A 144,179-nucleotide genomic window follows, 5' to 3' on the forward strand; every position below is an offset into this window, starting at 1 on the left:
ATTTGTTTGTGTTGGAACTCTGTGTGATGCGATTTTTGGTTGCTTCCAAGATATCTTTGGTCATGTGTACACACCCAGTCAATGCAGCTCGACTCGTATCTCATGTCTTCGTGGTCTATTTTGAGTAGTGCCGACACATCGTATAAAAAGGTTTGCACGAAGAACGCGAGCGCGGGAGAGTCTCTGCGTACATTCATGGTGTAAAATGACACAAAACCGAGCGCTTATTCACATGTTTGGCTGTCAGTCTCTTCCTCCTCACAATGGCTGGTGACGATCGAACTTCTATCCAAAACAAATATGTGATTTTGTCCTTCGTTAATAAACTTGACACTGAGTTTCTGACAACCGCCATTGTTTAGTCATCATCGCTGCCACAAGCTCTGCACAACTGTAATCACTTTCTCGTTTACACCCCCGCCGTTGTCGGAGAGACGTCCCTCTCTGCTCGTGGATATGTCCCGCGTCCTCGTCGCTCCACGGGCCCACCGTCCTGCTGTTTGGCATCCTCGCCCTGATTTATTCAGCAGCTGTTGTTTCACACCCACGCCTCCACAATCTGGCCCCGCTGCAGCCCCGATGCCTGACCCGGTCCTCCTCTTGGGGACCTGTGGACACGAACAGCTCCCATGGGGGGGACGCCGGCTCCGTTTGACTCACTCCTCCTCCTCCAGCGCAGAACAGACCGCTTCCTCGGGGGGCCGTTGTTTCTCGTCCCTCCTCTTCATTGTGTCGATGTCAGACTGCGAGAACCCAACATGATGGAGAGTGACTTTTGGAATGGCCGGGACGCCTGCTTTCCTTTGTCCCCTTGAATAGGAGTGGAAATTGGGCAACAGAAGAAGAGTCCAGATGTCTGTTGCGAGGTGGGACACAAAGAGGGCCCCACAATGGCTTCAATCTCAGTTAGAGTTGAAAGAGTGGACCTTATTAAAGGTTGTAATGGCGAAAAGGACATAAAATAGAGGCATTTGAACAGGAGGGTGGCTTGAGTCTGGTGGGTGTCAGATGGAAATGGCGGCCATATAAACCTCAGGAAATCTATCAGTAAACATGAAATCTCTCATTTCTCTGATATTGGTGGTTCTATCTCCAACTGTGTATGTGTGTGTGTCGAAAATACATTTTTATTAATTCATATTTATTGTTCTGTCCTGGTTCCAAAGGATATCCAAAGAGCACTTTGCTATTTTTCTTTCTGGTTGCGTTGCTATGAGGATGCTCGTTGCACAGCTTCAGTCAGTGGACATGCCATCATTAAACATTCAAACACTTTTTTTTTCCAGCAGTGAAATTCTGTGTCACTTGGACATGCAACTGTTAAACACATAAAAGCACAGATGTTATTAGTCCAAGACAAACATTGTGTTGCTCAAGCATTTAGTGCACCAATCTAAGTGTCAATTATTGTTAAAATAATAAAAAAAAAATCTATTTTCTATGTATCTCAAAACACTTTCTCAGTACATCACAAGCCAAAAGTAGTAAGACGGACATTAATGCACAACAAAATCCAACCTGACCGACGATTTAGACACCGATTCAGAGAGAAAACCCACATTCTTTTGGGAAGAACATACAAACTAAACACAGGATCGATCTGTGTTTGATCTGGCTGTGATGTGAGAGTGTTACCAATGAATCAACACAATCTAACCAGTGAAAAACCTGATATGAATCCTGGATTTTCATTGTGTTCAACATAAATTAGGGAATAGTTTCGGCTGCCATCTTCATCCTACACAGAATTGATCAGATCCTTTCAGTCGGTGTTTATGTCACAGTTCATCAGTATTTATGACGGTATTGTACATTTTCCATTTCAGATGCTGGTGAAAGGTCTTTTTTTCAGTATCTTAATATCTGTTGGATTTCCGACTTCACATTCCCATGTGAGAATTCAAAATGTAAATGAAAATATGTCATTTAGAGTTGAATGAGGAGAAAACATCTGTCCATGACGTACGAGGTTATTGTCAAGTTACTTCAACAAAGAGCTAAAAAACAAAAACAAATTCAAAGCCTCTTCCTCACACATTAGGTGAACTGGTGAGTTTTATCATATTTTTCTTCCCTCGATAATATATTACCTAAATGAGACCTGTGAATTTCATTCCTAATCACATGTGAGCAAGTATAGTCATTCAAATGTTCTCCAGCTTCTGCTTCAAGGACGAGTGTGCTTATGGGAAACCTTGAAGCACATTATACACAATCGAGTCGAGTGTATTCCTGTCAGTATCCCTCATTACCCTCGCTTTTATTGTGTTTGAGATTGAGGACTGAGCTAAGCGTATTTTTCTCTCTGCCGCGGGCAGGTTAGCTTGTGTGTCCATATGTGTGTTTATCACGGTTATGGGGACAAAAATCGATCCCCTATAGGGTATTTAAAGGACGCGGTTCAGGGTAGGTGAGGGCTGGTCGAGTGCAGAAAGTGAATGCGAGTCAAAGCACTGTCCCTGTAAGGCATGAAAACAACACGTGTGGTTGTGTGGACAACGCAGCGGGTGTGTGTGTGGGGGGGGGGGGGGGGGGGGGGGTACAGATGGTGGGATGTGACAGTCTGGCTGACTGCAGTGAAGAATGTGAGATTCAGCTGCCGGCCTTTCACCCCGCGGCTCTGACCTTATGTGTCTCTGATCAGCGTCTGGCTCCAGCTCGTTGTGACAAACTCCATCCTGTTTGCTTCTCACAGCACAGTCACAACAATCCCAATGTGAAAGAAGAAGAAGAAAAAAACCCAACCCCAAACCTGTCTGATAATCGTGATAAATCCTGACACGGCTCTCTGGGTGGTCACGTTCTCGTCTTACATCGCTAATTGAGGTCCCGTTGTCTCCCTCTACGTGATTGGGGGGTCTTTGCTGTTGACCTGCTGCGCTACCTTGTCAGCAGATTTCATTAGTCACAGGAGCAGGGGTTTTGTTTCCCTGTGGTGGGTATGAGTATGTGTGTGTGTGTGTGTGAGGAGGTGCAAAGGGCTTTCTGATAGCTGGGAGGACTCCACGGTTTATTTATAGGCCGAGAGTCACAGCAAGACGGGACCGGCAGCAGAAAGTCATTTACATTCAATGCAGCAGAATGCGAAGGTAAGCAGCAACTCCCGCTGCCACATTTGGCTTAAAGGATCATCTCTTTTCTCCAATTTTATTTTTTCACATCATGTTAAAGCCTGGCCAGTAGAGGGAGCTACACATGGCCGCACAGGTCCTTTTCGGTCATGATGTTAAATGGCGCTGTCACATTGTCTGAGAGTTGTTTGTACTGAGCTGTGCACGTGGCTGGAAGAGCCCTGGAGGGGTCCCGACTCCTGCTGCATCTGATAACCCGATATAATGAGCCTGTGCGGGGCTGCTTACAGTACAGTACACTGTGTGATAAATATTACAGTTCCCCTCCACTCATTTGACATAGATTTCCTCCCAAATGGAGCCTCACGCATGCAAGATAGTTACTAGAGCAGAAGAAAAGCAGTTTCCCAAGTGGTGCTTTTATTTTAAAGTGAGTTGTTCCGCGGGAGCCAGACGCTTAGATAACCTTCCTCGGCCCTAGAAAACATTTATTGCCCTCTTAAGGTTATTAAAGTATGGATGTCCAATTTGGTTCTGCAAAGGAAGGAAAAATGGCCATCACCAAAATATGCACAATAATACTGTCCAATAGCATACAGAAAACAAACAAACATCTAATAACACAACGATACGGCTGCTTGGCGGAGTAGAGGTGCGCAGCATGAAGCAGTTGAGAAGATAGATGCCTGAAACACAACGAGGTAGTAAGTCGTTATCGATAGTAGTTTATCGACACACTTTGACCTGGACCTTCCCAACCCATCTGCAGCTCTTTCCATCCGAGCAAGACACAGATCAGTTACTAGAATCGGCCATCTATCGCTTGGATGTCTTTCTCTTGTGTCAGTCCACCCGGGACTTTTCCTTTCACCATTGTGATAACTCTCGGCCACCTGCTATCGATAAAGACACTGAGGTCCATTGAGTCTAATTAAAATCCATCTGTTGGGATTTGTGAGGCAACAACGTTCCCAAATAAAAAAGGAAGCTTCCCTCCGGCACCCGACGACTGAACGATCAACGTGTCGCACAAAAGTAAAGAACTGCATTCTCATACGTTGTCCCGTTTACGGTGCATGAAACCTCAAATCTTAACAGGAAACTGAATACTGATACTGAAACTGATTAAATCTGATGTTAACTATTGGGCAAATGAGCGTTAAACACTTGTACTTACACGTCACTGCAGAGTGGTTAGGACACAGAGCACAACAGCTGTGATTGATCCACTTGACTGGTTGAAGTGGAGCCGATGTTTTAAAAGGTCGTGCTCACGCTCTCCTCTTGAATATTCTGCCTCACAGCCATCTCTGTGCTCAAAATCCAGCCGCCGCAATTTATGACAGTCTTTACTGTTGACGGACCAAAACAAATGCACAGATGTGCAGAAATCCTCAACAACAAACAGCATTTTGATGGAATGCAAGAGAGAATTTGCATAAAGAACATAAATATAAATGCCCGAACCGCTTACGAGGATTTTGCAAATGCTTCACTTGTAAAAACCTACCCTAATATGTAATTTCTACTTTTTTTAATGTAATAGATTACAAATATCTGTTCATACGATGCTCGCTGATGAGATATAGCTGATGAGATATAGCTGATAAACATTGCTTCTTCTTCTTCTTCTTCTTCTTCTTCTTCACTTGGTTTCAAAGGCAGTTGGCATCCGTGAAATTGCACCATTCCAGCTACTCCATACCATTCCCAATGTTCAAAGAAAGAAAGAAAGAAAGGATGCAGACTTGAATTCTAAAGTGAAATCACTGGAAGAGCGGCATTAGAATCCCCGCTTTCTCTTTTCTCTTACAGCCAGATGTTATCTCGATGAAACCTCAGAGCTTTCGTAAACTTAGAATGTGTTGACTCATAATTGCTTCCCCTATTCAGCTCAGTTGAAAAGTTCCGCGACACCTTCAGACAACCTGGAAGAGATGAAAGGATCGTTGAACTTGGCATTAGGTGAGCTGTGGAGGAACGTCTACTAGAACCTACATGGAGGAAGTCAAATCGCTGAACATAATGAGAAGGAAAGATATCTTTACTGGAGAAGAGCGTGGATGAAATACAACTGTACACAAGAAGAGATGATTTTACCAGACTGGAAACTAGACTCTGAACTTGTGATCAAGCTGCAAACAAACCCGTACACGCTTCACAGGACGAACTGTCCTCACTGGAACAACAAGTGGTGGGCTTTCTGCAGAGCAACATCACAAGCAATCAGAAAGAGAACATATCTATTTGTACCGCTTTACCAAGAAAGACAGAGAAGACAAAAGCAGAAATAATCATCAGAGAAAATGACTGGAACAACTCTTTAGTTCAAGCAAAGAAAGGTAAAAGCACTAATGTACACACAAATGAATACTCAAGAAAAAAATCAATGGGGACGTTGCTCGAGAGGCAAGGATGTTCAGAAAATAGAGAAAAATCACAGGCAGCTCAGACTCATAATGGAAATGTTTGGATAAAAGAAGAAAACAGGGCCAACGCCAAGATGATAAGAGATGTGAAAGAGCTGCAGAAATTCAGGAGAGGATAATGAAGCCTGACTGACATAAAGGGTTTTAAATAAACTGGGACAAGCACAAACACACCGATTGGCAGGCGTCTTAATGAAATATGGCCATTTATACAAACTTGAATCTAGAGCTTGAGGAAAAAAAACATGTGATATAAACAAAACCACAAACTAAAACACATTAATTCCTGTTAATTAATGTGAGTATTATACAGATGAGCAATTTAATGATATATAATGACAAAGGGTATGCTGTCTATTATTCGCTTTAACTGGAGACACATAAGTTGCAAATGAACACAAATAAAAGATCATTTAAAACAGTATAGAGAGAGTTTAGGAATAATATAATCAGTTGTGTTTATAGAGTCACTGTAAACTGACACAGCTGTTAGACAAGAGTCGTAATAACTTAGTGTTTTTATGTGGGGGACTTCAACATTGATGGTAAAAATCCAGGTGGAATGAAAACATCAACTGGATTGTTGAATTAGTCTGTTTGAGATGAGATCCAAACCAACATGAATCAAATGTCCCCAGTGCTGCAGTTATTGATGACATCTTCGCAAATGTAATGGAGGGAAATAGAGAGTGGAATCCTGATGGCGAATATAAGTGATCGCTTACCGATTTTCTTCTCAGAAAAATTGCCAAATTGCATTGCCTCGCTCTACAAAAGTAAATAAAAGAGTCAAAAATCACACTCAAGATTTAAAAGTGAAAATAAAACCAGCATATTATTTAAATACAAAGAAAGGGTGTGAGAGTAGTACAGTGCTGTGATGATAGAAAACTCTCCGATGAGCAACAGTGGCGGTGCCGGCTGCTCGCGCTTTACTGTGCCGTTGTTCGTTGTACATTTTTATTCTTGTTGTAAGCTGATTGCGAGACATAAAAGGGAAGATTACATCACTTGATTCTTCATTCTGCTCACTTTTATTCAAAGGTTTGGAAGCTTTCGTTTTGTATTGCTTGTAGTTTTTGCATGAACCAAACTACGCTGTTGAGGCGCCGTTCTGTGAGGTGATAAATATCTGAGTTCCTTGGTTGGTTGGTTGAAATTTAACATTGTCACAGGTAATGTACGGATTCCTTCAAATCTTCACTTAACTAGCAAAGAGTGAGTCCCGATTAAACTCACACTAAAGTGTGAATGCTAGAATCTGAATAACAGTGTAAATCACTTTTGCACTGTGAAGCCTGGTGAAATCTTTCACAGTTGTTTAGTCTTTTTTATTTCTCTTAATGTTGATCCCTGTTATTTATTTCGATTGTTGTCGTTTGCTTTTTATTGGTGCTTTCACATAAAGACATTTGGTATCTATCTTTCTTTTTTTCTCATTACTCAGCATATGGAATTATTGAGATTCACTCCCAGAACAAACTGTAGACTTTTAATCTCCCCGATTGTTTTTTTTTAAAATTATTATTACTATTATTATTATTTAATTCTGGTTCTTTCTCTTCATTTTTTCATCTGTTTGTTCCTGTTGTTTATCTTCTTTTTTTCATTATACTTTGAAGGCACGAGATAAAACCATTGTGTAACAGGGTCATGCTTCCCATGATTGAAACTAAATTTAATACATAAATCTAGTTGGAAATAAACACAAGTCATAAGGCCTGTAGCTTGTAGTTTTGTTCTTACAGTGGCACAATTGCATCATAATCAGGTAAAATCTGCCACAAGACAAGGCGGGTTTATTTCTACCAGCCCATCAAAGTGCTTTCAACAACAAGCACGAACATGAATAATAGAAAAGTGATGACTTGCATAAGGAAGACCAGAAATGTGACCAAATTACTAGCTGAACAGAAAAATAAAGAAGAAGTGCTACCGAAGGGCCTCGGTATGAACTGCGTCATTGTTTTCCTCAAAGGCAGACGCAGCAAACAGGAACGTCTTTTTTTTTACAAGAACTCACAGTTGCAGCGTCCTGCAGGTTTGGAGCTTTGCTCAAATATTGGGTTGCGTGGAAACCAAAAGCATTTTCCGCGAGAGCTCCGTCAAGACAAGTCAGGTTTGATCCAGACAGCCTGAGCGGTTTGGATGGTTCAAAACATCGCAGGAGATCAGAGCCTTTCAAACCCAAAGCAGTACAAAAGCACACAGTGACAGGCAAAAGTGAAGATCCTCATCCTTCTCTGTTGGTTTATTTGAAAGTGGAAGTGCCATGAGATGTTATGTGAAATATAACTGAACTCAATAGACGTATCAGCCTGAACCATTCAGAACTCGGCTTGACTCAGTGGAACAATATCGAAGTCAAATCTCTGAGTCCTTGAGAGAATATGCTGCAGAAGTAATAACCGCCGTAATTCATCCACTATTTGAATCAATCTGCAAGGTGCTGGAAACTATCTCCTGTCCACATGGACTCAACAGCGTCACAAAGTGACCGCAGACTCATTAACTGCATATCCTTGAGGGGAAAAAAATCTCACAAGGACCCGAACTGGATTCAGATCTGGTACCTGTGGTGGTCGCTTGATGGTCGGCTGCAACACGGCAACCACACGATTCTCCGATGGCGTCCGGGGCACAATCGCACTACCAACACCTGATGGTTTAAATGAGGATCAGGAAGGTCTCCTGCATGCATGCCAACAAGTGGCTATCAGAGATGCTATTTTATCTGCAACACCAACAGCAATGCTGAAGTCACTTCAACCACAATCCTGCCCCATCCCGTCCCATTGAGTTGTGACGTCAGCAGGTCATTGTGATCATTATAGTTTATTAGTTTTCTGCACAAACATGTAAATTAAGCACATATCGTATTGTGGTTAATGTGTGTTCTTGAATGTTTATACCTTTGCAATACAAATCTTTCATATCTCCCGCAAAGTTCCTTCCATGTTTCATGGCTTTGAACAACGTGAGATAGAAATGGCAGCAGTTTGCAGCAGTTCTGCTCGCTGCTGTTTGCCACTTTGAGAGATTTTTTTTTTCTCTCTCTCCCTCTTTTCTATTGTTTTGGAAGAAATCATATTAGATGGGAAAAGCAATTAAATTGTGACTTGGTCCATCGAATTGCAAAACACTGAGATTGGATGAGATGAGTTACACTTAAAAGCGTCATCTACTGATTCTGATATGTGCTGAAATTTAAGGGGGGGGGGGGAGAAATTCTTCTCGGCTTTCACATCTTCACTCCCTGATTACTCGGTACAAATAGATCGCTTGTGTAATTGCCACTTATGCTTGAGAGCCCATTTGTCTATTCTGCAACATTACGTCACATCCCGCCTCTCTTTCCTCCCTGCATGTTTCTGTGGTGAAATATCAGAATTGAAATGCTCCACATGTGCGGCAGCTCAAACGGAGTTCATCTCACGGAGAAGCCGTGTCCTTGTTGTCTTCTCTGACTTCATCTACACATCGTATTCAACAGCAGCATCTTCGTACAACGATGCTTATATAAGCAAGAAAGAAAAGTGTGGGGAGCAATAGAGGGGGGGGGGGGGGGGGGGGGGGGTGCATTACATGAGATTGAACCCAGTGGTCAGAGCAGCAGTTATTTCCTGCAGAGGCTCATGGGAGTCCTCTGCTGGCCCCAGCTCATAACTGCACACTTCCTGGGAGACCTCGAGGATGCGCAAGTCAACAAGGGCAGCCTGCTCAACGACTCCGGCTTTAAAATGAGAGCCAAGTGTTTGGCCTCTGCACCGCAGCCAGATGTTTACACCAATATCTGTCTCCGATAACAAGAAATATACGAGCTGTTTGTGCACATGCTGAAAGTGTCTGACAACAACCAACTATCTGGAAAAATGATTAGTTTTCTGAAGGTTTTACAAAAAGGAACTGCCCGTCTGGAGCTGGTGGAGAAGAGGGATGCTTTTGAGGGATCGTTCCTGAGAAGAAATGACAATCCAAACAAAGAGTAACTTTATTTAAATGCATTTGTGTTTTTAATTGATGGGTGTTGTGGATAATAATTCATCATATAATGTGCCTCAGTGTTGTTTAGTAGCAACAGACTATATAGAGGCACTTACCAGGTATATTCTAAATTAAATGAGTGTAATGCTCATGTCTTAAAACTACAGTAAACTACAGTGCTACAGTTTGATGAAGATGATGGTCGAGTTGAATGAATATTTTCAATGTCAAATCAATTTGAATGCAGACAGCATATTTTTCAGATGTTTTAATGTAGTTTAACTGTCCTTTAGGGATAAATGTTCATAAAGTGACCAGTAAAGAATCACAGTATTGTGCCATTCTGGGATTGATTAACACTAGTTACATGTTGTGGATTTGTTACCGTCGCCAATGAAAGTCGGGCAACCAACGAAGGTTACATTTTCATCTGCACTTATTTATTGGTTTGTATGTATGTATTTTACAAACTTTTTGTAAAAAACTATCACCATAAACTCTTCAGGGGTTACATTTTGGGGCGTTAACGGCTAACAGTTTCCAAATAAATCTCCAAAAAACTGCATAAAAACAACAACAAAAAACTGTCCCATACAAAGCAGAGGGGAGAGGCACCTCATGGAGGAGCTCAAAGGAGATCAGCGTCTGTTGCCATGGAGACGCTACCTGCTGAGTGTTTCACACAGGGATGTTGCTACCCGACAGGCTAGTTAGTGTCGAGACACACTAATGGGTAACATGCTAACGATGCTAACTAAGTCATGAAAAGGTGAAGCATGTATTTTCATCGTAACGCGGTCACTTTTAATCCCAATGATGTCAAACCAATGCCAAGATGTTCAGTGTTTGGGGTCACAATATATTGTTCATTTAGCTGCTTGTTACTGCTACTCCTAACTTGTATTTATTCTTGTGTGTCTGTGATTATGCGTGAATTGCTTTGCCGTTTTAATGAGAGCGTCATGCTTCTCTATAAAGGAATCATTAAGATCTCTATTTGAATATTTCATGTCGGGGAATCATCAAACAAACAGTGAAAAACTGGAACGAGCTCGTGCCACATATACAGTTGTATATAAAATGTTTGGCCACTCGTGGGGAAAATTACATGTTTTGTTTGTTTTTGAAAAACCAAAGTACAAAATAATGAGCCTCACTTCAATTGCTGCACTGCACAATTAAACCGTGTTTGTGGAAAGAGATTGAGCGCCGTCTCCGCTAACGACCTTAAACTTTCCTAACTCACATAATTTGCCTTTAATTAACTCATTTGGACTTTTAAGCCGGGTCAAGAATCACCATTAGGAGTCAGCAGATGACATTTCAGCACCTTGAAAAAGTCTCTGACGCTTTAAAACTAATGTAGCGCTCAACCGGCCTGAGCTCATCAAGTCATCGACCGAAAAACCTGAAAATATAGATAATTGGTGCCTAAGAAGCTGGAGAAGGTTGGGGGGGGGGGGGGGGGGGGGGGGGGGCTGGCAATTTCGACTGTCTCAAATGTCATGAGGAAATGGCAGACCAGAGGTCTCGGGAAGGAAAGGTGAGATCGAGAAGAGCAAGAAAGCCCCAAAGCAGCTTCCAAAAACCCCATGTGACTATAAATAAGCTGCAGAGGCAGTTCAAATGTTACACGGTGTCACACGAAACAAAAGCTTCCTTGCAACATTTTCACTAAATGTATGCAGCATTCAGATAATCCGGATTTGTTTTTTGTTTTTGTTTTTTTAAATGACAGTGTGTTTGGAGAAAAAAAACAAGAAGTGACTAAAAGGAACGATCGCCTGTGTAGCTGCAGAGGGAGGTGGGGGTGGAAATACTCTCCTTTGGGTTTGTGTTTTAACAGACGTTTACAGCAGAAACACAGCAACGGCACAATAAGAGGCAAGAGAGGAAAACATCTGTAAAGTCTGCTGTCGCTCAAAATATATGAAACCGCGAAGAGTTTGGCTTTCCGGAGTGGAGCGATGATCCACTGCACGAACCAAGATGACTCCAGCTTAGACTTCGGAGGAGCTCTGACAGTCTGACCTGAAAATCTGTGAAGATCTGAAAGTTCTTTTTTCTATTTGGGAGTCAGGCTCACCTTGCAAGTTTTTTTTTGTTTTTTTTTCAAACGAGAAATAAAGAACAGAGCTCATACAAATAGTTTTTTATATCTGCAGTTGCCAAAGCTATAATCACTATTTTTTTTTTACTGGAGTACAGACACAGTCACAAAGACTTTGTGAAAGTGAAAGGATCTGATTTTTTATTTTTTTTTATATTAAGCAAAAGAAGAATTTAAAAGGACCTCAAATACAAAAGTAAAACAATCTTTGCATGCAACCATAAATGACACGGATTTGATCGATCGGCTGCTTTAATCCTTCACTTTAACTCTGGATTGTCCTCTGAAAGTTAATATTCACTAAGTTCTTTAAAAAAAATAAATAAATACAATATAATATTAGTGCCATTCTAAACATATTTGTATGTTAAAATACTACATTTACTGCATTATTCTGAAAAGAGCTAAACTGTTGACTGAATGTGCCTTTTAAGTTCCACATATCTTCCCTCTCAACATTTTATCTGTCAGTTGAGACACGTGATTGATGAAATAGAAGAAAAGTGTTTCAGAAGTTGCCGACTCTAGTGAAGACTGTTATCCACCTCCATCTTGCTGAGTTTTAGGAATGTGTGGTGGAAGCACATCCATGTGTGTTTCAATGGAGAGTGCAGTAGTGAGAAGTCCTAAGAAACACAAACTTGAGTAAAGAAATCCGAAATATTTGGGTATTTGCTTAACGTGAGTGAGTCACTACAGACTCACCAGGATGTTAAAGATGATTTTTTTCCAGCTGGAGACCCTTTATAAAATAGTTGCATTTTTGTAACTAAGGATTCCTGATTAGCGCTTTTCTTACATTCATATCTGAGATGAAGCCAGTTTTTTTTTTTTTTTTAAAGTTAGTGTACAAAAAACTGATAAAAACAAGTTGATGTATTTTCATTCAGCCTGCAGACGGTAGCCTGCTTTACTTGATATTGATTAAACATCAGTTCCAAAACAATTGTAGCAACAACAACAACAACAACAAAAAAGGCAAATTTATCAAGTTGACAAATAAGTAGTTGATTTACTGATCATCAGGCTGACCAACAGGAAGGATCTGCAGCAGGCGGCGAGGCGGCGAGGGGAGCAGAGAGCATCCACTTGACCTGTTTTAGGTTGACCCAGTGGAGTGTCGAACACAGTCATTAGTTCAGTGGTTCTCAATTATTTTCTGTCATGCCCCCCCTAGAGGACAGAATTTTTTGGTGCCCCCCCCCCCCGAATTGTACTACCATTGAGAACCTGATAATATTTATTTATTTATCTGTATAAACCACTGTATGAATTGCTGGCACCAGCATTCTGCATACAATCGCCTGATTATCAAAATAAATTAATAAATTGAGCTGGAGGCCCTTTTTTTATCATTCAAGCATGAATAAAGACACTAATACTGAAAGTCGCACTCGCCTCACACCCCCCCTGACACCCCACCACGCCCCCCCAGGGGGGCTCGCCCCACCATTTGAGAAGCACTGCATTAGTTTAACAGCTCCCGTGGTCTGTTAGAAGACTCCAACTATTGGAGGGTATCTCTGTCCAATGAGCACAACTGTGCAAATCGAAAGATTGAACCAAAACCCACCTTTTAAAAAAAAATCAAATTAAAGCACTGAGCAGCACGCCTTAAAAATGTACATATCTCTGTCCCCTAAATGAACTTCTCCCAGTTCTTCTTCATTTCTCAGTGTAAACATGACGCTTCTTATGTCCGCGTGTTGATTTGTCACGGCTGCGTGAATTTGGACCAGAGCAGCAAAAAAAGTAAGTGTGGTCACAAATAATAGAAAATAAAAGTATGAAATCCGACCAACTGAAATGAATGAGTATGAAAACCTCATATCCACACCGACCATGGATACTTGAGAGGAATGACAGACGCTGTGCAGGCTCAACCAACTGAGTTAAAAAAAACAAACAAAAAAAAACAAAACAATTGAGTTATGATTGGCACTATGCACTTAATTTCTTTGGCACTGACATTCACTGAACATTTTCTTTGTGTTATTTCTTAAGAGTAATTGGCCCACTCTTTGTAAACCACAGAGAGCCGCTTATAGGTGAAGTCGACGACATTCGTACAGCAGCGTCTGCCCAACAATTTCCTTCAGTCCGCTAATACAAAGGACAAATAGAAATCAATGTAAAAAAATAAATTGTATTTGTTGAGAATATATATGAAAATCTGGTTACGGTTTCCAATCATGAATGTGCGACCACAACAATAAGTGGAATGTAAAGTAAAAACTGGATAAATAGATTTCTCCTCTTGTGTGTGGAAGGAAAATAGTTTTCATTTCTGATTTTCTTGTTATTTGGACTTGACGTACCACTGGAAAGACCAGGATATCCTCTTTAAAATACTTCAGGATGAAGTAGAGCGCCTCGGTACTCTACTTCAGGACACAAGACGATGGGCTTGTCCTGGTCCCAGAGGGCTGCACCCACTTTATAAAAGATGTTCGTGTTGTGGAGGTATTGCGGCCTCTCTCATAAGCAGCACTGGGTGGGTCCACAGAGAGACAAAAGCAGAAAAAACCCTTTATAAACACACACTCCGACACACATGTCATTGTGAGTTTGTTCTGAAAATAACCAGCCTGCACAGTACAGAGCCAACATGCAAACACACACAAAAAAAATGAAACCGTAACCCATGGCAGAGACAATACTAACACCTACTACAGAGAGTGAGAAATGTGTCACCGGTCCCCCCCCCCCCAAAAAAAAAATTAATTAAAAACAAATCTGGACTCATTTCCTGGCTTCCTGACTCGTTGCCGTGGCAGCGTCGTTGTGCCGTGTTATCCGAGATTACACCTAATATACACAACAAGTTTCTTTCTCAGCATACGTGCCATTTCTCTTTCATTATCTCTGTCAGCTTGTTGTCTCCGCCTATGAATAAAATTCATTATGAGGTGGTGAATCGGAGCACCCTCTCCAGGCTGCTCTTATTATAAAAACGAAAATAGAGACGCACAATGACACTGATGAAGCTCAGCTGTGATCTTTCATATTTACAACGTCCTTTCATTCTCTTTTGTTGTCGTCTGTGAATCCTAATCCTGTCCGTCAGCCTGCAGAAGGAAACGTTTTGTTCCGTGGAGTTGGCTGGAGGTGAGTCTCGGGAAGCGGATGTTTGGATGCAGGGCCTCTCTCTGGAACAGTACGTACAGTATCGTAGGGCGCGCATCAAACAGATGCCGTGCCGGCGTGAAGCAAATTGGCAATTAAGATTAAATCAGAATGTTTTGAGCTTTTGGAGGAATAACAGAGCGAGACGGAAAGTGCTCACAGCACGGGCCTGTCGACTCACACGACAGCGGGCTGCGACGGCTGATATTTACCTCCACACTGAAAAAGACTCTAATTACGCAACACGAAATTTGACTCGGGAGGAAAAGCTAGCGCACTGTTCATTTAGTCAAAAGCAGGGCCTTGGCGTGGGCGTCTTCCTCATCATGTGGCTCCACTACTGCTTGTCCAATGCATGAGACCCCCTGGAGAGGTGGGTCCAGTGGGCGAGGCTCCAAAGAGCACATTGCTCCTGGCAGCAGCCAAAGGCCACACAAGCCCCTCCGAGGTAAAATAGTAACATACGGTAATAGACTTTCAGGCATCGTTGAAACAAGGAGAAAACTGACACGAGTGACTGAAATGAGTTTTTGACCTGACTCTTCCAGGGCCTCCACCCTGATTTGAATGCCCCCTGGCAGCAGCGCAACTTGAAGGAGTTTCACTGGACCTGTGAGGATAATCTACGTGTCTGGAGAAGCTCGGGGGTCACCAGGAAACCTGAGGCAAGTACTGAGGGACAGTGATGTCGCAGCGTCCCGGTTCACCTTATTTTCACCACGAGCCCATGTGGACAAAGTGGAAAAGACGAGAGGATGGCTCACCTTTAACACATTTCCATTGTTTGATATTCCAAGTAAGTTGTCATGTCAGTAAGGATGGAATTCTTTACTCACTAAAGCCACTTGGAGCAGCTCACCTCTGAGCAGATCAGTACCTCGCCTTGCCTGTAGCCACCAGGCTGGGGAACGGCTTCTGCACGCTCGACTCCACCGACTCTTTGCAAAAGCACTTAAAGACATTTTTATTTCAGAAAGCCTTCGGCTAAATGAATTTCCCCACTTTTATCATGTATTTCATGAAATTCTTCAATTTTAATGTTCAGCACTTTGTGATCTTTATTTCTGCAAAGCACTTTATTAATACACTCGCCTTACTAACTAACTGTTTGTTACTATACATGCTCTGATCCTGCAATGCACTGTGTATTTGCTCAGAGGAGCATCAGTGTCAGAGTAACAGCTCCTTGTTGCAGGTTTTGTGTTGGCAAACATCCTTTAGTGCAGGGGTGTCCAAACTCGGTCCTGGAGGGCGGATGTCCTGCATGTTTTAGCTCTCTCCCCTGCTTCAGCAGACCTGAATCTAATGAGGATGACATCACTGAGGTTGTGAAAAAAGCCCCTCATTGCAATCAGGTGTGCTGCAACTGGGAGGAGCTAAACCCTGCAGGACAGGGGTCGGACACCCCTTCTTTAGTGGGTTCATGTCCTGCAAATACCAGGATTTTTCCATAAATTTAACAGCCGGATGAGGAAATTTGCACAGGTTGATGCATGTGTTGCGTAACAAATGTGAACATAAAACAAGTTGCTGATAACCCCCCCCCCCCCTTAAATATTTAGCAGTTTCCTTCCCAGACCCACAAATAGAATATTGTGTTGCTCACTCACAGCGGCATCACCTGGTCATGAAAACAAACAAACAGACAAACAAAAACCTTTGACGCACGCTTCAGGCAAAGCCACTTTCATCAGATCTAATCTGGTCGATACTGACGGAGGAGAGTCATACAGAGCAGAAGGCCCGTGACACAGAGGGCTCGTATCAGCGGACATGTGGCAGACGTCCAGCCTCTCTCCTTTCTCTTTCATTCTCAGGCCGACTGTCACTGCACTGCGTCCGTTGCAGCACAATGCGAGCGTGTCGGCGTGACTCTTGAATTTTTAATGGCAACGTGGGAGGAAAGCAGTTTATGTCCAGAGCAAACTAATAGCACAGATTTCACAGCGCCAATCCCTCAAGCTCCTGCCACCTGCGAAGCCGATGGACCCAAAAGAGATGCCTCCTGCATCACCGCATCGAATTAAGAGTAAAAAGGCCTAGATGAAATGCAGCTAATATCTCATTTGAGAATTATCTTTGTTTAATTGTCATCTCAGCGAGCGCACGCTTCTGATTCGAACCTCACAACTTGTGTGTGTGACACTTCCTGTGCTTTGAAGGTTCAGTACAAGTAGGCGTCAAAAAGTTTAGCTGTGACGCATCAGTATAAAGTGTGGCTTCATTTTAAAGGTGCACAGGCAGTGGGATACGATTTACTGAGGAGGTCACTGAAGGAACCTTAAGATTCAGTGTGGGTGGATTTTAATGCATTCCTCATAAAAGCTCTTTTGCTTACCTCCACACATGGTTTTTCAAATAAATGACAGCGCAGTCAGAGGATTTTGACAGGGAAAGCATTTATCAATAAGAAGCAGCTTCTCCAGAGCTTTTAATAAAATGGGGATTCGTGCCAATAAGACAAGTGATGTGCTTTACTGTCTTGACTGAGGCTGATATATACAGACAAGCCAGGAATCAACTTCCCACAAAAAACAGCATAAAAACAATGAAGGAAGTGTCAGATAGTCTTTTTTAATCACTGAATACTCTCATTATGCAGTCAGTCAGAAATTAATAGTTTTATAGAATATTATTGCAGACTTGCCAGAGTTAAATAAAGGTACTAGGAGGCTTCCTAAAGGAGATAGGAAAAGGTCAGCATGTTGTTTTCACAGTCAGACCACACTTCCACTAGATTATGTAATAATAATCTTTCAGCAACGAAGCATAGTGACGTCTGCCGTGGTGAAAAAACTACACATTTCTGAAAATGGATGACAAAAAGAGCATTTCTACCACTTTCCCCTGAGCCTCAAACCGCTGATATAATCTCAAATATCACAAGGTTTGAATGGAAATCACTTAAACACTTCCGGGACTTTAGGAAAAGTGGATAGGAAAGGATGCAACCTATGCATTCATACACCAAATCAAGATGGCTTCCAGCCGCCATGCTAGAAGCTCAATACATTCATTGGTACCAATTTGGGGATTTGCACATGGACACTTCCACATGTTTACGGGGGAGATGGAAAATCTAACCTGCAACCTTTCAGCCAACTGAGCCACAGCCAAGTGATGAAATCAGTTAAACTAAACTGAATATTGCAAGCCGTGGAGTCAGGATGTTCATGGTAAGGCGGCTATTGTCACATAGAGCTTAGAATATTCCAGAAACACGAACCACACTCTTTCCACACAGCTTTCTTGAATTATGTCAAATTGTAGTCATCAGGTTTTAAAAGCTTGTTTTGAATCGGCTGATGTATTTAACACTGCAGATGCTCTGTTACGTCAGGTGAAAACGTTGTGGACGCCATCTGTCTCACCTTAATTCGATCATTCACCCGTTACTAAGCCTCATATATCTTTTCCTATTTTTCTCATTTACGTTTGAGACACACTATGATTTTTTTTTTTTTTTTTATCAGGTCACAATTTCCTCTTGCACTGCTGCAAGCACTGCTGCTTCGTCCTAATTATAGAGACGTCGAACGTTACACCTGCACATCGTCAACATGTGGGCCCTGACACCGTGAAAATGTTTCCCTCCTGAAGTTTCATTTAGCTGCACTGTGCTGAATAGCAGCCTCACAATGCTGCTAACAGGGCGGCGCCAGGGGATATTAAAAGACACATTAATAAGATTTAAATGAGTACAGTGAAAAACAACAGTAAAACAAATGTGAAGCTGATAAAGTAAACTCGATGACAGGCGACTTTCCTCGTAAAAGTCTGACTCAGTGTAAACCCATTCATAGATCATGAAGCAAGGCAAAAGGCTCTATCCTGAAAAAGTAGTAATGGAATACAGTTTCAAACCAGGGTGCTCCAGCTGACTCTCACAGCCAAAAGCATGTTTGGGACTAAAGGCCTCCTCATGCTACCAATGACCGCGAGTATGCGCGACGTCAAAATCATGACCGCCATCTGCTGGTCCTACCGAGCTTATACTGTCCCCACCGCTTCTCATCTCCACATGCCAAAGTGTCATTGAGCAAAGCACAGAACTCCAAATTGCTCCCAATGGATTGACAGCGCCTTGCGTAGCAGTAGCCTCCATTGGTGTGTGTGAAAGTGACTAATGGCATTAATGGTTGAAAAGTGCCATATAAGCAAAGTCAATTTACCATTAACCTTTTTAATAATGAGAAATCAACACAAATTGTCCAAAATAACAAGTGCTGACCTCCAGTTAAACTTTAATGAGTGAATCACTCACGAGGCCTTGTTTTTTCTTTAGTTTATTTATTGGTTTTAACAGCCACTGACATAAGCCCATGGCTTTTAATGAAGTAATAAATAGAATGGTGTACAGATTGTCAGTGACTTGCCAACTCAATGATTAAACCCTCTTCAGTAAAAAGTTACACCACGACATAACGCCTACGTCGGAATAATAAATCTATTACTAATCATTCAGTCCTCGTCCACAGTGAAGGAGGATGCAGCTTGAGTGTGTGTGTGTGTGTGTGTGTGTGTGTGTGTGTGTGTGTGTGTGTGTGTGTGTGTGTGTGTGTGTGTGTGTGTGTGTGTGTGTGTGTGTGTGTGTGTGTGTGTGTGTGTTCAGAGGCAGCAGCAGGGCTCCGGGCCTGATCACACACACTCAGGTTCAGGGAGTTTGTTGGCGTTAAAAGAGACAAACGTGAAACTTTTGGGCTTTAAGCAGGATGTGCTGGTAACGTCAATGCCGGTGTTTCAAAGGCTCGCTGATTAAAAGCAGCCAACACCCGACGAGACTGCATTTTAATGACCGCAAGACGGCCGAGCCTCAATGATTATAAGAAACCTCACGCTGCTGATTTCACGTCAATCCGGCCCGTGTGACCGTGTGCACAGTGTGAAACGTATGAAAGAAGACGTGAACCTGACGTTTTCAACACCGAGACCCAGAACATCAACAGCAGGTGGTTGTAATTCCTACAGAGACACAGAAGCCAGAGCCTTTTTGAAGTGAGAAGTCCCACGGCGGGACTGTGGTGACAAGGTTTCCCAAACATGGACGAGGTCACGAGGTCGGGAAGCAACAAGCAAGCTTTTTTCCAACACCAAGTCTGGGGAGGAGCCCTGGATAGATTTAATTTTGTACAGAAGTCTAAGTTCAGGGAAGAAAAAAAAACAAAGACCTAAATAAATGGAAAAATTTGGAGTCAGCATCATAACCTAGAAACATCCCTCCATCCTCTGTACCACTTATTCCTGTGCAGGGTTAACTATGGGTGAGGGCGAGAGACACCTGGACAGGCCACCCGTCCATCACTTGGACTAACACAGGAAACCACACACACACACACTAACATTCACACTTCAGGGTCACATTGACCTCAACATGCATGTTTTGGGACAGTGGCAGGAAAATCACGTCCCTAAAAACATTTAGGGCCTCAGTAAGGGAACGTTTTCGGTAAAAGGGGTCCAGCGCTCAGCCGTCTTCAAATCAAAGGGCAACATATAGAGTTGTTGTTGTTGTTGTTGTTGTTTGCAGGTTAATGCAGGTCATTTTACTTCTTCTGGAGATCAATTATGAAGAGTGTGTGACCCCCTGAACCAGAATGTGTTTGATACACGTGGCCAATAAGGTGTGATTGACATTTTACATTATAAAACACCATTGGACCTGTGAACTGATGAAGTGGCCGGTTTAATCTCCTGCTGCGGCCTTTCCTGAGAGGACCTTTTGCACGTTTCCCGTCGAGACCCTCACGTGGACCACGTCCTCTGGGTGTTTCGTCCTCCCTCCCGTCCGAAAAGCAAACAGGTCGAGGATATGAAGTGCCAACATGAGCGTGAATGATTGCCTGTCAGTCTCTGAGAAGCCTGCGAGCGACAGCTGACCCGTCCACAGTTTCTTTTTTATTTATTCCCCTCTTCAACCAAACAGCAGCTCCACTGCCTCTCCTGAAAGGTGGAGGTGACGGGGGAAGACACGGGGAGGCTGCGCTTCACCTGCACACCACTAGGTGGCACACAACCATCAACAAAACTCCAGCTCTCTGGCGAGAGGACCAGCCATCCATCATGCTCTTCCTCCGTGAGACACAAAGTGCTGCAAGGAGGACATGGGGCCCACACAAAGAAGCCCAGTCATGCCTGCTCGGAGTGTTGGGTCAAGGTTGAGCTCTCCTTCCACCATCTGGCAGTGAGATAGCAGCATCTTCCAACAATGGACGTATTCAGGGGAAAACCGCAGGGAGTTTTTTTTCTCTTTTTCTTCCTTATGTGACACAAATCTGAGAGATACTGAAGAACTTCACATTCCCAAATGTCCGCCGAGATTAGATTCTGTCATTTCCGCGTCTCCTGAGCGCTAATTCATCATGGAAGCGCAGGTGGCGGAGGAGTCTCTAACATTTCTGCTGAACCAACTCACAGAAATCCACCTGACCTACTGAGAATGTGAGTCGTTGGAGGGGAACCGGGGCTTGAGAGGCCTGAACATGCAAGCGGAGCAGTTTCATATCAGCGCTTTCTTCACACTTAAGAAATCAATTATTCACACGTGGCTGTAACATCTATTTTCTGACGTACAAGCATCTGCGGATGACACTTTTTTCTCCACACGCGCGCTCGCACAGAAAAGACACGTAAAGTCACATTTTTCATTTAAATCAAACATGCAACGCTGAAAGACGAGACACATTTGCATTAATGGGGGAACCTGGGAATGAGTTACACTGCAAATACGTGCAATGGTGATGATGATGATGATGATGATGATGATGATGATGATGATGATGATGATGATGATGATGATGATGATGATGATGCAGTGCAGCTTTACATTGAATGTCTCCCCACATACAAAACGCACCGTGCACATTGCTACTGCTCTGTAAAGAGGCTTCTTTTCATCTACTGCAAAAAAAACCCCGGTCAAAAACAAGTGAACAACCACACAATTATATCTGAAGCAACAGGAAGGAGAAATGCAATAATTAATTCGTATGTATTTGCTTCGTTCAACTTGAAGGTTCTTTCACATAACGAGAAAACTAATTATCTAAACGCACCGCCTTTTCAGGTCATAGGGACACAGAACTCTGCATTTCTCCACAGTGAAGCTTTTAATGTTTAATTGATGTTTAAACTGTGTGAGAAAAGAAGCCTTTGGTTTCATATGAATTTGCCACACCTTGAAATACCGTCCCTGTAATCAATCTCCATGTCAATTAAGTCTTTTACACCTTTGTGAAAGTAATGTTCAGAGCAACACCAGCTCATTCCAACCATCTTCTCTGCCTCTGCACTCTGGGGTCACGGAGCATTGAGGCCATTCCCGGCTCCCTGTGGGCGACGACGTGCCGCAAACGGACGGCTCGCCAGTCCAACAACAACGACAGACTCCCACATGGTTGGTGCAGCAGGTGTTCTAGACTGTGTTCAGTGAGTTGTTTGTTGCATTGCTTTAGGTTGTTTTTTTTATTGGATGCCAGGATCTTTTACCATATTACATAGGTACATATTTGGACTATGAGTCACACCTGACTAGAAGCATCACACCTAACCAAAAAAAACAAACAAAAAAAACCACCATGAAGTTGCACTGGTGTTTGGGGGACATTTCTTTTCTTTTTTTAAACATGCACTGGGGGTCCTTGAGCTCCTCAGCTCTGCCTGCTGTACTTTTAGCCGATGTTCCGCCTTCTTCTTCTTTTCTCCAGTCCTTCACAAGTTTCTTCAGACACTCCAAAATCTCATTCTGTGGCTCGGATTTCCATTTTTTTCCACTGTGTATAATTAATTTTTTTTGTTTTTGTTTTACTGTCTCTCTTTACCTTTGGGCAACATTTAGTTTGCACTGTTGGTTGGTTACAGTCGTAATTGAGGTTTGTACTGTGGTACCGTTGTCACACAGTGACACCTCGTGGTTCCAAGTGGTGTATATGCCAGTACGTTTCAAAATACTTCTTAATATAAATGACATGATAAGACAATAAGTGCAACTTATAGCCCAGAAAATACAGATAGTTGTTTGTTTGATGTCATGGTTGTTTAATTTATGTCTCAGTTCTTGTATTCAGGTTAGTGGTTGGTTGTTTTTTTATTTATTTATTTATTTTAGATATTATGGTCAGGTGGTTGTTTATTGCTGTGTCAATAAATTTGCTGGATGTTGGGAATGGGTTGTTGTTTGAGGGTTTTGGTTGCTTGGTTTATATGTTGGCTGTTTACTTTGTTGATGATTTAATTTTCAACATCATCATCATCATCATTTCCCGACTCCCAATCTGCAGCTTATATATACTAAGAAAAGTATTCATAACATCAAACATGAATCCCATCCTGCTTCATATTATTTGTTCCTTTCAACTCATTTTGTTGTTGTTGTTGCTTACTTGTGTTGCTTGGTGTGCTTGTCTTGTTCTGTGGACTTATTTGTTTACTTCCATTTTTTTCACATGAACAATATAAATAACCCGACTTTATCAATCAGTGCAGCCGTGTTACTAAACTCCCCAACTTGTCTTCACGTACCGTAAATGGTTATTTTAACATGTTTCCACTTCAACATAAATCATTCAAAGTTTTCTGCGTCACTCACTCTGAATAAGTCCAACTTATATTTGACTACTTTGTGGAAAAATGTATGTTTGATGAAAAAAAAAAACAACTTTTGCAGGTTCACACGTAAAATGTGACAACAATAGAGGGAAAAGAGAGACCTGGGGCTCTAAAATATGAGAGCAACATAAATAAGTCACGACAGTCTGACAGTGACTTTATTGAAGTATATACAAGACACACACACACACAAAAAAAAACACATACACTGCATTACGTTTGCGTCTCCATGTGTCTGAATGAGCTTTTGTGGCGTCATGCGTGTTTAATTGTTACATTTGATGCACGCCAAGGTCCAGAAAATGCTCTCAGGGAAGATGTTAGGCTTAATATCATGTAATAAATCCATTATATTCCATTAAAAATGCATCACATCAACCCACCTGCATTAATATTTCACCTGACATCGCATTTATTGTGCGTTGAGCCCCGGCTCAGCCTTACATTACAATCTGAAGCAGCTTCTCTTGTTCTCATGTTTAAGTGGCTGCGCTGTGTGTCGCACCTGTGACACTGGGATCTGCCCCGAATTAGACTTTGTAATGCACCAGGCGACGCAGGATAATCGAGTTGGCATTACATTGACGAGGACGTAGGTGAATTTGAAGGTTATTTCGAGGACGTGTTAGTGGTGTTATGTGGGTGGTTCTAGTTAGGATGTGAGGTCGATGGCATCTATCCAAAATCTCTAACCGTGGTTGGATTTAGTTACAATCATAGTAGATATTAATATGCACGGAGCATTGATTATACATTTTCATTATCTCACGCGTGTCATGACTTCACACTGCGGCATTCAGATGTTTCCCCACAACAAACTACCTGCTCAAATCACGGCAGTCAGTTTGACGACAGATGCCTCTGACATGCTGGAAGTCCTGACAAGCAGCTGTTTGATCACATGTGCAGGATGCTCAACCTCAAAGTCGGCTTTTGTGCAACATCGTTTGCGATCGCAATGGATAAACTCGGCCTGCAGACAATAAAGCGAGCCCATGCCTTAACTCTCACACACTCACAGCGATGACGAGGCCTCTGCGTATGAAATATGAACGTGTGACCCCTCGTGCTCCAACCACTGATCCCGCCACAGTGATGCAAAGTTGCACAACAAAGTGTGTCTCCGCGGCAATTGTGTTCTGAGGTGCAACACCGCACTGACAGCCATTTAAACATTTAATACACTGGATTTGTGTCGCACTTATCTATAATTCAGCTCCTCCAAGGTAATAGGAACATTTCGGATTGTCGCAGTGTCAGTGCTACAGCATAAATTACAACACTTTTGCGATTAATGTATTCGGGGTTTCCGGCGGCAGACACTTACAGTGTCATTTTGCCTTTTCGAAACAGTAGCTTGAATTATCTGCATTCATATTTTGACGACTATAAAGACGTTCCGGGGTTACATTTCTGTAGCTGTGAATTATAGCTATTCAAGATGAACATCACATTCGCTCACAAAAGTGGAATACAGCGAACATGCATGTTCAAACTGCCAGTATTCCTTGTTACACTGTGTTGGTGTTGGAGTAGGGAATTGATTGATTGTGTGTGTGTCTTCGGCCTCACCCTTCACCACTGCGGGCTCCACGGAGGTGTCATAGTGACTGCTTCGAGCTCTCAATGAGGAAATTGTAGTTAATTAGACTAAATTGACCTCAATCCGAATGCGTGTGCAGATATTTGCCCTGAGTTGGACTCGTGACCCGTCCAGGATGTACTTGACCAGAACTCTCGGCTGGATGAAGCGGTGAGGCACCTGGGTGGACGTTCAGCTTGACGATGTTTATTCCGATCACAACAGAGCGGTCTGAGTCACGATGAGACATTATTTGTTCATTGTTGTTGTGTTTTCTGTTGCTATGTTTGTAATTAATAGCACTAATGGAGTGGGGGTGACAGCGCATCATCAATATCCACTTCGGTGTTCAGCCTGCATCACTTCTTTTAGCCAGAAATGAGAGCGTCCACATGAACAACAAAACCAATATTGTACAGATCTTCTTAAGCTATAAGTGACGACCACCCATTTAAAAAAAATGCTGCATCAAATGACCTTTGCTCGGAGAGGACAGTGAAACTCAAGCTGGCCGGCCTCGTGTTGCACGCTGCCGCTCATATCATTTGTCTGCCGTTGTTCCTACACTTGTGTCAGTGTGTATCCATCTTCTGCACCTCCATCCTGTGCAGGAACCAGACGGCGATAAAGTTTCCAGCCCTTCGGGAGGACACCAGAGGAAGCTCACGCGGGGCGTGCAAAACCTGTTCTCGCAGAAGCCAGTAAAAACTCTGTGAACACTCCCCGAAGAGACGGAGATTTCAATCCGGCGAATACTCGGCTTCTTTTATGCCAGTTTCTTTTTCTTTTGATGCTGGCTGGCTCCGTCTCTTCCACGGGAGTTCGTTCAGTGTTATTAAAGAAGACGCTATAGTTCATAAAATAAGACTTGAGGGTAGAGACAGGTGGTGTTTTGAGCTGCAAATGTATCTGAGGCAAAATCCGTCACTGCCAAGGATGTGCTCCTGTGACTATTTACAACTTTGATCAACAGAAGTTTTATATTTCAACATGCCACCCACTAGAATGCTAATTCTAACTGTGAATCTGAAGTCAGGCAGTAGGAAAGTTTTCCGAAAACTGAAATTATGAAGAATTTGTTCTCAAATAAGGCTGTTGAGTGACCGCTTCCATCTTACATGTATACATGTTTGATTTCTGTTTGTATAAATGGCCAAATGAAGGACTCCATTTCACTCAGTTACAATAAGACTTTAGTCAGTTACACATGAATAAATTATCAGATTAGTAAAGCAGAAACAACTGTCCAAGGTTCTCTGCGTTTGTCACTTCAGCACTGCCATCAAGTGCAGTGAGCTGCTTGTTATTGAGACGTATTGAGTTGCCTGGAATGCGTTACCGGGATTTCTGTTGTCAGAAATTAACAAAGATGTTTTCAAAAGAAGTTAAAGGTGTTTTTGTTTAGCCAAGAATGAGTTTTGATTAACTGTCTGTGATCAGCAATTAATACTGATGATTGAAAGATCAATAATTATAGACAATGGTAATAATGACAATTGTTATTGCTGTTCTTACTGTTTTATTATAAAAAAAAATTATAATTTACTATTTTATATTTTTGATGAATCCCGCAGTTATTATAGTTATTGTTGTGTGGTGTTTTAAGTTGTATGTGTTCTTTTGACAGATATATTTTATTTTTTATGTTTGTCCTGCGTGATTGTGTGTGTATGTGTGTGTGACTTTGTATGTGATATTGTAAATACAATTTGTAATGAAAAAGAAGGAGACCCCAGGCAGAATAGCTCCTGCAATAAGTCAGGTCCAATAAAATGAACAAAAAAAATGAACAAATGAACTTCAGTTGTACACTCAAAAACATCCACTGAGGCAGTTGTTTAACCTGAAAATCAGAAGTATGTTTTATTAATATGACCTTATTAAGTTTGTCTTTGTTAAATAGCTCATTCTGATACATGTTGCCCAGATAACGTAATTAAAAGGGACACATTGTACTAAATCTGAATAGATGGAAATGTGTGGCATGATTAAATTACATCAACTCAACACATTCTTTTTTTGGGAGTCTCTACAAAAGCAGTGGAAGAGCAGCAGAGCTGCTGTCTCTCTCCGTCCTGCTCCGTCCAAAAGACAGTATAAATGACATGTCAAGACATTTGACATTTAAACTAGAACGGTAAAAGAATAATTAATTCAGAAATTGATGACTAAAGTTTTAACACAGCCAAATTATCAACTATTTTAAAGAAGCTCTAGGCACGAGGGTCCCCACCAACCTTGTGCTACTTGAATTGCAGACTTGTAGACGAGCGTACCTCTCAAGTTCAAAACTTAATTCATAATATAATAACAGCTTACTGTCTGGTAAGTCCACAGCTTCCCTAATGGTTTTTGGGTATATTTTAGGATTTCAAGTCACTGACAGCAAATTCAGACACTGAAAAATCGTGTAATTGATTTACCCTTCAGTTATTTCTTCATTCTCAGGAGTTTATCATATGTTTTTTTAATCATTTTGGTAGTAAAGGTATCCACCTGTACGGCAGATTAACCTTGAACGCTTTCCCAAAACTTTGACACAAACTGTTATAACTAAATACTATTTAGTTATAAAACAAGAACATACATGGACTCACACTTGGAATGTACTAAAACTATGATGAATGTCAGAGAGTGTTGCTTATCATGTGAATATTTTCTAGATGGGGCCAAGTGTCCTTGTTTTTAAGGAATCGAAGTACAATCACTCTACCAGAGGGAATCATAAAAGCTATAGTGAGTCTCTGCAGCATATAAAAATAATTATAGTCCAGATTGCGGGTCTGCAACCTGCAGCTCTTGAGCCCCTCTGGAGTGGCTCCCTGAAGCTTTCACCATATTATACATACATAAATAAATCCGCACTGTATCTCAATTTTGTGCTATTTTCACGCAAGGATCAATTTCAAAAGGACTCTCATCTCTTGGCACAGAAAGGCTTTAAAAATAATGGTAAAACTAGATAAAACCACAAGAAATGGGAAAAGAAAATGCAAAAAAACAGCTAAAAACCAACAAACAAACACACACAAATTGGCTCCAAGTCTTAAAACAAAAAAAGGCTTAAAATGGAGGGGAAAACATTCTAATATGTGATCCTTCTTAAAAAGAAGCCAAAACGCTTAAAGCAGCTAAATTGTTGAAATTATCTTAAAAAATGATGAAAATGAAGGGTGAAACTGCTGAAATCAGGTCCAAAAACGGCTGGAAAATAAATGTTTACCATCATGAATTGTGACTGAAACCTTGTAAATGCAACATAACATACAGCCTTTGTGTCATGTAAAACTTTATAAGCCTCGTGTTGACGGTTTAACACGTTTTGCGGCTTCAGGTTAAATATGATTTGGTGGAAAAGTGACAAAAATGTTCTTTTGATTGTAAAGTTTGCAGACCTCTGGACTTCATACGCGCGCGCGCGCGTGTGTGTGTGTGTGTGTGTGTGTGTGCGCGCGCGTGCCTGCCAGGGGGCGTCACCGAGCAGCTCAGGCTCAGGTGAATAAGCTCCTTGACTTTTACAGCGCGAGCAGCAGGAGCAGAAAGCGTGAGCTGCAGGAGGAGCTGGACTGAGCACAGAGGAGGAAGAGGAGAGGAAGAGGAGGAGGAGGAGGAGGAAGAGGAGAGGAGGAGGAGGAAGAGGAGGAGGAGGAGGAGGCTGCCTGCCTGCCTGGACCGGAGCGCGTCTCTTCAGTGTCCGGACGCAGCGCAGCGCAGCGCAGCCGCCGGTTGCGCGCCGCTCTGCCATGTCAGCCGCAGTCTGCAGACGGGATGGGAAGAGGAGAGGAAGCTGCGCGTGCACACGTCGCCCAGACACTTCCTGTGGAGCGCACTTAATTGTTACCTGAAGACAATTAGGGCGGCAGTTGCGTGGAGGAAGGAGGAGGAGGAGGAGGAGGAGGAGGAGGAGGAGGAGGAGTAGGAGTAGGAGTGCGCTTTGAGGAGCAGCCTTTGGATGGTGCGCCATGGAGATGAAGAGCAGAGTCCGAGCCATGCTGATGTTCATGTGGCTTTTCCAAGGTAGGCTAATTATTTCCGTCACTCAGCGGCTTGGGACTTTACTGCCATCAACAACTTCACGTCATATTTGTGACTCGCCGTGGACAAACTTAAACTCGAACCTGTGAGACAAATTCAACTTCACGTCAGCTTCACTACTTCACAAACCAAGCCAATTAAACACGACTTCACTATACGTGCACTCTTTACCCACTTTTTTTTATTTATTTATTTATCTTTTAATCCAAACGCATTACTTAGATTAATTCGTGAGGGATTTACAGGTAGTTATCAACTCCTGTTAGTGTCACGTGGATCTCTCGTGTTTCGCGTTTTAGGAGACTTCCGACGTCGTGTGCCTCCTTTCGTTTGGACTTCTCTGGATTTAAATGCAGTAACAAGCAGCTGACAGTTCATGAGAAATGGAATTTGTATTGCTGTGAATTCTTCTGTGGTTGCGTGTGTGTGTGTGTGTGCGTGTGTGTGTGCGTGTGTGTTTATATCCAGAGGTCCATTTTAAGCACATAGCAGAGTACTCTTCATCTTAAGAGGGCATAATGTCGTTGCATGCTTGAATGCTCTGAAATGAATTGCAAGGGAGGAGTTTTTGGTTTTTTTCCTTCCAAGTTTCTTTTAATGGTTATTGTCCCCTGCGAGGATGGAAATCACTGGAGGGAAAGTGTGTGCGTGTGTGTGTGTGTGTGTGTGTGTGTGTGTGTGTGTGTGTGTGTGTGTGTGTGTGTGTGTGTGTGTGTGTGTGTGTGTGTGTGTGTGTGTGTGTGTGTGTGTGCGTGCGTGTGCGCACGTATGCGCGTGCGTATGAATGGGCAGCAGGATGTCATTCAGAATACTTTTGGCCGAAAACATTGTGAAAAAAAAAAAAAAATCAGTGAGAAGGAAAAGCAATAATGACACATGTCCAAAAGATGGAACCGGTGTAATTACACTGGACAAACGATACAATGCAAGTTTATTAGAATGTATATTTTAGGTGCTTTTTTGAACCTCTGGGGTCTGAGAGGCTGCAGTCCTGCACCCACAACTACTGGCTTTCTCCTGCTGTTGTGCATGTGTTTCCAATTAATGCATTACAATTCAGTGTTTTCCCCCAAAGAGGCCCATGCAATCATTATTAATTAATACCGAAACTGGCTTTCTTTTGAGCTTGGCATTCTAAATCAATGGCACATGTGTTAAACATTTAATTTCCCCATTTTGGAAACGTATACATCCAGGCTCGTCTCCAAAAATCCCTTTAGGCTCCTCCGACTTGGCCAATCTTGTTCCTGTCAAAAGTGCCGCTGCTGCTGCTGTGTTTCCCCCAGATGTTGGCTCCCTCCCAGTGTGGAAATCAGCGATTGCTCCAGCGTCTGTCCCTTATGTCAGGATTTGTTTGTTTCAAATGGGAGCTTTGACGGAAGAGCTTCATTAGAAAAGACAAACGGGGGACGCGTCGGATGCATCTTGTTTTGAGTGGTGAAGTAACTTTGAAAACTTCACTGTCTTCTTTTACCGAATGCAGAGGACACCTGAAAATGTGCCTTTTTGGTTGTTGTTGTTGTTGGTTTGCTTTTGTCTTTTTTTAAAAAGGAGCCGCGGGGGTGAATCCGCCGTGGCGCGATGTTACGTGTGCCGTGCGTTGATTTGCGTAACCGCCAAACGCAGCCGAATGGATGAAGTCAGTGTGTCGGCTCAGTGACGAGCCTGTTCAGACTCGTGCTACTCTGATGCGTCTTCATTTGCGGGGGTGGGGGGGGGGGGGGGGCAGCGACTAAGCAGCCTGTCAAAAGCAAGCCCGGTCAATCACAAACCCATCTGCCTGATGTGACTTCAAATGAGCCGGAGACGACTCGGCCCGTATTGATGAAACACAGCGGCAGCTCGTCTGATTCAAGACCCGGAGCTAATCGGCTACTAAATGTTTAAATAACTCTTAATTTGTTGTCGCCTTGAGGATCTTTTCACGTCGGACATTTCCAGACGGACATTGAACAGCGTTTAACGGAAATAAATCAGAGCAGAGTGGCTTCCTTCAGCGTGTGGCGCTCATCACGGCCTCCCATCAGTTCGCTTGCGACCGGCCTGAGGGCAGTGACAAGGTGACTTGGCACGCGAAGCTCATTCCCCTCGTAAAAATGCCTTTCTCTTCGGCCAGGCTATTAGAATATTGCCATGTCCTCGGCTGATTGTGTTCACTGACAGCTGGTTTGTAATGAGACGGGAGCCACTTGGCTCTGGTGTAAGCTGATGTTTGCGAGCCAGCTCTATCCCCTTTCAGAGAATAACTCACAGAGCTTAGGGTAATTCTGATTATGTATCGCATGATTAACTAAACAAGAAATTAGTCGGTCGTGGTCCAGCGCTGGAACAAACCGCGTTCCCGGCAGGTTGGGACTGATCCGTCGGTGCAGAGCTCTGGCCGGCCTCGGTGGTGACCGGAGCTTCAGCCACACAGACACAGATCCGGGAGATTCTCTCCAGACGAAGTGGGAGCACTTCCAGACGGCAGACGGTGGAGGAGGGAAACTTTTTCTTTGTCTGATTCAGTCCATTCATTTCATTTCCACTCTTTCTTTTCAAGATTCAGCTGCTGAGATGAAGTTGAACTTACTTGTCTCGACGCAGCGTCTTTGATTATGGCGGCTTAAAGGGCTGAAATTGTTAAAGAAAAATGACTTGACAGGTTTGAATAGGTGTGTAATAAATCAAAAATAAAGATTTTATGGTTTTAAAATGATCAAAACACATGTCGTGAGTGAGTCCTACCTCTTTTAATGTCTGCATTTCGTCAGTATTACCGTGTTTTTAATGCTATCCACTTTAGAAATGTGTGAATCCAGTCTGATTGGACGTATTGAGGAAATGGTTGACGCCACCATAATCACCAGTGTGCTCTAAGCTCTGCTTTCTAGTTGTTGTTGGGTTTTTTTCCATTTTCCAAGATATCATCGGTCTTGAAATTACAGTTATGAGAAAGTATTTTTTTTTTAAAACCCATCCTGACAGATGCAGTATTTAAGCTTCCAATGCAAAGTGTAAGAAAACAATAGAAATAGACTGAATCAGATTACAAAATCAATAAATCAAACATAAAGAAATACGGCCTGAACGTATAGTTTAACAAACACAGGCTTACTGTGCAGAGACGTCGTGGCTCTTCTCGTCATACCAGATATAAAATGGCGATCAAAGGGGCACGATTGCGCCGTCGCCCACCTCAGGGAGGCCCCCGGGGTCGTTCCCAGTGTGAACGGCAGCGAACTCACCCAACAGGTTGCAGCACAAAGAAACAGACAATCGGCAGATTAACCAATTAGCCAGACAAGACAAACACGTCTTTCCAATGTGGCAGGAAGCCAGAACACACAAACAGGCTGCTGAAGGCCAAGGAGACGCCACACGGGAGGATCAACCGCTGCACCACTCTGCCAGACTCTTGGTTTAGTGTCATGACTCGTCATTTATCAGACAGGACCACGTGGCCTCGGCAGACCAAACAATACCAATCCTTTTTCATCCTTGGACCTCTTGTTGACGCAATACGAAGTTCTTCACTGGTTGTCCAACAAGTAGCAACATTGGAAATTGTTAGGCTAAACATTGATGAAAACTAGAGATTCCCTTCTTGTTGGAAGACTTGGATTCTTAATCGTCCCTCTACAGACACATCACATTCCTGGGACATATTCGGATTAGGAGTATTATACCTATGCAATATCCCTCAAAAGCTGTGGCTGCATGTGAACAGCTCTAACTTAGAAGTAGATAAAACCTCAATCCCCTTCACTGGAAAACTGGATAATGAGTGCATTAATATATAGGAAGGGAAAAAAATGGAGATTTGCCATCAGATTTCACTAAGACACATTAACCATAATGCGGGTAAAGTGGGTTCAGACTCTGAGGCAAGACTTTAAATAGATACGAGTATTCTTTAAATACTACCGTTGCTCTCAATGTGGATGGATTCTGACGTACTTTCTGTCATTCAGGTGTTTGTGGAGGTCCGCAGACCGTAACCACACGGGAAGTTAAAGATGAAGAGCTGCTCATTGGGTGCACTGTTTTCTGCTCGTTTCCCATCTTAATCTTCTCCTATCTGCATGATTTACTTTCTATTAGAAACATTTAATTAGTTTTGACTTGGAAAAATGAAATGTCCCTTTTTTTTTTTTTCTTCAACAGGGAAAGTCAATATCACAAATGTTCTTGATTGTCTTTCCCAGTTACGTCTGTCCAGTGTGCACATATTTATATTATTGTCCAGTTGTTGGGCTAATAAGTGATCGACTCTGTAACCTGCTGCATCAGTGAGTTGAAGGAAGAAGCTCTAACATCTCAGTTCTAGTGGTTTTTCACAGGCATTTTCACAGGCACTGTCGATGCAAACTGGCTGAGGTTTAAACAGGAGTTTAGCAACACGGTAACCGGACATCATGGGAACGCTCAGCTCCGCAGCACCACGGAACTTCTCAACTTCCATCATCGCAACTCAAGTGTCGTGACATTTACACGTAATCTATTACCAAAATGTGACTGCACAAGAGTAGCAGCTTCATCTGTACAGTGAAGCGTTGCGACTAAATTGCGCGTATTGTCACCGTTCACGGCACTGCACAACAACACAATGTCACTTGCTTTCAAAGGTAAAGTGTGTTATTCATGGACACGGTGGAGAGTCAACCTCCTGCCTGTATCGAAGCAGTGCAGCAGCAGCAGTCCGATGCTCGGGGCACTGGACCACCCAGTCCGTCGCGTAGACATGCAACTGTGGCCTATTAGGTCAGAAATTTTAAACGGGCCAACTTGTCTCCTGTTTTGTCCAGATATAATGACGCATTAGTCTTATTAATGGGCAGATGCAATAATATTTATGTGCTGTTTCATTCCATTATTGGGGAGTATTTTTACATTTTGAAAAGAAAAGTGACAAGCTTCACAATTAACCAGGCTTATTCGTCAGCGTCATGGTCACGTTGCCCTTTTCTAAGTATTCCTCTTGTCTTTTCTGTCTGGTTATTTAAAAGGTTAATTGGAGAAATGATGAAGGACCTTGTTTCAGTCTGAAATCCAGTACAATGCAAATAAAATCGACTCAAGGAATCGCACAAATCCTGTATATGATCTGCTGTTACCTGTTGTCACTGCATCTATTCAATACAGTCCCTGTTCAAGGAAAAAATAAATGAAGGTACAGTTCGCAACCTGACTTCCTACTGAAGTTTTCAGATGTCTTTTTTTAGTGCAAAACCTGAAGCTATTCAGTTCACAGGGAAACATGAAAAAGAAAGCCGGTGACATTTGAAAGCCTGGAAACGTTGAACATTTGGCATTTTATCTCTGTTTTTGATTCAAAATGACCTAAATCGACCATAAAAAAAAAGACTTCCTTCTGGTTATTTTTCTTTATCCTGATCAACTCATTGAATCTATATATTTATTTATTTTTTTACCAGAATCGCTTAAGAAGCAGCGCTCGAGTTTCCTCTCCTCCCGCGGCCTAATAAGCCGCAAACATATGTGAGCGTCTCGGCCATCGCTCTCCCTCGTCAGCTGCTGAGTAAAACACCCCGCAAGCCTTTTTTCTTTTTTCTTTTCTTCTCTGGCTCCAGCTGGTAAATTGCCACCAGTTCCATGCACGGTTACATTTGTTAGGTCGACACATACCTTAAGCGTGGGCGTCGGACTGTGCAGCCTAATGGACCAGAGTCCACTCCTGCCTGCCACTACTGACTCACAGACGAAGACCCCCGTTGAGGCCGCGAGGCTCTGATTGGAGGCCGAACGAGCCGAAGCCACCTAAAGGATACCGCTCATGTAAAACTGGGTCAAATTAATTGGCTCTCGCTCGGCACACAATGAAAGAGGACAGCGGTGAGCCGAGTTCTGATGTCTTCGATGCGGCCGTCGCCGCTCGTGGTGTCAAAAACGCGGCGCTCTCCGTGTGGACAGTCGCGGTCGTGGAGGCTGACAGGTGGTGATTGGAGCCTTGCGTGACGGCTCACTGAGCTAATGTAACTTTAAGGCAGGTAATCAAAACAGTGTGAACTCGCCGAGTTAAGGCTGATGGATGGGCGTGAACGTCGACCAGTGCGTATTTTTTTGCACTCTTGTCACATGCAGTGCACTTTCATCCTGCCGCAACAATAATGTAAGTTGGTCCTCGACACGCCACAAGCGTTCTACCCTCCTCGATTCGCTGCCGTGCACATTATATCATTACATTTCATTCGTGCACATTTTGGCTGATGCACATTAAACAAATAAGCCCCCCACACACACACACACACACACACACACACACACACACACACACACACACACACACACACACACACACACACACACACACACACACACACCCACACACACACACACATCAGACAAAAGTATGACACACAACGTTAACCATTATGCTCACAAAACTAATCAGTGTTTGCCTGCTGAATGACTCACTTTGATGTTTGGTACACTGACTACATTAGTGATTTGCTATCCGTGGCACTCTTTAACAGTCCAATAACAATCTTTGCCGTGCCGCTGTCAGGGGAATCATTCTGAACCCGTACAAATGTGAAGAAGAAGAAGAAGAAGAAGGAAAAGCAGCTCATGTCCATAATCGTGCGTCTCCACATTTCAAGATTTTAGCTCAAACTGTGTGTGATGACGTCTCGCTAACAATCGCAAAATTCACCAGGAATTTGAGCAGGGTAAAGACTTTGCTATCTGGAATCACAATGCGTCCCGCTTCAAATGGCGAAAAGCCTTTTCTTGCTTTCATCCGTCTCGGAGCCTCACGGTGCTGGAGCCGATGTGCTACAGCACTGATGCAGCCACAGTCTCACACGTATGACAGTTTAGTGGCACCAAGTGGCCTCAAATGTTTTTAGACCGTGGGAGGAAACTGGAGTAGTCAGAGAAAAAGCCTTATCACCGTGTCTCATTGCTGTCTGGAAAAACACACTTTTGAACTGGATTTCACTTTAAAAACTAATTTTGTCCTCCTGACCTGCTGTACAAAACTGTATAACCCCCCCCCCCCCCATTGTTGCCCACGCTTACCAGCAGCAGTGTGCAAATCCGTTCAATATGAATGAGGATGGAAGCCGCGATGCATGTAGTTTTTTAGGTTTTTGTGACAGAAACGGGTAACACTTCAAACCTGCGAACACTTTTTCAGACATCAGACCTCATGCAGACGCTAGACGTACCCAGCGGAGCAGCAAGCAGCTCGTGAAGAGGACCAACCACTTTCATGGGTCGGCACGTTGCCTCTTCTGAAATGTTTTCGTTGTTTTCGTTTCACTCTATCTCCCTTTTACAGTGACGAAGGCCCCGTTTACACCTTTCAAGTGACAACGCGTCGTTTTTGCCTTTTGATTTCAGAAATACTTCCCGTTTCGAGAACAATACACTATAGAAATCACCAATAGAGAGTCGTATGGTCAGATGATGAATTGGATGGCGTTCTGGGTGACTCTCAACAGCAAAACTACCAATATTGACCGTAAAACTATCATATGGACTTGCAGTCTTGCCAGTCTGGAGGCGGCCATTTTTGTTATTGTCCATCGACAACTATTCACGCCTGCAGGAGCAGCATTCCAGCCATCAACGAGCAGACGGGAGACGAGTGTTTTCAGGAATTGTCATTTTTCACGCGTTTACACCGCAGCAGAGCCTGAGCGTTGTCAAAAAGTTCCACCTTGGGAGCAGTTTTCAGAAAGTTGTGTTTTCAGTGGCTCCGTGTCAATGTTTTTTTACTTGAAATCTTTTGCAATGTAAACAAACCCTCACGCTCCCCCCAGTGTTTTTAAATCTATGCTGCCATTTCTACAGTACAAGCCTTTAATTCTATAGTTAATATTTATTATAACTATTTTATAGTTTTACCAAGTCTCATTGAGGTTTAATGAACCCCTGAACTCCGGTTCAGGTCACTGGTGCATCTCTGAAAGTTTCATTACATGCTGCACTGTGCACCATGAACGTCATTATCTCGGCTACGACATCAAGTCTGACGTACACAAACTGCACGATGTCAACCCGCACCGGCTCTGATGGGACCGCTGTTATTACGTACGTCAGCATGCAGGAACGACAAGAGATAAATAATGAAGCCAACCAAGAGACGTACCTTTGTTCTCAGTGTCACGAAATGAACAAAGAATGGAGGAGAAGACAGAGAATGACATCTAGGATTTAAATTTATAGCCTGCCAACTGTTATTTATTCGAAGTGATGATGAGTTGTGAGATGTGAATTACTCACATAAGTACTAAAGTGGTGTAAAGGACAATCTACTTTGCGTGTTTTTCTGTCTTTTAAATGTCACACATAATCCAGAAATGTCGTTCCATTTTACCTGAAATGCTGCTTCTTAATAATGTCCCTCGACATTTTAAGGCCCTTTTTACACAACAACGTTTCAAGTCAAAACACATCGTATTTGCGTTTTCGTTTCAGAAAAGTTTCACGTTTGTACGTCAACGTAATGAAAACGATATACGTTTACACAGAGACACTGAAAACGGCGTAGTTAGTGTGCTGGGCCACGAGTTGGCGCTGTTGTTTGTTGTTGGAATGAAACCACACCAACGCGCAGAGAACCATATGCTTTAAACATTAAAAAAAATGGGGGCAGACGGACATTCTAGTGGACAGACGACCAAGTTGGTTTGTTATTACAGCGACTGTCAACGATAAAACTACCAAGACCCAGGAGAATATGTACTGGGAGTCATGACGCTCTGGAGGCCGCCATGTTTGTTATTGTCCTTCTCCTGAGCATGTGCAGAAGAACTTTTTGCTCATTAGTAGTGGCAGAGTTTCCATCGTCTCCACGAGTCGATCTTTTCCCCTCTTTATACTGAGCTGGAGCGTTTTCGAAAAGTTTCACTTTTAGAGCCATTTTCAAAAAGTTGCCTTTTCAGTGCAGCAAAAGTTTTGCGCTTTCACTTGAGAACGGGCCTAAAGAAACTTATTTTTTTGACCTTTTAAATATTGGAAACGGATACAAACATTTGTAATCTTAACTGTATATAAAACTAATTTGAGTTGAATTTGTGCACATATATAATCGACTTTTTATTCAGTGTTATTTTACAGTGCAACAACAATTGTTCCTTATTTCACTCTCACAGTTGATAAACTGAAGAATGGATGTTTTCTTACTTTATGTGTCATCATACTGTACTGTATGTCCCAGGCTGGTTCTGGGAACCATTAGCCTGCATGTTTATGGCGTCTCTTTGTCCCGACACACCTCATTCAAAAGAGTGTTTGTTATCTGGCACTTGAGGATGTGTGGTATGTCTGACGGAGCAGGGAGCCTCTAAAAGATGCAGCTCGGGGCCTCCGGTGATAAATACTGCTCCAGAGGAGCACTCACAATGCCTTTATTTTGGATTAATTGGTGAAACGGTGACGACTTTCTTGTGTAAAATCACGTTAAAAATGAAAAATTATTACATTTCTAATAGAAATAAGGCTCAATACTGGTTCGATTAGTCTGTTCGTCACAATATTTTCACAGCCTAGCAGTTAGATCGCTGGGAGAAAGATTTCAATATGTATGATGTTTGAAATGTCTGAATCCTTATAATGGCTCAAGATATTAGATTCCTCTCGCATGAATCATTCGTAAAGCAGAGGTAGCTTAGCCTCAAACCCTTCAAAGACTCTTCATAATTCATCTCACTCCCACTGCTTGTTTTTTTCTTTTCACAATGACTGACATGCTTTATCTATTTATCTGCCTTAAAAAGACTTCGCTGTACACACATTGCGTATTTACTTGATTTAAATCTACCCCGCAGTTCCCCTGCAGGTTACGACCTGCGGGTGCTTCCACAGTTTGTACTTGAGGGCATTTGATGCATTCAAGTCTCCGGAGTGACGTGTCTGATAAGCGTGAACGCTCGGTAAACTTATCCACTCACAGCGAGAGGTTTCCAAGCCCCGAGTCTGTGCGAGAACGAGGTGAACTGAAGTCGAGATCATGTGTTCTCATCGCCGCTGCCAGAAATGATGACATTTCCTGCTGCTGACGCTATTAAAGCACATCCAGTCAGGGAAAGTGCTCCACTGCTGTCTGTTTGGAAATCTGCATTTGCAGGCGGATATTGACACTGATTCGCTTCATTTGATCTCACACCGTTTCCATGACAGTAGAGGGACAAAGACGTACAGCAAAAATTCCAACAGCCCACAATTATAACACCGGTTATCTCTTTACAATTGCACCTTAGATTTAAGCCAATCTATTTTGGACCAAGTGAATATTTTTGTCTTCAAATTTGTCGGAATCAGGAAAACAAATAGAAGGTTAATAAGATTTCTGTGATTCATTCATGCCCTGCACATTTGGCCAATCAGAAGGCACTGGACTTCAGATCGTGATGGGTGATTGCGTTGCACCCATTCTTATTCTATCAATCCTCTCTTCTATCCTACCTGGTCAGAGCAAATAAAGTCAACCGACTGCTTAGTGGGAATTGCATGTGTGTGTGTGTGTGTGTGAGACCAAGAAGATACAAAACCAGGTTCATGTAGTTTTGACATAATCCTTAAAAGCTGAATCCGGATCACCTCCAAAATGTCATTAAATCTTCCATGGCCTAATATCTGTGGTGAAACTTTCGACAAAATCCGTTTTGTCGTTTTGACGTAATCTTGCTAACAGACGTAAATATATGCTGGTAATTTTATTACGTCCTTGGCGAACGTAATGAGAAGCAAACATAGGTCCAAGAAGAGAAAGAGCACTGTTAACAAAATACGAATGTGTCGACATCATCTACTTGGTGGAGGATGAGGAGGAGGATGAGGAGGAGGAGGATGAGGAGGAGGAGGATGAGGATGAGGATGAGGAGGAGGAGGATGAGGATGAGGAGGAGGAGGAGGCCGGTGCAGCGACTCTTTTTCAGCAGGAGTTGATCCGGGTTCAGACACAGTGCATCTCATGTTGGCGAGTCTGGAGGCAGAAAAGAAGGAAACTGCGCATCGTCATAATGTTCTGGCTCTTTATCGTTTAAACATCTTTGACTTGCGACCGCTGCAGCAGAGTTCGCTTTATTAAAGTGTTGGCTTTGGAGTGTGTGTCTTCTGTTTACAAGCGATTAAATGTCAGGTGGAAGATGGTTTTTGTTGGCTCTCGGGCGCAAAACGTCAGCGTCGTGCGAATCCCGCCTGGGAGAGGAAAATGAGCAGCGGCGGTGTAATCGCGCCTCGACGTCAAAGTCAAAACACCGTGTGTGGTGGAAGTTAAAGAAGCCTCTGCTGTGTTTCATCTTCATGCGACTAATGATGTGGTCACTGGCGTGGCCAGTCTAGTTCATCCATCTGGGAGATCAGACAATTAGCGCACCTTCCAGTCTTTCCACTTTCCCAATTAGATCGTCGCCTTTTTCAGAAAACGAAGAAGTCGCCGAACGATGTGCGTTTGTAGCGTAGCTGCCGGTCTCCCTGCCGACCATAAGCCATAAATGATGCATCCGGCAGGAGTGTGTCATTGACACCCCCTGGGCGTAGGCGAGGTTCAGGATGATTCAGGCCAGGTGCACTCTGGGAAAATGGCACACAGTAATGAGGTACATTTCCTCTTCAAGCCAGACCTTTGCTCCGGGTTGAAACCAATATGTGAACTCGAAAAGTCCTGGCTGACGCGCGCACACGCCCACGCGCACCGGAAGGCCACTAACTAGCATGTGCAGTGACATTTAATTCCGGGACGATTCATTCATGTTGATGTTTGAGACCCTGAAAGCCATTAACACTGCTGTTCATGACTCAAGTAAAGTAGAAGTGAACTTGTGAAATTAATTTCCAGACAGTTTCTGTTATATATTATAAATACTCAGCATAAAAAAAAAGATAATTTGCAGTCAGTTCCCCCCCTCCTCCCCGTTGAAACCCTGTTTCGTCAGCATTTTTGAAATGTTTGCTTTTATCCAAAGCGGAAGATTGATTTTTCAGGGCAAAAGGCATAAAAAAAACTGCAGTTCTCCAAAGTAAGAAAAAAAAAACAACCTAAAAAACACCTTTATTCCTTTGACTTTGTAGTGCAGGTAGGAAATGGGCCGTCTGGTGGAAGGAGATGAATTTTTGCACTAAGAAGCGAGGAGATTATAGACCCGCTTGGCGGTTCTATTAAAGCAATAGGAGATGGGATTTTTCTGCACGGCGCGGTTGGATGGGTCGCTGTATCGGTGATTGGTTAGTTTGAAAATGGCCGGTGATAGGTCCGGCGAACCTAGTGCTTTTCTCTCGCTGTAAAAAAAAACAAACAAAAAACCCCGGAGAAGTGGTGTATCGTAAAAAGAAGCGGCGTGGCATTTGTCGTGTGCGGAGGTGAGAGATTAGTATTCATTGAGCAGCGAGAGGCAGCCGCGCTCCTTTCTCCTGTTGTTCGGCCCCTCGACAGATGGAGGGGAGGGTTGTTGCGGCCAGATTAATGCCGTCATCTGGTTTGAGGTGTAACCTGGCCTTACAGGCCCCGGGTGTTGTTATGCCGGGCTAAAGAAGGTCTTTCAGGTCAATCCTGCAGTGGCGAGGCGACTCGACCGCACAGGCTGCAGGTATTCTTCCACACAGATTAAAACTGATCCACACCGTGGGTCCCTGTAACGCTACACCAGCTCATGTTCATGCACTTTGGCCGGAAAGAGATGCTTTTCCTTCACACTACAACCGTCTTCGGTGCTACTAAACTGTGAATGTGTCGAGTCAATAGTCACTTTTTAGCACCGCCATTAAAGGCTGGCCTTTCCAGTACAATACCGAAACACCGAACGGATTGCGGTGAACACGGTTCGCCGTAAGCCGAATGCCCCCGAGTGACTTTTCTCCCGCAAAATCAACACTTTGCAAATACAGAATGGATTGGCAGGGGTCACAAACTTAGTTTTCATGATGTTGAATTACATATAGTTTTAGCGTTAAGGTTTGCATTGAGAGCAGCCCTGGATTACATTCGGCATTTTTGTTGCATTTAAAAAAAAGCTGTGACTGGAGCATTTCCCTGTATCCTCATTGATTCATACACTGTCTTGTGGTTGATCAGTGTTCTGGTTATACTGTATGCAGATGCACTCACGCATGCACTGAAAAAAGCAAAATGTGTGTGTGTATATATATATATATACACACACATACATATACATAGACATATATATATATATGTGTGTGTGTGTGTGTGTGTGTGTGTGTGTGTGTGTGTGTGTGTGTGTGTGTGTGTGTGTGTGTGTGTGTGTGTGTGTGTGTATATGTATATGTATGTATTCTGTGGGTCAGGTAGTACAGTGTGCTGTCCTTCGCCCTTGTTGTTTGGTGGCTCCCAATGCTATGCAAGCACCTCACCCGGCAGCCGTCGCCATTAATTAATTATGTAAAACACATAGCGACTGCAGAAATATATGAAATGAGCTGTAGAAGTAAAGTCCATCCATCTTCTATATCTCTTATATATATATATATATATATATATCATTCAATGCTAGTTTGATATATTTTCAGCATGTTGAGAGGCAAAATCACCTCCCGGCACTGATTGCCGAACAAATTCATTTTAGACGCCCAGACTTTTTGGATGGACACCCAAAACACCTAAAACCGTGTCGAATTCACATAAAGTTGACCACTTACTTGCTCCAGAATGCATTCAAACTGGTATTTAGTGAACGTGCTGCAAATATGAATTACTCTCCTAATGAATTAATCTGTAGATTCTTTGATTAATCGTGTTTTTTGTTACCATTTTTGGTTGGACTTTATTTAACGACGTAAGTTATGAAGAACATATTTTCATGAAGAAAAAGAGAAACAAGAAAGTTGTGCATTTTACAACATTTTCGTTGACTAATTTAATACATATAACCTGCCGTCTCAAGCTCGTCTCAGGCTGTGGTGTGATGTGTTTCTTGGAGCCGTCGGCAGCCGCCATGTTTCCTGAAGACATTGCTGTGACTCACGTGACGCAAAACAAGGCCAACTATTGGCCATTGGCTGCTTCTCCTGCAGTGCTGGTGGATTACAGCCACAAGTGGCTCATTACTGCCACACGGTGGTCGCTGCCAGAACCGATTGGTTAAAAATGTAACCATTATTAAACCATCGCAAAGCCTCACAAGTTGCTTGTTTTTTTTTTTTAATTAGCTGAAGTGGCAACAGGTTTGGAAAGAATATTAAGAGTGAGAAAATACGGATAAGTGATTCTTCTGAGCTCTTTAATCCGTCATTGTTAGCTGCTTAAAGCGACGTCCTCTCTTTCACCCATTTTACTGCTTTTTGAACGACAGAAGGTGTTTATCTGCAGACTCCAACTGTCTGATGCGACACCCTTTAAATCCGTGCTGAGAGGATCCGCGGGGTCAATTGGTTTTGCAGGAACCACCAGACCATCAGAAAACAACCACAAAGACCCTCTGTGCAGATCTGTCCTTTTGATTAATTAACTGACAGTTTATACAGGCGAGTGTGTTATTGACACAGTCCACATAGTTTCCGATTGTGGAGATGCAGTGAAACCTCTGATGTAGGGACGCTCTAAAATCCGAGGGCACGTGTCCCCTGAAGGTGTCCTCTCTTTAGAGGGACGGGTCACGAGGACAAATCGTAGGGCCAGTTGATATTGAACGAACCAACAATCAAATATGCTACGGTTATTAAAAAGCACATAACCGAAACAATACAAAGATGCGTACAATATAAATACATATATACACATTAAATAAGATTTAATTTACTTCAGGGACCACATACAGTCCAGTTTCATCCTGAGTGGAACCGTAAAATATTGCTATAATAACCTTTAAATTTTACACTTCAAAGTTTTTCTTTATTGTGGTCACAGTGTATGTGATGAAATTTTCTATATATTTTAAAAACCTCCTTGCTTTGTTTGACCAGATTGGAGCCTCTTGGTGGGTTTTGGCCCACGGGCCTTATGTTCTCCGCTCTGAAGGGAACGAGAAAGTTTCGTGTGTGCAGAGTACGATGACGTCAAAATCGTCATCCACCCTGTGTGCTAGGCTCCGCCCCTCTGTGGTGGAACGCGCTATCTGTGCTCAATGTCAAAATAAGTCATGTTTTCGTGAAATAATAACTTGATAGTACTTCAGAAATGACTGAGGGAGGATGTGGACTGATCATTTGCTTTTGATGGGAAAATAACCAGCAACATACGCAAATACGCACTTTCGACTGCTAATAAAAGGTTATTCATATCCCAGTGCAAGCTGAGGATTGACTAGTCATGAATTCATACTTTCTGAATAAATCTGGATTTAAGAGTTGCATTTATTACATTTACTTGAACACAGTAGCATTCGGTCACATTGTTAGTGAATTGGTATATTGGCTGCAGGATATTCAATATGAAGACGGTTTAATTAGCGATCGTCATCACTTTAATAGAACATGATTTTTTTTTTTTTAGCTTCTCAGCTCAAGTCAATTTTACACTTTAAATCTGCACAAATTTTTTTATTTTTTATTATGTGCTGTAGTATCTGCTCCCAAATATGCATTCAGTGTTGCAAACAACGTCTCTTTTTACATCCGTGTTTCTAGTGCCTCCTTTTTTATGTTCCACATTGCACATATTGATTCTGCCAATAGTGCAAATTCTCCCACCGCAGGACGAAGGAACTGGATGTGTATGTGCACATTACAGCAGATCGCAGCTCATACCCACACACACTGCTGGGCTTCTGTCTCTACCAGCGGGAGATTCGTGGAGGCAGAGCCTGCGTGTCTTTGTTTTTGCTTCTTTGGCGCTGTAATCTCAGCAGCGGCCTCAGTCGCTGTCTCGCTAACAAAAAGTGACGCGGACTGTGTAATTAACAAGTGGAATTCAGCGGCGCAACCTGTTAGCTGATGTTTTCGACGACATAAAGAACCCTCAGCTCCGCTTGATTTGGATTAGTGTCATTCAGAATGGCAGGAAATTATTCAACAGTGATTGGTTTGTAGCAGTTAGATGAAGCTTGGATGTTTTGTGCATGTTCTGTGATAAAATATTACCTTTTGTGTCACAAATATATTGAAGGTTTTCTGTGCTTCACTTGCCCCTTACACTGTTTGTCACAGCAAATCCTTTGTGAAACTGGCTTTGTTGTTTCCATAAATCCCCTCCGCTTGGCTTTCCAGCCCTCAAGTGTTTACTGCAGCTGGAACATCAATTTAGTTTGTGGATCAAGTTTTCACTGTGTTTGGTCCCTCTGGTGGTGGAGAGGCCATTGCCATTAGAATTAATACCTTGAGGTGGTGACGCTCAAAATAGAAACAACCTACCAAGCAGAATGCAGGGCCCAACAGTAGATTATAATCTGAGCGATCTGTCAAACCCGGGAATAATTGGCTCCTCGGGATGACTGAGAATTGAAGTCGGCCTCAGTAATGACCTTACCATCACTTGAAGTGACACTCTGTACGGTAAGCCTCTCTAGGTGTCGTTCGTACTCCCGCAAGGCTTGATAAGAAGAATTTTTCCATCAGGAATGACTATCTCGCCAGACGAAGCTCATATTCCGAAACATTATCTTTCACTCTGCAACCAACAGATTACAGAAGCTCCTGCATGCTAATTTACCTTTTTTCAAAGCGCAATTGTGCACCTCGTTTGCCGTTGACGTCAAAGAAGAAGCGAGCAGATGATTACAAAATGCAAATCCTTCATTTAGCTACGGATGGGGAGTAAAATAAGTGAAATTAGGCCGGACTTTCCCTTCTCTCCGGGTCACGTTGGTGCGTTTTGGTCAAGACTCGGGCTGTTTGAACAGGACGAGATCCTCCTGAGTAGGTGGAGCGTTGTAATTGAACCATTTTTTTAAAATGTCAAAGCAGCCCAGTGCAACGGCGGTATTAATTTCTGAGTCAGTTGTTCAGTTGATGTTGATTATTCTGTGGGCCGTCTGGGGACACGAAGCATTTCAGCCAATTTGCGACTGATCGGCACAACGTGTGCGCAGCTTCCTGAAGGACAAATCACACGTGACAAACTCTTATGAAGCCTGATCTCATTTGACAGGTCAACACACAGTTTGTGGATTTAATTTAGCCGGTGATACAAATAATAACAATAATAATAATAATACTCTGGACTGGAATGTGTTGAATGGCTGTCTTGTGAACACGTCTTTTACAAAACTTGATCAACCAGGTGTGCACATTGGTTTCAGTAAAAACCTTTGTTGCATAATTACTGCACACATTTTACATTTGTGTTTTAAACAGCATTTGACTTGAAATGACTATTTTATCTTGTTCTTTCAGTTTAAGATTACTTTCTGTAACACCTGGTCATAACAAAAGAAACACCTCACCATGTAATCAAATAAATTCCACGCGCAAAGAAGCAGGGAAAATAAGTTCATGGGAAAAAAGAGAGAGACCCAGGTTAAATCTGGGCTTTGAGACCAGCCTAAAGATGAAGTCTTATTGCAGCTCCAGGCACATTCTGTTGCATCGCAGGTGTAGTGTGAAAGCAAATAGATCCAGACTGTTCAAAAAGTGACCTATGGCTAAGCCCCGCCCCCCTCTTAGTTGCCGTAGCTAGGTTGGACAGGCCTAGTTGGCAGCTGTCAGTGTAGAAACACTCACATCACTGTTGTTTGACCATTTTTGAACTTAAATGACTTAAAAAGCCCCAAAAAACTAAAGTGTCACCAGTTCTACTGGTTCTCTGCAGAGTTTTATGCTGAAAATCCTATTGACTCGTTTGCGTTTGTGGGCGGGGCTTAGCCAAAGGTCAGTTGCTTATTCCACAAAAAGTGTCCTGAACCCTGATGAGTTTTGCATCATGCAGCCGAGCTTCATTGTGAAAATACTCATTCTGCATTGAAGTAAAAACTAAACCAGCGTCTAAACCGCTCCATGCAACTGTCAACGTCACTGCTGGAGCTAAATTCAACCGGTAAACACACAATGACACTCACCACCAACATACGTCTTCCTCTATTGCTGTCTCCAATCTGTAGCCGTGTCAACGTGACAATCCCCATGTTGTCCTGCTGTGTAGTCATGGAAACAATGACATTTTAATCCACACTTTAACAACACCCGACTACGAGACTGTGCTTGGATCAATAAAAGTGAGTGAAGGCAGCTAATTCCGCCGTTTTGGTGCTAGAAGTCCACACATTTTAAAGGCGTGTTCACAATCTCACTGTGTTGGTTAAGTTGATATTGCCAATTAGTGGAAATGTGAAGGATTCTGTCCAAACAAGGTCGACTTGCTCTCGTTCAAGTAGAATCTCTCTGCAGCGTTGAAGAAAGACCTGCAAGAGGAGCGAACACACGAAGTGCCCTGTTATTTACAAAATCTGTGATATTTCTCGATTTACACATAAACTCAGCTGCGAGTCCCCATTGTCATCATTGTTCTTGTGCTTTACTTGTTTTATATTCTGACGCCACATCGGTCCAAACAAATCAACTGTTTCGCTGAAAGAACAGGAAACAACTCCCAGCATTCGTCACGTCATGTTTTTTTTTTTTTCCAGGACTCTGATTGGCTATCATGGCTTTATGCTTCTTGTTACACTGCCCCCTACAGGCTTGGCATGGTCATAGTTACTCTGAACCAGGTGTATATGCGGATTCGTGTAAGTGAAGCTTTATTATTGTCAGCATAGAGAGAGAAATGCCAGTTTTTGTAAAAACCCTGATATGTGTAAACACGACCGTATCCTCACAGATTGTCATTACTGATGTGCAGAACTGAGGATTTTCTCTGTTCTTTTGACTTTGCATACATTTTATAAGCTTCATCACTTCTTTGCAGGTGAAAATCCACCACACTGATGCATTACCATGCGTTGTGTTTGTATTTAGCCCTGCACACGGCGTTGATGTAGATATGTCACAGCAGTTGTCTTGCATACATGTTTAGTTTAATGTAAAAATACCAGTTTATCCCCCCGTATCAGGTCAGGATATCACATCACAAGTGTAAACAGTGATTTGAGACTGGAGTTCTCGTTCTTGCCTGCTTCTACACACATTCTGATTGAATTCTGAGGACCTGTGAACACGACACTGACCAAGAACGGATCAAACACTGGACTCTGTGTGAGCCTTAAAAGCTCCATATCTTTGCATTAGATCTTTATATTCATGTGCGAAACAAAGAAAATCCTCTCAATCCAACCCTCCATACATTTTATAAGCTGTTGGTGACCAAAATAATCCCCACATGCGTAGCATCTTTTCCTGCAGACAGCACTGCTGTGAAACCGACGGAAGTAATGAAAATAAAACATTAAAACGGCTGTCCGGCTCCAAGTTTGGTTTCAATCATTTGATCCGCTTTATGAAAAATCCCAGTGTGAGTACAAAGCAAGTGCAAACTACCCTTTTTTTTTCTTAGACTTGGGAATCACAGCACAACTGTGCACATCGACTAAAATTAGTACAGGGCATCATCAGCAATCTCTGCATCGAAAACCTGAGAGACCAAGGAGGAAACTCTTCTCTGTCAAAGCTCCGAGATGTGTTTTAACACAGCAAGGCTTACAGTCAAAACTGGAACACTATTTAAAAAAAAAAAAAAGTGGTTATAATAAAATAGTCACTAGTCACAGTATGTTTCTCGGTTTTGTGAGTTTTGTTTCAGTATGTGGTGAAGAGACCGAATGAAAAAGGGGGAAAACTGGAGAAGCCACGAGAGTTAAGATGCAGAAGGGCTTAACACTTAGCTCTTTTTTTTCTACATACTGAACTCCAAGTCTGGCAGCGAATCCGAGGAGAAGGAGGCCACTTTCCTTCCAAACCAGCTCGGGGGATCAGAGTGCTTCTTCTGCACAGACAGATCCAGGAATCCCTCCAGCCAGCTCTTCACGACGACCCTGTTCTGTGTTCACACTCCCTTCTTTTCTTAATGACCTCGAGGAGTTTGTGTAAAAAGTGGCTGGAGTTTAGGGGGCGTGCAAATAGTCCCTCCTATCTCCTTTCCTATCCACTTTTCCTTAAGTGTTTCAGTGGCGGCCATGATAAGGAGCGTTGGAATTCTCTATAAGCTAAGGAAAGGAGGCTCAATGCTTCCTTTAGAACCTCCTTTCGCCGGGGAAACACTGATGCATCCTTTACCAAAGGGGACCAGATCATGCTGCCCCACAATTCCTTGCGGCGACAACATTTAAAGGGTCCCGCTCGTCGGAGCGTTCAGGGAAACTGACAAAGACTGTAAAGGGAGCAGATCTTGCAAGTTACCGAAGCAAAAATCCACCTTGAACAACTTTACATCATCTAAAACCCAGATCCCCACTACGAATGTTCTGGATGATTTAAAACGAACACAATGAAGTTTGATTGGTTATCTATTCACTTGGCAGCCGTTTACCTTCAGTTCCTCGTAGCCTGGCAGCGTCTTTTCCTTTGATTTACATTCAAACCGTGTGATATTTGACATTATATCAGCGATTGGAGCCACAGGGGAAAGTGGTTGAAATGTGCTTTTTGTCGTCCATTTTCTGAAATTTGTAGTTTTTTTCACCACGACTGATGTCACTAACCTTCGCTGCCATCAGATTATTATTAGTTCACCTCGTGGAAGTGTGGTCGGGTTGTCAAAACAACGTGATCGCCTGTACCGAACTACTTTAGGAGGCCTCCTATCACCTTTCCTTAACCCCGTGATGTCATCTAGGGGGTTAAGGTAAAGTGGATAGGAGAGGTGATTGGGAAGCGCCCGTAGTTTTCTCCTTCTCTGCTCGCCGCGCCGTCAGGTCGGCCCTTCCCCCACCTCGCAGGTGTGTCTCATTTATCTCCTCTCCTCTTCCACTTCCTCTCCTTCTAACGTTAAACCTCATGCTGCTACTGAGATCGCAGTCTCACGCTGCACCAAACGTCCAGTCCAGGACAAATATGTGCTTTCACAGCTTTATTTCTCTGCAGTGTTGTGCTTCTTTTGTCGATTTGTCCTTGGATTTATTAATAGAAACTTCAATATAGTCTAATACCTTTGATTAACTGTACAACAGCAAGTTTGAACTATATATGAAAGCAACATTTTGTGGAATCCTATTAAGAAAATATTTGGTCTTTGTATATATATATATATATATAAATCGTCAAGCTTCTGCAATCATATTTCCTACAGATCGGCACATTGTGGATTTTGCAGAGCGTAAACACGTCAGCATGTTTGAACAAACACGGATCCCCTTCAGCCCCACTCTACGCTCTCTGGCGCCGTGCATCAATGAAAGTCTGACTAACGCGTCTGAAAGTGTGCGAGCAGACGACACGCTCACACAGCAACGGACTGGGTGGCACAATCATCATTTTCATATCCTCGCTCAAATGGCCGACTGAGTGTTGAAAATTGCATTTTTTTGGATGGAAGAAAAAAAAAAAAAAAAACACACACTTAGCAATCCTGAAATTAAATTAGCCTAAAAACATGGCCTGCTTTGTTTAGCACGCGTCTGTATCTCTGTCAGCAAAGCGGCAGCAGGCAACCATGCGTTAAATTACATATATTAGGATCTATAGAGTCTTACCCAGTTTTTTTTTTTTTTTTTCCTCTTCAGGAGAGGAATTTGCTCATTTCTATTTCAAGCCCAGAGGTTGGTTGCTTCTCTAAATTGATCTGGCGAACACAGCTGCTTCTAAGAAACCTGCTCACACCTGATAAGCTCAGTAACCATGGCACCTTTACCGGAAAGGCTCAGGCATCAAATGTGCTTCATTTCAGATGGGAAGGTGAAGTCATGAACTTCCTCTGGTTTAACCCCCCCCCCCCCCAAAAAAAAATAAAGTGTTGAAATTATTTAGAGACATAAGCGAGAATGATTCAGCCTCCTGAGTCACTTCGGTTGCGTTCAGCTCGTTGGCCTGAAACTCGACACACACAAGACATTCAAAGACATTTACATTACATTATTCCCCAACGTCACAGAGTTCGGAGTATAATGTATTCATTCATACTCGTCTGCTGTTATACTTTGAACTGTGGACCTCGAGACTCCCCCACATGATTCAGAGCAGCGTGCGACAAATCGTACTGAATTCCTCTGGCAGACCGTCACACTTAATTATCTCATGTCATTCACATGTGTACTGTCGAGCGACTGCCCACATAAAAAAAACACTTATAAAGAAGCAGTTCTTAATTGAGATGCTTGGAGACGCTTGACTCGAACAGAAATAAAAGTACGTATGACAATACATTGATTGACAACTGTTCTGTTTGTTATATAAAACATGCAAGTGAAACTGGGCTATCTCAAGTTTGATGGCAGGAGTGCACTTCAGGAGGAAGCTCTATATTTGAATCAGGGGTCTTACACAGAAATCCGCCTATGAAGAAAAAAGATATAAAAGTTCACAAGACCAAACCAAGAATACACGAGAGAAAATGCTGGAACGTTTTCAAACAAAAACAAAGACAGTCGGACAAACAACAGGCGGGTGAGTGAGTTTTCAAAGGAAATCGCAATTAATGTTTTGTGGTTTTTTTTGTTTCATGTCACTATGATTCAGTGTGAAAAGCTCCCTATATCTCTAAAAACACAAAACGTAAACTTCTATGTTGAAGCCAAATGTTGAACCATATTATATCGCCTGCACACGGCTACCAGTGGAGTCCCTCATTCCCGAGAGAGAAAATAAACAAATTCGTTTAAAGAAAACCATAAAACCAGTTTATTTTAGCAAAGAACCATCAGTCAAACCACAGCCGTACACAAATAGAGCATACACAGTATTTCAATATCAAGTAGGAAGTTACACTAATCACGCAAAGCAACAAGATGGAAACTGATTTTTAAGGCCATGTTTACACGTCGCAATCTCTGCGTTTGGAGACGTTTGCACATAAACGCAGCGACGACTCGCCACAAACGATGATTCCTAAAAACTCTGGCCACAGTGGAGATCAGCATGAACGCTGCGTCTCCGGTGGCATCAAAAGAGGGGGAGGCGGAGATTTATGTCACAATTCGTGACCTAGCATTATTTTTCCAGGATTCTCATTGGCTATCATGGCTTCTCGCTACACTGCCCCCTACAGGTTTGGCTGCTCATAGTCGCAGGTGTCTATGCGGGTCTGTGTAAATTAAGATTTTTTTGTTTGTTTTGTTTTTAAACATAGAGGGAGAAACATCAGTTTTTGTAAATACTCCAGTAACTGTGGCCTGAGACACACTCTGTGGTGAATATTTATAAAACATGACAATCCAAACAGATTTTCTTCAACTGAAACTCTCAAGTCATGCTTGTTTCATGAAGAGAAACATAGATACATGTTTTAAATTCTTCTTCTTCTCCTCGCAAACAAAGCAAACTGCTAATGCAGCACAAGACGAATTATTCACTGAAGTGGAAAAACGTGAGCCAGCAAATCGACCACGGAATGTGAGACCAGCCGTCCCCATTTGTGCAAAAAGAAAAAAAATGACAATCGTATGAATAAAATAATAAACAACTATTGATAAAATATTTAATTCCACAACTTTCAGTTTCAGTTCTGAGTCACATTTTAAAGAGCGCCGTGAGAGCCGAGCGTCCTTTAATACCGCAGCTCTATTTCGGTGACTGCAGCAGTTGCACTAATGTTCTCATTTCAAGGCAGGGAAGACATACAAGTGCGCTGATTAGAAGATCCAAATGCACGACGGACATCTCCACTCCAGGATTTCAGTGAAAACTCCAGCAGGATCTGTGTCCATTGCCTCATCTTTGGGTAATTAGTCATTTTCAGAGTGAAGGAGAACAGATGAATAATGAAATAAAGCCTTAAATGCCACAAAAGCAGGAAATGTTTAAGTGGAAATGAGTGATTAGGGCGAAAAGCTTACGTCTGAAACTGGAGCAGCTGTGTTTTTTTTAAACTTATAAAATGGAACAGCTGTATTTTAAGCTTATAAGGAGCTTTTTCTGCTTCCACGCTGAATATAAATGCATTTCTATAATAAAATTATTTGTAGCGACTGACAATTATTCTCACAGGCGCTTGAAAGCAGCTGTTAATCTCCGTTTTGTTTCCAGTCAACACTTTGACTCCAAATGAAACAGACAAAAAAAAGAGGGTGTAAATTTCAAGGTGACGCTTTTCTAATTGCTCAAAGCCAAAGAGCTAAAAACAGAAGCAGGAGAGGTGTTGCACTTTTATCTCTTTTATTCTGGAGGCATATTTTTAATAAACTGAAAGCACAACAATAACGACAAAACACTTTAAATATCTACAAAACAACTTTTTTTTCTTTTTTTTCCCCCTTCAGGTTTATCGTCAAGGTCGTTTAAAGGAATGATGCCCCAATGAAATGATCAGTGCGGGCAATAACAAGTGAATCCTCTGAGAAGTAAAACCCAATAAAAAAAAACAAACTGCTTTGACTAAACAGCCTTTGGAATATAGAGATGCTTATTGAAGGAGTTCTTCACGAAAAAATCCTGCTGAGTCAAACTGAATGCAAAGGAATGATAGTTCAGTCTGTGAAGTGTCAGAACACAACAAAAACAAAAGCCTCGCCGTGAGGTTAACCCAGGGGTCAACATCTTGGCACGGCCGCGCCGTGTTTGTGTCTGTCTTTCTGCGCAGTTTGCGGCCAGCTGGCAGGCTAATGTAGTAGCATCCGACTTTTCACGACACATCCGCCGTTTGGGTTGCTGGTTGCCGACCGCAAACAGGAAGGTTTTCAGACTCCTCATATAAGTCGGAATGTGTTGTTGTTTAAAGAACCAGGGGCAACCACTGGTCCAACACATTTAGTTTGACCCCAACTACATCTGCTTTTCACTGGTCATCGTCCTGGTGGGCACAGAAAAACAAACCCCACTTGTGCTCAATACGAAGAAGGAAAGAGGCGAATGCGGGATAAAAACACACTTTATTTCTCATCTCTGTTTGTGACGCTTTACCGCGCATGAGACTGGAAACACCAGACAAACCCGTTATTTGGAGACGAGCGCTTGCACTTCCTCCAGGCAACAGTGGACTTTTCCCAACTGCTTTTCAATCCCTCTGCTAAATTAATTTTATGTACCTCACTTTACGGTTAGTAAAGCTACTTCAAGGTAAAGCTACCAGCACACCAGACAAAATGACAAACAAATGGATTTTATTATTTTATTAATGGGCCTAATTTCTCGTGAGCGGCTGTTTTGATCCACATTCAAGAAAGAGTTTGAAAGAGGAAGTGAACCATGTACATGCACGCCTGTCATTGTCATACCTTTATCACTTATTTTGTTTCGGTAATTAAGTTCGGTAATTATCTTTTTTTTTGGTTAAATTAACTACTTTTAATACTTATAGCAAATATATCATGCAGGAAAAAGAAAACCATGAAGAGAGAATTGGAGGGATAAAAGTAAACTGGCTGGTGTTAAAGTGACATTGACGACTTGTTTTCATGTTTTTGAAACACTTTAGATGAATATTGACTGTTTCATGACTGATTGAGGCTTGTTTAGAATTTTTTTGGGGGGGTGTTAATTGATAGTAGGAACTGAGATACATTTGTGATATTAAAGTGGCAATAAAGACAAACAAGAAAAAAATTGTTTCCCTTCTTTGAAGCAGCAGAATCTCACCCTCCCTCCACACTGGCCACCACCTTGGTTTTTCACTATAATTGACAGTGGTCACCGGTGTCTTCTTCTTGATGTCTTCTTACGTTCGACTCTTGTCTACCCGGCCTCCCTCCCCGCTAAAGCCAGCTTGGGCTGATAATGAGATTAGAGCGTGGAGAGGCAGCTTTAGCTTAGCGACCTGGCCGAAGAAACGGCGATCGCTCATCTGCAGAGAGCTGCCGCACAGACGTGACCGTGGGAAGAGGTCTCGGGGCGCCAGGTTGAAGGGCAGCGGGCGCCGGCGTGTCAACACGACGCCACGGCGTGTCTGGCCCTAATTCCCCCGGGCGGAAAACCGCTGGGGTTTTTTTCCCCCTCGCGGCGGCGGCGCAGAGAGCGGCACAGACGCGTCAAAACGAAACACCTTGGTCTGCGCGCACGCAAACGATCTGTTCACGTCTCCGTCCATAATAACCTCGTCCACATCGAGCGCAACTTTCGCCTCCGCCGGCGTCCTCATCCATCCAAACTAATCAATGCTCTGTTGAACTGTGGGAGAATTAAAGGCTTAACCCCTCTGCTGCCAACTGCTTACTGGGATCTCTTGGAGGGACTCTTAATACGCAGTGTGGCCGCGTGAGCCACATTCAGCAGAGCGAGGTATCGTGACGTCCAGCTTCAGATTGGGTTAGCATCGATTGTCGCAGCTTTTGTTTTCGCCTGCAGCTGCAGACGCTCGGTGGCGAGCCACAGCTCGTCTGTTACCTGTGAAAACAAACACGTCGGCTCTACATTAGAGCGCGTTGTTTCCATTGGTTTCAATTGTTTCAATTCCAGAAGCATTTTGTATTTACGCGACAATGTGTTGAAAACTATGTAGTTTTCATGTTGGGCCACTAGTGGGTGCAATTGGGTTTTTTGTTGTTGTTGTTTTTTTAAATAAAACAATGTCATTATTCATCTACTGATCACATGCAGAAGAACTATTTACGACCGCACACGTGCAGTAGCAAACTTTCAGAAAAGTTGTGATTTCTGTGGAAACGGGGTCAGAGAGTTTTATTTTGGAACGTCCTTGCTCAATAAGATCTATTACATCCTTCAATCAGTTTAAGGCAGCGGGTATTTGTTGTTTTTACTGTTGCTGGTTTTATTTCAACATTATGGGCAAGAGGATGACGGTAACAATATCTATTTCTATCGCCTCAGCAAATTTACTACTATTATACTTTTGACTTTGTTATTGTTTTTTTTTGCTTTCATCCAGTGATTCGGGTACAAATAGCAAATGGGAATCTGATTTTATTTGTACTGAATCCTAATGTAGATAAGAGGGGCGGCACTATTGCTAAAAGCTACTGTACTGTATGCATCTTGTTTGTTTTGGGTGTTGTTTCTGTCGTTGTTGTTGTTTTGCTCTTCTTTTTTCTATTTTATTTTACTATGAGCGTTTCGAGATGCTTGTTGTGGGACCCCCTCGCAAACGAGAGGTTACGTCTCAAGGGCTTATCCTGTGAATAAAACAAATACATTTGTTTTCTGTGCCCCGCTCCCCCGAGCATAGTTGCCGTGGCAACAGACACTCGCAACGCTGCAACTTTTCTGTTTTCTTTTGAAATTGCAGCTTATTTTAAAAGCATTTTTAAAAAGGTAGGGGAACCACTGTTTTGTATATAATTTGGTTTATTTGTGCATTCGCTGCGTATCAATAGATAAAAGGGAACCTCTTTCCTGGCCATTTGTAATCACATTAGTCGTCATTATAAGTTTCTTTGATGTCGAATCAGAGCAGAGCTAACAAAATGCTGCAGAGCTTCTTCGACCATTCATTTGTGCCGACGTCTGTTCTTTAGGTTAGTGAGGAAACATCTTTTTGTTGCTCGATCCTTTTGGATTTGTGTTGCGATATTGCATGTTTTTGTAATGCATTTCTCTCCTTTTTATTTCTCTCCTGCATCTTTATTTTATTTACTGTAGACACCAGCACAGAAAGAGCTATTTCTGATTCATACATGTCTCTATTCTAATTTAGTCTGAGGAAACAGTTTCCATTTGCATCGTCATGTTAAGATGGGATTAATTGGATCAAATGGAAAATAATTATCGTGATTGTTTTATTCATTAGTGAATAGTTGCCTGAAAATAAAAATACGTTTTTAATTCATTTTAAAATCAATTTTCTGTATTTATGCATGGTAATATCGTTTTCTACAGAGTCCTCACCCTGTTCATACATCATCTCAGAACTGTAAATGTTGAGTACAGCTTTCTGTCTGCATAAACTAAACGCACAATTTTACCTGTTAAAGAAATTATCTGGTTTGAACAATGTTATTTTTTGGAAAGCGTATTGGGGGAAAAATATCAGTTTCGGTAAATACCCGGCTGTGTTTAAATGTGGCCTTAATTTAAAAAAAAAAAAAAAAAATGTTTGAATTCAGCTACCAGCATTCTTGCTCAGCATATATTTGAAACACTGATACAAATATGCTGAGGCTTGACGTTCGGATGTGTCCAGCTGTGCATCGCAAATTAAATGGAGTTTAAATTGAAGCATACGCTAATATCATATATTTCAACCCCCCTCAGCCCACACATGGGAGAAAACGCCACTCGGCAGACCTGCTGCTGATTAAACCACCAGCTTGATATCTATCAACTTTGTGGTGGAGTAAAAGTAGCTCAAGAGGATTACAAACACCAGAATAAATCTGTCTCTTATGTCTGTGACCATCACACAGAGAGAGAGAGAGAGAGAGAGAGAGAGAGAGAGAGAGAGAGAGAGAGAGGGAGAGAGAGGGAGAGACGCCACACGGTCAGTCTCGAGGGAGCAACTGTTCTCCGTCTAATCCCGACACTGAAGGGAGCACTTTTACAAAGGCACAGTTTATAATGCATTCACGAGGAGACCCTGGAGAGGCCTTAAAAGCCTCTCTCGCTTAATCCGTCATGTCAGAGTGTGAGAGCCATCGAATCCTTTTTACGCTTTGATGTAATCTATGCTGATCACGGTCCCTCTCACCTCGGCTTAATTTACTGCTCCTCCTAATTGCGTCGACTACTCCGCTGTGTTGTGCGCCGTCTATTCCACTTTATTCTTTTTAGAAATGTGGGTGGCAGCGCAGGTTACGGTGGAGTTATATGTGCTCCATCGTGTTGCAACAATTTCTCCTTCCTTTCGTGTTTATGGTTCTATTTGTTAGTGGCAGGGACTGAAAACACAGTTAATCACTGGGTCCATCCTGCCCTCACTCACTCATAATCGCCCTGTGTGAGCAACCTGCTCTCCAGCTTCACATCAATTTAATTTCAATCTGCTGTGTTTTAGTTTTTTTTCGTCTTTCTTTAAAACAACCTTGGGCTTCAGACTGCCAACATTCAGCTGAATATTTGTCACCAGCAACAGCAAACTGCAGAGGTTCAACTAATGGCGGGTTTCACTGTTAGGTCTGCCGTTTCCACTTGAAAAATAATCATTTGGTCCAATGATTCTATATATAAGTGAAAGTGCACTGATTTATGTCAGAGAGGATGTCTTTAAATGGACAATTTTCTCCTGGAAACAGCGCAAACACAAAATATTATGAAATTCATACAAAATAAACTGAGGGATTTGACAGATCTTCACAGTGTTCAGTGTGTTTAGTGGAAAATAATTTAACTTCCTGCAAAACTATCTCATTATAAAGGTATTTCTAGACTATTTCTGCTGTAAATACTTTCACTAAAAGTTAAATTTAAGTGGAAAGGTAATTGTTTTGAGTGATTTTGATAGTTATATAAACTAAAATGATCTGCAAGATTTAGTTCTTACAGTTAGTGATTCTTAGCCTGTTAGCCATTTTACTGTAAAGCTGACTGACGTTCACATTTTATACCGGCTCCGTAGCTGTTTCTCCATATCAATGAAAACAACTGATTAGAGAAATAGTGGACTGTAATGGTCTGTACTAGACTGTGAGAGACTCAAATTAGGAAGAATTTACATTTCGAAGTTAAAACCATCGTTCATTCTATTAAAAGCTGTGGTTACAAAGCAGTAAAAATGTTATCATCTGTGGTGTGATTTATAGGAAACCAGACTGAAATTGAAGCATCGGGCAGCACACAGAGCGCTGCGACTGTCCTTCAACCACAGGCCAGCGGTTTAAGCCCCCATGTCGGCACACATCCTTCAACTCGACACTGAATCTTTACCGGCGGCAGGGCCGCCGCTACTATTACTGACCCTGCACTTAGACCTTGCTCTGACAAGAGAATTTGCCAACAGGGATCAATAAAGTGTCACATTAGCACAGTGATGCGCAGGAGGGAAGTTGAGCACGACTGAAATTACCTGCACAAATCACTGCGCCGCATTTATCGTGTCGCGTCAACAGCGGGAGGGACATCTGCACGCAGAACGACTGTTTTTTTTTAAATTACAGTTTATTCTGCAAATCTGGAATAGTATTAGAATTACGACATGAATATTTACAAGATTCTAATGATGACATACATATGACGCTATAGAAGGTATAATTGTTTTTAATCTCCATTGTAACAGGAAGTTGTACCTTCATCCACAGACATGCATGTATTTATATTGTACACATCTTTGTATTGGTTCAGTGATGTGCTTTTAAAGAACCGTAGCATATTTGATGTTTGGTTCATTCAATATCAACTGGTCCTGCAGTTTGTCCTCCGAACAGAGGACACCTGTCTTCAGGGGACACGTGCCCTTGGATTTTAGAGCGTCCCTACATCAGAGGTTTTACTGTATATAAATAATTCTGACTTTCTTCTATGTACCAATAGAGGGAGAGAGTAGAAAATGTCTTATTATGCTGGGCTTTGACTTGTTTGAGTTTAATCTTGATCATTTAAGAGCCGGCAGACCCTCGGGGACGCCCTGGACTCCTCGTTGGGATCTGCCGGTCGGAAGAGACGCATATTTTAACCGTTATACGCCTCGCTGTTACGGCCACGTCAGCCTCGGTGTGTGTCATTGTGTGTTTATTGATCTGCGTGACGCCCACTTTCTCCCCTGTGATGCTACTGCAGACATGTTCATTACCACCGTGTGAAGTGGGAGGATAAAGGCGAGTCGAGAGCAAAGAACATGTTCATTGGGCAGTTTTAGTGTGAGCATCTCCTTCCTTTACAGCTATTTTATCTGTATCAGTTGTTTCTCTGTTAGTTTTTCTTTTTTCCACTCAGTTTGAAACGCTTCGAATTCAGTTAATTGCTTTTCCATCTCACCGTGTTTAATTGTCAATCAAATCACTTTAATCATTTCACCCGTTTGTCTTTTTCCTATCTCTCCATCTCAGTTTAATTCACCTCATTACCTTCCACATCCACTCACTCCTCTACATGTCCACATATATATATATATATATATATATATATATATATATATATATATATATTCTTTTTAACTCCAGGTATTGATGGCAGTGGGCGTGTTAGGAGTCACACACCTCGCTCCAGCACCGGATCCTCTCTGACACTCCTGCAGGCAATCAGCTGATTGATTGCCTTGCATACTTAAGCCCTGCAGTGAGGAGGGTCCGGTGCCAGAGGATTGTCTATTCTCCAGTCCGTGTGGTTAGTCTCCTGTTGGCTGCTGCCGCAGGTGAGTCGGTGTTGTCCTCCCCGGGGAGTGAGTGTCCTCCCCGGGGTGGTTCCCATTCCCGTTCCGACGCCAGAGATCCAAGAAGTCCCCATCCGGGTTCCAAGAGGCCCCCCAGAGATTCCCCGGGTTCCGTCCCGGTTCCAAGAAGCCCCGAGAGTTCCCCCGGGTCCCGTCTCCGTTCCAGCTCCCCTTTCCCTCCCTGCACAATAAAACTTTGACGTTTGCAAACAATTCTCTGTTTGGAGGTCTGCTTCTGGGTTCTAGCTCCACGCACCGGCCCCCAGCCGTGGCAGGGCGAGCTGGAGGCTTTTATGTTTCCAGCTGGTGGATGCTTGTTTCTGTCAGGAACAGTCCTGCTTTCACAAGAGCTCTGGCTCACTTTGTGGCTTCAAATTCACTTTTGATCGTCAAAACTCAATGTTGTTTTGACACTTTAATATATAAGAAAGAAATCTCAAATTTGGTTCACGCATTCACTTTTTATTGAAAACATTTCATTTTAGAAATAAAATGAGTCGGTGAGATGTGACCTCACGTTACTCTGACGTCTGTGTATAAAAATACATGGAGAGAAGACACATGCTTAATACTACTACTTTTACTTCTAGATCGGCTGGATTGATTTACATTTTATGGGTGTATAATTGTCAAAAATGTGCAATCAGTGAGTGATTTTCTTTATCATACAGCTTTTCAAAATTTTCACACGATCTCATTGGTCCAAAAACGTTGAGTTTAAAGAGTTTATCGCCCCAAATCCAGCTTTTCCTCGATTGTCCTCCATTAGAATATTGGATCATAGGAGCTGCATTCAGAATCTGCTGTGTCTGTGTGAGCTGGACTGGCTCCGCCCACGCACGCCCATCTTGAGAAAAGGAGGAAGTACTTCCAGTCGTGGTGCCATGTGCCAGAGCAGAGCTGCCTAATTGTGGGAGGAGTCAAAGGGAGGAACTGCCTTGATTGTGATTGGCTAAACCCCCGATGACACTATAGACGGTTGGATTTCTGATTGGCTCGTTGGAGCAGCACAATTTAAAAATAACTAAAAAAATAAACCAGCCAGGGAGAGAGACGACAGACTTTCTTCATTTCTGTGGCGTTTTCCCTGGTATGGGGACGATTATTACTGTTGGAAAACCATTAGAAAGTGAATTTTGTATCATATGAGCCCTTTAAATTATTCAACATCTGATGGTAGAATGTCTTTTTGGAAAGAGGAAGTTTCTGTGGGATAATAACTACAGTATATGGTCACAAAGCTCAATGTCTCTGATTTTTGCATTTGTAGACATTGTAATTGAATTTTGAATATTGTTTTGTGAGCAGCCTGCTGGATTGTCTCCAGGAGGAGTCGCTGTACTTGTTGCAGCTAATGGAGATCAAAATAATTACACACAAATACATGATCCAATCATCGCAGAACGTTAAAATCAAAGCGTTTCAAAGCATGGTCTGTCGATCCTGGACATGACCTAAGCATCGAGCTTGAGACAACAAAACCCCTTTAATGTTTTTGGATTTTAGTTTTCTATGTCAGCAGGAAAATGTGTGTGAGAGAGAGAGAGAGAGCGAGAGAGAGAGAGAGAGAGAGAGAGGAGCTCAGGGCTCAGGTGGGAGTTATTTCCTGAGGTCTCCAAGCTCCAAACTACCTCTCTCACCTTTACCCGGCCCTCTCAGCCCCGCCGGAGGTGGACATGTGGGTGGGCGGACCAGGCGGTCAATTGGGTTCATTTGCATCAAACAGTTGGTATAATGAATGGTGGGGATGCGGCCAGAGGAGCCATCAACACTGACTGTCTGAGCCCAGCACTCCTCCGTGTCTGTCTCACTGGACCTAATTACTCCTCCTCATTAAGGTGGGATCCATGAACAGGCACCAAAACTCTGCAAAAGTAACTGTAATTTTTTTACCCCCCCCAGATTTAGTTTCACTCATATACTTTTCTTTTCTTTGTTTGTCACACTTCTTTCTATTTGGGTTTCTGCAGTGAAATCTGTTCACCAAATCCTTCACATGTGAACGTGACGTGCTATAATTAGGGTTTTTTTTTTTTAATATTGATTCGTCCTATAATGGCCTGTGGATCAGGTGATGTTAATTATTAAACACCTCATTCCTCTGCTTAAGGTAAAGACAGACATGAAACTGTAAGGTGTGATCGATTGCAGACAGTATCGTTTAGGCTTTTCTTCAGTTTTAATTAGTGAACTCTAAGGTCTAGAGTTGTTTGATTTTATAGAGTCTATGTAAAATAAAAAGGCATGTAAGTCCACAAATCTTGGATCAAATGCACAGGGAGGGGGGAAAAAACCCAATAGTTTAATTTGCAAAAATAAAAACTGGTGACCAATTATTCTTTTGAAAAATGAAGACAAGCCTGCTAACATTCAGTATATTTAAGCCATAAAACATGTTTATTTATAAAGTTTGGATTTCCAGCAATCCAAGGTTTACTTTCTATTGAACAATCCAAACCCATATTTCAATATATGTATGCTGGCATCTCTGTAGCCAAACTGTACACAACCTGCGACCAACAAACACCCCAAATCTAACTTATCCATTAGAAATACTTGAACTTTAAATAATCAATAGTTGATCATGATAACTGTGTGATTAATGACGCAGTAGTTAAAGATACATACTGTAGGTGACTGGATGAAGCCCGGGATCAGTAGGAGTTTTGACAGCTCTGCCCGAAACACTCTCAAAAGACACAATGCTCACTCCATGAAAAGAAGAACACTGATTATATCGATCTGTCACCTCTCAGTCAGTGAGATGGATTGGATACCACTTCATAGAATCTATACTTGAGCTTTGAGGCTTAACCTTTGAGTGTCTTCGGACGGCTGAAGTGAAATCATTACTCCACTTTGTTTGTTTAACTTTCGGCAAAAGACGGTGAAAAGTGGTGCCAAGCTGCGGTTGTTCAGGAGGCCAGAGGCTCAGGACAGATCATCAAAACGTATCTTTGAGGAAAAGAAAATGGATTTCGCTTCTTTAGCTTCCCAGTGAGAGATTTACATCTGAACTCAGCCAAACTGGGAACTTCCCACTTCCTTTCTTAAGAGTCCTTTGCTTCTTACTGACGACAGTAAAGATAAACACTATTTAGTAAAAGTTAAATTGACAAAAACCACACTTATTTGCAAATGTTTGGCTTCAATATCTCTCTGAAGGGTGAAAAATTGTAACTTATCTCATCCTGGATTAAAATACAGACAAACCCCTGCACAAGCAGAACTGTTTGGAATTTTCACCATTTTCTCCCAGTTCTGGAAATCCTATAACAGCATCAGAGTCACAGAATTCATGTATCCTGTAACTGTGATCTATTTATCACAATGAGGTACGTCTTCATGACAATGTGGATTTGGTGAAATTTAAAGAATGTGTTTGATCACAACAGAAATAGATTCATGTTTTAGATTGTACCTCCCATCGGGCATGAATAAGGAAACTTCCACTACACGTTTTAGTGAAATAGACTTGTTTTGTGCAAGTATGAAGCGATATTTGTTAATTAATCAAGAAAACAAAACAGTGGCTGTAAATCAACCGTGCATAAAAGTGGAATATAAATAGATTGTATTTCCTGAGCTTCCTTTCACCCCACCCTCTTGGTTGTTATGAGATGTTTGACTATTTTATGATCTCAATTTGCAATAAAGTGGCACTGCAGGAGGCGGCCATGTTGCTTCTTGCTCATTTGGTAAACTGGGAAATGGGAGCTTCCCAGCTGGTGTCGGTGCGAGTTCCCAGCCTCCTCAACACTGCCAACGGTGAGAGGCAGACAGTTCCAGACTCACACTGTCGACTCGTCGAATCCGAAGTTCGACTGAAGACAGCCGCAGCGAACCGTTTTCCGATCCAAACCACCGCACACCTCTCTCATGATGCTGCACTCAGATTGTGAGTCTCATCCTGTAATTCCTCTCTGATGAGAGCTCAGTGGAAATCTGAAATCAGATCACTCAGCGTCTTAATTACAGTCTCGCTGCATTAATCCCTCCCCCGTGTCCCACAGGCGGTGGAGTAGCGAGGCGTTCGGGGGGGTGTGGTGGTGGTGGTGGTGGAAGGAGGGGTGGAGGGTGGTGGGTGTGGGTGGGTGGGGGGTGGGGGGTGGGGGGTCGTCATCTGCCGCCGTCGACCCTGGACTTGTGTGGCGGCGGCCCGGCCGGGCCTCACTCTGTCACCCTTGTCAGCGCCGCTCGCCTTGCATGGTAACACATGACAGATCTGGGAGATAAAACAGCCAGCGCTCGCCCCGCTGCCACACTAATGGTTTATAAATATCTTCTTCAAAGGCCCGGGACGACGCGAGGGGTGGCATTGGTGCTTATGAGCGCTGTTGTGGCGTAACATGGCAGCCCCGTTTTGAGCTCTCTGGTCGGCCTTTCATTCCCTGCCACGAGGACCCAGGAGTGGGAGCGGGGTGAGGGGGTGAGGGGGTGAGGGGGGGGGGATGCCGGGGCTCATGATGGACAGCCGGGAGCAGTGAACAGCAGGCTGACCCGTCCTGCAGGAGGAAATCCAACTACTTTTCAGGCTCAGACCTTCCCATGTTTATGTAAAAACAGATTTAAATGTTTACCGTGCAAAAGTTGATCTACAACAGGAGCCTTTGTTTTCCTCTGTAAACACCTATTTCCCACGTGCAATGTGGTATTTGCATGTGATCAAAGCCTCGGCCTACTGCTCCCTCCTTCCCGCTCCCGCTATAGAAACATGTTTCTGTGTTTCCGTCGGCCCAGAGGGCATTGTGGTTAAATCTGCTGGCTGTGAAGGAAAACACGTGAAGCACTCAGCTTGCTGCATTAACTGTAGAAACACACATGTAAACCAACACAAGGCGAGTCAGAGGACAAGCGGCCGGCCTGTAAAGCGAATTCAAATGGCTGCTGGGCTGCGGCCGCCTCCATTAGCGAGGCCGAGGCCACGTGGGAGGAATAAGTGCGCGGCCTCTTTTTTAGCATGCACTAATTTGAATGCTCCCAACGATTACGAGAGGTTAGGATGGCAGTAATCTTGTTTCTTGTGATTTATTAAAATGATTGTTATAAATAGTCATGGCAGGCTGCAATTATGCAAGATGCTATCTTCAAATTTGATTGAACTCCGATGGAACATCTTGCATCAGCTCTTCATCGGGAAGCCGTCCTGGGATCCCCAGTAGGCGCCGGTATGAACGTGTCAGTGTCCGAGAGGAAATGAGGAGTCGGGGTGGGGTTTGCTAATTGCTTCCTGGATTTGTGTTTTAAACGCTGTTTGTTGAATTATTGGTTCGAGGCAACACGTTTGTTCCAAATCTACATCTTAGATGTTAATGTGATTTTTGCGTCTCTGATTTTAATTTCCTCCTTTGTGCATTCAAAGTGTAAAGCATTAAAGCTCGTTAACTATGCATTTCCAGTACATTTGAGTTGGTGAGGTTCTTTTTTATGTCAGTGTTTATTGATACGCTTGACATGTTTAATGCGCAAAGCAGGTTTTTTATTTTGTCTCCATAAATAGAAAAATACATTTAAAAAAAACAAGTTCATTTTAAGGTCTGAGGGCATACACTGTTTTGGCGAACAGCCTGTCGCTGTTAAATGCTGCCAAGGAAAACTTTTTAGAAACACACAGATCTACTCATGTGTGTCCAGTTTGTGAGTAATCCTGCAAGACTGCACTGGTAATGGCTTAATTTATAGTACAAACAACATGCCATTGTTTGAACTAATTGAACTCATGATGTTACACGTACATGAGCGTGACACCAACTTTCTCGTTGAACTTTTGGAAATTCATTCCTCCACCTCTATGAGCTCCTGCTATTGTTTATTTTACTAGTTATCAGAGGTGCCATAGGTGCCTGCTAACTCATGAACTGAGAACCTGTTTACACAAAAAAAAAATGTTTTTAAACTATGACGTTCTCATCTTGGGCCACTGGTGGGTGCTTTTGTTTGTTTTCATAATGACCCCCCCCACACACACACACACACAAACACATGCAGAGAACAATACGCTATAAATATTAACAAAAGGAGTACACAGACATTCTAGTGGACAGACCACCAAGTTGGATAGTTGTTACGGTGACTGTCAAAATAAAACGGAAGTTAGATCCACACAGCTGTGATGCTCACCTACGTTTATTGGTGTATTAGCAGAGTGACGGCTGTGCGGATCTATCTTCATTTTTTTTTCTTCTCTTAATGTCTTTTGATCCAGCACGCTGGTGAAGAGCCATGGCTTTTCTCCAAACAATTGTCAAAATAAAATTACCAGAAGAACACGGACTGGGAATCATGACACGACTGAGCATGTGCAGAAGAACTATTAACTACGGCCGTGGTGCACATGTGCAGTAGCAGCCTCAGTCTGATTCCTGAGGGCAGATTCCTCTTGTTTCTCATGTCGGTGCTTATTATTATTAAACACAACTCAGCTGAATATTTCAAAAAGGATATCCAAAGTTTTCCAGAACTATTTCCAGAGAGGAAATAAAACTTGTCTCATCTTTGGATCCATACGGTTTCAAAACAGCGTTTCATAAAAAATTTAAATCAGTTCTACTCTGCACTGAAAACGTGTCCGCCGCCGTCATTCCTCGTCAAACGTCACATCTTATAGTATATTTCGTGCGAGCACTTGGAGCTGAAGCAAAAGTTCTCTGTCGCTGCATTGTTTGGTCTGAAACTTCCTCTGAAAACCTGAAAGTGAGAGTCGGCTCCCTTCTTTCGCCCTCAGGCTCCTGTTCTGTGCTGCATCTGATCACATAGATAAAAATGTTCACTTTCGGCAGATTATTTTCGCATACTTTAACTCTAAATGTATGTCACAGGCGAGCGACGGTCCTCCCACATGCCAGTACAGTGAACTATTTCCACCCCGCTGGAAGGAGTGGGCCGCGGCATCTGCTGCTCTTTGAGATGCTAAATAATCTGTAGGTTCGTCTTTGTTTGTGTGCATGACGTGTGTCCCTGCGTAGAGGAAGAGAAAAAACAAAACAAATAATAAATAAAAAAATAAAGTATGTGAGTTTAGAACCAGAAGGAGGTTGTGGGAGTTTGGAGCCATGTGTGCGAGGAGAATCAATTTAAACACAATCAAAAGTTAAGAGGGATTAAAGCTACTGTGATGAGATAGCACTCTCAAAATGGTTTAAAATAGCTGCAGAGATTACACTAATGTAATCCAATTTAAAGGAGCCTTCCCCAAATATTTATTATTGAAGCGCCATCTGCTTGCAGCCTGTAGGGTCAGTCCAACGTGCGGCTTGACATCAGCCGGGCTTTTTTGTTGTCCTACATTCGCGCCTCTCAAATTGGTCAGAGGGAAAAAGCAGCGGGTTCGATTATAATCTGTGTTCATGTCTGTCTGCATTTTAAATGTTTTAAAAAACCTTTATTAAAAGCAAAACTCGGGGTCATTAACATTCCCCCAACCAGCCGGACTGAAGAACGAGGATCACAAGCGGAGAGATTCTTCAATAATTCATGATGGTGTTGTTTTTCTTTGTTGCTCAGCTTATAGGGTCATTTAAAGACGTTGTTATCACCACTGTGACACAGATATCGGCTCATTAAATTGCGCTCAAACCGGCAGGGCTTCAGCCACAGCGGCTGTGAGCGCGAATCTTCCTTCATATCCAGCTCTGAGCACGACGTTCCTGCAGAAATCAGCCGGCTGCCACAGACGATTTCATACCGAACGTCCTGATGCACGGCCGTCCGTTCACTGTTCCGTGGATTAATTAAAAAATAATGTAGGTTGTTTAATTTTAGGAGAATTTTCCATCCATGTGAAGGATCGCTGTGAAATTTTGTGCCGGCGTTAATGAAGTGGAGACGATGAACCCTGCTGATTTTGTTAATCTCAGAAGAAGAAAAAAAAAAAAAAGGTGGACTTTTTTTGGGCTTTATTGAAATGACTCGACAATTATCAGATGGATTCAGTGTGAAATTGGTCTCCAATAAATTTAAAGCTTTTGCTCAATGTTCGAGGTTAAGGTACCAAACTTATAAAGTACTTTTTAAGAATGTAATCACATTCATGCTGTTGTATATTCATATATGCAATATATATGGGATCTAAGGAGTCAGATTTTATCCCAGTGTTTCCTCCCACGATCCAAAGACATGCAGTTTAGTCAGCTTCACTATACAGTATATCACAAATGTAATCGGTATTGTAAGTCTCCATAATACTGCAGAAGACTGACAGAACTCCGATGTATGAAGTGAATATTCAAAATGACAGTATTAAATATGTATATTGCTATCAGTCATGTGATTACCTTATAAAACATATAAGTCAATAGCAGCTCTAATCAGTTCAAACCTTGTGGAAGTCAGAAACATAAAATACAAGGAACTTTGACTGAAAACTAATTCCACTTTGGGGCAAGAGGTAGCGCACTGGTATTTAAAAGAACAAATCTCGAAGCACAGAGAAAGTCACACCATCCAGTTAATGCATTTGCATTTATCGCACATCATATTTTTATGGCCTGTTTACCTAATTCCATGCAGCCGCAGTGTGTGTGAGATGGCGTGTTTGTGTTAGGGCTGGCGGTAAACGATTATTTTTTAAATGATTATTCGGGCGATTATTTTATCAAATCGTCGACTATTCTAATGGACATGTCTCAGTTAGTTGACATTCATTGGCGAGTATATATATGTATAGATAGATAGATAGATAGCCCGGTTCCCTCTCTATCTAGAGTTTGCATGTTCTCCCCACACGTGTGTGGATTCCCTCCGGACACTCCGTTGATTTCCTCCTTTCCAGCTTCACATTCAAACACGATTGTGTCGTTTTTTGTTTGGAGTACAGCACGACAGAGTGGGGATTGCTATGTGCTAATGCCAGCCTAAGATAAGAACAGTGATGTTTATGTTGTGCCAGAAACTTAAGTCAGTAAAGAAATACTACTAACTCCCTCAATAATTTCCTGCACATCATTAAACAGGACGCCATGGTGCAGAGAAGAAAAAGACATTGCATATTCTCCGCATACGTGTGTTTTCTCCAGACAGAAGGATCTCCTACTGTGCTTGTGTGTGTTTTGTAGTGAGATCTAGTGAATTTTGCTTTGACGCTTGTGTAATTTAGGAGTAGATGTCCAAGTCGAGATGTTGGCCGTGGCACTCGTTGATAAAATGAACAACACAACTATATATTGTCAAACTGCGTTCAGATCAATGCTTCTTCTGTACAAGATGAGAGTCCGGATCAAGGTGGAGCCAGTCCGTGCAGACCTGCGACAGAAGAGCCTGGGAATCACACACACTATCACACCGACAGGCAATCTCGGCTCACCAATTAACCTAACATGCATGCTATGGGATTGCAGGAGGAAGCTGGATTACTCTCTGAAATCCCGCACATGTACGAGAACAACATGCAAACATGAAGGACTCGGGTCCCGAATCACGTTACCGCTGTTTTTGAGGGATCCAGCAGCGGATTCAATCAATTCAATTACATCCAATCGACTTCAAACACAGAATGTGAATCAGCTTCGTCGGCCAGGTATGTTTAACATACAAGCTAGACTGTGTTCTCTCTGTACATATGTAAACAATTAACAATAAACCAAAAATATAAACAAGTCATAAAAAAATTATTTTTACAAGACTAAATAAGATAATAGTGTAGCAGTGGTGAGAAGTAAAAAAAAGTAGTTAACTTTCAGTATTTACATTATAGAGTGGATCATTTAAATTACAAGTTAATGCAAACACAAGTTTCCACTATTGAAAAGTCACTGTACATACGTGTGTATTCTGGATACTCTGGTTTCTTCATGATATTGCGATATTGAAGGTAGATGTAATAATAGAAATGTTTCCATGATTCAACGTAGCATTTTGTTGTCAAACAACTAACAATGCTTAGTATGAATGATCAAATAAAAATACAGCAGATGAACCTTCAATGACTGAGAATACTGCAGAAGTTTTCTCATAATCTTTTAGTTTAATGCAAATCAATATTACCTCCAATAATCAGTCGAAACGAGACAAAGCGGCTCAAAATGAACACCACAAGAGGGTGTTTTGAGTCATTTCGTAAGAATAAGAGCAATGTCTGACGCTCTTGGTTGCTACACAGTCTAGTGCGGTGTTTTTCAACCACTGTGCCGCGGCACACTGGTGTTCCGCGAGATATAGTCAGGTGTGCCGTGGGAAATTATCCAATTTCACATTTTTTTCTAAAAAACCATTTGCTCTCACAGCCGCTGTCAGCTGTGAGAGCAGTGTGTTGAAGAGTAATCATGTATAAATAATCTTCGCCAATAGATGGCAGCTCACAACTTTGCCGTTGAAATCGAAACTGCCAGACGTCAGTCTGGTTAATCACCACCACCTGCTCCCATCTTGTATCAAAGTACTGTGTCAGTGACAGTGATGGAGAAGTTTTTGAAAAGGAAGAATGTGAACCAGGATCTCAGCTCTTCATCCATCAGGTCCAGGTTTCACACTGAGGGAGTAAAAATAAAAAAAAAGAAATTGGGAAATACTTTTTTTTCTGTATTTATTTTATTCCTGTTGATAAAACTTTGATGAGAATGACTTTATATTGTTAATAGAGGCTACAGAGTTTAACATTTTCGGGTGGTGGTGTGCCTCCAGATGTTTCCAAAGAGAAAAGTGTCCCTTGGCTCAAAAAAAGGTTGAAAAACACTGAGCTAGTGGATGACAGGCTGGCACTCATGTTTCTCAACACCGCCACCTGATGTTCAGCAGAGGCATGATTTTAATTTTGCCCCGTTAAAGATATGCTATAAGATATTACCCAGAAGTGGCTTTACTTTAATAGGCCCACCTCGGCATAGTGTCCAGGGGGAAGGTGAGGTGTAACTGGAGAGTAAATCTGCACCCCAGCTAAAGCTTTAGCTCCAGAGTCGCACGTGAGAGAGAGAGAGAGAGAGAGAGAGAGAGAGAGAGAGAGAGAGAGAGAGAGAGAGAGAGAGAGAGAGAGAGAGAGAGAGAGAGAGAGAGAGAGAGAGAGAGAGAGAGAGAGAGAGAGAGAGAGAGAGAGAGAGAGAGAGAGAGAGAGAAAGAGAGATTACTGGAGGAGATAGAGTGGGGCTGGTTAAAGAGGATCAGTTTATCTTCACACAGGCCTACATGGCTCCCTCAGGGCATTGAGAGGAGGACCGACTCTTTATCCTTCACTCCATCACAACAACACGGCAGAACTGGGTCTGGATGCCTGCGTCGACATGCACATTATATTACATTACGTCACATTATTACAAATTGACACCTGAGTTTAATTGTTGTTTTTTTTTGTTTTTTAATTCATAGACTTCTGCAGTGACTTTTTTTTTTTTTTTACAATCTTATAAATCTGAGATTTCCGTCTACTTCTACCCATTTGTTGCATCTTAATTTCAGATTTGACTCTTTGGGCGATGTTCCTCTGAGCGTTTATCTCGTGATCAGATTACATGTCCTTTTTGGTTTGGCTGTGCTTCCCCCTACGGATGACTCTGGATATTACAGCGAATTGCAAAGTTGGTCTCTTAATTGTGCCTCAGCTTCGACACGCATGACACAGTGGACTTTTCTCCTTTATTTATGCTCATAGGTCTGTGAGCTTTAAATACCGCTAAGCCTCTGACAGTATCTCATAGCCAGGATGCCCTGCAGGAAATAAATAAATAAATAAATAAAAACATTGTTTATTCTAAAGAGAAGAATCCAATTAGCAGATATAAAGCGTAGGCTCGGCTGAACAATAGCCCCTGGCAAAAAAATAATTAGGACAGAGTTTACTGAGGCTTCATAGTATCGTATCTACGTCCCTTTTATTAGCAGCTTTTTTTTTTAACTCCTGGTTGAAGGATTTAAGTTCACTTCATGTCCACGTCCACATCGTGAAGTGGCTTCGTCTGCGTCTGCGGCCAAACAAAACTCACAACCCAGATGGAGACGGCCGTGGATTAGCAAAGATTTTCCTGCGTTTAATAAACAATCGAGTGACACAGTTCTGAGGATAAACCAGCTCAAAGAAGCACAAGTATAGTCTGGGGCCGGGTAGAGACTACGGGACATTATCCCACTTCATCACAGAGTTGTTGTTTTTTCTATCTACGTATCATTCAGAACGACTGTCTGCATGCGTTGCTGCAGCTGGCGCTCATTCACATGCAGCCGAGTCTCATCAGAAAAACCCCTGATCCCCTCTTGATTGTGTCTCTGGGCCACAATGTATATTAATCAGCATGCAGTGATCCTTCACAACGTTATTTGATGCAGGAAGACAATCCAGACAATCGAAAACGAGACCTTTTGTTTTCTTAAAATTGTTACGTAATGCGATGCGGCACATGCGCATCTTTGGCCGACGCGATGAAGCCGATGGAAATGAAAAGTGAACGCTAACTGGATTTTGTGAGGGAGGAGAAAAAAACTGTTTCCAATGTGGAAAACCCCCTGAGCTGCTGTGCTTTATCAATCACTGCCAGGCTCAGCGGACGGGCCGCTGCAGGTTTGTTGATCATGACGATAGATATTAATCTCACGTAATAGATTTCTTCAGCCCGGGAGGCATGAGCAAATAAGAGACGTGACCGTGTGCTTTGCGGTTCCATGAAAGAGGATTTGGGTGTTTTTACGGCTCTCGGTACACATGACATTGCTCAACGGCAATGTCAAACGCTCAGCTGTGTAGAAGTCAGAGTTCACCATGACTCTTATTGGAAACTACAATCCGGACTGTTTTCACCGCCACTCGGCTGGAATCGTTTGGGTTCGAAGGCCAAAAGCTGCGAAAGACAGACTGTGCACTGTTTCCTTTGAATTTGAAGCTATTATATCAGGAGGAATGCATGTTGTCTGAATGTGTATTCACAGGGATTTTGGAGTGAAGCTCAGGTGGATCCGACTCGGTATCGGTATACCGATACCGACTCGGTATCGGTATCGGTATACTGATACCGACTCTGTATCGGTATCGGTATACTGACGTAATTCACCGACTGGAATTCTCGAGGCATGTCTGTGTTTTAATAAATATCGACAGTCAATTAGAAACCTGTACAGTTGATGTTTGTTTTCAGGATGGGATTTTTCCCGTTGACAGGATTTCCTGCTTTTCTGACCACCTTAATAATATTAAAGCAAACAGAGTCCTGGTATCACAATAGCGTTGGTATCGACAGATTTTCAACGTCAGGTATACAATCGTTGTAGTGAAAGTGTGTGTGATGGCCATAATTTGACACTGAACTCCTGGGAGTTTACGATTACCACAATGTTATTAACATAATACCTGAATGGGTGGACACAGTAGACACTGTATCTTGTAAAATAACACCCTATTTTGGGGTGGATGTTTAAGATTTTACTGCTCAAAATGATGTATTCGCCTTTATCAAGGTCTCTGTAACGTGACACACTCGCTCTCCGGGGTTCTGCGGGCACAGTGACGTAAAGTCAGCTTCCCCTTTAAACATTTTATTCCACAAAAACAAACTTTCCTGCTGCCGCTTTTCAGGCCACCAGCTTTTCTTCTGCTTCAGTCCACACAGCTTCTGCCTTTCCGCTCCTTTTAACCCCCCCCCCCCCCCACTACTAAAGGTTGCTTTGACTAGTGAGAAATCACCCCGTATCAGTTGTTAAAGTTCTTTTTATTTTTTGCTTCATAAAGTTGCAGGTTTTTTGTCTTTTTGTTTTATTCAAAGAGAGTAAATGTCCCTTGAGTGCATCCTTTGCCTGACAGCCAGGCTCCGAACATGTGTTCCCTCAGCAGCGATGTCACGTCACGACTGATTAAACGCAAAGCTGAGTTATCTGCTAATTGTAATCTATAGGATGAGAGAGCTGATGATGATGATGATGATGATGATGATGATGATGACCGTGACCCTGGTGTTGGTGGGACCGAGTGACCATGTGTTACATCATATCCATGTCCAGCTGAGCTCTTTCTGCTCACGTGAGGTGGATTGAGCCTGGGATTGTTCGGGGATTAGTCAGCGGGACTTACCAGAATCGGAGATTCAGAAATTAAGAGATAGGAGCAGGAGCAGGAGCGGCGGCGGTGGCGATGGCGGAGGCGGGGGGGGGGGGGTCACATTGTCCCGAGAGGAATAAGAAAGCACTGAGTCACTGCAGTAAAACCCACAATAAGCTCTGCTCCTTTTTTTTCCCCCTCCGTCCTGCTTTCTGCCTCTTCCGTGCACCAACTCTTCTTCCTCTCTCACTCCAGTGCACTTTTATTTATTTTATTTGTTTATTTTTCAATCGGGCATCCAGTCCTCCGCCGCCGCCGCCTGACTCTCCTGCCTCCACATGCTGTCGGTCTGGAAAAGAAGGAAGGCGTGCCTGTATGAACAGATGTGGAGATCTCAGCTGGCTGTCCGTGGCTCATCGCTCTCTCCCCTCCTTTTCTCTCTCTCTCTCTCTCTCTCTCTCCCTCTCTCTACCTGCCTCTCTGCACTGTCAGTCCTTCAGCGCACATGTCGGGCTCTTTTCACACTCTTCTTCTTTTCACTTTGGGGATTTACTGGCAGCTGTAGTTCCTTTTTTTTTTTTTTTTTTTCTTTACTTGCGTTTGTTTGTTTGTTTGTCTGAGTCGAGCTTCAAACTGGAGACACACGTGGACACCGACTGCTGGGATCAGCTGATCCAGCTCCAGCTGTCCGGTTCGGGTGACTGGGCTCCCTGTGAGTCGGACATCCTCCTCCTCCTCTTCCTCCTCTTCCTCCTCCTCCTCTTTCTCCTCCTCTTCTCCATTTCTTTTCCCCCCATTTGTTGTTGCTACTGACAACACATCGTCTCTGTCATCATCACCATTTCCCAACACAGCTCTGTTACCAAAAGTAACATGATCATCATCATCTAACAGCTCTCTGTCGCTTTACGTCGCCCTGTCAATCAATTACTTATTTTGTCGCAGTAGCAGTAGTAATAGTTTATTCGGTCAGCCAAATACAAAAGGCAACAACAAAAAAATGCAACAACAAAGAAAAAACAAAAAACAAACAAGTGGAAGACCGAAGGGGTTCGGCTGAATTTCAGCTTATTTTGCTTTAAACTGTACATAATATACGTAACTCTCCTGCAATTGAAGTAACAGAAACAAAAACTTGGATTTTCTTTGCCATTCCTGAGAAACCAAGCACAAACGGTCCTCTAAAGGAACACAGGAACTTTTAACCTCGTCCTTCCTGAGCTCAATATCTTTCAGAAGTGGTGACCTTTAATCGCCTTTTAAATGTTTTAAGCGTAATCGATTGTTTTTTAAGTTATCGTCCAAAGATGAATCCCTCTTACAGAAACTCACCTCCTTTTTTTTTATTAGTTCTTATCTTATTCTAACAACGGACCTCTGAGTCTATATCGACTCTCTATAGGTTTGTTATATTGACTCTTTAAGGTGTTTTACTTTTTAATGCGCATTTCACATGTCCGAGCCGCCTAAATTATACAAATCAAACAGAAAAAGGAGAAAGGTGGCAAGATAAGCTCATTTGCACGTAGAGAGAAAGTCAACAAAAGTTTCCACGCGAGTCATAACCTTCCATAAAACATCTGAAATTCACAGGATTCCTCTACAAATGTACAAACGGCGCCCGCTCGTTTGGATTGATTGTGAATTAAATTGCTGAGTGAACATCTGTTGGCACGGGGAACAGCTGTGGGAGGCATTCAATTTACAATCTTCTGTCATGATTTGAGAGTCGGGAGTTACTTTATTGGGAAATACACAAGTTCATCCACACTTCATGGGCAAGATAATCCACTAATTAGAATGAAGGAACGCCGTTCAGCTCGCCGCAGGTTTATAACGACTGTAGAATCACATCTTTTAAACGCAGCTCTGCAGAGTGTGCAACTTCATTTGTATCCCACACGTCAGCAGCACGGCGAAGGTTTTTAACAGACATTTATCTGATTGCAGTATATACATACATTGATCACACCCCTATATGTGCAAAGAGCCGTTGGCAGATTAAAAGTACATATAAAATGTTTTAAACCAGCAAGCAACAATGATCAAATAATGCAGGAACCAAACTGTAAATATAAACAAGCTCAAAAATCTGAAAATGAAAGTATTGCTTGAAAACTGCTCATGGCTCCCAATAGTGATAAATGTAAAGTTTCATTAAAAATGTGTTTATTATTGTGTGTTTGTAAAGAACTTTCCTCTTTAACTGCATTAAAATGTCAATACTTACGACCTGATTTCTTTCATTATCATTATTTTCACCCATCATTAGACATCAGTTAATAATGTACATGTCTCAGCTTCATATTGTTTTTTTTTAATGTTGCTGCTCTCTGGTGTAAAGTCGAGACACACACACACACACACACACACACACACGTGCGCATGCACACAAACAAGCAGCATGGTTTTGTTTAAGGGATTATCAGCAGATTAATAATCTCAGTCAATAGACCCGACTTGATTTCTGAATGAATATTTTGCAACGTGTTTGAAGAAGTGTTGCTGCAGACGGAGGGAAAGCGAGTCGCAACAGACAAAGAAAGTGAGTGTAAATATGTAAGCGAGGCTTTGATTCTGGCCTTTGGCCGATCCACTCCTGCAGAAAGTGAGCAGAACTGGGATGAACCAATCCGTGTGCTCCATGGGAATCCTCCAAATGACCCAGTGTGCGACGCTACTGCGTTGTTTGGAAGATTAGAAGAGATTCGCCGTCCGTTGCTTTGATATCGAACGGACCAGAGCCTCCCGGCTGGAAACGAACCACCTGGCAGCCTTCAGCTACATATTGAACCTGCTCCTGTTCGAGTGGAGGAACAGCTTGTGCCATTCAGAGGGTTTCTGCTGTAGAAGCCCGCCAGTTACGGCAAAAAGAACACTATAAAATGTTAGAAAAACTGACAAATGACAAAAACCCATTGATTGAAATTGAGGTTATTTTTCAATCAGTACTGGTGGGTCATGGAAGAGTTCATCTATTTTTTATTTTTTTTTAGTTTAGATAAAATAAACTACATACAAAAGAAAGTTTGGAATTCCACATTTGATTTTGTTGAGTGTATAGTTTTCTACTGCTTCCTCTCTATTCGGAACACAAATTCAATCACATCTACAGTGTTATCTGTTGTTTTTCCGGGTGTTTTGGGAGATTATTTATTTGTTTATTTATTGATCTGATCCTAGTTGTTCCTTTATAACAAGCCTTGTCTAAGATTAGACAATTGAAGCTAATCTAGTCCAGCCATGGAGTCAAAATTAATTCCAGATTATTTCACGTCTTTGGGTGGAATATTGACTTTTGTACAGTGAACCTCTGTGTACTTGTTTACCTTGTTGACAGTACTTTTTGAAAATGTAATTATGACATTCAGCTCATATTTATTAGATAATATTGATTCTTGAATGAATGTAGAATCCAAACCTAAATACTGTTTACTACGCCTCACTAGTTACTGGAAATCAGTACTTCATTATAGTTAGTGACGAGTTACTTCCTTAAATAGTCGCGAAGTCGTTAGTTAGTACTCGACTATTCAAACGTTACTGCAAAGTAGGCGAATTATTGCACTGGTTATTAAGAATTAGTACTTGATTACTCTTATAGTTTAAGTCACAGCTTGAAATAGTCATACATTTTAAACCAGCTACTAAAAGAAAGTACTTAACAATTAAAGTTACTGCTTCGAATAGTGAAAGTGTGACCTAAAATAAGTACTTAATTACAGTTATAGGAGCTGTGACTACTTGAATGCAGTTATAGTTACGAGTTATTACTTTAAAATATATACAATATTTATAATACTAAATATTTTAGTTTGTGTTTTGAATGAATAGATAGGAACCACATTCAGCCAGATGTTGGTTGTTGTCATTGCAGAACCAAATGTTTTTTCCTTTGTAATTCTGTGTGGTACTGAAGCGTCTGACTCCGCCTCCCCCTCTGGTTCCAGGTGACACCCAGAAGGTGGAGATCCCCAGGAGGGAGCTGGAGGTGGTGCGGGGCCAGATGGTGGTGTTGCACGCCTGGTACAGCCCCATCTCCGACATTTCCAGAAACTCCGTCATTTGGCACTTTACGGGGAACGAGTCGAAGCAGGTGAGGAGGTCAGGGCGGCGGCGTAATGATCGACCCCGCGCCGACCTTTGGCGTTGGGGGAAACAGGGCCTCTTCATGGGGGATTACGACGGCGTGTCGTACGCACGCTGATCCTTCGATTACTGCGACTCGAACCGTCTGAAGAGATCAATTAATGGATATTACATCACAACAGAGCAATTATTTATTTATTTATTTATTTCAAAAGTAAGAATACTATTTTAAAAAACACTCCGAGAAGCAGAAGAGAAGATCAGTTCCTTACAATCGCTTTACGTCAGTCTGGTATTTTTTTGTTCATGTTTCTAAATATTTACCGTTTTACCAATATTTAGGTGCACTTTGTGTGCAGTATTTACAATATATATATAGAAAACCATCATTTTCACGTTAGTTCAAATCAAGTATCTCACATTATTTAGGTCCAAATCTAATTGTCATACTTTTTTTTTTATTATTATTTTACTTCTAACCAGCTTCTTGAATTTTTCACTTCTTTCTGAAGTGCGTTCCATAAACCGCTTCTTAATTCAAAAACACTCTTAAGTTGAATCATTTCTGCATGAAGGTCTAAACTGTTGAAGAGAATTTCTGACGTTCATGTTATGAAATCAGTGATTTTTTTTATTACAAATGTTTTTTGGTTTTTTTTTGGGGGGGGGGGGTAAAAAAAATAAATTAAATCATGATATTATATCACCGCAGTGGACGTCTGATTCATGGCGGAAGGCTTGAGTGAAGGATGGGTGTTATTAATGCCACTAATGACGGTTTATCTCCCCTTTCTGCCGCTGCTCCTGCGTGATGCATCAACTGCTGTGTTCCTGTGTGTGTGTGTGTGTGTGTGTGTGCGTGCGTGCGTGCGTGTGTGTGTGCCTGCATGTGCTGTATGTTGCATGATTAATATAATCTAAACAGTTTCAGTGTCCGATGCATGTCAGTTTATCTCCCTCAGAAAATCAGCCTAAAACAAATTCAGCGTGCGCCATCTGTACATGCCAGGATTATCTTTGTGAGGGACGAACATTCCTGTTGTTAATCTACACATCTTAATATGGCTGCGAAACGAATTTAATCCCCTTCGTTTAAAGTGATACGAAACCAAAATATTCTTTCTATTAATGTGTGGATTCTCTTGGTTGTTTGATTTTTTTCTGTTGGGGGGGGGGGGGGGGGGGGGGTGGATCAGGTGATCAACTTCAGCTCAGGTGAGGTGGGCTACGGCAAGAATGAGTTCACCAAGCGGGTGGGCTTCAGCGCGGCCATGCCCTCGGCCAACCTCTCCTTCTACATCAACGACACGCAGGAGTCCGACTCCGGCCGCTACGTCTGCAATGTCATCGTCCGCGACGGCCCTGGCCTTTCTGGAGAGATCCGCCTTAATGTCAAAGGTAAACGGCCCGCGGCGCGACGCCGATCTCAAAGGTTAGATGCGATCGGGGCGCGTCGCCACGGCGGCGGCGGCTTCACACGTTTCAAAATGCTGAGTGTCGTTTGGAGGCTTTTGGATCAGATGTGTCAGCTTCCTGCTCCGTGTTTATCTGAGGAAGCACTTTTCAACAGCATTCTCAGTCAACCGATTTCCTGTATACGATGGAGTATTTGGTTTTTACTGAAATTTCACACATGTTTGTAAGTGCAATTATTTATCATGTGCATGTTGGTTTAATTTTGACACCGACAGTTGGGTTTCTTCGCCTCGGCAACCTTTACTCACACGTTACAGTCGATGTGCTCGACATTCTAATACTTCCTGCCATACAGTATCTGATCAGTCGCACAGGGTTTTACTCTGTGTAGCAGTGGAACATGAGCACAGAACAAGAACAAGGTTTGTCAAAATGTGACACACATTTCAAAAAAAAAAATGTATTGACCTTTAAAGACTCGAGAGCATGAAAACCGTTCAGTGGTTTATCTTTAACCATTAAATAATATTTATACATATAGAAAAATTGTGAGTTTCATCAAGATATTTGATGAAATGCATTGTACAGCTAGAGCTCGGGCGGTTCACGTGTTCCCAGTGTCACTGAGTCATGATAGTTCGAGTTTTTATTTAGAAGTGAAACATGATAGTAGCTGACAATTCAAGTCAGTATTCAACTGATGCAGTTTCACTTTTTTACATCAACCCAGTGAGAAAATAAATCCAAATAAGGGATGTTTTTCTGCTATAAATTGTGACACACAATAAGCTGTAACACACAAATGTCAACAGAGTATGATTGAATTTACCTTAAAAAACAAAACAAAACAAAAACGGTGGTATTTCCACAGATGCCCAATAAATCAAAGTCAGAATTAAGGTCCATATTTGTCAAGTAACACTTTATATTGTAGTGGCGATAAGCCTCAGAGGTCAAAAAAGCATCATGTTTAGAGACTTCTTGAGTTCAAAATCATGTAATATTATAATAATAATAATAATAATAATAATAAGAAGAAGAAGAAGAAGAAGAAGAAGAAGACCAAGAAGAAGAACTTTATTTATGTAGCATTTTTAAGAACCATTTTTTGTCATAAAGTGCTTTACAGTAAGCAAAAACCAAAAATACTGTGTGATTTTGGTCAGTTTGATACCAATTTACTTTATAATTGGCATTTAAAGGTGTTTACTTTCACCGACTTGAGAAAGTATAACCGTAAAACATCTTGAAATCTCCCACAGCTGAGCGTGAAAATGAGTATTTCCGAGTATTCCAACCGTCATGAGGGTGCGGTCAACCTTCAGCAGCAGATGGAAATGAGTTCTCAGTTTTGTGTAATGTGGAGACTGTATGAGAAACGTACAGATCCTGGATTAAAAACAACCTCCAGGTTCAGTCAAGGGTCAGCGGACCTGCTTTCTGTCACACGTGCAAAGTGAATAATGTAGTGTGTGTGTGTGTGTGTGTGTGTGTGTGTGTGTGTGTGTGTGTGTGTGTGTGTGTGTGTGTGTGTGTGTGTGTGTGTAGTCCCTCCTTCTCCCCCAGTGTGCACCATGACAGGAAACCCAGTGGTGAAGGGCAACGTGACCCTGAGCTGCATGTCCAGCCACGGGAAACCGGCGCCGCAGTACAAGTGGACCAAGGCCGCCCCCGTGTCCGAGGTCTTCTTCTCGCCCATGCAAAGTGAGTTTGACGTCGGCTCAACGGCACTACGGCACAGCGGAAGTTAAACAACTGGTGCAGGCTAGAAGAGGAAGTTGATACGAGGAGAGCTCGTGTGAGGGGTCAAGGCTTTAACACACAGGCACACACACACACACACACACACGTTAACTTAACACTCAACTTAAGTCTTAAAGTGTTGTCCAGTAGTTTCAATGGTGTCACCAGCTTGAATGGATTGTTGATGCATCATGAATATTCATGTATGTTAGAATTATACAGAGTACTCTAATACATAATATATCAATTCAATACTTGGCATGAGATGCAGTATTGATCACAAGTCGTATCATCATGATACGGTGCAGCCCGAATTTAAGTTCCAAACATTAAAATAAAAAAAAGTCAAATACAGTTTTGCACAGGTAAAATGACTCACAAATAAATGATGCATACGGGATAAAATATACCTTCATCTAAGCATGCAGGCATATAGAGATATTCTGCAGTATTTTGTTTATGCAGAAAATCTTACTTTTGTGTGTGTGAATGCTGCACGGTTCTGTAGAAACACCCGTATGCATCCTGAAATGGGATTTTGTTGAACTGTGGTAATGTTGAACATGTCCAGTCCAGAAGCTGATGTGTAAATGATTTATGTAAATAAGACACATAACAAGAGGTGAAACAAAATGAACACAAGATAGACGACTCACTGAAGACTTAAAGACAGAACGCAAAATATTCAGGAGAATTCAGGAGAACTTTCAAAATCTCTTAGATTGTTTGAGCAACAGTTTATTTTTGTTTTTTACAGTCATTTCACCTTATTTTTCATCAATTTATTTCTGACACATCTGCAGTGGCTCAATACAAAAAGTTAATCTGAGTTTAGAATTACCATAGTTCAGGCTGATTTTGCCCTGCGTGTTGCCTTCCAGGCTCCGTATAACCGTCCGTCTCACTGTTGACATGCTTCACTTGTATTTAAAGAAATTAAGTAAAATTAGAAGCCCTTGTTAGGTGCATTTTTTTTAACACGGATCAAAATATTTACCACGTGCTCAGATGTTGATTAAATAGTTTTGTTCATTGTCCAGTTTCCAATCAGAATTATGCAACCTTGATGGGCTTTATAGCCCCAGAACTCAAGTCCATCTGCACGCTAAAACTATTTCTTTCCTTGCTTTGCCCGGCAGAAGGATTGAGCTAAATGATTCAAACTAAAGTCAGAAATGTCCCCAAAAGAGATTCTCCAGAGAAAAGATCCACAACATGCAGCATGAAATCCTCTTTGCAGAATGAGACACACAGTGTCCTCCTCTCAAAGCACTGCTCATCCAAACAAAGAAAAAAAACAAACAAAACCCCCCCAAAAAACCTTTCCTTCCATTATATTTTTTGTTTCCAAATGTTTCCGCGGGGGAAAACACCATCTGCTTCTGAGCAACACGACTTAGGCTGATTGATTGAATATTGGCTTAACTGCTTTGATCTCTGGCCTTCATCTCTTTAGAGCGGAGAAGAGTCCAGAGTCTGATAAAATGAAAGCTACTCCCTCTGATTGTGCGTCGGACCCTCCGCTCACGCCTGCCTCACTTGCTTTGTTCGCGGCCTCTCACACTTGAGTCGAAGCCCCCCCTCCGGCTTCGGAAGAACTTTCACTTTCACTCGCCGCCGCCTGCTGATCCTCTCGTGCCTCTCCTCGCTTCCTGCTGACCTTAGAGCCTAATCTAACAAGCCCCATGTCATTACTTGATCAACCCCTCTAAGAGGCATAAGTTGGATTTGGGACTCAGACTGCAGCACTTTTCTTTTTTTTGTTTTTTCTTTCCATGCCCTCCCCATCAGTTTGTATCGTTCCTTCAGTCGCTCTCATTCATGTTCTGTCATCTTTTTTTTCCTTCTTCTTCTTCTGCTAAATAAAAACGAATGCAGAGTGGAGAGCCTGCCCCCAGCCCTTGCTTGTCCTTGGGTTCATGGGTAAGGGTTTTCACTCCTCCATTGCCCCCCCCCCCCCCCCCACCACCACCACCACCACCCCCAAGGAGTCCAGAGTCGATGTGGTTTTTCTTGGGCTGTAGAGAAGCTTTAAAGGAAAAAAGATCAACCCAATTTGTAAGAATTCTGACAGGATTATGATTTCTCAGAAATAGCTGCAATCAAAATAAATAAATAAAAAATCTCAGAGGATTCACACTCTCCCTCAACATTCAAAGATTAAACCTTCAGGTCAGAGTTAATCTTTACATGTAAATAATGTATTACCAGGCTGAGTATATTTACAGGTAGGATGTGTTTGTATATTGCACGTGAAAAAAAAATCTAACAATACTGGGTTGAATTTGTCCTTTAAATCTTTGCAGTAGACGTCGTGGTGTATAGTTTGTTAGTACACACACTGTTGCATTTACTCATCTGTTACTTTAGTCCACACAAAGTGATCTATATTTAGTTGATCAGTTTGACCGGATTACTGCTTCATATCAAAATAAAATGGATATGGTTGTTTTTTTTGATACACTTTTTACATTTGCCTGTGAAATCAAAATATCTCTTTAAAACGGGAACATTCTTTGTATAAGTTGATGATTTGGAAGTGATGCCGCTGGAGCTCGTATAGCAGAAGAAGAAAAAGAAGACGCAACCAAACAGAAAATCCACCTGAAAGCACCAACGTTTCACAAACTGGATAAACTGCTGGTCAGTTCAAACCATCCCAAACTCAATCTGTGGAGAAATAACTGGTTTGAAATTTTAAAAGAAAGTTATTAAATTGTCTTGTTTGTGAAGATTTGGCTGAACTTTAGCTAAAACCATTTACAATTGTACCTCCGCCCTGAACAGATTTACTCTCATGGAGACAGAATTTACAATTTGTAGCATTGAAGTTCAGTGTTTGTGTTTAATGACGGATGAGGAGCTGGTTGAAGAATTTTAAATGCCAAAGTAGCACATTAGCTGTTTCTCCCTGCTGTGAATTATTCACTTATTCATTCATATAAAATTGAACTTATCTCGATTACAAATTAACTTTATTTTTGTTACTACATGTTTGGGGGACTTTAAAATCATTATTTTTGACTGTCGTTAGAAGCAATTCTCCTTCATAACAACAGTTTAAATCAACGTCAGAGCAAAGAATTAGTATTTTTATTGACATTTTGATGTCAAAGATTAAAATAAATACATTACATCCCCATCTGTTATCACACAGGAATTATTGCTGTCAAGTATGTTCAGTAACGATCAAATTCCTCTTTGCTGACGTGTGAACCATGTTGATATAAAACTAATAACTAAAAACTAGAACGTTCTGCGTTCGGAGAACCTGCTTGATTTGCATCCGTCACGTGTCTCCCGTGCGGAGGCTGGGACCAACGCTGCCGCGCGACCTTACCGCGGCGGCGGCGTGATATGAGTAATGCTCCTGTCTTGATGTGAAGCGGCGATGTCAGATTCCCCCCCGCGGCCCGGCCGCCGCCGAGATCCCGGCGCCGCGCCGCGCTTGAACTCGCTCCAAGCTCAGAAGTCAGCTGACGCTCTGCTAATCTGTCACAATTGGGTTTTGGTTCTTCACAGCTGGTTTTTAAGGCCGGGGGATTAAATAACCAGGAGAGGTGCATATCAAACTCATCCACAACTGTTTCATTTGGCACTCGGTGTTTATTTTGAGCTCCCAGGAGAGGATTTTTTTTGATATATATATATATATATATATTCTGGTCAAAAGCTTATTACAGGAGTGGAGGTGTCGCCTGTTTGCACCCAGATTTGCTTAATTCGGTGTATCGGACACGCTGAGGCGGGTCAGACGTTCCTTCTTTGCATTAAGCTTATAATTGTGTCGCCTTCTTTCCGAGGACGAGGCGGCAGATGGCGCGAACAAAACACAACAGAGCTGCGTCCACCTTTCGTTCACCTCGACGCCGCGCCGCAGGCAGCTGTGGTGGGGCGCAGGGAATGCGAGGGATTTTCTGGCCTCCTGCGTTAATATGTTGCGTGACGGCGTCATGTGAACCTTTGACTTTTCATCTGGGATTATTTGCACGAATCCCCGGGTCCACGTTACTCTTCTGGTCTTTCAGGATTGACGCGCTGCAAAACCACAAGAACCCTAAAAAATAAAAACACACATTGGGTGGGGGGGGAGGGGTGGCGGGGAGGGGGGATTCCACAATACAGATCGGCACGCACGCCCACCGTCGTTTCCTCACGTCGCCACGAAAGCAAAAACACATCAGAGGAAGACACGCTGCAGTGTGACGTCCAAGATTGGATTCCAGGGGATTTGTCATGATAAGCCCCTCATGAAGCTTGTTTATTTTTTTCTGCAGCCGGTGTTACCAGATGTGCTAAGAGGACAGATTGTGAGACGGGGTTGATGCATGCACTGCGCCGTGTCGCGACCTTGATGTGAGAAACTAATAACACTGAAATCGCTGACCAAACATCGCCGCACCGAAACAAAAGTCTATACAGTCAGCAGAGGGAAGGCAACGACGGTGGATTATGCTTTGGATTAAGAGGAACTTATAATTTAACGTTGCTTTGATTGAGGCCATTTTATTCGGTTCAACAACAGAATAGCTCATCGTCCTAAACGTGTCAGCATCATGTATTTATGTCGACACGGTTAAGCTGTATGAGGAATAAAAGGTGATTTAACGGACTTTAAGTGTGACGTGGTCAAACTGCTGGCCCATTCACAAGGAATGTTCCCTTCATGACCAACAGATTTTGTGACTTTCCATCAAATTAAAAGTAACTTTGAGCCACAACACATGGTTAATCTCTCAAATGAGACTAAAAAGCTTCGAAAGTTTCGTATCTTTCGTTGCATTTATGGAGTTTTAATCACAGTTTTACCACCTGATTTTAGCAGTTTCACCTCTTCTGTAATTTTTACACCATTCTTACATTTGATCTGTTTTCACTATATTAACTCTTTTTTTTAAAGAGTTTCGCATGTTTTTTTTTCTGTTGTCCCGCTTTTCTCAAAAACGGGACAACAGAAGCTTGGAAAGACGTTCCCTGGTCTGATGAGTCTGTATGAAATCGTGGATCCATCCTGTGTTAGCTGTTCCGGCTGCTGGTGTAGCTGTGTGTCGCAGAATTTAACGGAACACCTTAGCATCAGCTGAGCATTGTTTAAATGGCACAAGTTACCCGCCGTGTTAATCCCTGCGCGCCATCCCGTGACGGACACTTGAAGGAGAATAACACACCGTGTCGGGAAGCCCAAACCTGGAACTACAAAGTCAGCTGGGATCGCCTCCGGCTCCCACTGTGTGAAACTTACTCTGACAAGTGCAAAAACATAGTGAAATAATACAAAACCTCACGAAGCACGATGATGAAATCCTTGGAAAAAGAAGCGTAGATGTCCATGCAGCATTATGAGGAGTGCAGTAAATCTGTGTTTCTTTTGGCGATGTAGATCCCCAGCGTATAGTTCCTATACGTGCTGTTATAATGCAGTGTTCATAGCTCCCCTGACTGGTTTTACCCAAACCCATTGTGTGTGTGTGTGTGTGTGTGTGTGTGACACCGGCCATTGCGTTGCAGACGAGAGGCACGGCACCCTCAGGCTGAGCAACCTCACCAAAGGCATGTCGGGGAAGTACATCTGCAGAGCCAGCAACACGGCCGGCTCCGACAGCTGCTCCATCAACCTGGAGGTCATCACCTGTACGTTGAACGCAGCAGGAGCACTGATCTACCGCCGCGGCTCTGCGCTAGAGTAACCAAACCCGTGTCGGCGTCTCTCAGCCTCTAATGCAGGTATGATCGCGGCGGCGACTCTGGGCTCCATGGTGGGGCTGGTGGCCATGGTGCTCTTCCTCGTATTCGTACTCAGGAGGAGGCGGGACACGGAGGAGGAGATGGCCAATGAGATCAAGTGAGTTTCAGTCTCGTCTATGTGTCTGTGGTGGAGGAGGCTGGGGGGAAATGAAAGGTCAGCATCAGTCCGTGATTGGGCAGAGACACGTTCGCCTTCGCACACATTCACAACGAAAGGCCAGTTGATAGTCATGAATTATTCTCGTGACAATTCTTCTGGGTAATTTTTGTCTGTAAAGGAACAAAAACTTTCCCTGTTGACCAGCGAGTTTCAACCTCTCTGTATTTCCACCAGTCACCACTTCACAATGTTTACATTATTAAAGTTTGCTCAACTTCTGTAGAATTCACGAAAGTCACAAAAAGTGCCGGACTTTCAAACTCAATACTTTTAACGGATGGATGAATGTGGGAAGACTGAGTAGGCTGGACACACAGTTGTTCAGACCAGAGCTAAGAAATGGTGTAAAGGCAGGAGCAGTTAGTGTCCTTGAGAATTTTCGTTCACACTGCAGGGAAATGCGACCCAATTCTGATTTTTTTGCTCTCAAGTGACTGAGGCCACATTTGTCACACCAGACCCAGGCCTCGTTCCTGTGAGGAACCAATTCTGATCTTTTTCCACACGAGACTTCTTCGTCGACGTCAAAATGTTAAAAGCTGGGCTCTCTTTTTTCTTCATTCTCCTTCTTCTTTCCCTCCTCATGTTGTCTAGGTTTTGTCATTAAATATGAGCCGTATTTAACAGCCGCTTGAACATGAATCTCCACACCAGCGTTGCCAGATATGTTGGGCATCCCCCAATTGGGGAGCCAAAGTCTCTTACCGTTTAACTTTGCTTATTAAGGTTTAAAGCTCTTGTCTTGTCTGCGGTGGTTAGTGTGTCAAAATGAAGGCGAGTGGCGACAGGGACGCAAATGCGAAGCCTCGTCGATGTGACAGATTCCAGCACCTGGAACATCTGATTGGTTTGACATGCTGGACGTGTGTGTGTGTGTGTGTGTGTGTGTGTGTGTCCCGCAGGGAGGACGCTCAGGCGCCCAAGAGAGTGTCGTGGGCGAAGAGCAACACCGGCTCCGACATCATGTCCAAGAACGGCACCTTGTCCTCCATCGCCACCAGCCCCCGACCGCGAGACCCCCTCCCGCCCAACTACCACTACCCGTACTCCCCCATATCGGCGTCGGACGCCGGCTCGGTCATCAACGCCTACCAGCTGCGCCCCGGAGAAGCCAACGCGCTGCAGGGACTCCCCGGCTACAACCTCGGGGGCACCCCGTCGCGCAAACACAAGCGGCCCCCCAGCGCCAACGGGGGGCCGCCGCAGGTCCTCAGGAGCCCCGCGGCGGCCGCCCCCGACAGGACTGAGGGGGCGCAGCCTCAGGTGCCCCCTCCCCTCACCGTGTCCCCACAGATCAGCTCCTCCACTCTGACGCGCATGGGAGCTGTTGCCGTCATGGTGCCTGCTCAGAGCCAGGCCGGCTCGCTGGTGTAGTCGCCTCCTCCGGGGAGGGGGAGCGGAGTGGGGAGGGGCGGGGCGGGGCGGAGAGAGGATGCCCCCCCCCCCCCCCGCCGTGGAGACCTGTGACGCTCGTCCCCCCCCCCCCCGCCATCATCCGTGTGACATTGACTCAGTGCAGTGCGCCTCATTCCAGTTTCCTTTTCTACGCTGCGTTCCGGCGAGAGAGAGAAATATTCTATTTTTATTTACATGCGTAGAATGAGACTATTAAAATAGTTTCCAGCTGTGCGACAAAGTTTTGGGCAGCATCGCGTCCTCATTTCCATTGTTTATTCGAAAATGTATTCAAAAAAAAAAAAAAAAAGAAAAAAGTTCAGTTTACTGGGATTTTTGCAGCTGCAAAATATGTTTTGGTCACATTTCTCTTGATATATGAAGAACCCGAATTATAGACTTTTTAACGATTCCATTTTATCTGGCTGTGTTGAAAAGTCACTTTTCTCAGGCTAAATGCACTAGTTCCAAGCAAAAACTCACAATTCAGGTACTGCCAATAGTTTGAAACGTTTCACTTCCCGTCGCCCCGTATTTACGTCACTGTGGGGGTTTATTCAACCCCACGGCAGCTGTGCAAGTATCATTTCATGACCGTTCTAATTTAGGAGTATTTAATGGTAGCTGGATTGTAACCAAAATAGTGAGTGTTACATTGAGTTAATGGGTTTTGACCATTTTTGTAAAAAAGTAAATATATATATATATATATATATATAAAATAAAAAAAAAGGTGCTTAGTTGAGAAAGAGTTTGGTCAAGAAACCAGTTCAGCAGGTTGTTTCTCAAATGTTCGACCAATATTTCTGCTTATGGTCTTTGTTTTTCTTAGTGTTCTTCTGAGATTTGGGAGTGTCAACGCAGTGACGTGTTCATATTGAAAGGCTTACATGGCTCTTTGGTTTTTTTGTTTTTGTTTTTCAATAAAGTGTTCTGGAGTGTTTGAATCAGCTTTGTCACGGTCGACACGCGGACACGATCACACACGCAACGTTTAATTCACTCTTTTAAAAGCTGCTGACGGAGAAAATCAGCCATCGGGGTCTAAACCACGTCGCTCAGGTTTCAAAGAAAGTTTTGCACATTTGTTCCTTTTGATGAATTAAAACAAAAATAAGTACTTTTACGTCAACGTTCATTTTGGTTGCCGTGGAAACGAGCTACCGTGCTGTATGCAATATTTTGGCTCTTTTGCGACTGGGAGCAGTCTGAATTTTGAACCCATCTTTTGTGGCACATATACGGAACATATACGGAAGAGTTTTCAAAGTAACAACAAATTGTAATACACATCATTGGAAAATACAACTTGTGCTCTGCAGTCATAGGTTACTTTATATCAGGATGTAATTTGTTTTACTCTGAAAATGTTAATTTTATTTCATGACGTTTCCTTCTCTTTTGTAAAAAATGAAACAAGGCCATGTCCATTGCACTGCTGGTGCTATAGCGCCCACTACTGGGCTATACCCGTACATTGTGCTTTGAGACGGACACCTGTACTACACATACAGTTAATAAAATTTGACTTCATCTTGTGTTAAGAGGCAAAACCAACATCATTACATTTTCAATATTGCGGAAAAAGTTAAAAAAAGGCCAATTTCATTGAACTGCTGTTGCTATGGCAACCACTCATGGGCCGTAACCATATATTGTGCTTAGAGAGGGACACTTCAACCACATATACAGTTCATAAAATTTAACTACATCCTGTGTTTGAGAGAGAATGCCTGTATCATTAAATTTCCAATGTTTTCCCGTATCGCAAAAGACATCTGCTTGCATGTTGTTCCCAAATGAGATTAAAATTTCTCATATTCTGGGATGACGTTCAAACCTCACATGCAAACTGACTCAAAAAAAACAAACCATCCCATTTTATTTTCACTTATCAATTTATTTGGAGTGTCTTTTTGTAAAGTAACATTTCAAGTAATCCACAACACACGTTTTCTAACATTGAGGCAGACTGACAGTAACCAAGAATAAAACCAAACCTGGTGAGATACAGTAACAGAGCAGGAACACAAGAATACAAAGAAACTAAAAAAAGGCCACTCTGGACCGAGATGCTGAGTCTGCATGTGATTTACAGCAACCAGTCTTCAGTTAAAGGGGACATATGTTGTTGTTTTTCAAAGTCACTGTATTATTGATGTATGTATGCATTTATTTATTTGGGTTCCCATTAGCTTTGCTCACAGCGGTTGTTACCAGGCTTTTTTCTGCACCCACAATTTAATATGCATTACTTGTGTGTTTTAACCCTAACCCTAACCCTTAGAGAAAAGCTCAGTTGTAGTTTTAATGTTTTGTTTTAAAAGGAGACGGTTGTTTCTTTTTGTTTGAGGAAGTCTGATCCTTTTCAAATGAGAGACACATTTAAAGTTACTCTACCAGAAAAAAAAAAAATCTTATAATACAAATTACATCTTAATATACTTTCGAAAAGACGTCTCACTTCTGCAGAGAATAAACTAATACATGAAAACAAAACCATCACCTCTTATTTCCAACCTGCAGTTTCCCAGAATCCATCACGTTTACAAACAAACTGTAATTCGCAGCCATCAAACTGTGCTTACGTTTCCTGACTGACGTCATCCTGGGAAACCTGCCGCAAGGGTTTCTGGGATATTAAAGATGGCGTCCCGGCAGCTCAAGCGAAAATATCAACATTTGATCGATTCAACCCGAAAAAAGTCAGACTTCCTCAAAGAAAGAGTCTTCAAGCCACAAGAAAAGTCTGAAATGTTGTGGAGGAACTTGAAGTAACTCGTTAAAATTTCAGTCTGAAGACAGTTTGAACTGCTTCTCAGAAACGCTGCCGGCAAGACGGCGAGGCAGGTGTTAAATGACAAGAACTTGGTGCTGCAGGTTGAGCAGCAAAGTGCGGGGGGGAGGGTTAAAACAAAGAATTTAAAATCCTCTACCTTTGACAGGTGTGAACCTCGATCAAACCCCTGAAAGAAAACACATAGCTGATCCCCTTTAACTTAAAAGGCTGGTTGAAAAATACGTTTTCGAAATTACAGTTTAACTGTAAAGGAGCAGCTTGTTGGAAAAGAAACGATGCGTTCCTCAGAGCAGCTTCACAGGAGCCACAGTTTATTAAAGAAAACCAAACTCCATTCTATATTTCTTCTTCCTACTGGACGTTTACCCAGAGAAAATACTCTGTCATTTCAAAATAAACCCACATCTGGTTCTGAAGTCTGCATGTATGATATTGTACAAACAGATTGCTATTGTGAAGCATTTTCTCAGGTTTAATTTGAAATTCAGCCCACAGAACTGATCAGACTGGTATCGAGGCACAATTACAGTCAAAGACCGGATTTAATACCAGAACTAAAAATGTGTTTGTCTGACGGGTGTGAGTGATGAAACATCAAACCACAACAGGAACAGGATCCAGCCGAAAAAAAGATTCATCAGGACTCCGTGAGCAGACTTCGAGAAATGATCATCCTCATCACCTCGTTGGTTCCTTTTAAGACGGGAAAGAAAAGAAAAACTGTTAAAAAACGACTCAAACTAGAACAATATCAGTTCATATTGGAGCATTAAACATGAAACCGACCTTCTAGGATCTGATGGACCCGGATGTCCCTGACGAACTGCTGCACTGCGTAGTCCTTCAGGTAGCCGTACCCGCCGTGCATCTGCAGAGCCTGGTTGCAGATCTGTTTTAAAAAAATATATATATATATATAAATAAGTAATTTCTAGAAGACTGACAACAGTTTCCGTGAGGCGACTTCCTGCTCGGTGTGACTCACGTTAAAACACTCGTCGGTGACAAAGAGCTTGGCCATGGAGCAGAGGGAAACGGCGTCCGGCCGGCCCTCCTGCAGCGCCGCCGCAGCTTCGCGCACCAACAGACGAGACGCAACCAACTTGGTGGCCATTTCTGCCAGTTGGAACTGCAGGAACTGTGGAACGCGGAGCACAGATCAGCCACGACCCCGGACGGCTCAGGGCCTCGGAGGAGGAGCGGCCGGTCGCGGGGGGACTGACCTGGTTGTTGGAGAGCGTCTCTCCAAACTGCTTGCGGACCAACAGGTGGTCCCGGGCGAGCTGCACGGAGGCGTGCGCCGCCCCCAGGGAGCAGGAAGCTGGTGGCGGGGAGGTCAAAGGTCAGAAGGACATTAGAAACAGAAACCAGCTGCTGCTCTCGCTGCTAAAGGTAAAAAACCACAGGGGAAGAAAATAACTTTCATTCTACACACGAGTTGCACAACGTCTCATTGTGTCTTTTTGGTGAAACACGCAAGAATCCAACACAAGGCTTTTATCAAGGCCGATAAATCCCAAGGCTCAGACTTACAAGACAAACGTGTCTAGATGTTGCTTTCTTATCATTTGCACTCCTCCCTCCGGAAACAAGAAACGGTTCCTTCATGAGTGCAGAGTGGCGACACCTAGCAGTCGCCTGCATGTCTACAATCTGGAAACGCTCCGTTATTACAGGGGGGGCGTATTTAATCAGATAAATAGAGGTACCTTGTGGTACAAGGTGTGCGGAGAATTATGTGAATCAAAACATTCTGTGACCATCGCAGGAAAAAAAAGAAAAAAAGACATTTGTTGAGATCACGAACGGTTGTTGACTGTCACCACGATGACTTGGAAAATGCTTTCCTCCTCACCGATGTTAATCCTGCCTCCGTTCAGGCCTCTCATGGCGATGCCGAAGCCTTGTCCTTCCTCACCGAGCCGGTTGCTCACTGGGACGGCGCAGTCTTCAAATATCACCGCTCTGGTCGGCTGGGAGTTCCAGCCCACCTGGAGAGGACAGAGAGTGAGGCGGCTGTGACCCGATCCTGCCATCTAGTGGCTGTTTGCCAGCAGCAGCAGCAGCAGCAACAAGCTGTACCTTCTTCTCCTTTTTGCCAAAGCTGAGGCCTGGTGTTCCTTTCTCCACCACCAAACATGAGATGCCTTTCGGTCCTTTTCCTCCTGTTCTGCACATCACAACATACACATCTGTGTCTCCGCCTCCACTGATGAACGCCTGAAGTCACGAAAAGATTCAGTTTCTGAGTGCTTCTAAATGTTCTGTGAAGCTAAAGAGGAATACAATTGCACGAGGCAAGGGAGAGTTTTAAAGGACCTTGGAGCCATTCAGGACGTAGTGGTCGCCTTGCCGCTGGGCGCTGGTCAGAAGTGAAGCTGCGTCGCTGCCGCTGCCTGAAGCGAAGGTGACGGGATTATGACGTCGTCTTCTCACGTCGACAACGCCATACTGATGCCGAGTTATAAATATCTAGCGTTCCTCTTATACACACTGACCTGGTTCGGTGAGGCAGTAGGATGCAAACTTTTCCATGGAGCAAAGATCAGGACAGAACTTTTCCCTCTGCTCAGTGTCTCCAAACGTGTCGACCATCCAGGCACACATGCTGCAGAGAGCAAACTGTGGGTTAGCAGGTAAGTACATCTGGATAAGGCAGTTTCAATAACTGCTGGAGTAACCAAAGGTTTATTGGAAGAACCCAAGACCCAAGAAGGTGACGTCTATATTAAGACACATGAGGATGATGGCTGGGGACAAAATTGAATCAAGAAATGAGAGAAATCGAATCAAAACGCGCACGGCGACGTCTCCAGGCCACCGGCTGTGTGCGGGCTACATACTTGTGGATGCTGATGTAGGCTGTGGTGCTCACACATCCTGTGGACAAGGCCTCGAAGATGATGGACGTGTCCAGCCGAGACAGGCCGGATCCTCCCACATCTGGATGAACGTAGATGCCACCAAACCCCAGCTGGGCTGCTTTCCGCATCGTTTCTACCGGAAAGATTTCCTGGGGGAAAAGAAATGAATAAATAAAGCCAAGATAATGCTGGATATACGACACAATACTGATACTTTTAGTTTAAAACGATAAGCTTCAGGTTTAGAGGATGTTTCCAAACACAAGAACTGCAAGATAATTTAGACTAGAAGCAATAGGTTCGAAGAACACGCTCCGATTATGACAATTTGACTTGATCATGTCTGGTCTCATTCTCATTTAAAAAAAATATGTTTACTTCTCCATTAATTCCAAAGTTTTCGGTCTTTTCTACAAAGTTAATGCTGCAATATTGTTTTATCTTCTTGAGAAAACTCCTCAATTGGATCAAAACAGTTTAGTGAAATGCATCAAGCAGTAATGTTTTTATTAATCTGTTTAGCATTAATAACTTTTCGGTACCATAAACAGGATATTTGGAGACCAATTATGAAATAAGCACAGTGTCTGTAATGTGCAGGTGTGTACATTACTGAATAACAAAGGAGCATCTACTAAATAGATTCCTGTTTGATCCATATAGCATTGACAGTAGAGAAGCTTATTCTGAGGTACGTTTTGTCCTTCCAGGGGGTGAGGACAAGGTGGAGAGCCGGTTTGGGTCACAGGACCAACGGTTACTTGGACCAGGTGCTGGTTCTCATGCCGGGAGATGGAATGTCATCAGGTGGAATTGTTGGGTTTTTCTCTCTAAAAGCACTTTGGAATGACTGTGTTTCATTTGGCGCTACATAAATAAAAATGGAACCGTCCAGATTTTAAAGCCGAACAAGCTTTGCCATCACATTAATCAGTGGTGTTTCCTGATGAAACGTACCTTCTGGTCCCACTCCGCCATGTGAGGAGCCATTTCATTGGCTGCAAAGTCAAAAGCCACTTTCTGAAACTCCTTCTGCTCATCTGTGAGACCTTGGGCAGCTGTCAAGAAAAAGCAGAGGATACTGAGTACAGGCCGAGGGAATAATGCACATGATGTGCATGCACTATAAAAGTAAATAGAGATGAGTTTTATTCTGTTTTGTGTGTCCAGGATGAAAATTGCAGCAGCTCAGTCTTTTAACATTCTCTGCACGGGAGCAGCGAAAGTGCACAGCTGCTGTGTGTGACATACACAGGACCGATGTAAAGTTGTACACAAAACACACTTTTAGAGGGTAAAGTTGTGAGATGAAATGTTTGGCTTTTAAGGTCATCGATGTTGTTACCAAACAGCCCGGGAGGAGAGGGGCGGTGTTAAAGAGGCGTGAAGCCTCCTTCGCCTCACCACTGGAGGACTCCACAACCAAAACGAGCCAATGGCAGCGAGCTGGGATAAACTTAACAATACAAATGATCAAATCTGCTAAAAAAAAAAAAAAAAAAGATAATTTGTTTTGATTTCATCAGTCTCCTTATGTGTTCTTCGGACTGTCATATAGGTTATTAGCATGCTAGCTAACCAAGTTACACAACGGAATTATTTTGTTGCACTGGTCTTTTCTGGACTTACGGTCGATACATGAAGCTATTCCTCTTCGCTGGAAGTTTTGATTGAACATTAAACGGTGGTTCCTACACATGTTGGAGCCCAGTCGAGCGATTCGTGCTAAAGGTCCGAGACCCGCCATGTTTACCTCCACAGCAGCGAGTCCAGCTGGTTTTTTACACAGGCAGGGCGGCTGGACCCCTGCTTTTAATCCTACTACAGCAAAGGCACGGCACAACTCTACTCAGCCTTTGATTGGCTTATATTTGTCATGAGGTACCATGATGCACCAATCAAAGGTGCAATTGGACAGGGTGGACCTTCCCCATCCTAGGGAAATGACAATGTATGCTCATACTTCTAATTAGGATAGAATAGAATAGAATAGAATAGAACTATTTTATTCTTCCCGGAGAGAAATTATTTTAAAGCATTGCTCCAAACAGAATAACACATGCAGAATATTAAATAAGAAATAGCTAAATATCAAACAAGACAGGATACGTAGATCTTTTATACAGAGTTCGACTCAAAGGTGCAACCCAATTTGTGTCAGATCCTGAAATCTGAAATGTGACACTGAATTCAAATCAATGTGCCCCAATTGTTATTTGAACAATAAATATGCACATTTTGTTAGGACACTAAATAAAAAGGGACATGATTTGAATCGGGGTTAGGGTGAGGCGCAGTGTTGCTGAGTCTGACGGGATGAGCCGGATAGTGAATCAAGCGCACCGGTGAATTTGTTATCGTCACGTGGTGTCGGTTGGTTTTCACGCGGGTTCGTGCGTACTGAGACGCTGCTCTGCATGCGGTAGGATTCATGGTTATTTATAAAAGTATTTCTTGGTTTTCTAACATGTGACTGAAAGGTTGGGTTCGTTTGGTTTTATGTGTGTCGCTTTGGCTCATATCGACCACGTGACGTCCACGTTGATCTATTAAAATTGCACACACAAAAAACTATTCGGGCTGGAAATATTCCTGTTGATCACAGTATTTTCGAGTGTTAATAGTAATTGCATGCATATTTACCAGCAAAAGATAAGATATAAAAAAACGTGTTAGTCAAATCAAAACCACATATATGATTTAATTTCTGACATTGCTAATTTGAAATAAAATTATATAATTGTTCAGCTGGGCATACTTTTGAAATGGCCAGCAATGAGTCCTGATCTCAATCTGACTGTAAATCTTTGGGGTGAGCTTGAACAAAGTTCAAGAGCTCGAACAAATTGCAGGGGGAGTCTGAATTATCTTGGAACAAGGGTTCACTCATTGCTCAATTTTTGGCATTTCTACAGCAATACAATCCAAGCAGATCCAGTCATGCGTAGTAAGGAGAACCAAAGGACAACGAACCCAAACACACAGTTTGAGTAATATCAACTATCTGACAGCTGCAAGAAGAAGCAGGAGTGCTGCCGCGGATATCCACGGTCGTGGAGGCAACCAGATGTTAACAAGCTTGTTTACAACATTCAGCATGAAGTCTAAAGATGTGTTGGGAGTTTAAGTAAACAATCTTGACACTGCTATTGTCTACGTGATATTGTTCAACATGAACGTTTGAAGGGGAATGATTGGGTTTTTAGTAGGTCAGTGAACCTCAACCTGGGTTGACAAAGTCTCCTTCCATTAATTTGAATGTCTTATGCAGGGTGTACACAGGAACGATGTGTTACGAATATCATTTTCTCATCATTCCTGGCACATTCCTGACATTACTTATGGGGCATAAGACATCTGAATAGGGTTGTTAAGTTGTGACATTCTTGATATTCATGTAGCTTTTGCTCTTTATTGTAACGCGTGACGACAGGTCGCGACTGTCCGTGACGGCGCATGACGCCGCTGTCCTGAATCGTATAATTCAGGTCAAAATCGTGATCAGGCGTTGAGATTCATGCATTTCGTGACTTGTCATTATATAAGTACCTTCACACAGGGTTGTCGGGCCACAGATGACCTCACAAACTAAGATGTTCCAGTGTACAGAGATGTCCTTTTTCTTTCCAGACTGTGTGATGCCACCAAAGAAAAGGGCCCGAGTGGGGGGTAAAGCTGGGAGTTCAGGTAAGCGAGAGGTCACACGGAGTAAACACCTGTTATCTATCAGTATTTACTAAAGAGCACCACATTGCCTCAGGGGGCGATGGGGACCAGAAATCGGGCTCCGGTGCTGGGAAAAAGAGAAAAGCTGAGGAGAGTTCGGCAGATCCTCCACAGTACGATCGCTGGCTGATGAAGTCCGAACCTGAGAGCCGCTTTGAAAACGGCATCGACGTGAAGGTACGCAGCAGCGGCAGCGGCCATTTTCAGCTGTTGTAAAATGTGCGGGTTGTCTGATGCGTCTGCTCCGTCCTGGATGTAGTTTGGCGTCGAGGACCTGAAGGCTCTGCCTGAGCAGACGGGCTGCTGGGACGGAGTGCGAAACTACCAGGTCAAAAACAACCCATGAAAACATTTTTTTTTAAAAGGGGAAAAAAAGAAAACCTCTGAAAAACTGAACATTGTTCCCGGCACATTGCAGGCACGCAATTTCATGAGGCAGATGAAGGAGGGGCAGCTGGCTTTCTTTTACCACAGCAACTGCAAGGAGCCGGGCATCGCAGGAGTCATGAAGGTGACTGGCCTCACCGCTGCTCCACGTGAATCTGTACGCCAAGAAAAACACATGAGGTGGAGCTGCTTATGCTTCCATATTGTAATCACCGTAAACTGGTTTGAACATAATACGAGCAAGGGAGTTAAAACCGAGGTTAGAATGACAATCGTCGATAACATGACAGACGGCGACGCAGCACAACCAGCTTTACTGCTAGGAACCAATCACTGCTCTCAGAAGCCACATAAACATAGGAAGTGACCATCCTTATTGCTGATGGGTGAATTATATATACAAACAAAGACTTTTTCGCCTGTTTTAAATTCTTGAACATGCAAAACTTTGAGACAGAACTATATAATGTAAGAAGGATAATAAACTATAGTAAACAAGTTAAATTTGTATCGCGTTACGTATTTTCACATGTTCTTGAAGTGAAGCTCCAGATCAGAGATATTTAAACATGTTATCCTCACGACACATTGTCACCAAGTTTCTACCACAGGATATATGAGAATTATGGATACTAACTTGAGCCACATTAAACATGCGGATCACATAATTGACTGTGGCAGCCCCAGAACTGAGCCGCAAAAATGCTCCCTGTGAAATGAATATGCATGTATTAGATGGTGTTTTTATGGTAAAGAGCAAAGAGCAGATTATTTCTGGTGATTTACATGTGGTTAAACCTCAGAGGCTCTCAGATCGGGGCCTCATGTCGTCCACAGAATTAAAGTTTCTCACATCTGCTGCACACGTCACACTGACTGTCAGCCGTCTCAACTCTTCCAGATTGTTAAGGAAGCTTACGTGGACCACACGCAGTTCGACAAGAAGGACGTCCATTATGACGCCAGCAGCAAACCCGACAACCCAAAGTGGAGCATGGCGAGCTGGACGAGAGCATCCTCCTTCAGTTCATACAAGTACAGATACGAACTGAGCCTGAAGTTCCGCTTCCGTGTCTTGCAGGTCGACGTTCAGTACCAGAGGATGATGAAGAGATTTCTTCCTCTGTCGGAGCTGAAGAGCGTCCACCTTCAGCACCGCGCTGAAGGAGGGCCTCTGAAGGACATGGCACTGTTCACCAGGGCACGGCTCTCCGTCCAGCCTCTCACCACCGGTACGCCAGAGCCAGAGTGATATCGCTTCTCCTTTAACAAAAAAAAAAAGTGAAGTCGTGGGCAGGCTGTGAACTCTGCTTTCTTCTCTGCAGAGGAGTTTGACTTCATCCTGAGTCTGGAGGACAAAGAGCCGCTGTGACGATTTGTCATGATGCAGTAAAATCATTGCTTCAGTTATTTGTGTGGCAATTCTCCAAAATGTTCTCTTTCTAATGTTAAATGTGTTTTTGTGAAACTATTCTGGCTTTGGTGTTGAATCCACAAAGTGAATGCTTTATATACACACATTACTTTATTCTGATATGATTGTGTTCTAACTCCATCCAGTTAAAAGAGTATTTTATGCATTTTGTCCAGTTTTCTGCTGAAATATAAGAGGGAAATTGAGCATCTCCATATGAAAACTAAACCATAAATAATCTGCATTAAATGAGGTCAGATCAGGGAAGTATTTGCCTAATTTTAGCAGAAGGAAGAACTATCACCGGGTCACTGAGCAAAGATCCTTTGAGCCGAAATACTCACGTTACACCAAGAAGTGTAAAACCTGAATTTGATGTGTGGTTCACGTGACAGTCCCCAAGCTGCTTTACACTGTTAATCACATTCACCCATTCACACACTAATGGAGCCAGCTGCCATGCAAATCGTTCAATCCGTCTTTTGGGAGCAACGCTGACGAGGAGGCAGGGAATCGAACCTGCAACAGTCAGGTGGAAAGACGGCCACTATACTGAGCCACAGTGAATATCATAAAAGGAAAATAATCAAAATAAACATACAAAGTGGACGAGAGAGCCACCTCATGGAGGAGGTCAAAGGAGATCAGCGTCTGTTGCCATGGACACGCTCCCCGCTCAGTGTTTCACAGTGATGTTGCTCCCTGACCTACACAGTTACAATCGATATAAGCTAACCGCTAACATGCTGGTGATGCTAACTGGGTTCCTCAAACCAACGTTGGCGAAAGTATTTGCCCGTTTTAGGTTTTAAATAAGTTGTGCGGTGGAGCCCGTGTTTCAGTGTCAGACGCCCGTTTCCAACTTCTCCTCTCAGACTTAAACACCTTCACACTCTGCGCTCCATTAACTTCCATAATAAGGCTGCCGCCCGCTGACGACGAGGTGAACAGAAACATAAAAAGACGTCTGGCATCTTGAATTTGTGGCAGTATGTAGAACAGTGGTACTGATATGAAACTATAAAATCCCATCACAACCCAAAACAACACAGTCACAGTCATAAAGCTGCATTACGGTACAGATTTGTACCTGACCAACTTATATTTGTGTGGATATTTGATCTGTAAAGACCTTCCGCCCGTGTCCTCACACACACTTTATATGGACTCCTGCTGGTCAACTCACATGTTGAAGTGACTTCATTATATATGAATGATCGCCGTTCGCTTGACTTGTGGTGAGGGGGGGAAAAAAGTCGTGAACCGTGAAACTGTCACATTATTATTCCTCCCCCAATTTTTTCGGAACCTCTAGCCTGTAATATTAAAGGTGACATCCATCCATCTCCCATAAATACTTTCTCTACGTAATGATGAGCTGGAGTCGATCCCGGCGGGCTACAACCTGGCCAGGCCTCCCGCACAAACCCGGAGGAAAATGAAGCTGGAGTTGAGCAAGTAATCGAGCCAAACGAGATGATTTTTAAGTGCCGGACATAAACTGCGGCTTTTACATACTTCAGTGGATTTGTGGAGGTCGGCTTTTTAAAGCTGGAACGTGTCCAAGTGATGCTGCAAATACGGCATGTTGGCACGTCACGTTAATATCACCTGGATTCTTTCATTCGTTCGTCGGACGAGAGGAAAGAGGACACACGAGACAAGGCACTGGAAGATGATCTGCCATAATGATGGGAAAATATTGAAATGCAATGTTTCATTTTATTACATTTAGTCTGGAAAACTAAAGAAAACCCCAACCTTTTCATACAGAAACAGACGTGTTGGTCTGACCTTGTGTTGTTTTTTTTTCCTAAATGTGTGGTTGAAGTGAAAAAGTGAACGACAGCTCTCCTTCCACTGCTGTGAACACTCAACCTGACCAGCAGTAATACAGCTGGCTGATGTCTCGGGAGAGAAAAAGAAAAAGTGATCACTATTCCAGAGCCAGTACAAAATAATTTTGTGGATCACTTTCATAATCACACATTATGTTCATTTTTCCACCAACACAATCACATTCAAGCTTTTTTTTTTTTTATTCCATTTGGCATCAATTTATTTGACATTTTTGGGGGACAAAGATTAATTATTAGCATTTTGCAAAAGATAGATAGTTCTACCGTAACTCTTTGTCTGGTTAAAAGACTAAAATTATGTTAGAGGCAGGAGGATTTCATTTGCTTGATACACGTAGGCACAACTTCGAAGTCTCTAATGAAAAGAATACAGAGGACGTGGTTCTATCGGACCATAATACAGACACTTTGACAGCCTTTCCTAACACCGCTGGAATGCTGAGGTAAAGCATACGTGTAACTGGACAACCAATAGACACGAGCCCAACAGGAGAGCAGCTTCAGCCGCTCTTATTTACACACTTCCAAAGCTAAAAAACAAACATGTGGGTTAATACTTTAGCCTCCTCGTCCGAGCGAGAGATTCCAGTTTCCACCTCCCACACTTCATTTTCTTTTGTTTTTCTTGTTGTGCACGCACACGCACGCACGCACACACACAAACTGGGGAGGAAAATAAAAAGTTCAGCGACGTAAAACAGTGCAAAGTTATCTTAGATGTCTTGACTTCATACCAATGTTAGGAATGCGCTTGTTAAATGTGGAATGTCAGAGATACACCTTGTGGAAATTCGTTAGCAAAACATAAAAGAGATTAGAAATCGATCGAGTTAGAATAACAAACAGAAGTTTAAAAAAAAAACAAACAACAACAACAAAAATACTTCAAAAGTTGGACATGTGTTACTGAACGGACACGGCAGCGGGTGATTAGTTTTGATTCCCGTAAAGAAGAACTAAATGTGAGAATGAGGGAGGAGAGGAGCAGCAGCCTGAAGCCACTCGGAACGTTTCATGCAAACGTCTTGTTTTGTGGTTCAACACAGTGTCGGCGTGCGTCGAGTCTCCCTCCTTCCTCCGCCCGCTGCCGGCGGCGGCGGCTACGACGCGGTGTTGGGACGGCCACCGCTCGCTCCGGCGCGGACGAGTCAACGGAAGCGGAGGGCTTGGAGGCGGCGTCTAGCCGCTCTCCTCCTTGGCGGCCTGTTCCAGCGCGCTCTCCGAGGCGGCCGAGCCCTCGAACCTCTGGGAGGCGATGGCGGCCTGGTGAGACATGCTCTTCCTCACCACGTCGCCTTTCCTCCACAGAGTGATTTCCTGCAGCGGGGGAACACAAGCAACGACAGGTTCCGTTGATATTGTCTGTTATTTATGCACGTTGTAAGATCGTCGACACATTTTCAAACGCAAAGGAAGCTGAGACAATTCAAATAACAGCTAATAATAATAATCCAAAAATTCCGTCCACACGTCACTGTGAACGCTCAACAGAGGCTTAAGGGCGTGTAGTACACATGCCAAGCCTTTAGGGGCGCCGTGACTCGCAAAATTCACTCAAAATGCAGAAGAAAACACGGTGCACATAGAAATTTAGAAGTAGACTCCCTACTCTGGGACCCGTGTTTAAAAAAAAAAAACCCTAAACAAAACAAAACAAAAAAAACCTGTGTTTTTCGGGCTCCTAAAACGCCGCCCCGTGTGGATGATCGTAACTCCAGTTGGATACTGATATAGTGGATGGATGGTGCCTTGGGGTATATTTATAACTGTATGGAACTATTTGGGTTCTGTCACTAGTTTGCTTGAGTGTGGCACTGAGGACATATCGGTTCAGGTAGGATACAGCTAATCGAACCTTCCTTGGTCTCCAGCCACAGAAGCGGCGGTGCAGTGAGAGCAGCTGCAGGAAAGCTTACTGCTGCGGATCAGCCTGATAAATTCAGGAAATGCACCGCCGAATCCCAGTCTCTCCCCTAATCCATTAAGATCTGCAGCCACATAATAAAGTACACATTACTCTTTAGGAGCTCATGAGCATGTTTATATAATATCTCCCAATCCAACGGTTTTACATATTTTTACTGGAGACGCACACAGAAGGTGAGAGCAGAAGCAGCACCTCCGAAGATTGTTTTTATTTAAATTTTAATTTAAGCAAGGACGTTCATGTTTTTATTTTGGCAAACCAAAACGAAAAAAAGGGCCGCCTGGTATGTTGACCTGATGGGAGCTGGACGAAGCCCACCTGCTGTTTGAAGTAGCGTCTCTCCTCCTCGTCGATCAGCACCAGGTTCAGGTAGTAACGCACAGAGAACTTCTTGTTGATGTCGCGCATGGTGGGCGTCAGGTCATATCCGGCCAGGAATAGTCTGATGGGAATGGACTCCCCTGCAAAAAACGACACTCACCGTTAGGACGGCGCGGTGGACGGCGTGATGGACGGCGTGCACCTTTACGCAACGACAATCTGTTCTGCGCGGGCGGGCGCTTACCCCTGACCGGCGCGCCGTCCATGATCTCGTACTTGGCGATAGTGTCATTCTCGTGATAAACACTCGTGCCGGTGCCTGTCGTCTCGCGCTTGATGATGTCGATCTCCATGTGCTTAATCTTAATCCTCACCAGCAGGAAATAGATTTTTCCCACAATGACATCTTTCAGATGGTATCTGTCGACAGAGAGTAACACAAGCAGGAATAAAGCAGAGGGCCGTCGTCCAACAACGTCTCATCGTCATTAATTCTGATAGCCAACATGTGGGTGTTCATTAAAGCCATCGTTTTAATATGGACTTTCTGATGATATATATACATATTCTTTTTAATCTGAAGTGTTAGAACAAGAACAGACAACCATGTTATGAAACAAACTATTAATTAAAATTTTTCACCGGTGGAATTACCTAATTACAGGCTCAACGTATAGATTTAGTCATTTAGACAAACATTGGATTTAATAAGTACTAAATTAAAACTGGTATTTTCCGATTTTACATGGAGGCTGAATGTGATACGACCGTCTGTTGCAATAATCTGCAATATTGATTTTACATCTCAGGTGCCATTAAAAATCTTTTCCTTACCTTAATAGAATTGTACGGAAATGTATTAGGGCCACTAGAGAAAATAATAAATTCTGAGATAAAAAAACAAAACAAAAACCTCATGCACTTTGAGAAAACAGGCGAAAATCAAAATCGAGATTTTTTAACTTTCTTTGTAAATACAAATTGGAAATAAGCAACGCTATATAGTCAGAATTGTGTGATTTAATGTGATTACTTCGGCATCCACGGGCAAAAATGATGATGTTTGGACCAGATAAACCAAAAAACCAAAAAAATCTTGACGATTTTTGACTTTTTTCTCAAAGTGCATAAAAATCTCTGAATTAAATTTTTCTTCAGTGACCCGAATACTCTCCATAGAATTGGAACGTTTAAGAGCTGCAATTGTTTGACGTCCACGTCCCTCAGTGATGGAACACTGTGGCGTCTATTTGATGAATCTACAAGGAAATAAAAAGGAGACAAACACAACTGCTCTGTGAGTCCTGGCAGGTCTTACTTGGATTTGTTGTATTCAAACTCGATATGAAGACAGTCCTCTATCCCCACTTCCATCTTGATGGAGGAGTTGAGTTCAGGGTAGGTGCTGAGTGTGTGGACCACAATGTCCATTTCTTTACTGATGTCATTTAGTCTTCTGATCACCGTGGCACGGAGAAAATATCTGAACGGGGAAGAGGGAGATTTAAAACAGAAAGAAATCCCATGATTCTATTATCATCTCCATGTGCAGAAAAACATGACGTTCAGAAACACAGAGTTTAAAAGTCAGCAGGCTGGTTACAGGGTGACACTCGGGGTAAATCATTCCGCAGAGCGAGCGATCAAACATACCGTAGCTTGACATTCTGGCCCGTGTAGGACTCGTACGGTTTCTCAACGTGAGTGAACTCAAAGTCGAAGGTCTGCGACTGGGTGATTTCACCAGGTCGCGCAAGATCTTTCACCAGGGAAACAAATTCATGGTGATTTCCTCTGTCGTAATACAGCTCTGGAGGGGAGAGAGGGTGAACACACAAAAAAAAAGGTCTAAAGAAAACTGTGTTTGATGATTTCGGGGTGGTTAATAACCAGGAGCACGATGACTCAGACCGAGGATGATATAGAAATACTGCTGGAACATTAAGTAAAAGTGAAGTAAATATCCACGCACAGATATTCATGTACTCGGTGGTTTTAGAGAGCAAGGGAGAGTTTTTCATCCACACTGACACAGGCATGCCTGCTGAGGTTACGGCAACTAAAACGCCTCGCTTGAAGGTTTGGACGTGACAAAAACATAGGATATGGAAAGAAGCTGGGGAGCAGTGTGACGAGAGGTGTCATCCAAGACGAGGGGCTAAAGCGTGGCTCTTGACATGGTGGAATCAATCAAGTGGAATATTTAATCTCAAACAGACACGTGGATGCTTTCCTGTAGGCTTCTGGAAATCAAAATTTTGTTGTTTTCGAGTCTTAAAATGTTCATTGCCACACGGATTAGAATCCGATCAATTGGGTTTATATATATAAATATATATATATCTTCTTCATTAAATAACATTCTTACTGTTATATTTACAAATATAATATTAACTATTCTTAATGCAGAAAGATAATCAGAAAATATAACTATTAAATATTGGCGAAGGGGAAGGATCTGATAAGTTTACTTCTTCCCACCCGTTTTCAGTCATGTGAATCAGATGTATGAGGTGTGTGTGTGTGTGTATTAATAAATATGTGTGTGTATACTTAAACATAGATTATATATCTTGCATAACTACATTACCATAAGCTATAATTTATTTCTTAACATCAAATGGTGTATATATTTTGGGATACGTGGGGGGGTATTGCTTATGTATGTTATCGCACAAAATGTTTGAAATGTCACGTGCCTGAAATGAATGAATGATAGAAATAATGATTCTCATCGTAAATCTACCCACAGGTGTCATTTAAAGAAGCCTTGAATCTTGAGTGTCCAAGTACCAACGCCTTCTTTTGGGTAGATATAAGTAGGGAGGTTGCTTTTACTGGAGAATCTATTAAAAACAATCTTATTCCTTTGCAATCCAGGAGTGTCTCCACCTCAGATTACACTTTATACCCACCTATTTGGCCGACGAACTCGATCTTGATGCCCTGGTGCTCCAGCCTCTTTCCAGGGGTCTTCAGAGTGACGTTGACCTTCCCACTGACTGTCTCCCCGTCGTAAAACAGAAAGTACTTATCTTTCTTTCCATCTTCCGTCTTGTGTTCAGCCTTTTTCCTCGTCTCGGCGTCATTTAACACCACGTCGATTTCTGCACTTTGTCCAAAACTGAAGAAACTCATTATTATAACGAGACGCGCGCGGCTCCCCCCCCCCCACCTCCCTCTCTGCACTCGCAGTAACCTTTAAACTAAAGAAAAGAAAACAAACAAAAAATATAAAATAAAATGCGGCTTCAGAGAAAACAAACAAACATGAAGGCCTGGCGGGGTGTGCGAAGCTCGGTGCACAAACGGAGGAGAAATCTCGCAGCTAAGACATTAAGAAAAGAGTAAGGATGTGTGTGAATGAACTCCAGCTCAGCGACATTGTCCGTGCAGAGACAACGAGCAAGAAGACAGTTCAGCTGCGAACGCACGATAACAATAACAATAATAATGATAACAATACGATTCAGACGAGGCTTTTTTTTTTTTTTCCCCTCCTTGAGTCAAGCTAATGTCACAAATAAAGAAACTGCGGCGGTAACGAAACAGTCTGCGACGGACAAGGTGCTGGACGAGCAGGAAAATATCACATGTTTGTTGTCTTTCTGGGAGGAAAACGTTCTAAATGTTGTCAAATCGTCAGGATGCAACGTTAGCTTACGACGTTAGTCCGTCTACTTCCGGGTGGGGACTTTCACAATAAGACCAAGACGTGCCGGCTCTGTCCAGCACTCGCTCAATGGACTGGTGTCTTACTTTGAAGGTTCTGCTGTCCCGGGGTCACTTCTTCTCGGTTCGATAGAAGACCGGAAGTAACGTGAAACAAAAATACTTCGTTACGGAAAAAAGTACAAAATTTTCTCAAATATCTTAAAATAATACTTTTTGACTTTATATATAATTTTTTGATTTACTAATACCACATACTAATTAATACCTTTTACTTAATTATTTATTTATTTACTTATTTATTTATTGATTGATTGATTGCTTGATTGATTGATTGATTGATTGATTGGTTGATTGATTGATTTTGTTTGTTTATTCATTCATTCATTCATTCATTCATTCATTCATTCATTCATTCATGCATCCATTTATTTGGGATGTACCAACTTTATACAGTGAATTTCAATACTTCAGTGCTTAAAGTGTAATAAAAGAAGTGCCGGTACTCCTTTTGGTGACCTGCTGTCACTCTCATACAAATATGGGACAAAAACATCATGTTCAGTGGCGTGCACAGACATTTTGTACGTCAGGTGGTCATAATGAAATAAAGGCGCCTTGTGCAGCGTTTGATCAACCAGCTGCTTTTTATTATTATTATTATTATTATACAACTAAATAATCAATACAAATTCTAGCTTTGAGTGGGTACACTTGTAACTGTGCAACCTATCTGTGTAATTGAGTATTTTCCCCAGGTAGTATTTTCATATAACCCTACACTTTCTTAGTTTCTTTAAAACAGTAATAAGTCAATGACAATTACATGCCACGTCTCAGAAAATAACAGATTTTCTGCACGGCGGCACCACGGAGAGTCAACGGGCTTGAAGATTCCAGTGAGAATTTGATCCTATTTACAGATTTAAAAATATATAACTTATGAAATGGTGTTTCGTTCGGGTCAGCTTTGCTTTTTCCTAGAGATTTCATTATATGCAATAACAAATTTGCTGTGTTTATTGCTTCTGACTTTACAATGTTACCACATCTGTAAATAGCCTGGAAAAGCATCCAAGTGTAAAAACACTCACTTTAGTATTCAGTGTGCCCTATAAAAGGTTAAAACAGCAGTGAATTTGATGAAAATTTCCATGACAAAGCAAGACGTATAACTGAATGATTCATGTTGCATTTACTGTGGGCATAAATCATAAATGACTCTGTTCGACATGGGAGTCTTTTAGTCAGAGTTAGTGCTCATTTTCTTTTAAATTGACTTCCAAGTCTAATCTTCTTTCTTTTATACTGTTTTTTTCTCCACTTTTCTTAAACAAAATCATACAAATCTGATAATGCATTCCTATATAAAAAACAATAAACACAAGACAACAGAAATAATTACAGTTCAAAGGTTTTTAATTGTAACAAAATAACATGAACTTAATATCAAATGAACAGTGGACATTTTACAACAGTTCCTGAGTTGTTACACAAATCATCGACACGAATGTCTGAAATGACACACTGTTGTTACTGACAGGCTCAACACTGCAGATACACACTGAGGAGTAAATACTGTAAATGGAGCTCCAATCGACACTCTGCTGCAGTATTTACAATAAGGTATGGAGTGTAATGCATAAAAAAAAAATAAAAAAAATCAAAACTGTTTATATTTATGTACATTTAATACGGAGTCAAACTTGGGCAATATGTCCAATACTCACGAAATAATTAGTAAAGCACAAAAGGTCACTTATACACAGAAAACAGCACTCTAAAAAAAATTAAATAAAATTATACTTCACCACCTTTATAGTATACGTTTGCAGCATAGTGGGATATATAGTATTCAAAGCACTGTTTTATCTGTACTTGTACATATTTGTAATCGTTTGTAAATACGGGCTGATGAATTGTGCCTCATGTATCTGAGCTGATCAGCCGTTTTCAGTCTACTACTGTACTTATTGCCTGCATGACTACAGTATATACAAAGTCCCAACTCTTCTGCATGTGACATAAACAAACATAATGTGTCACAGACAAATCAAACGAATCCTGTAAAACAACGTCAATGCACATAGTAAAAAGTTTAAGAGTTATAAAAAGGAATCCCCCCCCCAACCCCCCAAAAAAACCCAGTGAAAAGAACTAACTTCTGTGGACACACCGAATATCAAACGTCACAGTAGCTTTGAAATGGGTTTTTAAAAAACGATGAGACGAAACGAATTAAACACTAAGAGAGGGGAAATAAAATTCCGTGGCTTTATAAAAACATGAAAACGGCACCACAAAATTATATTCAAATACTTTGGCAAGTTGTTTGCGTTGATTTCGATGTGCATCAGAGAGTAATGTGCCATGTTACACTTCAAAAACTGTTCATTGTAGCAAGTTAACCTCGACTGTGTTTCCTCTTTTCTTTTGTTGCTTCTTTTCCTGGATGTCAAATGATGAATGACGACTTGTGGCGGAAGTGACCCTGTCAAAGACAAGACGGGAATGTTGAGTTAAACAAAAGAAACAGAAAAAAAAAAGACACCTTTTGTCAAAAAATGAAGGAAAGCGTTGTTTACCTCGTCGTCATCAACATAGTCAAAGACGTTGGTCTGTGCTGGCCAGTTGTAGCTGGAGAAGAAAAGAAACACGGAGTAAAACACAAAATCGTCCAATAAAAACAACGATAAAGAGTAAAAATCTCCTGGTTGTACTCACTTATTTTCGCTGTGGCCCTTTTTGGGGGTGCACGCCCGTTTACAGCCCTGATAAGTGCACACGCTCACAACGAGGAGGGCGGTCACCACGGCGCACACCTTCAGGAAAATCCCCAGGATGTCCACGTCGTCTGCAACGGGAAGAACAAGCGAGCGGCTTGAAAAGTGCCTTTAAAAATGATGATGGTGATTATTATGACGATTGTTCTGTGGTGTACAATGTGTGAAAAGACTTCCTCTTCCCAGCCTGTAAATATCGAGGAAAGGACTCATTATGTCGAGCGAGAGAAGGCCGGCCCAGTTTGTCTGTGTCCACTTTGCGCTGAGCTGAGGAGACTCACAAGTTCCCTCTCTGCTGCCAGTTGTTTTCAAAGTGGGCAGACGAGGGCACAGTGAGCTCGGCCTTCAAATGGCTGGAGTCGTGGGAACGCTGCTGCTTTGGGGAGCAACGCCAAAAAAAAACAAAAATTATTCTGTCTTGTTTGCTCTTTTTTGAGGAAGAAATGTTGAGTTGTTTTGTGCTTTTTGCTTCTCAAAGCAAGTTTAGGAATGACACACGACTTAAAAAAGTTTGGCGTGCGGGAGTTTTCTGTTGTTTGCTCTTTCCTGCGAGTGTGAATGTTTGTATTCGGGTGCGAGCGCTGACAAAGCCTAGGACCCTACTGAAACCGTAGTTTTGATTGTGTTTCCAGGTCGCACTGTTTAGATCACATCTTCCCACCGGTATTAAACCTGCTTGAACGCAGCGAGCCGTCCATCCGGGCTTCATCCTTCCTCATCCGTTCATTTCCTGTCCATACCACAGTGCATTGTGCGTGCGCGTCACTCACAGACTTCCATTGATTGTGGCAGACACTGTGCGTGCCCTGCGTCGTTCTTGGCCTGGCAGTAATACTCCCCGGCATCCTCCTTCCTCACCCTCCGAAATTTCTAGACAGACATTAAAAGAAAACCTTTTAAGTGCTTCGACACAGCTGGAATAAAAAAAATTCTCCATCGTATAAATCTCATATGCACACGATAACTTTTTTTTTTTTTTTTTTTTTAATGCAGCCACATTATTGGCATGCTAGACTTTGACCTGGTTCGTATGTGTTTAGATGGAAACCAGAAACATTCTTAACATTCATGATCCCGCCGTTATAATAAACACTGCACCGGCGAGTTTTGAAGCCAGGCATTCATGCTGCTATTAGTCATGTAACTGTGAATGTTTCATCCAGTTTAAGCCTCACATTTACATTAGATAAGCTATTGATGCTTAAGAGACTTATCCATAAATAGAACAGTGAAGCAGGCTGAGGAGACGCTGATTTCTCGTTAGTCATGATACATTCTGACTGCTGCCAAGCCTCCAGGGATAATTACTATCGGAGAAACAAGCGAGAAGCACTGAGAGGAAGCGTTTCCTCACCAGACCGCCAGTGTCGGGATTGATGCTGAAGGACGAGTTGGCGAACTTGGGGCTGTTCTTGGGGTCCTGGGGAAGCTCCTCGTTGTTGTGGAACCAGCGGTACTGGGGAGCCGGGAAGCCCTCGTTCTCCAGGCAGCGCAGCTCTGTCGACGTCCCGACCGTGACGGCGTCTGGCACGCTGCACCGCGGCACGACAGGTTTCACTGCACGTATACACACACACACACACATGCACACCAAATTTTATATTCATTTCATATGACAAAGAGGTAACTCAAATCAATCGTGACTATGAGCTGGTAATAATTAGATCAGGGATGCGCTAGCGCGGCAAATAGGTCTGCTTCTCCCACCTCTAACTGCGAGACTGATCAGGATCTCATCAAAGTCCCTTTGATCGTCGATGGCGGCCACCTCGCAGCGGTACTCTGCGGTGTCTGATCGAGTGGTGTTGAAGATCAGGATGTTGGCTGGCTCTCTGAGCTGAGCTCTGTGCTCCAAGTCCCCTGCAGAAAGAGAGGGAGGAAAAAAAAAAACCAACCTTACAATTGCTCATTCAAACACACTGCATGACTCCGCTGTTAGAAAACAGCATTCAGAGCCAAGTTCCTTCAAGGTAGCATTCATTCAGCACAGCTTTGAGTCCGGAGACGCTGCGGTCTGCAGCTTGATGGGTGTTTTGTTTGAAAAAAAATAAACAAATAAGAAGAGGTAAGAGGTTCCAAGAGGTTTACCTGCTATCTTGTTTTGGAAGTACACGTAACTGGGGATGCCATTTTTAATCTTTTTCCACTCAATCCGCGGGTTGTTTGTGGAGATGGACTCTATTAAACAGGTCAGTTCGATGGCTGTGGAAAAACAAACAACAACAACAAAAATAAAAGCACATAATGCATGAGAGCCGCAGCGAGTTTGCATCAGGAAAGTAAAGGTACTTTAGGTAAATGGGTTGGAGTGATTTTCCAGCAACTTACGCTCGAACTCATTTGCCCACACAATCTTGTCCGTGGTCCGGAGGATTACTCCGACCGATGATGGAATGTGGCCTGTGGAAGGAGAGAAAGAAAAACAAAAAACACACGCACACACACACACACACCCTGATTACACACACACATTTTCATTAGCAGACCTTATCGGACGGGCATGTTGCCTAATAAACAGTGGATTAGAGTGATAAGCACGGGGACGGTGAGCGGCCTGGGATCTGATTGAGGGGTGAACATATCTCATTAAATACTTCCCATTTCTATTTAAGAAGACGGAGGCTCGGGGCCAAACTTCTGCAGCTTAATGAACATGTGCGCCGCCCGGCCAAGGCTTTACAACTGAACCCGCAGCACAAATATTTAATATGACTCCTGATTGGTGGGTACTTAAATAATCATTTGGCCGGAACATCAAGAGAGAAAGAAGATATTTAATATTAAAATCTCTCAATGAAAAGGTTAATAGAGTGTCTAACTATTCGGATGGTGACCCATTTTTGTTTTGTTCCTGCTGTTTCGGCTTTAATCCCACACAATGCATTGGAAATGAAACCCCAACTGAGGATTTAGTGGCTTTCAGCTTTTTGTCTGAGGGTGTTTGTACAGTTTCAGGAGAACCCTGCAGTGCAAAAAACAAACAACAAACAAACAGCTAAAGCAACCGAGGAACATTTTTTAAAACCGATTTGTCTAAGAAACAAGGCACATTTGAAGATTACAGTCACATGTCGGAAATATTACAGCAGAAATACTCTTCAAATCCTTTCTTTTCCAGATTTTTACTTCACACTGGCTGGTTTTAATGTGCTTTCATGTTGCAGTGATGCAGATCACCCCGGTGGGTGTCGAACACATAGTAGTTCAGGGGGCACGTACAGACCAAATTCCTCTCCAGTAGACCAGTGCCGTAATAACCTTGCTTTAAACTTGATCTTTAATGCTTTCGTTTGTTGTGGTGCAGAGGAAACGAGATGAAACATTTGTGCAAAACCAAAACAATGTCACAGAAAACGACTACAGTCTCAACATGAAGCCAATTTTAATAATAATTTGTGACGCAAAATACAGTGAAACGTCTCCTACAGCTGTTGCATTATGGATGTTATTACAAACTCACCCTGACAGCATGGCGTTGAGTTTAGTTTTATAGCAATAAGGTAGCGAGCTTTCCTGGAAGCACCACTGATACTTCAACTCGAGTCTCAGTGTTGTGCTGTATCCACTACTTCTAAGAAAATTGGCTTCAAATCTGTATTGTCTTTGAAATATTCACCATTTGCTTGGTGTTTTGGAGCCTCTTGCAGGCTGGTTTTTTTGCCCACGGACCTTATGTTTGACCTTCGATTTAAATACACAGTGCGGATGAGGAAAAGGTCCCTTTTTATCATGATGTCTCAGACATAGGGAACCATGATCATGTTCAAAGTACCTCCACATTCCTCATAGATGGCCTCGTTCAGGAGAAATATTTGTGCATCTAAAGACAGAAACAATGGACAGAAATGTCCTTTTGACTTATTCTGGAATTCCAAGTTGAAATAGTGTTCCTTCACAATAAACCTTACAGCTTGACAATCTGCCTTCAAGATGGCCAATAATCCAGTTTCAGGACAGACAGCTTCCATTTCTTCTCACTTTCACATCATTCCAGTATTTGCTCGAATGTGCTCATTCAGCATTTACTCACTGGAAAAAGATGGAGGGCTTAGTGAAGGAGTACGTAGCGTATCCACTTCCCCAGCACTGCAGTTTGAAAATCATACACCGTGAGAGATTAAAACAGATCCTTTTTAAAAAAAAATTATTTATTTATTTTGTCAGCTTTAGAGGAGCGTCTCTGCAAAACGTGATGCCGATTCATTCTGACGTTTATGAAATAAATTATTTATCAAAATCCCCAAACAAATCAAATCACAAGTACAAAAATAACCGAACAGGGGGGACTGCACTTACATTTGGACCACATTTAATCAACCATCTTGGTTCCCCTCTGGCACAAACACAACACATGAGATGTACTTATTTTAACTTCCATGCACGGCTGAACTGCTTAAAGCGATCACTGCTATTTTGTAAATGTCAGATTCTAATGGCAAGAGGCAGAATTCACAAGTTTGGTTTAAATTTGGACCAGCAGATTGCAAGTTTGAGCAACATTTAGAAGAGAAGGGCATGTTGTGCAACAACAAATTAAAAGAATTGGCCAATTACTGCTCAGTACATACAGATAATTCATGTGGCTGCTTTAAAATGATAATTACGTCTCTGCCTGCTGCTGGTACCCTACACTCAACCTTCTTTTTTTTGTTGTTGTCTAAATGCAGTAATTGTTGGGTATGCATGCAACTAACAGTACCCATGCTGAGTAATGAAAGCGTTCTCGCTCTCCGGTGGGGGCAGAGTGAATCGCTTCCAACGACGGCTGGGATGAGACAATAATAATCATGTGAGCGTGATTGTGAATACGAGAGGACGGCCCTCCTGCTCGCCCCGGGGCACCGCGCACTCTCTCGCTCCCAGTATCCGTGTTAGCACACGGGTGACGTACAGTGGGACTGGGACGCCGCGTCGGCCTGGAAAAGATGAAAACCTGGGCCCTGCCAACGTATACGCTCGTACATACAAGAGCGGCTGCGGACAGTGACGGGGTCTGGCTCTCAGGTCTCAGCTTCCGTCTCTGTGGCTGACTTTCCCACCCTGTTCATCATCGGGGGGGCTATTTTTACCCCGGCTGTGACTGGACATCCTGAGAGACGTGCGGAGAGGTCATCCAGCAAGCGTATGCACGCGCTGGGACTGGATAAAAAACCCTCTAGATCTGAAGGTGTTTCTTCTCCAGCTAAATGAGCTTGAAGAGAGGCTCCAGGGAGCTCTGGAACAAATTAAAATGCGAGGCTCTTAAATGAAAAATATTAAATGATCCTATCTGCTACAATCACACTGTATCGCGTAACACAAAACAGAATTCACAGATCACTACCCAGCCTTGTGTGTGTGTGGGAAAACACTTAAGATTTGGTGGATTCCATCTGTTTTCATACGCATTACCAAACGGGCCTTGGAGACAACCTTTGCAGTATGTCACCTCCCCTCATGTCCTTTTGGCCAAAAACAAACTGACAAAAAAAACCACAAAAAAAAAAATTTAGTCCTGTTATCCTTGTTACACAATAACTGATGCTGAGGTTAAACTTTCCAGTGGACACCACGAGGATGCTGCTTTTACCAAAATGTGAAATGAGTGCACGGATTCCACATCCGGCACTGACACCAGAGACTCGTCACCCCCCCCCCCCCCCCCCCCCCAAAAAAAAACAAAACAAAATGAAGGCCGTGGGAAAGAGTAACTGCGGTCAATTAACAACACAATGTGCAACTAATCGCTAATACGAGCTGTGGAAGAAAAGCATTTAGACAACAATGCACACGCACCCCTCCCCCGTGACACAATGTAGGCCGAAGACAAGGCAATATTCCTGAAATATGAAAATAATCTTTAGCATTTTGCTGGAAAGCAAAAACACAGGCTCGCTCTTAATCCTCCTGTTGTCATGATGCACATGATAAAGTGGGACTATAGGCCGTTCTGAGAGGGAACCGCGTTTAAGTAGCCACATTCGGCAATCCTCTTATGCGCTAAATATGAAAAGAGCCCCCCCATCCCCGTCCCTGCAACAAAAGTTGTTGATCCAGTGCATCTATAAAAAGCCTTTTCCCAGACATTCCAGTGCAGTCGCAGCAGATATGCTGACGGCAGAGGATGGGGCAAAGGACCTGGGGGGGATTCACAGCATACTGGAGTGACTGTGTAAGAGCAAGTGATCACAGCAGCAGATAACATGGAGGCCGTTTCAAAAACCAAGCACGCGAGGTGTGTGAAATCACTTAAGGTTTGGACACGAGTGAAGAAACGTCTCCGCAAGATCAATTATCTGAATGATGTCAGCTCTCACACAATGGCACGGGGAATTGTGGAGGAGGTCTCAAATTTTCCAAGATGCTCAAATATGTGATATGTGAAGCGAAGAACCTTCCTAAAACCCTCATTTGGAGGAGAACAAGGGGTCACGGATTAAACAAATAGACAGCAAACACTCTGCGGTTCGTGCTTCTTAAATGAAGAGATTTGTTGCTTTTCTTTGTCGGATATGATTGTATACTGTATGTATTCGTGCTTTGAAAGGAGCTTTGAAATAAATAATCCCAACAGATTTATTCACTCTGCGAGAAATCAAAGAGGGGATTTTCTTTCCCCATTAACTGCAAAAAAAATAATAAAATCCAAAACCAAAGAACAATCATCAAAATCGATTACGTTGATTAGAAGAAGCTGACATGCAGAAACACGACTGTTCCCACCTTGAAATGGATTAACAGCCAGATTTTTTTCTCTCTCTCATTTACAGTCTTTATTTGAAGAGACTGACATTTAGTGAGAATTACAGCATGAACGTTAGTCTGGGAAGTTACATTTATTCTCTACGGCATCCGGCCAAAGCTTCGCAGTGCGAAGAGCATAACAGATGAAGCGCTGCCTGTCAAGTCTCCTGTCACTTGATTCACGCTTGCTTGAGTGTCAGGGTCAAAAGATCAGCACTTACTGATGCAGTCCAGCGCTCTGCCAGGACGTGTGCACCAGCAGGAATACACTGTACCTCCAAGGATCAGCTCCATCACACGACCAACGTATCCACTTATTACTCCGCGGGCAGGAATGAGAATTAAAACTGAAATCAAACTGGTTTAAAGTTAAACTGCGAGAAGCATTTCACCTCAATATCATTTTGTCTTTTAGACGAGTGGAAAGTAAAACCCCAAACATACACATCTGGTGGGTTTTAACAGTCGGTCGGAGTGTAGATTTGATTAAAAGTCTTAATACATGAGATGCATAACTGCAACCAAATGCTTTTTCAAATCAGTGTTGGACGAATAAAAAGTCCTACTATATTTTGCTTTTATAAACACGTCGGCTCTCAATCTCGCTGAAATACCTTAAACATCCACATCTTGAGGTTTTTAAGGTGAATGAAGGTCAGTCAGAAGTAATACAGGACACCGGCTGGTCCATCACCGGATACGAGGAAGAGAACTTCAACATTTTAAATGCGTGGCCGTACATACAACTGATACTTGTTATTTAAGTCAGATTATTCTTTTATAACACGTCACCTCCCAGAGCTGTCATAAGAAATAACCAAACATTCACAATTATAATACATGCTTTTATTTTATTTTTTTTAATAGCTGAAGGACAGTAATAACTTACACAGACTGTTCTTTAAAGTGAAGATTTCACGGAGAAATACAACTTTAAAAGGCCGCATATCAAACGTGGTTTGACACACAGCAGGTGCATGCTAAATGGGATATTCTGCTCCATTCTCTGCAAGGAAATACACAAAAGAGGCAAATCTTAGGAGGGTTTTAAGATCAGCGAGGCCCAGTCAGAAGTAATCCAGGACTCGTGCAGGTCACCTGGAGTTCAGATGTGTCTGTACACGACACATGGCAGTATATTGTAAAGGCACTGAGCACATCCATGTCCAGGCCGGCCCGTGATCTCTGGTCCCCACAGGTCTCTGCCATGTGGCCGCCTTTGCCTGCCCTTTTTAACCACCAAACCACCATCTGCTCCGGTTCAAACCCGGAATCTCCTTCATGGAAATAGTAATACGTGAGTGGTCGTAAACAAGCAGGCCAACTCGTATCGATCCACGGCTGCAGGTTTTTTTTTTTTTTCCGTACATTAGCCGTTTTAAAAACGCAGCGGATGCTCCGACAACTGCCGTCCTTTTGACCGTTACTGTCACCTCTGCTGCTGTCGGCTCGGAAACGTCCACAAAACAAAGTGTTGAATAAGGTGAAAATAAGCAGCTTTTTTTTTTATTCTTTTTTTTTTTTTGTGGGGGGGGGGCATATTTTGAGCGTCGAGCTAACGTCTGGTTGGAGGCTAACAGCAGTGACAGCTCCGTCTCCTCTAAAAGTCTCCGCTAAAGCTCCACCGGGGGACGGAGAGAGAGAGAGAGGAGGAAAGAAAGAACTCACCCAGGCTGCTGTACAGAGCAAAACACGCCACGAGTCGCGCCATCGCCATCTTGCAGCCGTATGGTTCGTGGTTCTCCAGCCGCACACACTCGAGCACCTCTCAGAGGTAAGAGGATGGGGGCAGAAGGAGAGAGACTGCTGGATGTTGCCATCGACGAGTTTCCATAGCTACGAGAGCGCGAGCGCGCGAGGGAGGGAGGGAGGGAGGGAGGAGGGCGCAGGAGGCCCGGGATGCTGTCTGACAGGAGGGAGGCGGGGCCTAATGCCTCCTCCTTCTCCTCCTCGCCCGGCACCCATCGAGTGTTCAAGCACAATAAAGTGGGAATAAAAATGTTATTTTACTGCATGTTTTGCAGCTGGGAACTGGGAAAGTTCCCACTTTGGAAAGTCCCATTTCACAGATACCAAACAGTCAGCGTTGCAACACAAACAGGCTCCTGCAGTATAGTACAACAGTAATTAAAATATGAATATGGTCGGACAAAGTTAAACAAGTAATACTATATATTAATACATACAAGGACAAAGCAGTGACTGATATTCGCATAGAATAATAGATTTAGAAGGATGGGTGTGTGTAGTTGTCTGTCTGCCCTGTCCAGAGTGTATCCTGCCCTCATCCATGGTAAGCTGGGATCAGCTCCAGCTCCCTGCGACCCTGCGCAGGATTAAAGGGTATAAAACAGGGGTTTTCAACTTGTGTCACTCGGACGCCCACATTTTCCCTTGCTCATTAGGTTGCGAACCACTTTTTTTTTTCCAAGGCCCTTGTTTACACTGCAGCAGCGGACAGAGACAATGATGTAGTTAGTATGCCGGCCCATGCGAGGGCGCTGCTGCTTGATTTTGTAATGAAACCACACAGACGTGTGCAGAGAAGAATACGCGTAGAAAACGTGTAGAAAATGGAGAGAACCTGACATCAGTATGGACTGATGACCCATCGGATGCTGTCAGGGGTGAGTCTCGACTATAAAACTACTGATATGGACGATAAAACTAGAGTAATGACCGTGAATAATACGACTGTGGGGCCGCCATGTTTGTTTACAAGGGATGGAATAGGAAGGAACGGGGAGAGTTGCGCGCGCAGCAACAGGCTTTTGGGTTTTATTACTTCTTTTTTTTTTCTTCAAATCACAATTCGGGTCGTTGTTACATTTCGGATTATTGTTACGCGAAAATAAGGCCAAAAAAATAAGATATATTCACAGTATTTAGAGCATATACATAAGAAACTATGGAAGACCATGACAACTGCATGTCAAAAAGTGAATAACATAAGGATCAAAACTGCTCCAAATAAAGTTTTCACTGCTCTCATATCAGTTTCAGGTTCTAAATGGTGTTGTGTGTGTGTTAGAAGACATCCAAATAGGCAGTATTGCTAGAATATACTTCACATTGTATAATGATATTCTTTTTGGTTGATTATTTAAATGAAAACGTTTTTCTTGTTACATCGTTTCTTGCTTGTATGTTTTTTTTTTCCAAATTTGGAAGAAATGAGTGGGTAGATGAATCAAAAATATTATATGGCATTCACAAGTCACACAATATGTGAGAACGTGTAAAAATCAACTAAAAATCTTAATTAAATTTTAATCAAATCGCATAGATTTTCTGTACTTCAGTCCGACAGGATTGCAAAAATAGGAGAATATCTCTCTCTCTCTCCTCTGTGGCTGTGACTTCAACACCAGGCCCTGTTCCCTCTTACCACCTCTTTGCATGTTTGACTCTGCAGCAGCTTTTTTTCCTCCTAAGCAACAGACCCGTATCCTCCCTCGTGATTTCACCTCCTCTTTCTCACCTACCATGCAACAGTGAAGAAACACCCTGCCACTCTGTGCACACAGACTGTCCACGGAATGATGACAAATCAGTCCTGGATGATGAATGTTGATCATTAATTGTTGGTATGCACTCAAGTGAAAGCGTGGATGGGTGTTTTTGGGGTTGGGTTGTGTGAGTTGTTCGATTTGGAGGGTAACAGCAGGAGAATAATACTGAACTTCAACTTTATTCGAATAAGAATTATGGTTTAGGCCATAATATACAAATAAGGATGTCCTTGTGTGTTAGTCTAAGCACACATGAAGGTATAACTGCCTGTAAGACCGGACTGAGGCATTTCTCTGCATTAAAACTCACTACAAGGAGGTGGGTGATGCAGCCTCCACATCATGTGATTTTCAGCACAAATCAACACATTTTTTATTAAAAAAAATAAAAAAATTTAAACCAATGCTTTGCAAAGGCATTACCAAAACCCATTAAATCACTGATAATGAGAAATTAAATAAACATTTTGTTAATGTGTTTTGTTAAACATCTCTCCAGGGACATAGAAACCCCTCAACATAATTTCATGTACTCTCCTAATGTGTATTTATATATATTTTTTTTTTAACATTTCCATTAAATTATTGCTACTACTCCAGCGGTCATGTAAGTAGGAGGAAACAGATGCTTGGGTTTCACTCAAGATAAACAGCAGATGGCAGTGTATAACCAGAAATCATTAAATAAATGATATTGGAGGATATTCAAGTACCATATGGTGTATGTATGTATGTATGTATGTATGTATGTATGTATGTATGTATGTATGTATGTATGTATAAATTGAACCTTTGGTATCTATCTATCTATCTATCTATCTATCTATCTATCTATCTATCTATTGATTCAAATCCACCTCAATTTAATCTTTAATTTCAAATGTAAATTAGTCTACTACATAATACATGTACCACACCGGTTTTTATTTCCGTGTACATAGTAGTACATTGGTGTATTTTTGTTGGAAGATTTCTACTTGAACAAACATGATCAGTCAAAATGTGCAGAGAAAGACAAGAGTTTGACTGCTGTGGAAACAAAAGCAAAAGGTACCTTGGTCATACTTGTTTTGAATTAAGAGACACATCTGTGTCGAGGACAACTGAATGAGACTACAAAGAAATTATTTTTTTTTTCAATGCAACCCCCTCTGCAGATTTAATTGCCCCCTTGTGTGCCAGACAATCATTTGTTCAGCTTTTTGTTGCAGCTCAGATAAAACAGGATATTCTCGCTATTTTGCAGGTTTGTAAGGGTTGTTGTTGTTGTTCTTGTTGTTGTTGTTGTTTTCCCCCTCTGGAAAAAAAATTGCCCAAAAGAATTCTTTGGTAAATGAAGATTAACCCCCAGTTGGTATGTTTCAGAATAGAATACAAATCAACAGATCATGTGTCAATTACAGTATAATCAGGCAATACAGGAAACTAACAGAGTATTTCCATTAACAGAGAGTCAGTTGAAGATACATTTGTTTCCCCTTCACTCTGAAAATCACTCTTCCACCATCACGATGTGACAGTGAGTCGTATCACAGTGTTTTGTATTGGCCCCTCCATGTATGTGGCTGCGGTATGGGACGGTGACTGTTTGCTTGTGCCAGCATTTGCACACAGAATATTTTTTAAGTTCTAAATAAAGCATTGCTGTTGTCTCAGAATTTAATATCCAGTCGTCTCTCCAACCTCAAGCCCACGAGCCCTCTTCCTGCGAGCTTGACGGACAGCCACAAAGCTATTTAAGGTGTTGGAATAAGCACAGGATATTAAAGCGTATCAGCAGGCAACATTATTCAGTGAATTGGATCAGTAAATTTATTTTACATAAAAGAAGATTATAAGACTCAGGTGCCGCAGGTGGAGTAAATGAAAAAAAAAAAAAGTTTACCCTTTGTACTATTTTTCCTTTGGATTCATTTGCTGTTTAATGAGAGATATTATACAGTGATAGAAAACAGTCACTGGGTTTTATCTCTGCTATTTACATATACTATACTACTATATATACTACTATACTACCAAGATGCAAATTATTTTCTGAAGTCAATACAAAAGCTCTGCTTTTATCATCATGTCCAGGAAATTAATTCTATGTTAAATTTTTAGGTTGTAAGTTTCACTTAAATGATAAATTGGACCGTGTTCTATTGAGAAGTGTTCTTATTTCCTGCATTTATGGCCACATTCATTTATCATTCATGAGTGAGGCAGAATATTAGAAACACGAGGAAACGTCCAAACTCTCAATAAGTTGGTAATCCAATCAGGGAGCTTATTAAGTGGGTGTTAATAGATCGGCTTCTTGTGTTTGAGCAACAAGTTTGCATGTGCCGCCTGAAATCAGGAGCAATCCGGCTGGTTTCCTGCGTTTGTCCAAAATAATATGCGTTTCAGGTTAATAGGCGACTCTAAATTGGTTGTAGGTGTGATTGTGACTGTGTGTGAGAAATAGAATAGCATAGCTTGAATAATAATATTAGGAAAGAATCTGAATCAGAAAAAAAGACTTTTATTTATTCTAATTTACAATTTGGTGGCAAGAGCGGCACATTAAAAAGAGCAAGAAAAAGAAGTAATTTCATGTTGAGATTATATACAGGCATGCAGTAATAGTAACAGTATGAGTCATTGCGCGGCGGTAGTTAAAGCAGTATTGTACATATAAAACAGCAGGTATATAAAAGCAGTAATTAAAAGAGTAGGATGAACAGCAGCATATATATATATACAGAGTGGTAATATTGTACAGTGTAAAGTAAAGGTAAACGTAAGCGCCTAAGTTAGAATTCTTTAAAAACATCTTTTACATTTATCCAGGTTGTACAGTCAGTGAGGTTCGGCTCAAGTTGGATGAAGCATTATAGGTCGATAGACGACTCAGCGAGGACACAATTGGCACATGGTGGTTTAATGTATCTAAATAGATTATTTAGAAATAGATAAATAATATTTAATAAAATAGAATAATTAAAATTATGTAATAATGTAAAATACAAATAATTATACAAATAAATTAGGAATAAATTAAATTAGGAATAGTAAAATACAAATATATTAAATAAATATAAAATAGATTGGAATGGATTAGCGACCCGGCCGGGTGTAACCCCGCCCTCACCTGTTGCGGTGGACTGCAGCGCCCCACGTGACCCTAAGGTGGACGAAACGTTACAGGAGGTCGACGTTTGTCTTCTTAGCCCTGTCATTTTAAGCATCTGCCAAGTCTCTCTATGTGATACAGTATGTACCTGTTGGGACTGGTACATATCTTGAGGACCTGAGCTTATTCATATACGTGTCCAGTACACCGACCAATAGATTCATTTCTAACGCTGTGTGTTCAAATGATAAATAGTTTTGCACTGTACTTGTTTATATTGATCCTGTAATGAGTGGCTGTAGCCTCAGGGGAGGGATGAGTAAAGTACACATACATCTGGATAGAGTACTTGTTATATTTTTATATTTTACAAGCTTTCTATTCACCCAGTTGCTAAAGTTCCTCAAGGAAACAGAATGACAGTAATGCACTGTTTTTTGGTTTTTGTTGCTTGTTTTCCTTTTTTACCCTCTTTTTTCCCCATTTTTCTCCTTTTTCTTTCTTTTTCTTCTCTTTTTTTCTCCTTTTTTCTTGTATGACAGTAATGCACTGTTAAAGTGAGAAGTGTGAAACTGCTCACGATGTTGCACTATAACATCCAAACTTAATATTTTCTATTTCTAAACATATAATTTAATCTAAAATCACATTAGCTTCAGGGTCAATTGTGTGTCATGGACCTCATTCTCTCCACATCGCCACAAATGATACACAAGTTGAATACTTAACAGTTCCATGACTTAAGTGATTGAAGGAAATACTAATGTATTCTATATCTGGCTGTACATTGGTCATAACTGTCTCACTTTCTTTGATGGATTTTCTTATCTCTAAGTAACCTTCTGGGGAGTCAAAAACCTGCTCTTTGAAGATTCCCATGAAGCCCCCAACTCTCCTCCTCACAGCTATTATTAGTGTGTATCTTGAAGTGAGTGAGTCTTCCTCCTCCTCCTCCTCCTCCTCCTCCTCCTCCTCCCAATATTGCTGCTGCTGCTTATTGTTCTTCCACTAACGCTGTCATGTAAATATGCATAAGCGCAGGTGCGTTCGTGACTCCTCGGGATTGCGTCTGCAACTTTGGCTCCTCGATTTACATTTTTGTTCCCGTTGCAGACGGCCGCTGACACACATTCGGCTGCAGCTTTTATTAAAAAAAAAAAAAAAAAAAACTGCTGGCAGAAGAGTCTGCGGCGCTCCTCAGGACGGGACTTCAGATAAGGAGGCGGCTCAAATTCCCACACCTCTAGATGGAAAAGGCTAACGCGTGGGGAAAGCAGGGAGGCTGAGGGAGGGCGAGGGGACGGGCTGCGATGAGGGCGTTAAAGTGGGATTTGGGTTTCCATACGAGCACGAGACCTCCATCTTTTCTTTTTTTTCTTACAGCATTATGTAACTAGTTACTGAAATACATGATTTCTAGTGAACTCCGAGGCTTCAAGGCAATATGACCTGCATGCAGTACATCTCGTCATCGTTAACCTGCAGTTTCAATCGAAGCAGTCAACATACTTTTCACAATATAACCAAATCCTGGCTTTTATTTTCTTATTTAATTGCTTTGTTGTTGGAAATGATCACCGATCCTGTCTTCGCAGTGTGAGAGCCCGACAATGTGCGTGAGTTCTAAAATTGAAGTGAATGTCCAATGAAGGGCTTAAGTCCAAATGTAATTCAAGCTCCTCACTTATATCATTGTACACCAACAAGTCCACGCGCTGAATTCGTATTCAAATATTTTTGTCATTTTTCAGTTCAATAAGAACGGCTCATATCAATATTTTATACAGGCAGATTGAATGAAATACCTGCGACTGACAGTGTGATTAAATACAATAAAAAATAATACTTTTAAAATGTCAGTACTTGACTTGTAATTGAGCACAACATTCTCCTTGTGGAGGTCTTCTGCCAGTAGCCCACAGTAGAAATATATGTTGAAGAATTGACTTTAAGTGACTTAAAAGAGGGTTTTATCTTTGGTTTACACGTGTTTTTACTATGAAAACACTGTATGGCTTTATGTTCATACTTCTCATAAACATGCACAACATGGAGACAATTTTGAAGATGCAGTTGATGCTTTTGCTTTTTTTAATACTTACATTTCGCATATTACAACATTCTTGTTAAACTCTGGTTTGCGTCACATCATTATTTCATTCAAACTAAAATCTGTTTACGGCTTTCCGTTAATCTGGGTTAGAATCACATTTTTCTCGTCATCTGAAGCATTTTCACATTGTATGAATCTTCAAATCTGCATTAAAGCTATAAAAAAAAAAAAAAAAAAAGCCGGGGTTTAGCGTCGGCGGCTATTGCAGTATTAATAATTCTGAGACGGACTGCAGCGATCAGCCGGCTGAATCAGGAGCTCTGCGGAGAGCTTCTGTATTGGAGATGAACTTTCTCCAAGTTGTTGTTTTTTTTCCCACTTTACACAATAACAAAAAACAATAAGAGACTGTAAATCTGTCTCCCCTCGGCCTCGGCGGCTTGAACTCCTTCCCTCGGAGAAGATGAGACATGCAGTCAGCAGAGTTTTCTTCACAGTGAAGTTCATCACTTCCAGAGAGGCTAAATGACGCCGTGATGCTGCGCAGATCAAGAGACAGGAATTAGCAGGCGCTCGCATCTGCAGCTCTTTTAGCACCACCGCGGTATTTATAGATTTCACAAGTGAGCTGAAAGACGGTGTGATGCGGCGGAGAAAAAGGACGTTTAGAGACTCATTGATTTCAGTTTGACGAGGAGCGCAGGCATCCGCATTTGAGAGCTCCAACTCCCATAACTTTGAAACTACTTTTACTTTTATTTATATATTTCTTTTTTTTTTTTTTTTTTGGCACTTGTGTTATATACAAACCAAGTGTCTTAATTAGGCACTTAAATCCACAAGAGCATACACCTGTAAAGGTACCCGTAACCATGGCGACCATGAATTACCTCCTGATGAAACTGTTTTGTTCTCACAGCCCTCACCTGTTCGTGGTGTGATGTCTCACATCTGATATGTCAGCATCAGATACTGCAGATTGTGAGGCGGCACCTCATTGGCCTGGTTTGTCCCGTTCATCCCGCCGATGCTCAATTATCATTGAGATCTGTGAAATTTGGAGGCAAAATATCTAAACCTCAACTGTGTTTCGTTACTCAAAACCTTAATGAATCATCTTTGCTTTGCTGCACGACGTGGATCTTGACATATCCCATCCACGACAAAGAGAAAGAGTAAAATGAAGAAAAAAAAGGAATCCGAGGTCATGGCCGACCAAAGTAAAAGGCACATTTCAGAAACAGAAAACGGTGCTTCACTCCCCCTAAAATTAACCCCACAGATTCAGCGTTTGGGCGGTTTGTCCTCAGACTCCGCTGATGACCAGCGAACATGACAAGTGATTCTCATCTGAGGCGCGCTGCGGAGAATCAAAGTGACTTTGAGGCCCAAAGCCTCGCTTCCAAACACAATGCATGTGTCATTCACATCTGCTGCTTCACAGAGATCCAGTCATCTCTCAGTCCTGGCATTAGAGGGTTTACTCAACATGTGATCTTCTGCTTCATTTCAGGTTTATAAAGTAACGGTCTCTGGTGGGGGGGGGGAAGTGACTGAAATTGTAGACAATTTTTACAACCTTGTGTTTAGTTTGTTTTGCCTTATTTTGTGTTTTCATGTTCTTTCAGATTGCACCTCCCTCGTGTCTGATTCCCTTCGTGTTGTTTGTGTTCGTGGTTCCTACTGTTCATGTGGTATTTTTGTTATAATTCCTGGGTGTTTTCATGTTTTATTTTATGCTCTTTCATCTTGCTTTTTTTTTTTTTTTTGATAAACTCCCATTTCCATTATCTCTCGTCCTTTCTGTTCAATATTTATGCCTCATTTTGCACCTTTTTGTCTTATTCCCCACACATTCTTTAAGGTCTTTACATTCTTTGGAAGAACACAAAGAAGGACATAATTATTTTCTTACGGCGGGAGTTCTGCACTTGTTCTTTGTTCTTGCAACATCAATAAATCAACACATCACTGGTGGAGCCAGTTGAGGTGGTACTGACTTGCAAATCAGTCGTCTTCCCTGGGCATTGAGACAAAAGATGAATCAGTTAGAAAATAATCTATATTTCTGGTAACTATACAAAAAAATCCATTTATGAAAATTGTCAAAACTTCTAAGAAAACAATATTAAGCCCCAACAATGGCACATTGCACTTAATTAATAAATCAATCTGTGAAATTACTAATAATACACAAGACATTGCTTTGTGATGGACTGACAATCTGCCTTCAGTCAGAGTTAGATGGATGGATGATATAATGGAATATATAACTAATTGACCAAAAAATATATTCTGTAGGTTTACAGTTTTCACACAATTTCCCCAAAAGCTGTTCCTTATATCTCCAAATATTGTCAATCATTCTCATCATCAAAGTTTTTTTTTTTTTTTATCTTTTAAATCAATTTGTGTTTCTTGCATAGATGTGACTAAAAGCTGATATGTGTGAAATTATGCGGTTTTAAGATAGGATTTACGTTGCATCATTCATTATTCTCCAGAACGTTTCTCTTAATGAATGCTTGAAGCATTTAAATTTATTTTTTGTCATTTTTTTTTTCTTCCTATAATGCAGCCTCCACGTCCCATGATTTTTATTTTATTTTTTTCAATATTCTCAGTCACTCCACATTAATCTCCCCAAGTACAGCAGGGTCTTTTTGAATGCCTAGTTTTATAACACCAACTAATCATTTGTGACATTTGTGAGGCTGGAATCGGATAATTTCGTGTGTCATTTTTGCCTAAAAAGGCACGACTGGTTTTGAATAGTTGCCAGCTTCTTTTAACTTATTCACTGTGATTTAATGAGCAAATTATTTGAACTCAAAAATCCTAAATCAAAGCTGAATGGTCTGTGCCACAGCAGCTAATCTCAAGGTATAATGTGTATTATATAATACACATTGTAAAAATTTGATGTTTCCATCATCGACTGGATCTGATGATATTATTCGAGGGAAACAAAATATGGACAATAAATAACTATGACTCGTGAGTATCCTTCACTGATGAATCACTTGACAAATTGATTCTTACAAAGCCTTTATTTCTCTTTAATTACATTAAAAAAATAAAAATCTAAAGCAATATTAGCTTTACTCCACACACAGTGGCTGAGAAGCAGAGCTGGTCGTCTTGTGTAAAACACTGCTGACCACTGCTGGCCAAAAGTGTGTACGGTGCTCCGACGGAGTGTAAAAGTGGAAGGACATGCAGAGCGTGTGAAACACCATAAACAGACATGCAGCAGAACATCTGTTCGGCAGCCGGCGCGCTGGATGTCTTGTTTGGTTGCCGGCAGGTTAGTGAGCTGCAGGCTGACTGACTGAAGCTGGACGGGGCCCTCAGAGTACACACCCATATGTCTCTGTCACTGAGGCATCCCAGTCTGGGGGCCTTCGCGCACTCCCACAGATGTACGGATGTTTTAACGACGCGGAAATAAAGGAGCAGTGCAAGATTTTTCCCGGTGATTTTCGACGAGCGTCGGGGATTAGGGAGGCTTAAAGTGCGTGCTTTTTTTAGGTTTTGACTCGCGCGCTTTAGCCTAAGTAAAGAAGTCACAGCCGTGAGCATCAGGAAGTTGATCGCTCACACTGGTGACAGATGGAGATGATCTCACAGGACTGTGGCCCTAAAAATATCCAAGTGTGCTCTACTCAAAGACAAATATCCATACATTTTTCATCCCCAGTATTTTTTTTCTTGTGGAAAAGCACCTGACAGACAAGCAGAACAAGGAATTTAACATTTATCAGACGATATAAATCCTCTGTTGTTCTCTACTATAACCTCAGACGCACAAACAAGACAATATAACAACACGTCATGAAGCCCATAAACATCCTATCAAGCAAAAGTACTGACACTGTGTTCGCGACATAAATCCAGGCATCAAAACCAAATAATCCACTGCAGTAAGATACGGCTGATGTATTAAACGATCAGATCAGCAGCACTGATGCGTCAGTATTTGGCTGCAGTATGTGGGCGAGGTACAGCTGGCTCTCTCCAGTGGCCGTCAACCTCAGGGTCACGCCTCGCCAAGGGGTCAGACGCCAAAATCTGAAGGTCTGGAGAGCATTGTTGAAGAAAACACTCACAGTTTTTCTTATGATCTAATTTTTTGTTGTTGTTGATTATTGCTTATTGGGACCTGAGACAGTTCCTTTAGTAAAACTTTGTACTGATGGTGTGAAAGTAAAAGTACATAATTTCCCTCTGAGATGCAGAAATAAAACTGCCCGTGTCTGCACAAGCGTCAAGAGTCAAAACAGCAGGGTGGACTCATTATTGGGATATCCTGCATCCGATCAATGACAGGCTGTTCCGAGTACAAACAACTGGCGCAGTTCAGGAGAAATCGTATTAATCAATCCTTTAACAAGGGATATAAGAGTTTTCCACAGTGTGTAATCCTTCTGGGCGGCTCCGCTGCTCCCTGCTGCAATTTATATGTAGAAACATTTCATCTTCCCCTTCCTGTCCTTCGGTAGCAGCCATGCAGCCTTCCCTAACAGCTGTAAAACTAATAGTATTGGTATTATATAAGAGATTATCCCAACTGTTATCGTCCCTCTGCTCCGGCTTGGAGAAAATCAGATTCATTGTGGAAAAGGAAGAAAGGAAATGGTTCCTGTGGTCTTACAAAGCCAACGCTGTGTGTGTGTGTGTATGTGTGTGCGTGTGTGTGTGTGTGTGTGTGCGTGTGTGTGTGTGCGTGTGTGTGTGCGTGCGTGCGTGCGTGCGTGCGTGCGTGCGTGTGTGTGACTGTAAAGAGAGTCACTGAGGCTCAGGCTACTGAAGCCCTACAGTGTGTCCTGGTGTGGTGTCAGCACTAGTGTAACTCTAGGTGCGAGTTGGAGGGGGTTCGCTGGTAATACGACCTTGTTCTGCCGCGCTGCACAGCGAGAACCTGCGGGTCTGGCGGACGCTCCACCTTCCCGACAGTCTTTGGCCGTTGACAACCAGCCACGGCACCGTGTGCCTCTTTCCATGGAGAAGAGCTTGAAGTGGCTGAACGGAAACTTGCCTTGTATTCAACGATTTTATTTTATTTTTGATGATCGTGATTCATAATTGATGATGTTTAGGTTCCAATGCATTTGAAAGCTCACTCTGCTCTCCACGAGGCACAGTACTTGTTAGAGGAGGTTGTCTTTCGCTCCCCAACACTAGGTTTCTCACTTATAGCTGCTAAGACTGGAACACACTTGGCACAGTGTGACCTGCTGAGAGAGGAGCAGATGCCGCCGCCTCTATAGGAGCTGCTGTTGATCTAGAATCTTCACTTGTAATATTTTAGACCGGAAAGGAAAATTTGTACAATCTGACATCGGCTCATGTAAAGTGTAGTATGAAGCTGATTTTATTCTCAAATGAGTCACATGGTTCACCTCTTCATTTGACTCTGGCCTCGTTTAACCATTAACGTAAAACACGAGTATAATTTTTAATCGAATATATGAAATTATCTTCCTTTAAAGGTGTTTGATTGGCACAAACTACATGATGTTTGATAGGCTACACTCCGTAAATACTCATATAATCAGGGTGCAACATGAACATATCACCAATCTCTAATAGATCCAATATGCAAAAATACACAACTGCATCATTTGCTGTAACACTCTCAACAGCTTGGAAAGCACAATGATGTTGAATATTGGCGCACACTTCACAACTACTGTATTGGTCCTCCCCCAGATGTGCTGAATGGGACTTTTTGTCACTTTTAAACTAAATACTACATTTGCAGGAAAATACATGTTACACTGCAGTTAGAGGGAAACTTTGCTTACGAAGGAAATAGTAGTCTATGTAAACTTCAATATTACATGAAACTCAACATTTGAAAAAATACACACGGCTTAATCTCTTCAAAAAATGTAATAAATAAGCATTGCCTTTCATGAGTCATACAGGTTCACCAACTGTGCTCTTTTTCATTCAACTCACAGTATTGATGTAAATAAATAATGTGGTCTGGGAGTAGTTCCTTGTGTCTTTTGATATCAGTGTAATCAAGAGCATAGGAATGACTTTAACATGGGGGGGGGGGGGGGGGGGGGGGCATATTGAAAACCTGACAGATCCATAAATAGTTGAACCAGAAATGTCAAAAATTAACTACATCACAAACCACTCAGAAAAAACCTCTTCTCCCTCTTTCTCCACAAGAAAATGGCTTGAGTCTTCAAGAAAGCATAATGATAACAACTTTCTGACGTGAAAAATACAAGATGAATAATGTGACAAAAAATATTCACTTAAAACTTATGAGGTGATTAAAATGCAAAAATGATAACTTTTAACATTATATAATTATACATTCTTAATGCTATGCCTCGTACTAAAACCTTAAGTGAAGCAATAGATGGTATAATAGACCGACTCAGTTTATATATATATATAAACTGATAAATAAATGAGATTTGTTCTTTTCCAATAACATCTGGTTTGGCGCAAAAGTCTGCAAAGCTAAATAAACAGTGATACCTCTCACATCAACCTGACATCAGTCCTCACCTGGGCCCGGTTATTCAAAGCTGGTTTATTGTTTAACCAGCCGTTTGATATATTTAACTGACCGGTAACTTTAACAGCACTGTTATCTTGTTCAAAACTCGGCTAACTTTTAACTATAAACATTTTGCACATTTCAGTTGTGTTTGTTTTTCCGGCATTTAGATATTATGTGCGAAGTTTGAAATATTTATTTGATATGTTAATTATTTAATAAAGTATTTCTTTACTGATCTGTCATCCTGGACTTAATTCATCATTATTCTGGGTCCAGGAGAACCCAAAGTCCTTCTTGCCTTGGGCCCCCAGGGGTCTAGAAACGCCCCTTGCATATATGCAAAATACAACTATGTTTTTTTAGTATCTTGTTGGAGAGAGAGATATTTGTTGGAACTCTGAAAAGCTGCAGTGCTTTTTAGGGTTAAAAAAAAAAAACCATCCTTGAACGTATGATTGGTAAGACAGAGTGTGGACATTAATCCATGACACCATTTATTCACTGATGGATGGACACAACTGGACAGATGTGAGGATGTATTTGATGTATGGGCACATTGTTACGTTTTCCTTCATTTCAGACGGGAACATGACACCCCCCCCCCTCCCCAAAAAAAAGGGAGGGGGGAGACAGACAGTAATGTCGAGACAAAAATGAGCCACAACATTTGAACAAAACGATCCCAGACTGTCCAGCCTTCAGTCCAGAACCTCCCACACGGAGCACGTTTCCTGCTCCAGCCGCTGTGCGCAGCCGGCGGTGTCCTCTGGCTGAGCTGTGGGCTGATGTCGAGCAGCCAGAGGCGGCGTGGATCCTCTGTGGCCATGCATGTAAGGAGAACAGAGAGAGCCTTATCAGCGCAGAGCCATGTGTGCGCAGTGGGCAGCGCGATGGAGCCGCAGCATCCTCCTCCGTGCAGCCGTCGAGGAAAAAAAAAAAAAAAAAAAGCAGGAGGCGCGCTGGAGGACTGTTGTATGTACCGCCACACCCATCGCGCAACACAGACACGGAGAAAAGGAGCGTTTAATGTCGGCGACAGCGACATGACAACAGCCCAGGGCTGTATGGATGAGTCACAGAGACCCCGGCCGTTAGAGATGCAGTCACCCTGCAGAAGGGAGAGCTGCAGGGAGCAAATATTGATATGAAGAGGAATATAAAAAAAAAAAAAATTATAATGATTTGAAAAAAAAAAACATAAAAAAAAAGGCTGAATGGATGCTGGTGCACGTGGGGCCACTTTAGGATAGGTGTTTAAATGAATGTGGACACGGCGTCTCCGTCAGTGCGCATGATACTGCGGCTCCACTACTACGGCACGCTCCAACTCACCTTGAATCGGCGCGTCGGGCGCAGCGCGGCGCGGCGCGGCGCGCACGGCGCGCTGCTCCTCTCCTGTCATTCCCGTGCGTAAGGCGTAAGGAGGACCAATACACGCCCCAAAGCCTCAATCAGCAGCCAATCCACTGACGGCAGAGGCGGACCTGTGGCTGCATTCTCACACTTGGTTTCACTATGCGCTCGTAAAAACGGCTCCGTCTACTACGAACGCGGCGGCGCAGGTGCTCTGTCTCTTCGGGAGAGGATGCGGATGGAAGGACGGGGGAGGGAAGGGAAGAAGGAAAGAGAATAGGATCATGAGCAGGGGCTTCTGCTAGAGAGACCGCGGGAGGTGCAAGGTCGAATATGAGAGATTGGTTGAACGGGGCACTTTGCGTGGTAATAGCTGGTCGGCAATAGTACTATGATTTGGTATGTGGCCACTCTGATAGCAAGTGTATTCAGCACCAGAGGAACGGCCGCTCAAGGTGAGTTGAAGTGCAATATATCTTGTGCCGCCGCGCATTGCTCATCATTTCTGCTGTCTGCCCGTACGATGCTGCTGATTTTTTTTTCTTCCCTACAATTGCATGGCATTAACCCCCCCACCCTCCCACCCCACTCCTCCACCCCTCCTCCTGTTTGCTCCTATGATCTGTGGTGGCAATTTCATCCTTCACAAATGGCTGCATGTCTCCCATGTCACGTGAAAGTTCAGTATAATCGTAAAGCAGATTGTCTCGAAACGGGATAATTCAACATGCCAACATGTCCTCAGTGAGGGATCCTGACGAGTATGGGCTTGATTGATGTGTGGAAGCTGAGCCCCCCCTTTTTTGCAGAGGATGATGGTGGTGGGGGGGGGGGGGGGGGGACGTGTGCTCTGTATCATCCCATTTGAGTTCTCCACAGTGAGGGGTGTGACCGTTTCAGCCCTCAAGATGGAAAAGTAACTAAATAATGCATCACGTGTCAGATAAAATGCACTCTTGGATTTGATAGAGCCCACTGCTGCATGCATGGGAGTCATATGCAGTTTTTTTTTTTTTACCCTGCACATGCATTGGGGGGGTTGACAGTGTGTGTGTGTGTGTGTGTGTGTGTGTGTGTGTGTGTGTGTGTGTGTGTGTGTGTGTGTGTGTGTGTGTGTGTGTGTGTGTGTGTGTGTGTGTGTGTGTGTGTGTGTGTGTGTGTGTGTGTGTGTGTGTGTGTGTGTGGATGCTCCGAGCACATAAAAGCTGCCAGCCTCCTCTCGTGCTGATCCAAGAGGTTTATTTATCCATCCCTGCAGCAACAAACGGCACAATATCCTCTTTTGTTCATATTCCTTTTCCCGGGCACTCTGTATTGACCCATGTACTTACTTAACCTTGCTTTCCCACTTGTGTCCAGATGAGGGAGACATGTGCCAAGCTGTAGGCTGGTTACTGATCCCAATGACCCCGCATACCCAGTCAAAACTGGTCTGCTGGCAGGTCTGGCTCCTCCTGTGATGCCAGGCGAGGCCGAGACGAGCACACTATGAAAACTTGCTGTAATGCAGCGAAACACGTTTGATTTAGGAACAGAGAGTCTCTCAGGGGTGTCATTCTTTAAAGCACAAATTATCCACCCTATGAAAGGCACAGATGTGGCTTAATAATATCGATCCGAAGGTGTTGTCTGGTATCGGCACTGCACTGAAGGTGATTTAAGTCTTACAAGCTGCACCGGAGAGTCACAAATCACACCGTAGCCTATTAGTAATTACAAATGTGAGCTGGTCTGCCTTCTATGCTGCGCTGTCCCACGATGTGCCGCTGCTCTGTCTGCTTGCAGCGTGATGCTGCACAGAACCACTGAAATTGCTTTTATCAGCAGCTGGGACTGATTTTTTTTATCTACCGTTTGTCTCGATAAAGATAACACACCAACCCGTCGTCAGATTTAAAGGATTACTGGCAATAATGGGGTTGATTTCTTGTCAATAATGTTCTGAAGAGAACATGTGTTTTAAGGACACAGTTGAAATATTTGCTGAATGCTGAAATGTTAAGAGTAAATATTTACCATGATGGTCATGCATGATTGATATTCATTGTGTCTGTTTATTATAAAGTCACAGTTTCTACTTAATTAGCTTTGCAAAGCAAAAACAAAGGATGTGTGGATTTTCCTTAAAGTATCTGCATTTTGTAACCCTCTACAGTAGGTGTGTGACATCATGGTTTTAATCGCTATTTTTTCTTTGTGCTTTCCGTGACATCTTCAAAACGGCATGTTTAGAGCTTTTAACTGTTAAAAACATGTATTTTCCAGTTTGCTGTACAGTGGGTAGAAGATGTTGAGGTTAATAGTTTCTCTCTGTTCCTTAATGTCATTGTCAAGTGGACAATATGCAGTGTTTTACTTGAAATCTGAAAAGCATGCCTTGAAAGCAGTTTCATGCATGTAAACTGTTTATCATTACAATAGGAGGATGATGTGACTTCCAGTCAATTGTAGTTAACTTTCCTATTTGTTCCTACTCATTTTCTAGTTCAGTTCAAACAACTTTCATCCTTCCAAACAACTGTGAATCACTGTTATAATATTGGGGTTAAGATATTAATATTACATACCATGATGCTAAAATTTGAAAATAAATTTGGCATTTGGCCCAGAGGAGGACTCAAGACACCAGACAACACTGGAGGTGGAACAAGAGCTCATCTTTATTCTAACCCCCCCCCCCCCAAAAAAAAAACTGCAAAATCCAAATGTCCAAAAATAACAAAGTCCTCGAGATCACAGGAGATAATTGCTGAGACGCTGGAAAGCAGGACTGAGGCCACATAATCAAGATCACCTACCCGGGTTTTCACAAAAACATATATTTCCCCCTTGACGTTAAAAAACAAAAAACAAAAAAAAAATGTAATCTTCCTGGTTCAGAGCTACGATGAGTATGCCAAACCTGTAGGGGGCAGTGTAGCGAGAATCACGACGTCATGATAGCCAATCAGAACGGTGCGGGTTATTTCCTGTTCTTTCAGTGAAACATTTTGTTTGTTTGGGCCGATAAACAAGCATTAGAGTATGAAACAAATAAAGCACAAGAAGAAGTAGCTTTCACTGGATCCATTTTCATCACAGCGTTCAAACTGTAAACACCAGTTGAACACAGACGATGTGCGGCGCAAATTCGGACAAATATCACCATTTATGTAAATACCTGGGTGCGTGTAACCGCAACTAAATGATGGTTAGAAGCAGAAAGATTCCAGTAACTCACACTTCATATCACTCATGTACTTCCTCAGGCTGAGCAGCATTCCTCCCTCAATTAACTGACTGTCAATATGATACTTTGACTGTAATTCCAAACCAAAATGGTTGAAATTCTATTTTTATTTTTTTTTTAATTTTATTTCTTCTGGCCACAATCATATTAACTTTCCTGAAAAAACAAAAATACAAAAACCCACAGTATTTACTATGATTTCTTCTGGGAAATCAGGCATGTTGGGAAAGACTTGTCCATTTGTCTAATCAATTTCTCCTTGGTGTCATTGTTACTGTGAAGTCAAGTAAATGGGATCTAATAAAATACAACTAATTATTGAATAACCTTTTTTTTTTGTGTGTGTGTGGAAAGATTATAAAAATGCGTAGCGAGGTTTTAGACGGCCGGATTTCGTTCCGTTGCCCCAATGGGCCGCTCGCTCACAGCACCAGATGATTACCGGTAGTTTAAATCCAAACCTGTGAAATATTTCATCAGAACGCTAGTTACCTTTCGATCGATCAAACAAAATGGACTAATTGTTGCAGCTTTTGTGATTTTCTCCTCCTGACTCAGCCCTCCGAGGAGCAATGTCAACGCGCACATATCTGAAAAATCTCAAATTAATCCTTAAAGCGAGCCGCCATGTTTGCACACCTCGTCTGTCAGACGAAGCTGGAACCATATGCTTCGCTGTTGCGCCAGGTCGGTTTGTCACAGAAACAAAATGGCGGCTCTCAACCTGAAACCAGTCTACTGCTCAGAAACGAATATTTTAAAGAAGGTTTTCAGAGTTAGCCCGTGTGGTTTAATCAAATAATTTTCTCTGTGAGAGCAGCAGGTCAGATTTTTTGAGGTTCCAGCGTCACCGATTTCAAACAGATGGTCAGAAACGAACTTGGTCCAAAACAAAGAAGAAAAGTTGGATTAGGGCGGCTCGGCGAGCCGAGCCTTGGCTCCTCTCGTCCCTTAACGACTGCTATTTTGTTGTATGTGCACTTTGATCGCTGTAAGGCGCAAACACGGGGCGGATGAGTCGACAGCAAAATGTTGGACATAAAATGATTCAATTACTTTTAGGAAACTACACTGGAGGCTCTTTAAATAAAATTGATGGCTAAATGCTGGAAGTGCCTCTGCAATAGCCGCAAAAATCCAAACAATGCATGACTGGACAGTATTGTGTAATGTGAGGATACTTTTACAGTGATGATCCATTAAGGCGGTAAAATAGAGGAATCCATCGTGTTTGAGCTTAATGCAATAAATGTTTTGATAGGTGGACGAATGCCACAGAAGAGATCATTTTCCGAGCTCATGTCACCCTCTAAATAGCCAAAATGATGTATGATAGATTTTCAATGCCGCAGTCACAGCTTTGCTCAGGGTGTTTTTCCACATTTCCACATTTTTTTTTTTAATAAACACATAAACAACCACTGCGAATCATCTGAATAATATACCTCGTGCTTTACTTCATAGCGACATAAATTATTGCGTGAAAGCAACATGGCGTCGTCTGCATATAGGTGTCGTCTAAGACGGTAAGACACACAACATCATTGGTGAATCTAATGCAAAAGGAGGAGAAATCCACATTCTCACATGAAACTGCACAGAATAGTTAAATACTTGAGTTAACATTTGTCCAGGTTTGTTCAGGTTCAAACAGCTTTTGGCTCCAGTGCATTAAAAATAACATCGTTTCTATTACGAATTACTCTTTCTGTAGCATGCAATTATTCATTGCAGCGTCACATTTCTCCTCTGGGAGCCTCAGAAACACATCATTTATGGTTGGTATGATGAATTTGAAGTGCCAACAAAGTAAAGCTGCTGACACTTAAGTAAGGTTTTATTTCTAAAGTGTGAACTGATGGTTGTAATAATGTGTTATATTCTAATTAAGGTTCTTTATATTTTGCTTTAAAAACAACATTTTGTGGCAGTGTTGACGTAGAGGTTAAGGCAACGAGCAACTGCAAGTAACTACAGTAACCGGTTGGAGTCTGTCTGGAGACCCGGGGGCTTTAATCCCCCGACTGCTCAGGTTGTGTCAGGAAGGGCATGTGGCGTTAATCTCCTGCCAAATTAAAACACGCAGATCACATGATCTACTGTATCTGCAGAGATCCAACACGCACGTTCCGAAAGAAAATTCACAGAGTGTTTTGACAAACAAACACCCGACAATCAACAAAAAGCAAAATTCAACAAGAGGAACTGGAATGGAGTTTGAGGTGTGACATGAAGCCAGTTTTATATTGCGTTGTGTTTGTATTGCCTCGTCTGACATTTATGATGCAATAGAAATCCTTCTGGTGTCGATGTATCTTCGGAGTGTTTCTGTCGTTTCGCTTCTGGGGTGTCTCGGGCAAAAAAAATAAAGGTGTATTTTTAGTGGAAAGAAACGCCAGGTTTGCTCGTGACTGCTGCAGTTTGCACAGACCCGTCAGGTCAAGCAGGGTTGATGAGTAGAATTCTTTTATTGAGCCCACTGCTTCGGCACAATCGTGAAGCACATTTGGAGATTGGCTAAACATTGGAAAGTGAGATGGAGTTTTTGTTAGAATCGATGCAAGCAGACATTACACTTAAAAGTGAGCCATCTGACACTGACTCACTCAACTTCCTGTCATTTAATCTCACAAATATCTCAGTTTGGTTTTTTTTTCTTCTTTTTTAACTTTCCTCGCTTGACGAGGAAGTGTTGGGCTTTGCACTGAGCTGTTGCGTCACCCCGCGGTTAGGTGTTTAATCAAACAATCAGCTCAACATTGGAGATGAGGAAAAGTATTGAAAAGTCCTCTCCGGGAAGTGTTAAAACACACCAAACAAATGAGCTCCCTTAACGTCCGGCGGGCCACATTAGTCAACGGACGTGCGCATAAGCGCTCAGGTGTTGGCCATCAGTCACGGTAACTGGACGTCCGGAGGAGTTTTCCGGTGCCAAATGCCCGTCGGAGAGACGGCATATGGTCACGGAGACCCGAGGTTAGTTCAACAGAGTCAACAGTGACTTGGCAACAAAACAAGGTGAAGCGAGAGGGACTCGGACGGCAATACAGAAGTAATTAAATGTCATTGGCAAGTGTCGGGGAGGGGGGGCATTTGAAGGACCATTCTCAGCCAGAGTCACTGACGACGGCCTGACTCTCCTTTCAGGTCCTGAGCCGGGGCTTTCAGCTCTTTTTTTTTTTTTTTTTTGAAGCATTTGTTGGAGCTGGCTTCAAGCCAGACAGTTTTCATTTGTAATTCCTTTCTTGTGAGCAGCCTTTCTTGATGTTTCGCAGGAATCTGGGGCTCCCTCGTGAGCCCTGGCCCGGCACACTTGTTCCTAAAAGACGAAGGATTGAGTACGTAGGAGCAGACGGGTTACGTGAACGTGTCAGAAAATGTCACTCGCGCGTCTGAAAACCCGGGGGGGGGGGGGGGGAAAGAGGGCTTTCTGAAAGGCCCCCCTGCTGCTCCCGGGGGTCCGGCCGCAGAGCGTGACTCAGATTAAAAAAAAAAAAAATCTGTGACATTAAGAGACACTGCCTCGTTTCACGACATGCTCATGACAGCAGAGATTTAATTTGTCTGACGTGTGCAGTGATTTCAGCACTTTTAATGATATGGATTCAGCACAGCAGTGTCTTGACTTTGAATTTGTGTGACGGTGCAGTTTAATGACGTTTCCTTTGATTGCTGCTTTTCTGTATTTGTTGAAAATCAATTGCAAATATCATGAAGCCTTAACTTTGTTTTTGTCTCAGTGGAGAACAAAAAAAAAAAGAAGAAAGATTTCAGTGGAGTTGTTGCTTATAATTTACCAGGCTTGGTTATTCTGAAGAGATTGATTAGTTTAATCAGAATCTTGATGTGATGATTTCTTTAAAATAGCTGTTTTATTATATCTTTTCTTTTCAACTGTCTGTTTCGTTACTGAAAACCACCCCAAAAAACGCTTTTTGGCTCCCCGAGTTTTCTGCCAAATTCTGAAATTATCCACCTAACTGATATTTACTCATATTTCTTTTAGTCCTGTCTGTGACGGCTGCTCTTCGCCCGTTGCTCTGGATGAGCGTCAGTCCAGTCAGTGTAAAAGAAATCAATAAAAGTGTGTACACAGGAATGATTCATTCACTTAATTATCCAACCGCTTGTTTTCTTGTCGTACATTTGACCTCAAGCATGCAATCAAAGTAAGTCCATGAACCAGTTCCAATATTAGTGTGTACTGTGTCCTCGGTGAAGAAAGGATAAGATACATGGATGCAGGTTTCGTGGTTTCCACTGTGGTTGGGACTTGTGGACTCTCTATGTTGAGTTTGCACGTTCTCAGACTATGTTTTGTGAGGTTAATTGCCGATCGTTCCAGGGTAAATCCTTCAGCGCTCCGCGGCTCTGAACTGATTTAGAAGATGGAAAATTGGGTTTTGTGATGGGCTGAAAGTACATTTTAGCTTTTGGACCAAACGCTGCAAGATCTGCCAAAGCGAAGCCTTTCCATGAATCCTGAGGCTGACGACACGGAGAGCGCGTTGGTTACATAGGCATCTACTGGGTTATCCTCCCATGTGCCGCAGGAATTTGCACCATCACTTAGTTTCTCACACTTCATTACAGTCAGCACAAAGTTTTCATGGGGCTCAGTTGAAGTTTTCGGCGTGCACCAAGCAACTTACCCTGATCCACCGCACTCGGTCCAATACTCTGCTGGGCTGAAAGGTACCCTAAATGATCACTATGGAAGATGTGCAATTTGCACAAGCTCATTTCTCAATAAACACAAAATTGTTGGCGATCCGATGAACTTTTGAATTTATTAAGCAGGTAATGTTGAAGTGAACGTTTGCCGTTCTTTTTGGAACCCCCCCCCCCCCCCAAAAAAAAAAAACAAAAAAAAACACAAGTTGTAAGTGACCACTAAAGCGTTTGCTTTTTTTTTAAATTGCTGCACAGCACACTGCATTATTGTGTGTTGCCATATTGTGTGTTGCCATAGCGACGAGCTTGATACACAGAATGTATGTTGGCCCTTGCAGTTCACGATCACATCCATCTTCTCTGCTGACTGGCGCCATGAGACTGTTCATATTAAACTGCACTGGAAGATTTTACTCTCATCCATTCAGAGACTTTTGTTACTAACTACCTGTATATTTAAGGTCGCAATCGGATGATTTATGATTGTTGGATTAAAAATCCTCAGGTCGTAATCGTACCTTGAAAATGCGACATTGCTATGATGCTATTTAATTTGAAATAAATCGAGGGGATTCATATAAAACAGCTTCAGCATAAAGTCCTCTGCATATTAATAAATGCAGTTGATAACAGTCTATTGTATAATATGTATGTATTTTAAAACATTTCGATCTGAAAACTAACCAGCTAGTACAGATACTTCTAAAGAATCTAAACATAGAAATGTCAAATTGAGCACGCCTCGTAATAAGGCCAAATGTCCTGAGCTGGTTTTCCACCCTGCTGGTTGCTTTCGCTCAACTGGGCAACAAAAAAAAAAAAAAGCACAAGGTCATCCTGCAGGACGTTGAGTATTTTTGGGCTCGACTTTTTTCCCCCTCAACTTTCTGAGTGTTGGCCTCCGTCACACTCAGTCAGTGGATCTATACTGTAAACATGTTCAACATAAGCTCTCAATATGCTTGCAAGGCTGTTTTAGAAGTCATCTCTGATTTGACAGCGCAACTTCCTCTGGTTTTATCTCCTCTCTCTCTCTCTCTCTCTCTCTCTCTCTCTCTCTCTGTCCCCATGCTGTACGTTCTCGCTGATGGCGGTGAGAGTAAAGCTCAGTAATGAGCTCAGGAGAGGGGCTGTGCTCAAGCTGTGGATGGCAGACTCGCAGTACTGGGCATGTGCCAGCTCTTTCTGGTGGTGCCCTCTCCCCCTCCCTCCTCCCTCCTCCCTCCTCCCTCCTCCCTCCTCTCTACACCCTCAGCCAGTCCAGTCCTGCGGGAGTCTCCTTGCTAAACACAGCCGGGGGCATTCTGGGAAAGCCAGTTTTAGATCACGTGGCTCTGGTTGGATGGGCCCAGCGCTCAATCCTCTCCTTCCTGAATGTACGTAACGCTTTGCTGCTGGCAGCAAGTCTGAATGATGAAGTGACTCAAACTTCAACGTTAGTGAACGTCAGCATGCTTGGTATTATTGCTTGGTGCTATTCAGGTAGTAAAAGTTAAATTCTTGTTGTTATGTAGAATTGTGGTTCGCACTCCGAGATGCCCTCAGTCTGAGTTTGCAGCCTTTGTGGGCAGAGTCTGCATGTTCTCCCTGTGCAGAGGTGATTTTATATATGTATACATGTTTAAGGTTAAGGTTGTTTGCATTGCACACGCTCGGGTTGTATTTTGCCATAGTCAGCTGGGATCGGTTGGATAAACTTGGATAGAGTGGTATGAAAGATGAATGGTTTTGTATGACAGAGTCATTCTTTTGCTATGATATTTTGCTCATTTAAACTTTCGGGAACATTTCTTCAAAATGGATCACTTGATGAAAAACTCGCTGATGATCATTTGGTTGCATATTTTCACAAACCTGCCTAATTAAATATTCAGCAATGTCAGTGAGTTTTGAACTCTTGTACTTTTGATAGTTAGATTACTCTTGTAAGAATGCAAATGATGCTACGGTCATTGTCTTCATACATTTTTTTACTATTATTGTTAGAATCTTATCTGTACATCTGTACTATTTTGTTTTTCTACTGTTCTATCCATTTATTGTCAATTTGCTGATTAAGCAATGCAAATTTGTAGCACAAATGATTGAATATCTTGTCTCGTCTCATCTTATCGGGGAGTATTTTGCTAAATTTTTTTAGTAAATGAAAAGATGACTACATATAGATTCTTATTTGCAGAAGAAAAAGAAATTCTGTTCACTGCTTTACTCACGCAAAACCAATATGTTTATTATAGAAAATAAGAAAGCTGGATGAAATATTTATTCATGAAAACTTCTTAAAATAATGTTTGTGCAGCTTTAGTTGTGGCAATTCAAAGTTAGATTAAACTCTGAGGAGGTTTTTACTCACTGGGTACAATAAAACTACCGGCTCACAGATTAAAACAATAAAACCGATACAGACAATGGATGGAAGTATTTCACCGTGAAAACATTTACATTTAAAGTAAAACTTGGGCTTTTGGAGACAAAAAAAAAAGTAGATCACAGGACAGAATAGCTCCTTCAGGTGGCAAAAAAGAACAATCACTGTTTTTGTGGGAAAAAAGAAAAAAGTAATACGAGCAGAAATTCAGGAAATTAAAAAAATAAAAATAACAAAAGTTTATTTGGCATCGTCACAAAAAGTACTTTTAGCGCTGTGAGCTTCTGTTCTGCGTTTCTTGAAGGTGAATCAGCTTTAATCACTTTACATGGTG

At 42.4% G+C, this 144,179-nt stretch overlaps 6 protein-coding genes across 6 annotated transcripts in view; 3 read left to right on the top strand and 3 right to left on the bottom strand.

Annotated features, from left to right (window-relative positions):
- Positions 1–28,868: 28,868 nt before the first annotated feature.
- On the top strand, positions 28,869–88,533 carry esamb (endothelial cell adhesion molecule b; the record flags this gene model as incomplete). Its single annotated transcript, XM_080511683.1, has 8 exons — positions 28,869–28,923; positions 77,957–78,102; positions 79,292–79,493; positions 81,060–81,215; positions 83,133–83,177; positions 86,763–86,885; positions 86,967–87,096; positions 88,062–88,533. The coding sequence occupies 8 exons, from the start codon at positions 28,869–28,871 to the stop codon at positions 88,531–88,533; spliced, it is 1,329 nt and encodes a 442-aa protein (XP_080367809.1).
- A 1,878-nt stretch (positions 88,534–90,411) lies between these two features.
- acad8 (acyl-CoA dehydrogenase family, member 8) lies at positions 90,412–95,972 on the bottom strand. Its single transcript, XM_080511494.1, has 11 exons — positions 95,848–95,972; positions 95,176–95,276; positions 94,198–94,367; positions 93,853–93,962; positions 93,674–93,750; positions 93,437–93,574; positions 93,210–93,345; positions 92,578–92,675; positions 92,340–92,492; positions 92,141–92,243; positions 90,412–92,047 (listed from the first exon to the last, which is right to left on the bottom strand). Exons 1-11 carry the CDS (start codon positions 95,963–95,965, stop codon positions 91,992–91,994), a joined length of 1,260 nt encoding a protein of 419 aa, XP_080367620.1. The 5' UTR covers positions 95,966–95,972; the 3' UTR covers positions 90,412–91,991.
- Positions 95,973–96,575: 603 nt separating this feature from the next.
- Positions 96,576–99,774, top strand: thyn1 (thymocyte nuclear protein 1). The gene is made up of 8 exons (XM_080507295.1): positions 96,576–96,640; positions 97,849–97,905; positions 97,979–98,121; positions 98,204–98,272; positions 98,363–98,455; positions 99,233–99,328; positions 99,413–99,563; positions 99,657–99,774. The coding sequence occupies exons 2-8, from the start codon at positions 97,857–97,859 to the stop codon at positions 99,701–99,703; spliced, it is 648 nt and encodes a 215-aa protein (XP_080363421.1). The 5' UTR covers positions 96,576–96,640; positions 97,849–97,856; the 3' UTR covers positions 99,704–99,774.
- A 1,764-nt stretch (positions 99,775–101,538) lies between these two features.
- On the bottom strand, positions 101,539–107,507 carry vps26b (VPS26, retromer complex component B). Its single transcript, XM_080512371.1, has 6 exons — positions 106,768–107,507; positions 105,506–105,662; positions 105,171–105,335; positions 104,097–104,272; positions 103,850–103,992; positions 101,539–102,921 (listed from the first exon to the last, which is right to left on the bottom strand). The coding sequence occupies exons 1-6, from the start codon at positions 106,988–106,990 to the stop codon at positions 102,784–102,786; spliced, it is 1,002 nt and encodes a 333-aa protein (XP_080368497.1). The 5' UTR covers positions 106,991–107,507; the 3' UTR covers positions 101,539–102,783.
- A 2,192-nt stretch (positions 107,508–109,699) lies between these two features.
- Positions 109,700–118,805, bottom strand: jam3a (junctional adhesion molecule 3a). The gene is made up of 9 exons (XM_080508764.1): positions 118,699–118,805; positions 112,636–112,707; positions 112,396–112,509; positions 112,015–112,167; positions 111,662–111,864; positions 111,078–111,177; positions 110,249–110,378; positions 110,110–110,161; positions 109,700–110,015 (listed from the first exon to the last, which is right to left on the bottom strand). The coding sequence occupies exons 1-9, from the start codon at positions 118,745–118,747 to the stop codon at positions 109,980–109,982; spliced, it is 909 nt and encodes a 302-aa protein (XP_080364890.1). The 5' UTR covers positions 118,748–118,805; the 3' UTR covers positions 109,700–109,979.
- A 15,090-nt stretch (positions 118,806–133,895) lies between these two features.
- Positions 133,896–144,179, top strand: part of igsf9ba (immunoglobulin superfamily, member 9Ba) — a gene marked incomplete at its 3' end in the record, with an annotated part of 74,427 nt that continues 64,143 nt past the window's right edge. The window contains exon 1 of the mRNA XM_080506903.1: positions 133,896–134,029. Within this exon, the coding sequence (XP_080363029.1) occupies positions 133,966–134,029 (64 nt within the window). The 5' untranslated portion in view covers positions 133,896–133,965. The remainder of the gene's footprint in view (positions 134,030–144,179) is intronic.

The sequence above is a fragment of the Blennius ocellaris genome (assembly GCF_963422515.1).
Source record: "Blennius ocellaris genome assembly, chromosome: 2".
Lineage (NCBI taxonomy): Eukaryota > Metazoa > Chordata > Actinopteri > Blenniiformes > Blenniidae > Blennius > Blennius ocellaris.

Coding starts and splice junctions, on each gene's coding strand:
- thyn1 (XM_080507295.1), top strand. CDS start 97,857: ATGCCACCAAAGAAAAGGGCCCGAGTGGGGGGTAAAGCTGGGAGTTCA. Junction 99,329..99,412: donor ACAACCCAAAGTGGAGCATG/GCGAGCTGGACG, acceptor CGTGTCTTGCAG/GTCGACGTTCAGTACCAGAG. Junction 99,564..99,656: donor CGTCCAGCCTCTCACCACCG/GTACGCCAGAGC, acceptor TCTTCTCTGCAG/AGGAGTTTGACTTCATCCTG.
- vps26b (XM_080512371.1), bottom strand. CDS start 106,990: ATGAGTTTCTTCAGTTTTGGACAAAGTGCAGAAATCGACGTGGTGTTA. Junction 103,993..104,096: donor GGACGGCGCGCCGGTCAGGG/GTAAGCGCCCGC, acceptor CGTTTTTTGCAG/GGGAGTCCATTCCCATCAGA. Junction 102,922..103,849: donor GACGCTACTTCAAACAGCAG/GTGGGCTTCGTC, acceptor CCCCCGCTGCAG/GAAATCACTCTGTGGAGGAA.
- jam3a (XM_080508764.1), bottom strand. CDS start 118,747: ATGGCGATGGCGCGACTCGTGGCGTGTTTTGCTCTGTACAGCAGCCTG. Junction 112,510..112,635: donor GTGGGCAAATGAGTTCGAGC/GTAAGTTGCTGG, acceptor GTTTTTCCACAG/CCATCGAACTGACCTGTTTA. Junction 111,865..112,014: donor GATCAGTCTCGCAGTTAGAG/GTGGGAGAAGCA, acceptor GTATACGTGCAG/TGAAACCTGTCGTGCCGCGG.
- acad8 (XM_080511494.1), bottom strand. CDS start 95,965: ATGGCGGGTCTCGGACCTTTAGCACGAATCGCTCGACTGGGCTCCAAC. Junction 95,277..95,847: donor AATAGCTTCATGTATCGACC/GTAAGTCCAGAA, acceptor TTTTCTTGACAG/CTGCCCAAGGTCTCACAGAT. Junction 93,963..94,197: donor GCCTACATCAGCATCCACAA/GTATGTAGCCCG, acceptor TGCTCTCTGCAG/CATGTGTGCCTGGATGGTCG.